This window comes from Zingiber officinale, chromosome 5A, assembly GCF_018446385.1.
Source record: "Zingiber officinale cultivar Zhangliang chromosome 5A, Zo_v1.1, whole genome shotgun sequence".
Lineage (NCBI taxonomy): Eukaryota > Viridiplantae > Streptophyta > Magnoliopsida > Zingiberales > Zingiberaceae > Zingiber > Zingiber officinale.
This window is the reverse complement of record NC_055994.1, coordinates 82,949,096-83,093,274: the sequence shown is the minus strand read 5'-3', so window position 1 is coordinate 83,093,274 and position 144,179 is coordinate 82,949,096. Positions and strand designations below refer to the sequence as shown.

At 39.8% G+C, this 144,179-nt stretch overlaps 8 protein-coding genes, 2 long non-coding RNA genes and 2 pseudogenes across 11 annotated transcripts in view; 8 read left to right on the top strand and 4 right to left on the bottom strand.

The window, feature by feature from the left end:
* Positions 1-3,354, top strand: part of LOC121980763 (protein APEM9-like) — a 4,879-nt gene extending 1,525 nt beyond the window's left edge. Inside the window, exons 3-8 of the mRNA XM_042532957.1 lie at positions 62-226; positions 1,163-1,240; positions 1,473-1,755; positions 2,332-2,669; positions 2,790-2,923; positions 3,073-3,354. Of these exons, the coding sequence (XP_042388891.1) occupies positions 62-226; positions 1,163-1,240; positions 1,473-1,755; positions 2,332-2,669; positions 2,790-2,910 (985 nt within the window). The 3' untranslated portion in view covers positions 2,911-2,923; positions 3,073-3,354. The remainder of the gene's footprint in view (positions 1-61; positions 227-1,162; positions 1,241-1,472; positions 1,756-2,331; positions 2,670-2,789; positions 2,924-3,072) is intronic.
* Positions 3,355-20,191: 16,837 nt separating this feature from the next.
* Positions 20,192-27,051, top strand: LOC121980762. The gene is made up of 3 exons (XR_006111658.1): positions 20,192-20,263; positions 26,842-26,913; positions 27,022-27,051. It is a non-coding gene; the product is annotated as an uncharacterized LOC121980762 (long non-coding RNA).
* Positions 27,052-30,323: 3,272 nt separating this feature from the next.
* Positions 30,324-31,061, top strand: LOC121980761 (receptor-like protein kinase At3g21340). Its single transcript, XM_042532956.1, has 2 exons — positions 30,324-30,595; positions 30,884-31,061. The coding sequence occupies exons 1-2, from the start codon at positions 30,425-30,427 to the stop codon at positions 31,052-31,054; spliced, it is 342 nt and encodes a 113-aa protein (XP_042388890.1). The 5' UTR covers positions 30,324-30,424; the 3' UTR covers positions 31,055-31,061.
* Positions 31,062-40,134: 9,073 nt separating this feature from the next.
* Positions 40,135-41,124, top strand: LOC121979708 (NAC transcription factor 32-like). The gene has a single exon (XM_042531695.1). It carries the CDS (start codon positions 40,135-40,137, stop codon positions 41,122-41,124), a length of 990 nt encoding a protein of 329 aa, XP_042387629.1.
* A 10,678-nt stretch (positions 41,125-51,802) lies between these two features.
* On the top strand, positions 51,803-54,388 carry LOC121982959 (heavy metal-associated isoprenylated plant protein 30-like). Of its 2 annotated transcripts, none has more exons than XM_042535955.1 (3): positions 51,803-51,825; positions 53,916-54,004; positions 54,072-54,388. In XM_042535955.1, the coding sequence occupies exons 2-3, from the start codon at positions 53,950-53,952 to the stop codon at positions 54,386-54,388; spliced, it is 372 nt and encodes a 123-aa protein (XP_042391889.1). In that variant the 5' UTR covers positions 51,803-51,825; positions 53,916-53,949. The 2 variants fall into 2 exon arrangements, with proteins under 2 accessions (XP_042391889.1, XP_042391890.1); XM_042535956.1 differs by lacking the exon at positions 51,803-51,825 and adding an exon at positions 53,832-53,849 and having other exon boundaries at positions 53,929-54,004.
* A 721-nt stretch (positions 54,389-55,109) lies between these two features.
* Positions 55,110-55,677, bottom strand: LOC121979707. Its single transcript, XM_042531694.1, has 2 exons — positions 55,585-55,677; positions 55,110-55,484 (listed from the first exon to the last, which is right to left on the bottom strand). The coding sequence occupies exons 1-2, from the start codon at positions 55,675-55,677 to the stop codon at positions 55,110-55,112; spliced, it is 468 nt and encodes a 155-aa protein (XP_042387628.1).
* Positions 55,678-56,539: 862 nt separating this feature from the next.
* LOC121979706 lies at positions 56,540-57,865 on the top strand (annotated as a pseudogene).
* Positions 57,866-58,811: 946 nt separating this feature from the next.
* On the bottom strand, positions 58,812-61,412 carry LOC121982958. The gene is made up of 5 exons (XM_042535953.1): positions 61,238-61,412; positions 61,039-61,144; positions 60,722-60,965; positions 59,259-59,381; positions 58,812-59,166 (listed from the first exon to the last, which is right to left on the bottom strand). The coding sequence occupies exons 1-5, from the start codon at positions 61,288-61,290 to the stop codon at positions 59,045-59,047; spliced, it is 648 nt and encodes a 215-aa protein (XP_042391887.1). The 5' UTR covers positions 61,291-61,412; the 3' UTR covers positions 58,812-59,044.
* Positions 61,413-61,704: 292 nt separating this feature from the next.
* Positions 61,705-70,254, top strand: LOC121980760 (UDP-N-acetylglucosamine transferase subunit ALG13 homolog). The gene is made up of 5 exons (XM_042532955.1): positions 61,705-61,901; positions 66,956-67,045; positions 67,441-67,677; positions 69,316-69,415; positions 69,749-70,254. The coding sequence occupies exons 3-5, from the start codon at positions 67,498-67,500 to the stop codon at positions 70,003-70,005; spliced, it is 537 nt and encodes a 178-aa protein (XP_042388889.1). The 5' UTR covers positions 61,705-61,901; positions 66,956-67,045; positions 67,441-67,497; the 3' UTR covers positions 70,006-70,254.
* Positions 70,255-70,510: 256 nt separating this feature from the next.
* LOC121980759 lies at positions 70,511-83,311 on the top strand (annotated as a pseudogene).
* Positions 83,312-83,371: 60 nt separating this feature from the next.
* LOC121979705 (U-box domain-containing protein 52-like) lies at positions 83,372-85,353 on the bottom strand. The gene is made up of 2 exons (XM_042531692.1): positions 85,177-85,353; positions 83,372-84,343 (listed from the first exon to the last, which is right to left on the bottom strand). The coding sequence occupies exons 1-2, from the start codon at positions 85,351-85,353 to the stop codon at positions 83,372-83,374; spliced, it is 1,149 nt and encodes a 382-aa protein (XP_042387626.1).
* Positions 85,354-107,426: 22,073 nt separating this feature from the next.
* Positions 107,427-108,164, bottom strand: LOC121982957. The gene is made up of 3 exons (XR_006112343.1): positions 107,802-108,164; positions 107,606-107,679; positions 107,427-107,517 (listed from the first exon to the last, which is right to left on the bottom strand). It is a non-coding gene; the product is annotated as an uncharacterized LOC121982957 (long non-coding RNA).
* Positions 108,165-144,179: the final 36,015 nt, after the last annotated feature.

The window sequence follows — 144,179 nt, the reverse complement described above, 5'->3', positions numbered from 1 at the left end:
CAACATAACCCGATTATGATATTGTTAAACTGTGCTCATCATTGTTTATTCCGTGGGGCAGCTATCTTGTTTGTTGCATGTTTGAGGAAGCAACAACCCTTGCTGTTTCAATTCTTCATCGTGTATTATGTACTCCCTTTGAAAATGCAACAGATGATGCTCAGTCAGATGAAATTTTGGTATCAGCCAGTATGGTTTTTATCCAGTCAATGAAACAATTGAAAAGGTTTGTAATTGTTATCCTAAGAAATGTTGTTGCAGACTTGTATTTCATTTTAGTTATAAATAAATATAATAATCTCAAGATATTCAATTGTCAAACAATCACAAATTGTAGAATGAAATTGACAACCCATTTCTAAGATTAATCTTTTCCTATACCAATTTAGGTAATTTTCATTTTCTATTCCCACATGTTCTTTCAGTACAATGTCATTTGGACTTAGTAAACCATACCTTAAAAGTGCAAAAATTTAGGTTAATTTGAACTAAGAATGATTAATCGTTGTATGTTGTGTGATTTTAGCAATAGTGAACCAGAATTGACAGAATAAGAACAGGTTTAGATGTTCAACGATATGGAAACAATTTGGAGACATGGATGTGTTCAATGACCAATAAAAATCCATAGTTACAGTGGATCAATTTGTATTTGAAGGAACAAAGCTATACAATTTACTTAATGGGAAAAGATGAGCCTGAATTAAGTAAATGATGGGATAAGATCCATCAGAGGATTTCACATTCTTGGGTGACACCTGGCTTGTAGTTGTATGTTCATTAGAAATTATCATGTCCAAGGATAAGATGTGCAAAATAGATTGTATATATATATCTTCAATAAAAGAGGCCAACTGATTGGCTCTTGTTAGAGGACAATAAGGATCCAAAAAATAAGAATTTGGAGCAGTATTGTTGGAGTTTCAGCATCCATATAAGTCTGGATGCATGTTATATAATAAAATACAAGAGAGACATGTTTCCTACTTCATTTTATAGGTAAGCGCATTCCACAATAAGTCTGGTCTAACCATAGTACTCTGCAGCTGCCACATTACTATGCTGTTCCTTTTTCTTTGAAGGATGATATGTTTTCCAAATTATTCAACCCTTCTTCATACATTGACTGATTCTTGTGCATCCTGTTCCCATAATTCTGCAGGACAGAAGAAATAATTGTTGAGCTTAGAGCATTGTTTGGTTCAGTTGCAGCTATACCTGTTCAAGTGTTTCTGACAGGGTAAAGTTCTTTGTTGCACCATTCATACTTTGCAAAACTTATGTTGGCTTTGTCTTTAATCTGTTGCTTCTCTTGATTGTTGTAAATATCTGATTTGTGCATTTTTGAACTTGGCTGAGCTTGTTTTCTCAGTACTATAAACCTTTTGATATACGGTAACTTCATTAGACAAGTTCCCTTGTAAATATATCTATTTTGTTTTATTATAAAGCAATATAGCAATGATTTGTAGGGCGTGCATGCAAATTTCTGAAGGATATGCATCCAGCCTTGGGCCAATCTTTGAGGAATTCCTCAGCAAATGGAAGCTTGTGGATGACAAAATGTACATTTTGACAGATGCAGAACCTCAATGTTCTGATAAAGGAAGCCTAAAACAGCTTGTAATGAGTCCTGAAAAGTACTTGGCGGTTGCTGAAGTTTATACCATAACAGTACTTGGGCAAGACTTTCATAATCTTAACCTTGCAATATCCTGGACAGAGAAAGCAGAGTTGCCTGAAGAGAATCGTCAAGTAAGATTTCCATCTCAAGTCATATTGGCTTTCTGCATGTTGATGCATGCAATTCAGTAAATTCTGTAATCTAGTTGATCTTAAAAGTTAAAGCCCAAAATGATATCATAGAAGTCATTCATTTTTATGCAAATTATGGTCCTATTTATAGATAGCAGGCTTTTTAGTTTTATACGCCCAACCGCTAATGTATACTTTCACCACCGGCGAAAGGATTTTAGGTGTATTGATTCTACTAATTGTTCTCCTGAGATCTTTTTGTATGTTTTCCTAGATTCATACTAGGAGGCTCAACGTCTAACGTATACTTTCACCACCGGTCCTTTTGGGTGTATTGATTCTACTAATTGTTCTCCTGAGATTTTTTTCATATGTTTTCCTAGATTCATACTTGGAAGGCCCTTTACTGAGTCATTAAAATTGAATTACGGCATAGGAAGGCAAGAGATGCCTCTGCAAAAAGTATTAGATATTTCCAATTCAAATCTCTTATCCATGATCAAATGTTTATTCACATTGTCATCTTTAAGTTTCTTTAGAAAATCCATTGAAGTTTTCATCATTCATCCTTTTCAGGTCTTGCATAGGAGGTTACACTCTTTGCTAGGTGCTCAAAGGCTAGACCATGGGCACTCGTCTCCTGCCAACGGGTCCATGCAAATTGGAAATGAAACCTACCCTAAAGCAAGAAGACAAGAGCTGCAATCTGACGAGAGCAAATCGATAGCGAGTTCTTTAAAAACTGCTCATCCAAGCAAGAAAATCGTGGATCAAATATTCTGGTGGGTTGATACAGTCCGTATCAAAGTTGTCAACATTCAGCTGGTTCTTCCTCGTGGGAAAAAATTGCTCTTTGGCTTCTTGATCATTCTAGCCTCCTACATTCTCCGTCGCAGAACTACTACCCTGAAGCGGTAAGGTTACTCATTTCTTCACATCAATTGCTAGTGAATTTTTGTCTAATAGGCTACGTAATGGGTTCAACAAGTTCATCAGTGTGCCATCACTGACCTATCGCCTTGTGAACCACACAGATTGGTCGCTAGACAAGCTTCAGTTGTTAAAGGGGCTCTGCTTGATGCCTGGCGACTGGTGTTCTCTGTCCAGGTGAACCCGCTGGCTGCTATCCAACAGCTTCCCTCTGCTCCGCAATGAAACGCCCATTGATGTATGTATAATAATGCCCAGTGGAATTGAGTTTATACTGTACCATTATGTAAACAATACTATTCTAATTGTTTACACTTCATGTAGCTGTTTCTGTAATTCTCAAAAATTAATATTTATTTATTTATTATTTTTTTAAAATAATCACAGAACACACTATAAGCATCATGGTCGTCAACCGCTGCTCTGACTTGGAGAGAACATTTCCTCTAAATTATACTGATGAGGATGTTCATGACCGACACAAGCCTGAGGAATGCATTACTGAGTATGAGTTGTGGCAGCAACTAGAGAATGAATCATACATGCACAGCCGATGATCAATGACCATTACATGTCATTTACAGAAGAAATATCGAACAACTGATTAGTGTTCTTGAGAAAGAGTGCCATCCTGATGAATCTATATTGTTGCAACTGTATTGGAGTGTACATTTCCAGTACCACTAATATAATAAAAATGTAACATATATATATTTTCAAAGTTTTAACAAAAATTATAATATGTTAAAAAATTTCCCTCTTTTATAAATATATAAATACGCAGCTTTATACATTACATATAGAATCAATTTTGTCGGTTTCCACGATTTGAAACCAAAGCAAAGTCGGAATCTCCTTTGTTTTTATACCAAAATGAAGTTGATAAATCGATAAATTTATTTTATTTGATTGGATTTTTAAGTTATAGTGAAAAATAAGACACTTTGTTCATTATTCATTCAAGAAAGTAACAGTCGCATAAACATCGGGATTTCTATTTTTGGCATTAAAACCTTCCAGAAATCAATTTCCAATTTCCACAACAAAATATCATCTGGCGGTTTCCAGGCATCTAGCTTTTTCGCAAGGATTACAATGTTTAAATTCCCATAGACTCATATTCGAGAGCGAAGACGACAAAGTTTGCAAAATTGCAACTCCAACTTGCTCTCAGTTTCGCTTTTTCTGTGTTGCTCTTTCGGTTCCTTAGTTAATCTTAGGTTTCGGCCACCTTGGTCTTAGCACGAACCAGAGGAACCATAATCAAGCAATATATGGCCACATTAACAGCTTATATAGATTCTTCAACGGCAGTGACGATATAGCTCCTGGCAATCACATCAGATTGAAACATAGAAAGATGCCAACCTTGGGAAGTGATGGACAGTGGATTACAACCAACAGACCATGTCCGGTCCTATTATATTTCAACACAATTAAAAAGAATAAGAGGAGTTGATTAAGAAAAACAATTCGCAAGAAATGAATCACGAGCAACACTATAATTGTGATTTTCCTGCTCAAGAAAATTGCAAGGTTCAATTGCGAATGAAGAATGTTCATGAAAATAATCCATTAGTGTGATGGAAAAAAAAAACTCAATAGCATGCTATGAATCTCAACTATTTGTGGTCACATACATATATCTTATCCCAATTAGGGAAATAAATACAAAGGTTCTAATTAACTGCTAAGAAGATTTGCAATGTTACTGTGTTAACCTCATTTATCTGGCTGAACAAGTTCCAATTTTCCATTCTCTTTAATGCATCAAGAGCTTTTCTATTGTGGGTCTCATCAAATTCATCACTATTATAGCCTTCCAGCTCATTTTTTAGATCACGCATCCTCTCGTCAAGCTCTGTTACTTGAATCAAAATTAAATAGTTAATGATGCAACAAATCATTCTCAGCAGTTGAAAAAGCAAAATGATTTGTCATAAGAAATCTGCAATTTAATGATTAATTATGACTCGATGTATCCAAGTGAAGTAAGGTTCAATATCAAATTACAGAGTTCAGAAGTACAGCTAAAGGATTCAAGTATAGGCAAATCACAAATAATAAAAACGTAGGGACAAGAGAAAAAAAAAATCAAAATGCATAGAAACGTCAACCCGAAGAAATTTAGTGAATGAAGAATCGCCAATAAGACACCACAAAAAAATTATGGGTTTGCTATCTAGAAATAATTCAAGCAAAAACATCTTTAGGAGTAAATAGGACAGGAATATGGATACAAACATTCACAAAGAGCAAGTTTGACCCTTCTTCCCTTGCAGTGCTTGAAGGCAAAAACTTCATATATATCAATTTCTGCTAAAAGAATGTTGATAGCTTGGTGATCCTGCAGCACAGTTTTGACATCATCAAACTAATATCCATCGTCTATAAGAATCAACCATAACTATTACCACCGGGTTAGTATCAAACCATATGAAAGAGTTAGTAACAGAAATCATCATAACTAAAACATCAGAGGTAACAATTTGTTTTGGGTCAAGAGTATCAACGAGTGGTTCAGCCATAGCTTGTTTCCTGATGTAGCTCATATCAAAACCATACACATTGTTCCAAACTGGAAGAAGGAACATAGTTCCAACTGAAACATTAAAATCACTTTAAATGTGACAAGACAGAGTCTGTCAGGATAAGACCATAAAAAAAATACTTAGAATAATTAGAAAATTATTAGAATATAAAAGGAATAATTAGAATATCAAGCACTAAAAGGACTACAAAGATTCACACTAAATCAGTAAATCTTATCTTCTTTGTATTTAGCATTCTCAATTGTTGTCAAGAATATATAGCAAAGCTTTTGTTTACCCCGGGTAGTTTCTGGAGTATGCAAACTGATCGTCGAGGTTAGTATTCGACACTATCTCCGTAAACGATATTGCTCCGCTACGGTGCTTAACGGATTGTTGCAATTCGTTCCCAAGATACAACGATGACGAACGTCTCGGAATCGTAGCACTCCGACTTCCGAGACCAGCGAACCTTCTAGTAGACTTCTTGGACTCTTGAATGCACAAGATGAGATGAATGCTTGAGGAAGAGAAGAGAGGATTGAGTGAATATTCCATCATCTGGAGGGTTCTATTTATACTGAAAGAAGAGGTTGAGTGTCCTTTGGGTGAGTGGATGTGTTCCTTGGGCTGGATCGATCTAGATCATCCATTCTGAAGGGTTGTAACCCTTCACCAAGCCCATTTCAATCTCATCCATCAGATCTGAGGAGTTGTGACCCTCAGATCCAGCCTATTGTCATCGGCCATCGGATCGCATCACAAGCGTTCCATCATACCTATTTGATCAACGTTGATCAACGGTAGCCATCCATTCCCTAAGTCAACTGTCCAGTCATCTCCCTTTGCCCACGAGGATGCCGCATAGTCCCACTACAATGTCACCTGGATGAGAGTGCGCCTACAAAGCGCCCATTGCGCACGTGGCGGGTGGCGGGCTCACAGGTGCGAGCACCTGCTCGCCCTGGGCTAAGGGAGCACCTGTCCTTTTATTTTTGTGTTAACTCCATTAACACATCTTCATTAATAAGTAGAGAACACACATCGAGAATTTCCGATGTGGGACTATTCTCCCATGCACTTTATTAATGAATAATAAATGTTATTTTGGGCCGATTTTAAACATTAATTGCTCATTCACCCTTAATCGGTTTTGAGCAAATTAATAGTCTAAATCTATTTACGTGAATCGTAGATTTCAATTTTGAAGTCAATTACGACTTTCAACAATTGATGGCTTCCTTCCTCAAAATCGTTTTGGTCCATTTAAAGCCCCAATATCCAACAGCTTTTTCTTGTCAGATAACACCATCATTGATCTGGAAGAAGTATGAGCCAAGAAACATAAAACTTGTGGTTTGCCTGTATTGTAAGTGAGCGAGCCTAGTAACATCACATCTTTGTTGAACACCACAAAAACAACAAAAATTTAAACACTTTCAAGATAAAAGAAAAGTCAATGATGAAGGAATTTAATTAGTTTGTACTAATACTTTAGTAATTGGTGCAATCAGATAGCACCTGTTTAGTGGGTTTGGTGGAGAGTTTGATGGACTTAATGGGAATGTCTACATAAGGCGTCTTTTGTACCATACTTGGTATTACATTTTGATCATACAGGGTTATTCTACTTTGGATTTATCCTCTCTTCTCTTTAGTCCAGTTTTCCCTCTCCTCACCTCTATGGCTCTACCCTACTTCCTAGCTCTAGTGGTTCTAGATTACAAAATTGAGAATTGTACATCTTCTTTTCAAATTATTGGATGAGGATATTGATTCTAAACAAACATTTGTATAGCAACAAAGGTGCTCTTATAATGTTTTTCTCATTAAACTTCATAATACATGTCATTTATCTCTTGCAATTCATAAGATTTACCAAATAATATCTGCTTTAATGGTTGGCGTAAGATATTACATTTTGTGGTAGTTAAATTTATGTAAAACATATCATATTTAGTCCATATAACAAGTACTCTACCTATAACGTTGGTCAATCCTCAGTCCATCCCATCTTAGTGTTTTATTTCATAAATTACTTAATCTAATTATAACTACTCGAGTAGTTTTGATGTGGTTAACCAAGTTAAGTTAGGTTATATTGTGTTTAATCTTTGTGTCTAAGTGTGCAAGAGCTTAGGAACACAAAAAGTTAAGCGGAAGCCGCAGCTAGTGAGAAAGATGACACAGGAAAGGAGTTGACGGACTCGATGCATTCCAGGGACGAGGTGCTAAGGAAGAGTACACTGGTGGATAAGAAGGACGTGTGCGACGTTCGAGGAAAGAGAAACCTGGGAGGAAACCTGCTCGAGGAGAAGGTCAAAAAATGGGTTCGGGTGAGCCCTATTTCGGATGGCCGAAATCACCTAAGCGAGTGGAGCAGCGGAAGAGCTAAAGGAGAAGTTTGGAGCTTAGTAGCAGTTGCTGAAGGCACCTTCAATGGTATTGAAGGCACCCTCGTGCCTTTCGGGAGGAAGATGCCTTCAACCCTTGAAGGTTCCTTCGTGCCTCTATAGAAGGCGCCTTCAACCCCTTGAAGGTGTCTTCAAACAGTGATTGTTTGCGAAGATAAATTTTATCTTTGCATGGATAGGATTTACCACATTGGAGACGCCTTCCACCCTGTTGAAGGAGCCTTCCAGCCTCTGATAAGTTTTCCTAGGAGTTATAAAAAGACCTCTGGACCTAGGAAAAATACAATAATGAACTACAAGTTTTGTATTCACTTACTAGTCATTATTTGAGCTGTAAACGTCTGTAAGAGGCTACTCCACCTTCAATAAAGGAGTTTTGCTAGTGGAGCTTTAGTCAACACCTTGGATTAATAACCACTTAGGTTATAAACAAGTAAATAGATTGTCCTCTTACTTTTTATTCAATTTTATTATTTTATTTAGTATACTTGTGTTACTAACTAGAGTTGAAAGAACGAGAAAGGTTCACTTTATTTTTAATAGACAATTCACCCTCCTCTTACCGGCCCCGCTACACAACACTAATAATATTTTATATGTTTTATTTTCCTATTTTTAATCTAACATGACACGACTTAATATGGTCAAACTATCTAAATTATCTTTACAAACTAAGTATATATTATCTTATAGATATTATGATTTTAAATCTTTTATAAGATATTGATGATGTTATATAATCTCACCACCACCCTAAGCGTTCAAAACTATTGAGTTGAGTTGTATAAAAAAAATCAATATTGGTACAGAAGATAGTTGTTGGATAAAAACAAGGGTCTTCAAATCTTCAAAATAATACTATTTTTTAGCCTAATGCATGTTAAGCTACCAAACACTAAAAATACATGCACCCCTTTTATGCCCTAGACTTATTTTTATTTATTATTTGATTATTCAGAGATTTATTTTGAGCTGTGTGTTATGTTTTGAATTCAATTATCAATATTTCAGTTAACTTATAAATGCATCCCTTGAATCTTGACTATTTGCTGGGCTTAATTTAGTATTAGGTGGGTTTTGATTTTGATTGGATGGAGGTTTAATTGATTCCATTTTGGTTATTGAATGAATTTTGGCCATGTAAGAATAAGGATTAATTCTCAAATCAAGTAGAGAGAAGGGTTAGTTCAATTAATAGAGGTACTTTTATGGTGGTAAAAAGGTTAATACGTTCGCCCTTAATGTCCCGTTAATTCGTCTCAAGGCCAACACGGATGAGGTAAATCATGTACAGCTACTAACTTTTAAAATAATGATTAACACATAAAGGAGGTATTTAATAAAGGTACTTTTATGATTGATATATAGAGAGTAACGGCAAGATTCAATCTGGATCTTGAGATTTATCAACATTGCCCTTTTTATATATTTAGTTCATTATTTTTGCATTTTAATGTACATTGAATTGAATTTTATGCAACATTATCTTCTGGTAAGAGCTGAAGGATGTTATTAGCCAATAATTGTTACTACTTAGTAAAGAAGTGTTAAATTGGGTTGTTCCTTTTATGTATTAATGAATATTCAATTTAGATATTTGAGTATCTATTCTGTGATTTATAATGATTGGTTGTTCTTTGGTTTAAGGAATGATAGATATATATAATTTTGCGGATAATGTACTTTGGACTTATTGTGAATTTTCCAGTACTAATTGTTATTTTTTTAAAATTTAACGTAATGTTTTAGTCCTGCATGGCAGTCTTGATGCATGTTACATGACCTACTTTCTTACATGTCTATAGATATCTCTAAATGAACCATTAAAAGATGAATTAGATTGATAATAAATAGAAGATAATAAATAGATCCTTCTACATTAATATTCACATATCTCCATAATAATATAATATTATTCACTTTAGATCTAAGTCTTTATGACTTTACTCTTGCGAGATCTACTCAAAAGGTCTCATACCAATAAAGATATCTTACATTCTTTTAAATTTATAATCTTTTTTGAATCTTTTCAATGTAGGACTTTGATTGAATCCTCAATAATCCGGTCACTCTTTGTTGGTACGGTTTACACTAACCGTCTAACTCGGATTTTGATGAATGACAAGTAAGTTAAGTTAGGCTTTGTTGTGATCTAACCACTTGATTAAGTGTGCAGGAAATCTAGCTAGGCCGATGGACCGATCGGATAGCTGGTACGAAATCCAGCTAGGTCGACGGGCCGACTGAATAGTTAGTATAAAATCTAGCTAGGTCAACGGGCCGAACGGATAGTTGGCACAAAATCTAAATAGGTCGACGAGCTGACCGAATGTCTAGCAAACTGGTAAGTTAAGGTAAGTCACTGGAGGAGAGTGATCAAATGAGGACGCGTCTCGATTGAAAGGACAGTAGGCGTCGGTCTAGTTTAGGTCCATTTGGGATCCCTAAGTTGAGACCTTGACTAGTTCCTAGTCTTGGAAGGACAGGAACTAATTACTACTCTATATTATTATTAAATTGCTCTAATACTTATTTTACAGGGTATTTTTGGACTAACATTGTCTTGCGGGGCAAAAGAAGAAAATTACCTTCGGATGAACAATGTTCGAAGGTACCTTTAAGCAGTGAAGGCATCTTCGTGCTATTCATAGAAGACATCTTCCATGGCTAAAATTTTAGCGTCGCAGCAGAAAAGTCCAGGACTGTTTGGGATCAAACTTGCCTCATTGGAGGCGCCTTCCATGCTCTATTTAAGGCTACTCGCCTAAAGCTTCTTCAACAACTCCTATACGAGCTACCGCGTATCTGATTAAACTTCCTATTGCTCCAGGCTTCTGCTACGACTCCGCTGCAAAGCTGCTACGCTCAACGATTGCTCCGAGGACTTCCGATCATGGCTGGCAGAACGACATCGACATGAGCGCTCCCACTTTAATCTCCAAAGTGTTGGTAAATTTTTTTTTTGTGTAATTAAACATTGCAAAAGGACAAGTGCATGGTGTTACACTTGTTCTAACTTTACTTGCACTTCGATTGCCTCTCCCGGAGGTACCGAAAGAGATTTATAATGAATTGCCCATCGATAGGTCCGCGGGACCTGGGTCTTAGAGTAGAAGTCGCCGAAGACTCCGAATCAAGTAAATTGCTTGTGTTCCTCTCATACCTGCTTTTCGTGTTTTTTTCTTTTTCACTGCGCTTGCACTCTGATTTTAAAACGACGAAAAAAGAATTTTTGAAAACCACGTGATTCACCCCCCTCTCACGTGCGACTTGATCCAACACTCTTAACCTGTTCTGGGCCTCCCCACGAGCATCCGGTTTCCCTGACTTACTTCGGGCCTTCCCCCGCAAGCTTCCGGTCATCCTAACATGCTCAGGCCTTCCCCAACTTCGTTCAAGATCATCCCACATGACATCTAGTCTAGATCGTAACTCTGATACCATTTGTTGTGTAAAGGATATGCACATATCTCCATAATGACATGAGCCTTTTGTGTCCAAAGAATGTTCACATATCTCTACAATGACATAATATTGTCTACTTTGAACCTAAACCCTTATTACTTTGCTCTTGGGCTCTATCCAAAAAGTTTCATACCTATGGAGATATCTTACATCCTTTTAAATCTATAATCTTTTCCAAATCTTTCCAATATAGGACTTTGATTGAATCCCGAACACATTTCTTAACTGGAATATCTATTGGTCGTCTACATACATTTCTTAGAGTTTTTTTCCTTAATAGATATAATCTCGACTTTCTCTCTAATATTTTTATTTTTTATTTTATCTATCCTTGTATAACTTTAACATCTTCACCTCCCTAACTTTCATATCCAAAGATGACTGATGAGGATATTAAAATGAATAAAACTAACACAAATACATGATATAAATTCATTGAGTTTCTCTCACCGTGGTATAACTGGCCCTCTTTGTCGTCGTTGAGAATATTCCTACCTTGATTAAATTTTTTATCTCAGTCAATTTTAGATACTATCCACAAGCCTATCTCAATTGACGCCAATAAAACTACGTCGGTAAGGTTGGTATATCTAACAATATCAATAATAGCCAATTGTTAGATTAATAAGTTTCAGAGATGCTAATTGATACCAATAGGCACCTTGAGACGATGAAGTGGTACGTATTTCATTGATCTTTTGACTTTTACAAGTTGCACATGTGGTAAAAGATTATTTACTCATCTCTAATATCTCTGTCAATTCGTCCCTAGATCGATGCAAATGAACTTTGGTATATCGTTATTGGACATCCAACGTGGTTATTATGCAAGTTATGCACACAAAGCAAACTTAATTACCCATGCAGTCTTCTTCAACTGATAAAACAATGGACAATGCTAAATGCCTAGAATTTGGTCAGCCAACATACACTTTATAAGTTATTATTAAAGATATTTTAGTAATATCATCTCTATATATTAATTACATGCATGTATTACAATTCAATTCTGGCCAACCAGATTCTGATCAGATAGATTTATCATAAAAAGATATTATTTTGATAGTATCTTTTTTCTCAAAAGAAGAGCCAAAAGAAAACGATTGAGATGACTTTGATTCGAGAAGATTTCATTGACCTACCGATTGTCATAATTAATGATTTCGAAACCATGGAAATGGCCAACGGAATGGTGCAATCAAAACATACAAAGACAACCCCAAATTTAAAAGTAACAACGATAGCTCTACCTAATCTAAAAGTAAAAAAAAAAATACTAGATCGATGAATCATTGTGTTTTCTAATTTATTTTGATGGTTGGTATGATCCCTCCACGTATAAATAAATTGATACATATGCACATCGTCTAACTTTCAAATTATCCTAAATCTTCCATATGAACATCTACAAATTCTTTGTCTTTCATAAGCATCGATTGCAGGATCGGTGATGGCACAAGCTATTACGATAGCATCACTAGCTTAACCTATGTTTCCAGCGATGCTTGCATAGACTCAGACAAAGACTACACCATTGACTCGGCCTACTTATCCTCCAACCTGCATCAACTGGCCACCTTGTGCAGCTTCTCAACAGAACGCGGAGCTGCTACATGTTGCGTCCGGTTGTGCAATATTACAAATACTTGTGTTGGGATTCAGTCAAAGTCCTACGTTGAAAAAATTTGATAAAAGATTATGAGGTTAAAAGGATGCATGATATCTCCATTGGCATGGGGCATTTTGGGTAGAATCCAAGAGCAAAGTCATGAGGGTCTAGGCCCAAAGTGGACAATATCATGTCATTATGGAGATATGTGGGCATCCTTTTGCACAACAAATGGTATCAGAGTCATGGTCCAGACTAGATGGCATGTAGAGTGGCCTTGAATGAAGTTGAGGATGGGCTCATAGCAGGTCAAGATGACTGATACTTGCGGGGAGGCCTGGAGCAGGTCAAGGTGACCGGATACTTGCAGGGAGGTGAGTAGGTCAGGGTGACCGGATGCTCGCAGAGAGGCCCAAAGCAGGTCAAGGTGACCGGATATTCATGAATAGACCCGAAGTAAGTCAAGATTGACCGGATCAAACTGCTTATAGGGAGTCCCGGAACATATCCCGAAACAGGCTAGGGTAACTGGATACTCGCGGGGAGGCTCGGAGCAGGTCAAGGTGACCGGATGTTCACGGATAGACCCGAAGTAAGTCAAGATTGAACTGATCAAACTGGTTACGGGGAGGCCCGGAATAGGTCTCGAAGCAGGTTAGGGTAACCAAATAATCGCGGGGAGGCTTGGAGCAGGTCAGGGTAACTAGATACTCGCGGGGAGGCTTGGAGCAGGTCAGGGTAACCAGATGCTCGCGGGGAGGCGAGTAGGTCAGGGTGATCGGATGCTCGCAGGGAGGCCCGAAGCAGGTCAAGGTGATCGAATGCTCGCGGGGAGGTCCGGAGTAGGTCAAGGTGACTGGATGCTCGTAGGGAGACCCGAAGTAGGTTAAGATAGGACCTAGGCCCAAAGTGAATAATATCATGCCATTGTGGAGATATGTGGACATCCTTTTGCATAACAACTTGGTGCGCACCTACTTCTTATACGATAACTATGACAGACTCTGCAAAGCTAACACTATCAAGCCTTTGGAATTCGATGTTTACATCGATGTTAACATGTTGATGACAATGAGCATACAAAATGAGTCTGTTGCATATAAAGCAGAGGTTCTGATCGTTGCAGTGGCCAATAATTCTGTATCGATTTGCCTGGTGAGTGGTGAATACCGGCAATGGAGTTCCCTTCATTGTACAAGCTGGTCAATAACAACTTCTATCTTCAAGTCCATGCCAGGCTAAACCTAAGTGCAACTCAAACCATAAGGTTAGTGACATATATATTCTTGTTTAATTCTTGTTAACTTTAATTAGGGCATCTTATTCCTATATTTTATTTTGAGAATATTAACTTTAAACTGTGTCGAGGACCCCTTCTTGGCTCCTCTGTCGATATTTTTTTCTCCCTTTTCCCTTTGTGACGTGGCATACTCATTGGTGGCTTTGGACTTTCCTATTCAAGGTCTTCTTGTTGTTAGTACGCAGTCATCTCATCAGTTGTCCATCTTCAACTACTTCAGACAGGAATAATTTTGATGGAGTAGGGTGGGACCCTTAAAGTGGGTATTGAAGTAAAGAGTATTGGCTGACATGATAGTCAAAATCCATATGGAGTCAACTTAAGTGGTCTGACCTCAAGCCAACACATAAAGACTAATTAGAATGATTAGCCTAATCCCTCGAGAAGAGAGAAAGGGTAAGGGAATAATCCCTTGAGTCCTGGTTGGGCACTCATGAAAGACCACTTGAATAGCTATGGGAGGTCACACTCCCAAGGTCTTCCGACGAAGCAAGGAAAGGTTTCCCTATACATCTTCGAGCGAATGCTTTTCAGCGGTTGACCCATGGGTCCGATGGACCAAACCTCTCTCCTAAGGTCTGACTAGACTTTCTAGCTGAGCAGATGATAATCACCGGATAGATTGAGTCATCGAAAGTCATTGAACCGTACTAGTACTCAGTTCCCCTTATTCGATCGGACTTGATTGGGAGTGTGTTAAGTTTATGACAAATTTTATCAAGCTTTTATATGTTTAGAAAGTCATTGTTCTCAATTTATTCTATCGAATTGAGGACATAGATATATTAACAAAACTTCAAGAGTATATTAGTTTTAGTTTGAAATGATTCGGAGTTTTCTAAGTCCATTGACCGGTGGGCCTACACAATTTAAAAATTTAAAAGTATGATATTTTTAAAATTAAGAAAGTTCTAGTCTTTAGGAACTCATTCGTAGTGTTGATTAGAGAATATCATTGTCCTAGGCCCTATAATGAGCTTGTGATAAATTTTATTATACTTTTGTAAGTTTAAAAATTTACTGCCCTCAATTTACACTATCAAATTCAGCTCTGAATGCATAAATATAGTAAGAAGGTTTTGAAGAGTATATTGATTTTGATTTGAAGTAATTTGAAATTTTTTAGATCAATCAGTCAATTTTAAATGAAACTGATTGATAAATCTAGGAAGAAAGAGGAGGGGTATTTTAAAAATATAGTATGTGATTTAGGTGTTATAAAAATTGGCTACGTAATTTGGATAATACTTAAATTTGCTTGCACCGTTAATAAAAATGTCAAAATTATTATATCAAAAAGTATTATAATAATGACAACAACTAAACCTTATCTGGATAAATGAAATTAACTATACGGATCTTTCTATATCATTATACTCTATTTATACTATATCATTATTTATATTTAAATATATTTTATTTTATTTTATTATTACTAATTATTTTTTTTTTGTCTTCCTTTTCTTGTATATATATATATATATATATATATATATATATATATATTTCATAATTTCATAGAAATTTAAGATCCTTAGTTTTTGTAACTCTGCTTATATGTTCATAGTTTGATATTCAACTCATTAAGATCTAGGATCCATATTTTTACAAATAATTCCTTGTCCAGAATTATTTTAAAAAGTCAACTTGTTGCAGATAAAGTTAATTAAAAATTCAGGAATTATTTTAAAAAGTCTTACTATTAAAAACAGCGATTGAAAATACTTTAAACATTCTCATTACGTCACTTATTAATGAATTATTCTATTTGAATCGGCTCTAAAAGAGATTTAGAGTTTTTATAATTATGTAACTTGCTGCCAACAAAATAAAATATATAGAAAAAAAATTCAGTAAATTCATTGCATAACACTTAACAATTAGTCAATGTTTTCAACTCCTTTTCTTCTTCTTATTATTGTCATTATTGTTATTTCATGAGATCAGTTCAAGGTTAATAAATAAGATCAAAGTCAATGAAGGGTTTAATCATTTTATTTAATTTGTTTCACTATTTTGTAGTATTTATAATACAACATCATAAAATTTGAATCAACTTGCTCTATATAATCTCTCTGCATCAATCCAAATCACAGCTCAAAATTCAGTTGGAGAAGCAGGCAATGGAGAAGAGATCAGGCTCAAGCTACTACTGGTTTTGGCTTCTCCTGCAAATTCTACTGATTAATGTTCTTGGGCTTCATTGCCAGCCCCCTCCAGGTATAAATTGATTCAGTTATGTACCATTTAAAGTTGTTGTCGTTCGATTTGGAAGTCGGAGTCATAGAAAACAGTCTCTCGCATTACCAACTAAGGTCGCATACAATTGACCCTTCTTAAGGACCCTATATTGATGGGAACTTCGTGTATCAGATTGTCTTCATATGCACACCATTTAACTTTAAATCTTCCATATGAACATCTACAGATTCTACCTCTTTCATAAGCATCGATTGCGGGATCGGTGATGGCACAGCTATGTCGATAGCACCACTGGCTTGATCTATGTTTTCGACGATGCTTACATAGACTTGGGCAAAGACTACACCATTGGCTCGACCTACTTATCCTCCTTCCGGCAACAATTAACCAACTTGCGCAGCTTCCCCAACAGCACGCATAGCTGCTACACGTTGCGACAGGTGGTGCAATACTACAAGTACTTGGTGCGCGCTTTCTTCTTGTACGGCAACTACGATGGACTCCATAAAGCTAACACAGTCAATCCTTTGGAATTCAATGTTTACATCGATGTTAACATGCTGATGACAATGAGCATACAAAACGACTCTTATACATATAGAGCAGAGGTTTTGATCGTTGCGGTGGCCAACAGTTCTGTATCTATTTGTCTAGTGAATACCGGCAACGGAGTACCCTTCATATCGTCTTTGGAGCTGAGACGAATAGATTTCTCTTTGTACACACTAGTCAATGACAGTTTCTATCTTTAAGTCTTCGCTAGGCGAAACCTGGGTGCAACTCAAACCATAAGGTCAATGACATATATACAGTTAAAAAGAAAACTACATGTATCTTGTTTAATTCTTACAACTTTAATAGACAAAAATTTAAAAAATCCTCACCTACAACACTATTATATTAAAATATTTTTTTTATAAATTTAATTAAAATTATTTAAACTTATCAAAATTATTTAATTATTTTTAATAATTATGGTTCATAATTATACCCTCCTAATTGCTATATTATAAATTTAATTAAATTGGAGCAATTTAATTAAAGTTGACGATTATTTTACTTTAAAAAAGGGATTACCGACGGAATGATGATTCTGTCGGTGCACTAGTTTAGTGACGGAATGACAACGAAAAATTATTTGTCGAAAAATAATTCATCGAAAATGATTTTACGGATGGAATTTAAATTCTGTCGGTATACACTGATGGAATATAAATTCCGTAATATTAAATTTCCATGATAAGTTTTCTCGATAGAAACAGTATTTTTAGGCAGACTTACTGACGGAAACAATTCCTTCAGTATTTCCTAATATTATTGATGGAAGCTGTGTTCCGTCGATAGTTATCGATGGAACCCAGTTTTCGTGGGTAACCACTGACAGAATATCAATTTCTTCAGTAATTCTATGGTTAAGTCTGAGTTTTTGGATTATGGCTTACCTTTTCTATGGAAATCATATTCTGTTGTAGGGATACAAATGAGCTAATCCACCCACGAGCAGCTTGGTCAAAGCTTGACTAGAGCTCAGAGTTGACCGAGCTCGAGCGGGCTGATTTAATATTTGAGCCTACCTTGAGCCCATTTAATACTAGCTCGATGGCTCTTCGAACCTGTTTGATCCAAGCTAATTCAATATTTTAATATTTAAAATAATTATTATTTTAAAATTAAATAATAAATTAAGAAGATGTTTATGGTTGGGATATTATTGGGTTTGTTCTCAAACCCGATGGTAGTAAAGGTGGAATCTGCGACTCTAATGATCTCACACGATCGATCCTACGACTATTTATGAGGAGATAATTAATAAGAGATAATTAAGAAGTTATAAGGGTTTTTTTTTTTTTTAACTTTATCGAGATTCAAATTCTTATCATGACGGTGTAAATGTATAGTGTATATTTATTGAGCAGCCCTCCTAGTTGCTATATTAATGTTGAAATAAAAATATTAAGGTTTTTTTTTTTTTTTTTTTTTTTTTTTTTTTTTTTTTGCTGTTGATAAAATGCAATATTTGTAAATGGGTTTGAGATGATGTTGTGGTTGCATAATTAAATTAGGTATCTGACGGATCTGTACGATCGCATCTGTATAGAGTTGACGAATGCTCCTTATTGGACCAACATCAACACCACTCAGCAGATGGAATACGCCTCCAATGACGAGTACAGAGTGCCGGTGGCCGTCATGCAGACGGCGGTCACCCCCTCCGGCTTCGGCGGCATCACTGACATTGCATTCGAGTGGGACTTCGCCGACACCGGGTTTCGTTACAATCAGTTCTACGCCAACTTATACTTCTCCGAGTTCGACGCCCTCCTCCCCAATCAGTCCAGGGCCGTCGACATCTTTCTCAACGGCGAGATCTGGCAAGCTGACTACCCCCCTCCCTATCTTGTGGCGGGATTCGTCTGCAGCGTCGACCACCTCAACCAAAACAATACCTACGATTGGGAGATCAAGCCCAACGACAGCTTCAACCTGCCTCCAATCTTGAATGCCTTGGAGGTGTTTTCCCCCATGTACCTCGAGAACGTCACGACCAATGAGAGAGATGGTATGTTGTCTTCAATATATTTTTGTTTTTCTGATAGAAAATTTGAAGTTGTGATCTTGTTTTTGTAGACCAAATGTTGCCTGCCGGACACACCACGAATTGCTTACCCGATACTGTTTATTCTCTTCGCTCATCTTTTTTTTTTTTTTTTAGGGAAAAAGCTTTGCTTTGTGTTTGCTCTTGGTTTTATCGGGAAAAAGTGGAGTTTTTTGGGCATATTCTTTAAGTTGGCACGAAGCGTTTCAACTTTTGTGAAATTTAAAGTGCTTAATTTTTAGTTGGATACCCTGTTAGTAAAGATTAAAAAAGGCAAGATATCTACTCACATGTATGAAAGGGTTAGCTGAAATTCATGATAACTACGTGGGCATTAGATATTTGATTAAGTTACTCTTAGTTCTTGAATATTCAAACTTCGTTCTTACAAATTAAAATAACCTAAAAGCTAAATAATTAAAACTGTGCTTGATTTAGTTGCCCTATTCGTGGCCTGAACCATTTGAATTCAATTAGCTTAATTATGTGGTCAAGGAGGTAATTAAAAAAAGATAATACATGTTAACAATTTGAGGTAAAAACAATGAAATAGAGAATAGGATAAAATCTATGGCAGTTTGGGCTTTTAAAGGCACAATGAAAACTAAAATTTTTAGTTTTTCTTACTTCAACTGAATTCATCAATTGTAATAATTTTTGCAGATGCTCTAGATAACTTTTACTAAATCATTCTCTTTTTTTATGTTGTTTCATTTTGTAAGTAGGCGTTACTTACTACGTGCTCATTTCTTTTATGTAGGACCCAACTGGTTCCTTGGTAACTTCATTCATTTTTCTAAGTGCAGATGAGTTTGAAACTAAGAGAATTGTCCACTAGAGCATAAATTTCTGCCAATCCTATTAATAATTTGCTTGTATGATAGGATATGTTGATGGCATAAAACTGCCTGAGTTCAAAATAGTCTGCTATTAGATTTACAGCAGGTTATGTTCTTTAGTTTTCTATGTAAGGCTTTGCTATTCAGACAAAAACTAACAATTTCTTTTCAGATCTATTCTATTACTTTCTTAATTGGGTCGTGGTCATGCTTGCTTTGTTTGTCTTTTTTTTTTTAATTTGCATGGATCTTCACAAACAATAGTTAATGCAATGTGCTGATTGATTTCTTTGTTTATTGGCTATTGATAACTAGTTGATGCCATTAACGCCATCAAGGCTCAATATGAAGTGAAGAAGCAATGGACAGGTGATCCCTGTTCACCAGTGGAATATAGATGGGCTGGTTTGAATTGTAGCTATTTTTCAGAGCCCCCAAGTATCACAGTTGTGTGAGTTATCCACTGAAGAAAAAAAATGATTATTAAAAAGATAACTGTTCTAAAATACTCAAATATTTAAATTTATAAGATTAATTTGATTGCTTGCAGAAATCTGTCTTATAGTGAACTGACTGGTGAAATATCCCCTTCCTTCAGTGAACTTTCAGCAATCAATTATCTGTAAGTGCTGATGCTTTATGATAAGTACCTTGATTATATATTTATATACTTGCACCTTAACTATGAAAGTAATCTTGGAAGTCCTTTCATTTGTGTTTGTTATTGAAGGATACTTATATAATTGTCTTGGTTCTGAGTACTAAGTACTTAAAATGCATATCTTGTGCAGATACTGGAAACCCCAAACTTACAGATAATTCTATCTACCTATAATGTCTTATCCTATTATTCTTTTTTTCACAATTGGAGCTAACATAGAAAATGCTGTGGTTATAGTAGGATCGGTTGGTGTCTTCTGAACTTCCGGCATGCAACTTTGAGTTTTCTGCGATACTTGTAAATTTTGTATTATTGTCCGCTAAAATTTTTATATTTTTTACAATTAAAGTTCATTTTTGTAACTAGTACTCCACGGTTACTTTCTCAAAGTACAAGGTACTATTTATTGTTAGCTTCTCTTCTGAAATTTTCCACTTATGTTTTATGTCCATCTTACAGAATAAAGAGAATATCATATCATCATTCTTTAATGTTCATAATTGTACGCATACAATCATTTCATCAATGGTATATAGTACGCATTTCGATTTGGTCATTCTAGATTGCCAATCTTGACCATATTTGTAATACCCCGGTTCTGAGATTCTGGTTAAGTATGACTTAAAAGGTTAGATGGTACTATCCATATCACCAAGATGCACCTTTCTTTTCGGAAGCCCAAACTTAAGAACTCCAAAGTTAAGCGTGCTTGGCTTGGAGAAATCTGAGGATGGGTGACCTCCAGGAAGTTTTTCAGGGTGCGTGCGAGTGAGAACAAAGCACGCTGAAAGGACCTCCGGTGGTCTGCGGAGCTAGTCATCAACCCGATGGCCAATTCTGGTGGCGTTTCCAGTTCGGTCCGGGTGGGGCCCGCTCGGGCCGGGGCGTTATAGATGGTATCAGAGCCATCTTGCGACCGTGAGTGCGCCTGTGGTAGGGGCACCACCTAGCGAGGGAGATTCTGGGATTTGTCTATGGTGTGATTCGTGATTACACAACGAGGGCATTGTGTCTTTAAGTGGGGGTGATTGTAATACCCCGTGCTCCTGTCAGGAAGCTGAGAAGACGAACTTGCCGGTGTGTCGTGTCTGGAAGGTTGACTGCATCCCAATGACCCGGTGGTGGGTTATCTTCGGTGTTGACCAAGTCATCCGAAGTCCCCTGGTCAACGGTACTTGTAGCCAGCGACCAGGTTGCCCCGGTCTCTGGTACCCCGATGCTCGAGGCGGGTCCCACGAATATATAAGTAGCCGCATAAATAGAGCAATAAAATAAGTGACGAGTACGAATAAGGAGTACAATAACGTACCCTGGCTCCGGGGGGGCGCCCTCGGATGGATGGGTAAGCTGATCGCGGTGTTGATCGAGTCGTCGTGGCCCTGACGAGTAGATGGGTATGAGTCAGCTGAAGCGTCGAATCTGTAATCTGTGTATGATGCCAAGCTCCATGCCTGCCCAGACAACCAAAGGGAGGTGGCCCTTGTTCAACTCCAGTCTGAATGTTTGGTGCTGCGATCAGCAAATTGTGAAGTTTGGCTTCTCATTCTTGTTTTCTCTTTGAACTTTCACCAACCATGAGTCAACGAGTCATCAAGAGTGTGAAAGCATGAGCATAAAATGGAAATGGCCAGTGAATGGCATCAAATTTTAATGATGCATGGATTGACTCCAAAAATGTTGGATTGCTGTGAAACTGGAACTTCTTTTAAATACGAAGATGGATGTCAGCGGTCAGCAATGAGAAAGCGCGACTTTCCTAAGGAGGTAGACAGCCAAAGAAGTAAAGAATAAAACACAAAAGACTATGAATCAACTTGGCCTAGGGTTTGCGACGTAGTGTCCACAGCTGATCTCGATCCGCCACCCTCATCAATCTTATATCTTCCACGCAAGGCCAATCCACAAAGGGGAGCAGGAGCTTGTGGCCGGTCTATCCGGCGGCATCGTCGTGAGGAGGGGGAGAAGTCCCACAGTAGAGTCGCGAGGGGGAGAAGTCCCACAGCGGAGTCGCGAGGAGAAGGGAAACGGCGGCAGCCGGCGGCCGGTGTCGGCGCTGGCGAGGAGGGAGGAAGAAGAAGAGCGATGGCGGCGGGCCACAAAACACGAAACGGCGGCAGTCGGCGGCCGAACGTGCGACCGCGAAGATACCGACCGAACGATCGGAAGAATGTCGATCGGGTGAATAGATGTCGGGCGAATGATGCCGAACGTACGACCGCGAACATACCGACCGGACGATCGGAAGAATGTCGATCGGGTGAATATATGTCGGGAGAATGATGCCAAGCGGACGCATCACCCGTGAACTGAATGGAAGCGTAGTCCGGGAAATGCAGGCGCATGGACGCGAAAGTCTTTAGCCGAGCGGGCATAGAGCCCGTGAGATATCCTGGTCCGAAACCAGTGGACCTACTCTCGCCCGCCATCATTAAAGATGTTTGACCCCGAACGGGTGAGATAAGAGATCTGATAAGCTAACCCGAGCCCAGTGACGACCACTCGACCCCGAATGGGGGAGATACAATATCCGAAGCTGTTCCGAGACCAGTGGCGATCAGTCGACCCCGAACGGGGGAGATACAATATCCGAAGCTGGTCCGAGACCAGTGACGATCAGTCGACCCCGAACGGGGGAGAAACAATATCCGAAGCTGGTTTGAGACCAGTGATGATCACTCGACCCCGAACGGGGGAGATACAATATCCGAAACTTGTCCGAGACCAGTGATGATCACTAGACCTCGAACGGGGGAGATACAATATCCGAAGCTGGTCCAAGACCAGTGACGATCACTCGACCCCGAACGGGGGAGATACAATATCTGAAACTGGTCCGAGACCAGTGATGATCACTAGACCCCGAACGGGGAGATACAATATCTGAAGCTGGTCACCAGTGACGATCACTCGACCCCGAACGGGGGAGATACAATATCCGAAGCTGGTCCGAGACCAGTGATGATCACTAGACCCCAAACGGGGGGAGATATAATATCCGAAGCTGGTCCAAGACCAGTGACGATCACTCGACCCAGAACGGGGGAGATAGAATATATCTGATAAGCTGGTCCGCGACCCGTAAAGACACTCGACCCCGAACGGGGGAGATGGATGCTCTGATAAGCTCGACCCCGAACGGGGGAAAAAGAATATCTAAAGCTGGTCTGAGACCAGTGAATAACGCTCGACCCCGAACGGGGGAGATAAAATATCTGGCGACCGCTCGACTCCGAACGGGGGAGATACATGCTCTGATAAGCTCAACCTCGAACGGGGGAGATAGAATATCTGACGGACTGGTCCGCTAAGGCGGGGGTTTAACGTCGCCGCTCGACGGTCTTCAAGCCGGGAGCCGGTTCGACTCTAGAGTTTAACGTCGCCGCTCGACGGTCTTCAAGCCGGGGTTTTTATAGTTGCCGGTTCGACTCTAGAGTTTAACGTCGCCGCTCGACGGTCTTCAAGCCGGGGTTTTTATAGTCGCCGGTTCGACTCTAGAGACGGTCTTCAAACTGGGATTTTTATAGTCGCCGGTTCGACTCTAGAGTTTAACGTCGCCGCTCAACGGTTTTCAAGCCGGGGTTTTTATAGTCGTCGGTTCGACTCTAGAATTTAACGTCGCCGCTCGACGGTCTTCTAATATAACTCAAACCCGGCCAATTGACACGGGAGTCCCTGACAGAGCTCGGGGCTCGGATAATATACACCCGGCCGATCAGCGCAGGGTCTTCATCAACGAGCTCGGGGCTCAAATAATATACACCCGGCCAGTCTGCGCGGGGTCTTCGTCAATGAGCTAGGGGCTCAGATAATATACACTCGGCCGGTCGGCGCGGGGTCTTCGTCAACGAGCTCAGGGCTTGGATAATATACACCCGGCCAGTCGGCGTGGGGTCTTCGTCAACGAGCTAGGGGCTCGGATAATATACGTCCGGCCGATCGACACGGGGTCTTCAACATCGAGCCGATGGTTCGGATAATATACGCCCGGCCGATCGGCACGGGGTCTTCGACATTGAGTTGATGGCTCGGATAATATACGCTCGGCTGATCGGCACGAGGTCTTCGACATCGAGCCAATGGCTTGTATAATATACGCCCGGTCGATCGGCACGGGGTCTTGGGCATTGAGCCGGTGGCTCGGATAATATACACGCCCGACCGATCGGCACGGGGTCTTCGACATCGAGCCGATGGCTCGGATAATATATGCCCGGTGGATCGACATGGGGTCTTGGGCATCGATTCGGTGGCTCAGATAATATACACGCCCGCCCGATCGGCACGGGGTCTTCGACATCGAACCGATGGCTCGGATAATATACGCCGGTGGATCGGCACGGGGTCTTCAACATCGAACCGATGGCTCGGATAATATACGCCCGGTGGATCGGCACGGGGTCTTCGACATCGAGCCGATGGCTCGGATAATATACGTCCGGTCGATCGGCACTGGGTCTTCGACATCGACGATGGCTAGGATAATATACGCCCGGCGGATCGGCACGGGGTCTTAGGCATCGAGCCGGTGGCTCGGATAATATACACGCCCGCCCAATCGACTCAGGGGCCTTTGGCATCGAGCCGGTGGCTCGGATATGATGGAAACTCGGCCGATCGGCACGGGAGTCCTCGCTCGAGAAACTATGATAAATTCTATGACCGAAAGAGGATATATAGCTGAAAAATTAACCTACTGACCAGCAGAGGATCTGACTTAATTTTCGACTCCCGAATACCTGTGGAGTGAAGAGGATACGATATACTCGTCGAAACCCCTCAAGGCCATGAGGTGTCGGAACTTTCCGGGTCGTCCGTCTTCACGTTCCAGACCAGGTGCGTTCTCATAGACAGCGCCAAATTTGTTCCTGTCGGGAAGTTGAGAAGACGAACCTGCCGGTGTATCGTGTCTGGAAGGTTGATCGCATCCCCATGACCCCATGGTGGGTTGTCTTCGGTGTTGACCAAGTCATCCGAAGTCTCCTGGTCAACGGTACCGGTAGCCAGCGACCAGGTTGCCCCGGTCTCTGGTACCCCGATGCTCGAGGCGAGTCCCACGAATATATAAGTAGCCACATAAATAGAGCAATAAAATAAGTGACGAGTATGAATAAGGAGTACAATAACGTACCCTGGCCCCGGGGGGCGCCCTCGGATGGATGGGTAAGCTGATCGCGGTGTTGATCGAGTCGTCGTGGCCCTGACGAGTAGATGGGTATGAGTCAGCTGAAGCGCCGAATTTGTAATCTGTGTATGATGCCAAGCTCCATGCCTGCCCAGACAACCAAAGGGAGGTGACCCTTGCTCAACTCCAGTCTGAATGTTTGGTGCTGTGATCAGTAAATTGTGAAGTTTGGCTTCTCATTCTTGTTTTCTCTTTGAACTTTCACCAACCATGAGTCAACGAGTCATCAAGAGTGTGAAAGCATGAGCATAAAATGGAAATGGCCAGTGAATGACATCAAATTTTAATGATGTATGAATTGACTCCAAAAATGCTGGATTGCTGTGAAACTGGAACTTCTCTTGAATACGAAGATGGATGTCAGCGGTCAGCAATGAGAAAGCGCGACTTTCCTAAGGAGGTAGACAGCCAAAGAAGTAAAGAATAAAACACAAAAGACTATGAATCAACTTGGCCTAGGATTTGCGACGTAGTGTCCACAGCTGATCTCGATCCGCCACCCTCATCAATCTCATATCTTCCACGCAAGGCCAATCCACAAAGGGGAGCAGGAGCTTGTGGCCGGTCTATCCGGCGACATCGTCGTGAGGAGGGGGAGAAGTCCCACAGCGGAGTCGCGAGGAGGAGAAGGGGAACGGCGGCAGCCGGCGGTCGGTGTCGGCGCTGGCGAGGAGGGAGGAAAAAGAAGAGAGATGGCGACGGGCCACAAAACACGAACCGGCCTCCTTTCTCATTCGTGAACAGTGCTCTTTAAAAGAGCCAAAACCCTTAATGTGTCCAAAGACCCAAATGCCCCCTTCCTTCTCCCTAACTCCTCCTATGCCCTGAGCTGCATCCAGATCACCCCGGTTTTGAGATTCTGGTTAATTATGGCATAAAAGGTTAGATGGTACTATCCATATCACCAAGGTGCACCTTCCTTTTTGGAAGCCCAAACTTAAGAACTCCAAAGTTAAGCGTGCTTGGTTTGGAGAAATCTGAGGATGGATGACCTCCTGGGAAGTTTTTCAGGGTGCGTGTGAGTGAGGACAAAGCACGCTGAAAGGACCTTCGGTGGTTTGTGGAGCTAGTCGTCAACCCGATGGCCAATTCTGGTGGCGTTCCCGGTTCGGTCCAGGTGGGGCCCGCCCAGGCCGGGGTGTTACAATATTGCTTATCGTCGACCCTTTTTGTTCGTGCTCTATAACTAGACCACCACTATTGCATGAGACCTACATGTGTCTATGCAGTCTACACCAATTTGATTAATTATGTGTAGAGTACTGATATGATATTGTTAGAGATGTGAACTTTTCTTGTACCTTGGATTCTTTGTTCAAGGGATGACTTGGAACTCTAATTTGGTTGTTAATTTCAGGGATCTATCTTACAATAACTTGACTGGAATGATACCTGATGTATTAGGAAAATTATCCCAGCTTAAAGTTCTGTAAGTCTTACACCAATGGTTTATTTACTATCTATTTTCAAATAGCAGAATCAATGACACAAGATCTCTTCTTGATATATTAAGTTTCTTTGCTTTTTCTTCCCTTAGATATTTAATGCAAACCAACATTGATAAGACGATACCTCCTTCGCTTAGGACAAGAGTGAATGATCGGCTGCTACAGATTATGTAAGTGTTTGCTATAATTCCTTCTGTCAAACTTTGACATCAATGTTCTCTTAAGAAATCTTTCTTCCTATTATTAACTGATTTAGTCAATTCTTCAAAGCAAATTTTATCTCTCTTAATACAAGGCACCTATTAGGACGCAGAAATTAACTTGTTGACGTGGGTTAGTTGGCACATGGACAGCTTAACTATGATGATTTCAGCAACATGTATCACATTAGACGTGTGCTTGTTGGCATCTCATATTTATATTTTTTCCACTTCCATAAAGAAATAGTAATATACATATGTATTCAGAATCAGTATAGTTATGTCTATTCATGAGTAGAATCCTAGTATTGCTGAAAGTGAGTAGCTTATCTCTCCACCTGGCCATGAAATCTTTTCATTCTCCTTTTCATAGTTTAACAATGAATTGGGACTGCCTGGAGCATGAAATTCATGCTACAGCTAATTTCTTTGTTATTGGGCCATTGTAGGTTATTTATATGGTACATAACCACTGAATCCCAAATCAAGATAAGTCTTTTCTGGATGTCAGGGCATGTCTGTTTTACATTTTTTACTTGCATTACAAAAGGCAGATCCACAAGTGAACACGGGTAATAAATACTTAGTTAGGTTCTCACTATCTTATTGGAATGGTTGTGAAATTGAATTTATTAGTTCACAACTTTACAATGTTCAAAAATTGATTGAATTTGTTGGTTTGATCAAGGAATGCTGTCAGATATACACCCAATTGATCGTTCATGAAAAACATGATTATGAATGGTAGTTGATAAATATATTTATAAAATAATCTTTATCAGAGTTGCTGGTCAAGTTATTTTTACCATCCTCTTGGAGAGAAGCTATAGGGGTCTTGTGTGAGGCATGTCTCTTATGCTAAAAGGAAAAAAATTAAGTTTGTAGTGCAATTCATTGCACTTTATGGATTGGGATATTGAGTCATTTAGTAGTAAATTAGTAATTAATATGTATAAAGATTGATGAATGAAGTACTAGAAAGGATGATAATTTACAGCAGTTAGATGTAGTTCCAATTGATATAAAATAGAGGTATATAGATTTTTTTTAGATAGTATGGAAATATTCAAAGGTGACAAATAAACTCTATTGTTAGAAGTGAAGGTGTCAAGAGTAGTGAGAGATCAAAGAAAACTTTAATTGGTGTCATAAAATATGATTTTAGTTGATTTGGATTTTGTTAGTGGTATCCGTTGCATAAAGCTAACTGATAAAATACATATAGTTCACCCTAGTAATTGGTACAAACATGACTCGGTGAGGAGGAAGAGGTATATTTGATGTTTTTCATCATTCCTGGTATAGATAACTTTTCCACTGTGTACCAAGCTACTAGGACAGTTCGTTATACCATAAAAATAGTATCTTTAATATCGTCATAGCCTTGATATAATTGTAACTTTGGAACACTGAAGCAAAAAGAGTATAGATTGATGCAATCCTCTTTCATACCAATACATGTAATGCTTAGGCCCTATGCAATTGGGTGAAAGGGCACAGAGGGGCGATGGTAGGAAGGAAAGAGAGAAGAAAAATATTTTAACTATGTTTATTTGGAGGGAAAGAATTAAAAACTACAAACCTTCACTTTGTCCATTCTTCTCAAATCAGGGAAACAAGATGAGAGAGAGGACAATATAGCTCGTCAATCCGATGGTAAGGCCTATTTCCAGCAGGTCCCAAATTGTTGACCAAACATCAATTCAGGAATCTCATGGTCAATTGGATTGCCACCGGTCCAAAGACGGGCAATCAATTGATCAATCAATTTTTGTTTTAATTTTTTTCATATTTGTTGTCTTCTTTCAGTCAAAATAAACAAGATCGAGGAATCCTGTTTCTTGCTCTCTCTGCCCTCCACTTTCCTATACCTTCAATTTTTTCACCTCTCCCCTCACCCTCACCCTCCCCCTCCCCCTCCATCCCTCCAAATAAAAAGCCGATAAAGCAAACTATTGCAAGCAAACAAATTAAGTGCCCTTTCATCTGGACCCACACTTTTTGGACCTATCTTTTCCTGGAAAAGTATCGACCTTCTTTTTTAATCTAGTTTTCCTTCAAAATTTTCAGTTCTTTTAAGGATGTTATGTTGATGGAACAAATATCAACACATGAGCAATGCTAGTTTTTCGAGTAGGAAAGGAATACTGCTTTTGTTTTGGGGATGATTCACAATTTCACAGTGAAACTATGTAAATTTCTGATTCGCAAAAGTAGCTGTAAGAAAGGGTGTCTTGTCTCTTTATAGGCTTTAAAAGCCTTATGCATAATCCAATCATGTTGCTTAATAGGTTATCAATGGATGGGACTTCTGCAGCCCCCCTTCACATTTGTTTGCATATTCATGCAAAATCTCAATGCAACTTAAAAAACTCTAGATCCTACTAAATGGTTATTTAGGTGCCACGGTGCCACCAAATAGTTATCAAGGAACTACCAAATAGCTATCAAGGTGCCACCAATTTAGAACGCTGAAAATTTGAGCATATCTTTACAACCCCTATGTGCGACTAAATAGTTATCTAAATGTCCCTAAATGATTTTCTAGGATTCTACGTGCCACTAAATAGCCATCATAGTGCCATCAAATAGTTATCAAGGTGTCACTAATTCCAAATGAAAAAAAAAAATGAATTTATCTTGGAAGGTCCCGCCAATTTAGAATATCAAACTGTTTACATTTTAGTGGCACCTTGATTATCATTGGATGGCACCTAGATCACTATTCGGTAGCACCTAGGGATTTTGAGATGTGTGCACAAATCGTCTGTAAGATTCGTGCTTGAAGAAATAGCCTAGCCCTCTTTAAATCAAACAAACGTGAGAAGGGGACTACTTAGTATTCTTGTTTGTTATCTACCATATGATATTAAGTGCTGATAAATGAGTATTCCTTCAATTGGTTTCTGAATCTGATCATTGCTGCTTAAATTGCTTGGTGTCAGATTTGATAATGCTCCTCCAAGCCCACCTCCTTCCCCCAATAATAAGACCATTATCATTGTGATATCAGTAATTGGTGGGTGCTTTGTGCTAATAATGGCTGTGGTATTTGTTTGGTGGTGCATTTGGAAACGTCATCCAGGTAGGTAAATCTGGGTGACATGCTTTAATTTCAATTTTAATTCCTTTCCAAGATCCATAGGCTTTCATATGGTGTAACCATTATCTCTTGGTTGGCAATACAGGTTCAGTCCCTAATCCAGGCAAAAGACATCTTGAGGAAAAAAATAGTCTATATGATACACCTCATCCTCCACAGCCTCATCCTCTGACAGCAATCCCTCATATAATGAGATTTTCATACACACAGTTGATTGGCATAACTACCAATTTTGCTAGGAAAATTGGGAAAGGGGGATTTGGAGTTGTGCTTCATGGTTGTTTGGAAAATGGAAAGCAAGTAGCTGTCAAGTTGAATTCTCAATCATCACCGCAAGGGGAAAGGCAATTTGTTGCTGAGGTAACTAATTAAGCTTTCCAAAACTTTAAAAGATCAGATGTCTTGGAGCATGGATGATCTGATGAAATTTATGCATCTAGTGTACTTGGTAATTAAGATCGCATGCTTCCTTGAGCTTAAAATTGTCCAGGGAGGACCATGTGGGGCTCAACATATAGTTCATATTCTTCAAACTCTCAAATTTACTTCTATAGCATCTAAAATGTTGGGTCCTTTATCTGTTTTCTTATTTAATATCACATCATTGCATAGACCATGTTGGATACTATTTTGTGTGTTGTGTTGCAGGTTCAGAATTTGACAAGAATTCATCATAAAAACCTGGTTGAATTGATTGGATACTGCATTGATGGAGAAGGCCTAGCTCTTGTTTATGAATATATGGCTCAGGGAAGCCTTCATGATCATTTGATAGGTTATGAAACCATGGCATTACTGCTAAATAATTCTTGCAAGTAGATTATGTTGATCAATTTTTTGGTTTCCTTGCTTTTCTTTGTTATATAAAGAAAAAAAAAAAAGAGAAACATCTGACATAGTGGTTATTAGCTGTTAGCTAAGCTTTGACATTAGGTTGTGTTCTCATATTTAAACTTCCAACATATCTCAAAAATTTGATAAAGGTCTTTCCTTGGGTATCTATAGGATAAGCCTTTAGAAGAGGTAGCAAACTGTTTCATAAGTTTTCACATATTTGATTCTCTCATCAAAAATCACTGTTACATTCTTCTTGTTTAGTCACTAGAATCTACGTAGACCATAGATGAACTACTATACCTATATTATACTTGATTAGGCTTAGATAGGTACGGTAAAACATAAGATTGATCATATGCTAGTTATTCTCATTGATTCTCCTGAATGGTTGCTTAGGCATTTCTATTGCATCAAATGACCATTACAGGTAAAGCTGGTAGAATCTTGTCCTGGAGAGAACGACTCGAAATTGCTATTGGAGCTGCAGAAGGTTTGGCTGAAAGCACTATGCATGTCTCACTGACTTAGCACAATAGCTTTCATCCAACAGCTAACTCTCTATTCAACATGATCCAGGGCTAGAGCATCATAAGTGCCACCCACCAATAATTCATAGAGATATAAAGTCATCTAATATTCTCTTGGGACCAGATCTAGAGGCAAAGATAGCAGACTTTGGATTGTCCAAGGCTTATAAAGGTGATGATGAGACTACAAATGTGGTCTCTTGTTGATCCTGAGTATGTTTTCAAGTCTCTTGTTTAATTTTGTTGAATTGTCATTGCATGGTAAAACATATAATCCATTATGGTTGGTAAACCAAGAGTCAAAAAGAATAAACTATTTTAATACAAAGTTTGTTCCTTCCAACAAAGTAAAAAAATAAAAATAGAGGCCATAATGGTTTACAATATAAATTTAAAAATTGATCCCTTGTTTGATAATTTGAGCTTTAGGATAAGTAGTTAGCTAATCAATTTAACATGGTATCAGAAAAAATGTTGATGGGTCCAAATCTCTAAGAAAAATCTAAATCAAGTATCCCACCCACACATGAAAGGGGAGTGTACAAAAAAGGAATTTAATCAATTCATATGTTGGCTTTGAGTCAATCAAGTCAACTACCTCACTCACACATGAAGAAGAAGAAGTGTTAACAATACTTTTAGAGTAAGTGATTAGTCAATATATCTTACAACATTATGTCCTTAATGTTGTCTATTGAGACTGGAGATCTATCCATGATTGTCTTCCGTTATTTGAATTACTATTATACCATTTTTGGCAGTTAGCTATTCAGATAGCAGAATAGTGTCCATAACCATTTATTTCACCTTATTTTTCATGTCATTCTTGTGAATAAATTAATTATTTGATCAAAATTATCAGAAAAGATAATGATTATCTACTTACATCCATAAATGTTGTGCGTCATTGCTTTTCTGGAATTCTTTTACTAATAGTTGTCTTCTCAGGCTTCACAACGTCAACATTTCCATATGCCTGATATTGGTTACCCCAATTATAGTCACCAGTCTGCTAAGCTTGGTCCTGGCTAGTTTGTGCCAAATTTTGTAGTGAGTTTGAATTCCGTAGTTCTGTGTTGCTTGTGAAACAATGTCAATGTAATATATAATATTTATTCAGAAGAACAAAACTGCACATAGTCATGATTTTTACGTTTGCATACTTCTTTGCCCAGCCTAAAATAAGCTTCTGATAATATCTGCTTCACCCAAAGCATACTGATGTCATCCACCACATTGTCTTTGAGCGAACCATCTTTCCAACAATCTACACTTACTTGGCTTAGTAAAACCTCTTGCTTATCTTGATCAGTTTTCATTTCCTATCATAGCTTCTCTATAAGATGCAAATTGCTTATTGTACACCTTCCATACTCCATTGAAGTTTATAGAGATGCTTTTTGGCTCATGAATTATGATAGCATGAAAAAGTGCTCATTTGATTTCCTTGCTATCCTCTGTTTAGGTACCATAACACTTTGCAGCTCACTGTCAAGAGCGATGTATTTAGTTTCGGGGTGCTTCTTTTTGAACTTTTAACGGGTCAAATTCCTCTTGTACCCAGCTCAAGAAAGCCTCATATAATGCAACGAGTGACTTCAACGCTTGTCAATGTGCCTATAGATGCCATTATGGATCCAAGATTTGGAGGACAATTCGATGCCAATTCTGCTTGGAAGGTCGAAGAGCTGGCAGAACAGTGCACTCAAGCATCAGGAAGCCGGAGTATGTTGGCAGAACAGTACTATTTAGGATATCTCACTCACTTGAGCTGAAGGATAGCTTGGAACTCGAATTTGGTCGCCTAAATAGTAAATTCAAACACAGTGAAGATGTTAACACAAGCCAGATCAGTTCATTTGAAATTGGAGGAGACACCAGGACAATCTCGTCCATTTGCAAGATAATTCTCATCTAGTTTCACATTCAGGTGTTGTGTTGTTTTAGTGTGGAAAAGTAAAGTTGTGGAGGATGGAATGATTGCTAGTTTGGTTTGGTTTGGTTTGGTTTGTCATCAACATTCTTGATTGAGTTGTTATTTGCCTTTAACACTCCCTGAAGGGTGATTGATCTGTAACAAGCTCCATTTTCTTCCACTGTGTCAATCGAAGTCAATTGCATTCTGACTAGGCTAGCAAGGTCATTTGGAAACTCAAACCTAACAATCTCGATCAATTGCACAAATAAGCTCTTCATGGTGAGCAACAATAATGAAAGAGACCAAAAATTTGAGTCCATATACAACAACGAGTCTCTTCCAAGAACTTTTAACCAGAATATTTGAGATGAGATATTTACTTGCATTCTCAATTTGAAAGGCACTGGAGGATGAAATATTCTTGCACGAGTGAGCATTAGTTCATTCTCTTTTTGCCAGAGCATTAGAGTTGGTGTCATATTATGGCAACAAAGAAGGTTAATCTAAAGCAGTCATTCATACACCATTTTAAGCAAACCGAATTCAGCAATCACATACATGATACAACTATCCTATGACAAGAAGCATCAAATAAAGTTACATCAATTAATATCTCTAATATCTCTCTTATCTTAATCAAAAGGTTGATATAATTTCCTAACATATTATGAACTACTACAGAATGGTTTAACACAACAATTCCAACTTCGAAGCATGGGAGTTCACATGAATCATAGTTTACTTGGTCAGCAAAAACTATCAAAACTTGACAATGTTTCCCATTTAACGAGTAGTTGATTGTCCCGTGGATTCTTCTTACTCTACAGTTATGCTCCCTTAAATTACTTCATCCTTGCAAATCGTTAGAACTTCATCAAGATAAAGAACAATTTGTTTCCAGTGTGTAACCTTTGATCTTGGGCCTCTACAAAACAGATTAAATGCCTTGTTAAGCTTGCGAGAAAATTGATGTGAACAGGTACAAGCATGGATTACAAACATTCCGACTTCACATTAGCCCACATTCATAAATATGAAATCATTGTTTACTTCGTCAAGTGTTTGAGCTTCACAGATTGATAGAGGTTAGTTTCAACAGCTCAGCTCAGCTAATTATGTTCATTGGCTCTCTATCTTCTTGCGCTGTCCATAACATTCTACTGAAACAGGTTCAGAAGTTGATAGCTGCGTCACCTCAGTTACTTCTTGAAGGGAATACTTAAACAAACCCTCAGTAAAAACTCCAAATAATATCAAACTACCTCAGTGCAATGCTAATTCACAGCCAGTGGAATTAAGGGGACGAGATGATCTTCATAAGGCAAAACATAATTTGGAGCAGCCAATAGAGGATGGCATTGATGGAGTCCCAGTGGTCCCTGCATATGAGGATGGATCAAAAATGAGTACACAAGTTCGAGTTTCAAAGGTTGTTTTCTGTTATTCCTTCTTCACTGCCAATGGTTCCTGATGACAAGCAAAGTCCTTGGTGTTTTCCTCCTTTGGCAAATCAATGGCTAGTTCCAGTTATGTCACCATACTCGGTATTCTATTTCGATCATAAGGGGTTATTCTACTTTGGATTTATCCTCTCCTCTCTTGTCTAGTTGTCCCTCTCCTAACCTCTACCCTACTTCCCAGCTCTGGTGGTTCTAGATTACAAAATTATTAAAGATTGTACATCTTTTCAAATTATTGGATGAGGTATATTGATCCTAAACAAACATTTGTACAATAACAAAGGCGCTCTTATAATGATTCTCTCATTAAAATTCATAATACATGTCATTTATCTCTTGCAGTTCATAAGCTTTACCAAATAATATCTGCTTTAATGGTTGGCGTAAGATATTACATTGTGGTAGGTCAATATATATAAAACATATCATATTTAGTCCATATAACAAGTACCCTACCTAACATTGGCCAATCCTCAGTCTATCCTATCTTAGTTTTTATTTCATAAATTACTCGATCTAATAATATTTTATATATTTTATTTTTCAATTTTTAGCCTAACATGGCATGACTTAATCTCACCACCACCCCAAGCATTCAAAACTATTGAGCTGAGTTGAATAAAAAAATCAATATTGGTACAAAAGATGGTTCTTGGTTCAAAAAACTGTCTTCAAATCTTCAAAAGAATACTATTTTTTGGCCTAATGCATGTTAAGCTACCAAACTAAAAATATATGCATCACTTTTGTGCCCTAGACTTGTTTTTATTTATTATTTGATTATTCAGAGACTTATTGTGAGCTATGTGTTATGTTTTAAATTCAATTATCAATATTTGAGTTAATATATAAATGCATCCCTTGAATCTTGACTATTTGCTGGGCTTTATTATTAGGTGGGTTTTGATTTTCATTGGATGGAGGTTTGATTCAATTTTGGTGATTGAATGAAGTTTTGGCCATGTAAGGATAAGGGTTAATTCTCAAGTCAAATAGAGAGAAGGGTTAGTTCAATTAAGAGATGTGCTTTTATGATTGATGTATAGAGAGTAAGGGCAAGGTTCAATGTGGATCTTGAGATTAGCGCATTGTCTTATATATTTAGTTCATAATTTTTGCATTTTAATGTACCTTGAATTTTATGAGACATTGTGTTATGGTAAGAGCTATAAGATGTGATTCTTATTAGCTAATAATGGTTACTATTTAGTAAAGAAGTGTTATATTGGGTTGTTCCTTTCAAGTATTAATGAATATTCAATTTAGATATTTGAGTATCTATTCTGTGACATAATTATTTGTGGTTCTTCTGTTTAAGAAATGAAAAAAGAGAGTACATTTTGTTGTTTCTGTAATTTTACAAATAATCTACTGTTAGACTTATTGTGAATTTTTCATTAATTGTTACATGTTGGTTTTTTAATGAAAAGATTCATTATAAATTTTGCAAACAAGCAGTTTTGGGGAGATATTTTGTATGTGTTCTTTGAATTATCATGTCACGGGATGCAAGTCATTCAATCCTAAAGTTCAGCCCAAGATCAACTCGTGAGTTTTAATTTGTTAGTTACTTTGTTTACATCTCCAAATATAAACCTATAAAAATTAGAGAGCCAATTAAATTAAATTTTTAAAGCAAAACATTATAAAAGTATAGCAAGCATCTTGATTAATAATTGTTTTTTCCTAATACCACAATGAATATTGTGCGACAGAGAAGAGTGTTGATTCTTACAACATTCTAATAAGGTTAGTCCATAATTTTCCAAATCCAGATTACTTAATGCTACTAGGAAATCCAATATCGAACCTAATGTCCCTACATGTCCATAAATATCTCTAAATGAACCATGAGCAGTTGAATAAGATTGGCACGAGTAGAATGAAACCAGCACAAATACACGATATAAATTAATTTGAGTTTCCCTTGCCATGGTTTAATTGGTCCTCTTTGCTGTTGTTGAGAATATTCCTATCTCAGTCAAGTTTGGATACTATCCACAAGCCTATCTCAATTGATGCCAGTAAAACTATGTCGGCAAGATTGGTTCTGTGGCATTTACCAATGCCTAACAATATAAATAATAGTCAATTGTTGAAATAATAAGTTTCAGTCATGCCAACTGATACCAATTGGCACTTTGAGACAGTGATGTGATATGTGTTTCATTGATCATTATATTTTTCCTTTTACAAGTTGCACATGAATTTTGGTGTATCATTGGAGGACATCAAAGGAGATTATTATGCTAGTTGTACGCACAAAGAAGCATACCTGCTTTGACAATTTTTTCAAAAAACAATTACCCCCAAAATAAACTGAAGATTAAGATGAAGATTTGATACTGTCATTATGTTTAGCCTATACAGACTATAGACCATCAAATTTTTAATCAGATTTAAGAGCAAGTATACTGAATAGTAAACATAACCAAGCACCATATAAAGAACTAAGTAGGTATGATCATGGCAATGAAAAAAGAATGCAAATTTGATGTTTGGAAAAAGAAACAGATTGGAATATCACTTACAAGCCATTTATCGCGTGCATAAAGAACTGTGTTTAGCATGTTCTCAAACAACAGGAAATAGCCCATCCATTCAGAGATGATAACATCTACATGAGCCACTGGAAGCTCAATGTCTTCAACTTTCCCTTTTAGCACAGTTATAACTGTATAGATAAAATATGATGAATAAGTAAGATGGAACTTAGGAGTGCAATCATCAAATATAGATAATCACTGGTCACCATCAGAATATCCATTTGTTCAAAGTATTTCTTTTGCCATGTAGGTCATTTGAGAGCATCCACCTGCACATCAGATTTAACACAATAACACCAATCTAATCAGGGGAATAATAAAACATAAGAAGAAAAACTAGTAAGTACATGAACGAAACATTTGTTGTTGTTTCATGTGCCAAACAAAACATTGTATTCTAAAGTGCTATGCTATGCAAGTAGGAACTAGCTAACTTGGTTCATGGAAGGGCACACAAAAAAAAAGGTGGATACTTAAAATTTCACAGTCAGAAAGTCTATACTTGTGATTACTCTCTGTATATTCTGTGTTGAGCAGCATGATTGATCTAGTGACATGGAGGTCCAGAAAACCTTTCAAGATGCTCTAAGAACTAGTTAGGGAATAGCTGCCATTTTCCCATTACTCGATAGCTCATTTCATATATATGATATGATTTCCAGCTATTTGTGGACCTAATTCATTCCAGAGAAGGTAATTCAGAAAATGACTTAATGCATATACATGTTTTGCCCCTGCTCTAGCACAAAACAGAGACAAAATTCCTGTTCCTGCACCCACATCGAGGACAACCTTGTTCTTGAATAGAGAAACGTATTCTGATAAATAACATTCTGATATGTTTTTGTCCTAACAACATCCTTTAACATTTCCTTCCGGACAAGAAAGTTAAGGGAATCCAATGCATAAAAAAAACAAAGATAAATGATTTCAAAAGAGAATAAAAGAAAGCGAAAGCAAATAACAACAGATAATCAAAAGCGATGAAAATCCTACTATTAACAATGATGCCCAGAAATTTAAGCTTATAACAGTGGACTAAGTATACTTCTATGACGCAGACCAAGAAGCTCAGGTCAGACAGATGCATCCCTTACAACATTTAGTTTAGACTAATAAATATCCCAAAGAAATAACAGAACTTTTTTTTGTCAATAATAATGCTTAAATTTGCATAAACAATAAAAAAAACCATTCAAGCACTTCTGAGTAACCTACTTAGCATAGGAGACAAGTTATACAAAATAGAAGTTCACTAAAATATTTGGCAAATCAGGAAAAGACACAGGTAGATCAAAACTTATTGAGGCTCTATCCTATACATTTAATCTTACGTTTCTCAAATGTGCCGCATCCCTTGACTGTTTGTTATGTCTAATAAGGTCTATTATTAGCTTGTAATAACCCTTCTATGCATGATGATAAGATCGTTATGATTTCCAAACCAATCAAATAATATTCAGCAGCCACTAGTAAATCACTATAACTGGCAGTTGATGTCTATTGTTAGGAAAAAGAAAATGAGGAAAAAATGCAGAGAATCATAACAAGAGAAAGAAGATAATATTGACCAGTATTATTGTCTCTCTTTCATTTTATCTCCAAGTGATTGCTAAACACAAAGGATCAGAAACAAACAAAGAAACTGTTTGCCTACTTAAATATAAGTTAAATTTCAAAAAATCAAAAATATAAAGAATTTCACTAAATAGAAACATTACAACATCACATACATGATGATGGCAACCTGTAGTAGCTCATGAATCAGAAATGAATAACTAATTTCATGGATACCTGAAAATAGAAAGACAAAATAAGGAGTCAGTTCCCATAGTTAACTTGTCCATGCTTAAATTATCACAAAAATAAAATAAAAAATTTCCAATTAGACAAAAAAACTATAAGGTATTTGTTCTAGCTTCCCCAATAATAATTCAAATGATCTTTTGATACAACGTCAAGGTTATACAGTAGGTTTAGTTATTTTTAAAAATATTTGATAGATTCGTAAAAGTTATAAAGTATATAAAAAAATAAAGGGAAAAAAAACCCCTTTTTTCAGCATTGAGCCTTAATAATTAAGGCAAGAATCTGGTAGGAGAGAATGAGCGGTACTGAAGTGGGGATAGGAACGAAGTAGCAGTCGGCGCTGGTGTTGTCCGCGCCGATCAACGGCGAGTCGTCGAGTTTGGAGCTCTCGGCCTTCTCCTCCATCTCCTCGCCGTACACCCCCATTCTGTCTCCCTCGACGCAGGCGGTGCCCAGGGCGAGGCTATGGATCTTCTGGCCGTCAGCTTCAGCTTTGGTGCCGCCGCTTTTTCGCCGTCCCATGGAAGTGAAGAGAGAGAGAAAAACTCCTCGGCGGCCGGGTTCAATTTGGAAAGCAAGTGGGATAGCTTCGCCCCCACCTCCTGGTATTCGACCGGCGCCGCCCGCTGGCCGAACTGATCCTCCGCCGCGATCTCGAGTTTACTTATAGGGTTTCGTCCTTCGACCGGGTCAACGGATACTTAACCCGGCCCGGCCCGGCCCGAGTCCGGACCCGAACCATATTTATTACACTGAAAGCGGCACTCCGACCAGACGACGACACAACGATCGGAAATTCGGAATGGCGACGACGACGGGCGGAACGGCGACGGCGATTCCGATCGGCTACCGTTTCCTCCCCACAGATAAAGAGCTCATTGTCGATTATCTGGCTAATAGAGTAGCTGGAAAGCCGGTGCCGTCCACGGCGGTCATCGAAGCCGACGTCTACGGCACCGAACCGTGGAATCTTTTGAGAAATGGCGACCAAGAAGGTTACTTTTTCGCCATGAGAAAGCGCAAGAACGCTGTCGGAACCAGGGTGGATCGAAGGGCTGGAACAGGGACTTGGACCCTGTACAGTAAGAAAGAAGAATCTGTGACCACGCTAGATGCCGAAGGACGGGAGATCGCCGTGGGTTGCAAGAGCAGCTTGTCTTTCAACGACGGCAAGAGCAAATATTCAGGTTGGATCATGCACGAATACGAACTTCTCTCCGTCGCCGGCGTCTTCCAGACCCAAGTACTGTGTCATATCAAGAACCGGGCGGGCAAGATGAAGAAGCGATCGGCCGCTGACATTCCGACGACGCGACCGCATGAGTCCGCTCTGTCTCCTGAATGCACTACACAGACACCGCCCAAGAGATCGTACGAGGCCGCTAACTTTCCATCTGCTCTGTTTCCTGAATGCACTGCACAGCCGCCGCCCAAGAGATCGCAGCCGCATGAGGCCGCTCTGTTTTCTGAATGCACTGAACAGCCACCGGCGAAGAGGGTGTGTAATTGGCAGCTGCCAATGTTTCTGGAACCGTCTCCTTCTTCTTGTGATGAGGACCAGGCTTTCTACGCCCAGCTTCCTCGTTGGTTCAGGAAGGAAATGAACGCAGTAACCTCCTCTCTGCTTCCGTGCAGCTGTCTCCTTCTTCCTGTGATGAAAACCAGACGTTCTGCACCCAACAACGTCTTGCCCCGTTGGTTCAGCTTGATGAAGAAAACGAATGGAGTGACTTCCTCTCTCCTTGGGTGCAGTTTGGACAAGCAAGTGATGCTTTTGGCAGTGAAGACCTGAATCAAATTTTGTTGGGCGAAGAATTTGATCTCTGACGTGCATTAGCTAAAAAAAAATCTCTTTTTTTATTATTTTTTTATGATTGTGTATTCGGATTATTGATGATACATCTGATGTGTATAAGCTAAAAAAATCTTTTTTTATTACTTTTTAATAATTGTGTATTGGGAGCCTTCAGCTAATCATATTAAATTTCCTCATTTTACATTTATAATTACAAAATACATCTCCCTGAGCCACTGTAAGCTCAATCTCTACAACTTTCCCTTTTAGCAAAGTCATAACTGTATAGATAAAATATGACAAAAAGGTAATATGGAATTTAGGAGTATAATCAGCAAATTTAGATAATCACTGGTTAATATCCATCCATTTGTTCAAACAAAATATTGTATTCTAAGTGTTGTGCAAGTAGTGTAGATAATTATAAATGCATGAAAGACGAATAAAATTAAAATGGTAAAAACTTACAACGATCTCCCGCAGATCAGCAATCGGCAATGGCGAAACTCGCTGTCGGAAGAGTGATCACAGGATCGGAAAGCCCTCCGCAATTCCACAAACTAAATCCCACCGCCTTGAATATTCTCCTCGCTTACTCTTGACTCCAACCCACAAATGATCCTTGGACGCACCCCCTTTATATAGGGAAATAAACCAGGGGCACAATGGACTTTTCCATTATAAGTAGTGGGGGGAACGAGGGTCATGTTCCCACATCCCCACTTTCTCCATTTCCAACATCTCCCACTCGTCCAAGGTAAGTCACTAAGACTTGTTCATTCAAGCAAGTCACAAAGACTTAATAAGCCACATAGACTATTAGAGAGTTTGGCGACATATACCATATGAGAACATCCAATCCATACTTAGAGAAAATGGTTCGTGCGACAGCAAGCACACTGAGCGATAGTTGCTAAGAAGATTGTTACACCTTGACTTAGCCGCTCTTTGAGCAATCAATGCTAATAAAGTTGTTACACTTTACTTAACTGCTAAAAAAAAATTAGAGACACACTCTTTATGGCACATAGCCACTTTCCTGGTGGCACATAGCCTTTATCCAAGATCCATCTAATCTTTAAGTGATATACAACCATTATCTTGGAGATATCCATGATGAACAGTGCGTACTTTTAAAGCCAAAACCTAACTCATGTCAAATGTCCATCGTGCCCTCCTCTCTTATTTCTTCACCGCATCAATATACAAATGCATCCCTCGAGTATTACTATTTATTGGTCGATATACAAATTTATTAAAATAAAAATATTTTTGTGTTATATTAAACATAAGTAAATTCCAAGAAAAAAAATAAAACATTATAATCATATTCGGACTTTATGGCCGTTTAAATCCAAAGAATTTATTACTTGATAATTAGCTAAGCCATCAATTACTAATTAAAAAATAAATAAATAAATAATTTAAAGTATAAATAAATAAATTATTTAAATATTGATTCCCTCATTCATTTTTTATTTAAATACTAGCCTGACATATTCTCAGTAATTATAATATTTCAAAAAATATTACAAAATTGAAAACCTCTCATTGTCGAATTATTTATTGAAATAAATAAATTGTACGTAACAAACTAAACTGTTAAGACGGCTGATCTTTTGGTAAAACCTTATAAAAAAACAAAAACTATGTGGGGTAAAATGAAATTCTCAACCAAATATTATGATTAAGCAATGGATCGCCCTACTCACAACAGCACGTCAGGCTCCATAAAATAATCCTTCAGGTTCATCCATCAATTGGTGGTAAAAGACGAATATGTTCGCCCCTAGCGCCCCCGTTAATCCATCTCAGGATCAACACGGAGGAGATAAATCACGGGTGACTACTAGCCTTTGGAATAGTAACTAGCACATAAGGGAGGCATTTATCTCGGCTTTACCGAGATTCGAACCCCAGAATTCATTGATGACAACACCTCATGTGCTAGTCACTAGACCCATCCGAAGGACCAGGTTCATCCATCAAGAACATTATAATGCTCATCACATTAAACAAGCCTGTGCTTAGAAGATTCCAAGTCTATTAAACAAGCAGGATTTGGCTAAACTAGCAATGAAATCAAGGTATGTAATCTCTAGCCATGGAGGTCTGCAATACTTTTCATTACACCCACCGATGGCATGCCAGATCCCTGTCTCCCTGATACAGTCAACCAGCTTTCTTCTCAGCTTCCTCCTCTGAGCTTAAACATTAGCATCCTCCTCTGAGCTTAACAATCTTTACTATATTGAATGTGGAGTAAGTTCGTGACCACATTTTATAGTTTTGTATATCATGCCATGACAACTACAGACCAAATGTGTTTTCTTATAGACGATGGAAAACACCTAAAAACTAAATGAGTAAACATGTATGATGGTGAGCAAAGTGACTTAAAATCAAATATGAGAACAGAAAGGCAAAATTGAATGCGATTGTATTCATCAACGGGCAAAAAAATTACATCACCAAATGATGAAAATCTTTCCCTAATTGCATCTTGCAACTTATCTTCAGCTTCATCTTCTTTAATTTCTGCAGTGGACGAAAATAATAGGTTAATCTAACATAATTTTAAATAGAAAACATATGAACTTAATTTTTCCTTATTATTTCTATCCATAAAACAGATTACATCCTAAATTGATTTTTGCATTGTTTGTATCAAACTACCTGAATAATGAATATCAAATTGATCCAGTGAACATTCACAAAAAAAAAAAAAAAAAACATGCATCATTAACATGTGAAATTAGCACAAGTGATTTATTGTGAAGTTTCATTCTCAATTGTATTAGATCTGGAGAAACTCAATATGACAATTGAGCAGAAAATATTGCACAAGCCATGCAATTAGTATAAACTGCCTCAACTGAAAATGGCACAGCAAAGAAAAGCTCAGAAAACTTGAACTTCAGAAGACATGCCTGCTACAGCACCAATAGTCTTCTCTACGTTTGGTAAACTAATGAGAACTTACAGTATCTGTATCTTGAGTTGCAGTCCAAGCAAAAGTTGAAGTTGGATGACTAGAATACAGTGGCTTTTTAGCCATGTCAATTTCTGCAGAGCTAAAAAGATTTTTCTGAGAAAACTTGTTACAATGAAAAGGTTAAGAGCTCATTTACTGCTCTCTAGATATACCTCGAAAAGAAACAATTCTTTATCTAAAGTACAGTCGAGAAAGGCAACTAAAAAAATTTAGTCAAGGTATAAATTTTCAGGACAGTTAATCATATAGATGTGAAGAGTAAATATCAATGAATGAGAAATCACATGTCAAAATAAGATATATAAGCATGTCTATAAGCATATACAGGAATAATGTTTTTACCAAAAAACATAAAATGGTAAACATGTCAACACTTGTTAAATGCTAAACAGGAGAATTTCACAGTTTCCAGAAAATGCACCAGCAAAAGCAACATGTTCTAGCAACAGGTATAAAAGTTACTTGCATATAGGAAAAAAAAGATGTAGTCATAGTTGAACTCGTTAAATTTTTCCTAGGTACAGTTATCTTTTAATCCAGATGCAGCATTTACAATCATTAATCAACTAAAATATATTTATAGACTCAAACTGGTTTCAGACTGATTGACTCTAATCAAACCAGCAGCAATGACAGATAATTTGATAAAGTGTGTAACAGCTTCTTCATGTTCACCTTGGTTTCTGTTATCAAGTATTAAACTAATGTGAGCTTATGTATGACATTGGACTCAAATCAATTTTCATAGCAGTAAAATTTTCTTAGAACTTCTCCTTTTATACCTCCCCTTTAACCACTTAATCTAACCAACTTGCCTTTGTAATCATATTACCCAGAAATCTCCTTTAAAAAATTTCCACCAATATACCACCTTTAATAATTCTCTCATTATTATTTGATCAATAGAAACAATTCCTGTCATATATATTAAATGAACCCATGCCATATTTTTTTGCCATGGTCAAATCCAACCACATCAATGTTACTAATAATCCCATCCATTAATAGTAGCTAACTGCCTTAACTTTATAGTTATCACCAAAAGGCACATTTCAATCAAATTGACTAATAAGGAGCTCCTCTTCACTTTAACCATGCTTCTTTTACTAACGACACGTCAGCAAAAAGGTTATGCAACTCGAAATCGGAAAACCTCATAAAACTAAGGGTGTGTTTGATTTATTTGCATTTTCATTTGATTTTCCAAAAAATCGTATTTTCTCGTTTTTCAGAAAATGACTTTTTCGCGTTTTCCGTTTTATTAGAAAGTGCTTTTTCTTTTTCTTGAAAATGAACGTGGAAATTTCAAACCAAACGCATTTTCCATTTTCTCAAAAAATAAAAATAGAAAACAATATGGAAAATGCAAACCAAACGACCCCTAGGGTGCATTTGGTTGAGGGTTATCATTGATAACCTTGGTTATCCATCCAAGGTTATTAATGAAAATCCTGTTTGGTTTAGGTAATCAGTGATTCCCAAGTAATGATTCATGCCCGACACGTCAGCAAAAGATTGAAAGATAACCAAGGTTATCAAGGATAACCCCCAACCAAACAAAATTAAATATATAAGATTATCTTAAAATTCTGACATTTTCTGTTTTATTAAAATTTGTTGATGGAAACAAATAATGAACTAGCAAATAGATTGTAAGTTTTCTCTAAATCTGTTTATTTAGAGGTTGGCATAGAAGAAGGAAAAGAATAAGTAGAAAATAATCCTCAGTGTAAAGAAAAGAAATCCTTTCTGTAATACTAAATTATTTATTATCCAAAATACCCTGTTCCAAGGAACACTGAATCTGTCTACAAGAAGATGTTGAGGACTGAGGTTGATGGCTGGAGCGGCTGCGGTTGGAGGCCCAACTGTGCAGCGCTAGAAGCTGGGTTGTGCAGCTTGGAGAAAGAGGAGGCGCGGCTGTGAAGTGGAGAAAGAGGAGGCGCGACTGTGCAGTGGAGAAAGAGGAGGCGCGGCTGTGCAGCATGGATGGAAAATAAGGATAAAAGGAGAAAGAATCGACGAAAGAGGAGATAAAACCTAAGTAGTAGGGATGGTAATTTTATTATGATAGAAAGAATATTTATGTAATTATGCTCTTCGTTTTTTATTTCTGACTTTCCGTGCGAGGGAGGTAACGGGCGGAGTTTAAACTCGGTCCCGTGTTAAATTCGTCCTATTTGAGACGGATTTAAACTCGGTCAAACGGATTATGGGGCAGGTCTAAATTCATTGATCGGATTTAGAAGCAGGTTCAAGACGGGTTACAGATTTCAATGAACTCAACCCGTATATATATATGTGTGGGTGTGTGTGGGTGTGGGTGTGGGTGTGTGGGTGTGGGTGTGTGTGTGTGGGTGTATGTAAGGAACAAGAGCACTAAACACACAGCAAGCGCAGCGGAAAACATCTAGTTTCTATCAGAAGATGCATGCGAAGGAAGAAAACAACAACATATACTAAGTTTCATGATAATATGGAGTTATACTTTTGTTGTGTGCGCTCAATCTCCTAACTGCTAGGATCTCAGCACGATCACATGTCCTTGCCTCTTTCGATATCCACACGAACACAAGAAAATGGAGAAGACCAACACTTAGGGTGTGTTTGGTTGGGAGTTATCCTTGATAACCTTGGTTATGCATCCAAGGTTATCAACGAAAACCTTGTTTGGTTTAGATAATCAATGATTCCTGAGTAATATTCCATGTCCGACACGTCAGCAAAAGGGTTATGCAACTTGAAATCGGAAAACCTCATAAAACTAAGGGTGTGTTTAATTTGTTTGCATTTTCATTTCATTTTCTAGAAAACCGCATTTTCTTGTTTTTCAGGAAATGGTTTTTCAGCGTTTTTCATTTTCTTAGAAAATGCTCTCTCTTTTTCTTGAAAATGAACGTGGAAAATGCAAACCAAATGCGTTTTCCATTTTCTCAGAAAATGAAAATAGAAAACAAAATGGAAAATGCAAACCAAACGACTCCTAGGGTGCAGTTGGTTGAGGGTTATCCTTGATAACCTTGGTTATCCATCCAAGATTATCAAAGAAAACCCTGTTTGGTTTAGATAATCAGTGATTCCTAAGTAATGTTTCATGCCCGACATGTTAGCAAAAGATTGTAACATAACCAAGATTATCAAGGATAACCTCCAACTAAACAAAATTAAATATCTAAGATTACCTTAAAACTCGGGCATTTTCTCTTTTATTAAAATTTGTTGATGGAAACAAACAATCAACTAGCAAATAGATTGTAAGTTTCCTCTAAATCTGTTTATTTAGAGGTCGACATAGAAGAAGGAAAAGAAAAGAATAAGAAGAAACGAATCCTCAGGGTAAAGGAAAGAAATCCTTTCTGTAATACTAAATTATTTATTATCCAAAATACCCTATTCCAATGAACATTGAATCTATTTGCATGAAGATGTTGAGGATTGAGGTTGATGGCTGGAGCGGCTGTGGTTGGAGGGCCAACTGTGCAGTGCTAGAAGCGGGGCTGTGCAACTTGGAGAAAGAGGAGGCGCGGCTGTGCAGTGAAGAAAGAGGAGGCGCGACTGTGCAGCGTGGATGGAAAATAAAGAGAAAAGAAGAATGAATCGACGAAAGAGGAGATAAAACCTAGGTAGTAGGGATGATAATTTTATTATGATAAAAAAATATTTATGTAATTATACTCTTTGTTTTTTTATTTCTAACTTTCCGTGCGAGGGAGGTAACGGGCGGAGTTTAAACCCGGTCCCATATTAAATTCGTCTCATTTGAGACATATTTAAACTCAGTCAAACGGATTATAGGGCATGTCTAAATTCATTGATCGGATTTAGAAGCGGGTTCGAGACAGGTTACAGATTTCATTGAACTCGACCCGTATATGTCTAAATTCATTGATCGGATTTAGAAGCGGGTTCGAGACAGGTTACAGATTTCAATATATATATATATATATATATGTGTGTGTGTGTGTGTGTGTATGTAAGAAATTAGAGCACTAAACACACACAAAGCGCAGCGGAAAATATCTAGTTTCTATCAGAAGATCCATACGAATGAAGTAAACAACATTATATACTAAGTTTCATGATAATATGGAGTTATACTTTTGATGTGTGCACTCGCTCTTTTGACAGCTAGGATCTCAGCACGATCACATGTCCGTGCCTCTTTCGGTATCCATATGAACACAAGAAAATAGAGAAGACCAACACTCAGGGTGCGTTTGGTTGGGGGTTATCCTTGATAACATTTTCCATTTTCTCAGAAAATGAAAATAGAAAACAACATGGAAAATGCAAAGCAAATGACCCCTAGGGTGCGTTTGGTTAAGGGTTATCCTTAATAACCTTGGTTATCCATCCAAGGTTATCAATGAAAACCCTGTTTGGTTTAGGTAATCAGTGATTCCCAAGTAATGATTCATGCTCGATGTGTCAGCAAAAGATTGTAAGATAACCAAAGTTATCAAGGATAACCCTCAACCAAACAAAATTAAATATATAAGATTGCATTAAAACTCAGGCATTTTCTCTTTTATTAAAATTTGTCGATGGAAACAAACAATCTACTGGCAAATAGATTATAAGTTTTCTCTAAATCTGTTTATTTAGAGTTTGGCATAGAAGAAGGAAAAAAATAAGTAGAAAATAATCCTCAGGGTAAAGGAAAGAAATCTTTTCTGTAATACTAAATTATTTATTTTCCAAAATACCTTGTTCCAAGGAACACTAAATTTGTCTACAAGAAGATGCTGAGGACTGAGGTTAATGGCTGGAGCGGCTGCGGTTAGAGGCCCAACTGTGCATCGCTAGAAGCGGGGTTGTGCAGCTTGGAGAAAGAGGAGGCGTGGTTGTGTAGTGGAGAAACAGGAGGGGCTACTGTGCAACGTGGATGGAAAATGAGGAGAAAAGGAGAAAAAATCAGCGAAAGAGTAGATAAAAGCTAGGTAGTAGGGATGATAATTTTATTATAATAGAAAGAATATTTATGTAACTATACTCTTCGTTTTTTTATTTCTATCTTTCCGTGTGAGGGAGGTAACGGGCGGAGTTTAAACCCAGTCCCGTATTAAATTCGTCCCATTTGAGACGGATTTAAACCCGGTCAAACGAATTATAGGGCATGTCTAAATTCATTGATCAGATTTAGAAGCGGGTTAGAGACGGGTTACAGATTTCAATGAACTCTACCCGTATATATATATATATATATATATATATGTGTGTGTGTGTGTGTGTGTGTGTGTGTGTGTGTGAGGAATTAGAGAACTAAACACACAGAAAGCGCAGCGAAAAACATCTAGTTGCTATCAGAAGATCCATGCGAAGGAAGAAAACAACAACATTTACTAAGTTTCATGATAATATGGAGTTATACTTTTTATGTGTGCACTCGCTCTCCTGATAGTAAGGATCTCAGCACGATCACATGTCCGTGCCTCTTTGGGTGGTGGATTCCACCTTTTACTATCATTGGAATGATTTAGGACAAGTCCTGTAAACTCGTCTAGTTCTCATATTTATATTAATGTTCTCAAACATCATTTCCATATCTCATATTAAGAATAATAATTTTTTAAACCCAATTTTTTTTAATCGATTTGATATATTTTTATGATTGTGAAGAGTAATTTAATCAATTGCTACGGTGTAATAATTGATTAAAAAAGTAATATAAATATTAAAAAGTCAATCAAAAATTTATTGCTCTCAATATGATATATTAATTGATTTTGAGGGTAGGTATATAATCAAGAAAATTAGATAAATACATACGACTTAGTTTCATATTATTTTAAACTCTCTAGATCTATTAGGTAGTTGATTGCTACACTATAGTAATCATTTCGGCAAGTGAAAGTAAATGAGCAGAGATACAAAATAGGCATTGGGTACACGATTTAAGTATTTTTCAAAAATACATAGCTAAATATAGTAAAATTTTCCACAGGCGAAAATGTTCCTTAATTTTATTTCCTATCCTTTTAAGTAAACAAAGGGTTAATCCACTAAGTAGCACTATAATCAAGCTGAGTCGCGAGCTCGAGCTCGAGTTGATCCCAATTCAAACTCAAGCTCGAAAAAAATAAAGAGGCCCAGCTGGAGTTTCCCTCGTCGACTTCTTCTTTGCTTTCTTCCACTGGAAGAGATCGGTAGAGCTTCTAAGTCTTTATCGATCAAAGAGGCTAGTACCTAACGGATCGTGTCAAATTCGTGATCTAGTACGCGTGGATACCGCTAGAGAAGTTACACGTGGAGTTCTTATCTATCTGTGATATCATTCACGTATATCGAAAACTCGAGGTATACCTATTTTATATTATTTGTAGAAAAATTATATGTATCATGAAGAGATCCATGATTAAATATAAATCTTCCGCTACGCTCCGAACCCAGCACTATATTTACTTTTATATTATGAGCAATGTTTGGAATCTATTTCACACGCTAAATCAATTTAAGTTGTTGGAATTTAGTGCCATGCTTTTCGCACGTGGACTCAACTTATCACTAAACAAACAAGAGGATTTTGGTCCGAGGAACTTTAAAGAAGGCACGAATATATATCAAAACTTTTAATATTACATGACGGAGGTTCGTATGTGTAGTATACCAAAACTTTTAATATTTTCCATGGCCACACACTCCTAAAATAATAAATAAATAAAAATCAAAAGAGACTTATTTAAAAAATAAAATTCAAAACATCATCCCATTCTAATTACAATTATTTTAAATTAATTAAAATCATTTAAATATTATTATAATAGATATATAACAACTATTATACAATAAATTTAATTAATTTAAAATAATTTACATTAAATTTAAGTAATTTTAATAAGTTGATAAAAATATTTTATAAATTATAATTATAATTAAGTTAAAATGATTTAATAATATACGCCACAATGTCTAACCTTCGTAATCTTATAGCTAGCTGAAGTAATTTTTTTTATATTATCCTAATTATTAGATTTTCATTTTTTTAAAATATTTTTTTTATGATACTAATTAAAAAGAAGACGTTTATCCTAAGAAAGGTCTTGAAGTCTGATCAAGAGGGAAAACAGCTAAAAAAAAATTTCTTAATTTACACATCATTAGAAGGAAATAATACAAAATATGGAGAGAACACAATCTTCTATTTATCAAAAAGTTTGCTTGCGTTTCCTTTCTTTTCACCTTAATAAGGGAAAAAAAAGGATATTTTTGCTAAAATTAAATTTATTCTTTTACTTTATTTTCTTCCTTCCAATCCAAGTTGAGTAGCATGAGTTAATGAATTGCGTCAACAACAAAACATAATATAAATGATTTTACCAAATAAAATCATTGAATTTAAACGGACCCATTTTTCTTTGTATTAAGTAAATTATTAAAAAAAAAACATTGGCTCCAGATTTGACCGGCGGCCGCACACTAATTTAAAAAAAAAAAATCCTCCTTTCCATAAAAAAAAAGATTTTCTTGGTCTTTTTTCGTTAATCGCAATCGAGCGATCGGTGTATATAAAGGAGGAGCCGCGTCTATGGAAATTTTCAAACCAGTCATCGTTGCAGATTCCCAAGAGTCTTCTTCTCCGTCAATCTTGCGGAGCAGAAGAGGAACTGGACGCACGAATCCAATCGACCGAGAGAGGAAGAGAGTTGGAGATGATGCCCGTGGCCGAGATGGCGGAGTTACTGGAGGAGTACACGGCAGCGGTGGCCGGCGCGCTGGAGTACTTGCTGCTCCGGGCTCCCATTCCCTGGCGCATCCGCACCCTCATCCTTCGCCGCGTCCCCTTCGCCTCCCCGCCGCCGCCCATTCCCCCGCCATCCTCCGCCCTGCGGTTCCGCTTCAGACACCGCCCGCCGACGCCGCCTCCTCACCGCGCGTAGAAAGCTTGTTCTCCATGTAAAAATCCCGGCGTCTGTTAAACACTAAAACATTTTTCTCCTTGTTGATTTAGATCGAACTCTACCATGAGTTTCAGAAGAAAAAGAATGAATTGGAAAGGAAAAAAAAAAGAGTAAAATTTACTTCTCCTGTTAAATCTCGTGACACCCTCGGACGGTCTAGTGGATATAGGATTTAAATTTTAGCACAGCTGACATAGATATCTCTATCGTATGTAAGTCATTATTCAAAGAATTAATAGTTATCCGTAATTTATATTCTCCGCATTAGTTCTAAGATAATTAATAAAGATGGACGATGATCTTGTCCAAAAATAGGTGAGGGTCATTCATCCCCACCAATGCATGTATATGGACCATCCCCTGGACCGCAAAAAATGATCCAGAGGATCCGGGCTCTTTTAGCACAGCTGAGGTAGATATCTCCCTCGTATGTAAGTCATTATTCAAAGAGTTAATAGTTATTCGTAATTTATCTTTTTCGTATTGGTCAAAAGATAATTAATAAAGATGGACGATGATCTTGTCCAAAAATAGGGAAGATGACGACTGGGGATGTGGACGTTGAGTTGGTGGCACGTGGACTAGCTTCCGATCTACAACACAGCAAACGTCAATGCTAAATCAGGGAAGATGTTCTCGGCAGTGGCTCTCCGACGCTCAAGTCAATTACCGGAGCAACAGTAAATCGGAGCAACAGCCGAATAGTAGCGCAAAGTGTGAATACTAGAACTATGTATACCATCTCCGGTGCTTTGGACCCCTTTGTATAGAGCTCTCATCGGGTGTGGGCTCGCTTCCCAAGGCGAGTGCTTTTTCCCACATTTCCTATGAAAAGGCCAATCAAGAAAGTGCTCATGACATCCTATTTTAACAGGACGTGCATATTTTCTGACAATACGGTGGAAACCTCTATTATACGATCTGCCTACCATCCTTGCCGCCTGTCAGCGGCATCATCTTCCAAAAGGATGTCGAAGGTACTAGTGATCCTGCTATCCGGCCGAGCGTGGTAGCCGCTCGGGCGTGGATCTTCTAGGGCGGTCTGAGATGCTCTGCGCGGGTTGCTTTTGACCTCCGCTTGTACTTGCTTTATACCGATCGGACTCGCCACTAGGCTGACTGTCCGCTCGGTCCTTCACTCGAACCCATGACGGGCGTTGACCGCCTTGACCTTGCATACCGGTCGGGCTTGACACTAGGTCGACTGATTGCTCGGTCGTCCATTCGGACCCGTGATGATGTGTTGACCATTTTGATTTTGATTTCCACTTTGACACTTCCGTAGGATGGACCCCTCTTCTACCTGCATCAGATGGATTGGTTGGGATGGTAGGGACGAACATAGTCATTTATTTGGCCAACTCAATGTAGACAGAAAACCATCAGAACCAAGAACTCATACGCCATTGGAACATCAACATCTGCCCTGCCACATGTCTTAAATCTCAATGGCACCCATCTCCACTGCGCAAGGGCAGCGAAGTGTCTAAAATGTTGCACTAGCTAGCTCATACGTTTAGTAGTTGGCAGAGGCACAGAGTCTGATCTAGTCCTGATAAAGTCGTATAGAAGAGAACAAAATTATACAAGGTGTTTAGTATTTTATTTATGTGCCTCTTTTTGATCCACCATTGAAGGAAGCATCACAAAGAGGGAGGGCAAGGGAAAGAATTCCTTACAAAGAAGAGATTCCATTTTTACTTCCTCAGAAATGGGAGCCTTCAGCTCCTCGTTGAGACTTAGAGGCGAGAGAGGTAGAAGATACAGCAAGCATTTCTTCGTTGCAGGAAGAAGGAAGATGAGAAAAGGGAAAATCTCTGTCTCTGCAGGTTAAATTAATTTCCTCTGTTTTTATTTATGATAACTAGATTGTTAAAGCACGATCTTTGATGTAGTTTATATGTACAGACTGTGGAGCTTAAAGTGAGGATGTGCTGTGCTGGTTGTGAGAGGGTGGTTAAACGTGCTCTCCGTAAGCTTAGAGGTGATTAGATGAAGTTAATTGTTGGTGACTAGAGTTAATTAATTAATTAATCTGGACTAGTGTTTAGGCGTGGACTCGGTGGAGGTGGAGGTTGAGATGGAGAAGGTGACGGTGACCAGATACGTGGACCGGAATAAGGTGTTGAAGGAGGTTCGGCGGAGCGGGAAGAAGGCGGAGTTCTGGCCCAACCCCGACTGGCCCCTCCACTTCACGATCGCGGAGGAGTACTTCCGCGATGAGGAGGCTTTTCGGGACAGCTATAACTATCGCCGGCACGGGTACAACGGAGACAGGCATGGCCGTCTCCTGGCGCCGCTGCTCGGCGACGAGCGCGCCAGCAACTTGTTCAACGACGACGACGTCAATGCATGCAGCGTCATGTAGTCCACGGTGGGCACCGATATTTGGAGATGGACATGCGCGGGTTTTATTTGTTAACTAATGATGTAATCGATGTGGAAAAAATGGTGAATTATATTATTTAATTAAAAAAATTGATAATGTTAGCCTCATTGATTATCTCTAGGTTGAATCGGTCCGGTCCCATGGAAATTTCTCACCGGTCATCAGGGTAAATCGAGAAGCGCACGCAGTGACCAGCCCAGAAGCCCAGCAATCCTTTGCTTATGTCCCCATTTGAAGGAAAAATTCCTACAAAAACGTCGTAGCTGGGGTTCGAACCGTCGATGCCTGGGAGACAACCTGGATGTCCTACCGCTGCACCATGGCCCCGAGAACAAATGAAGTCGTCACCAACGTTCCGTCATCTTAGCAACCTCTTCAGAATGATCCATACTCTTTGAAAAGAGATAAATCATAAGAGTATTTGCCCTTCCACAACAATAATTTGTATAGGAGAAGTTAAGCATCCGAGATATTTTATCCTTATAGAAAATTAACTTCAAGACATATTAGAGTAACCACTTATGTAGGTACTAACTACGTCAATCAGTAGGGGTAAAGTTGTAAATGAGCCGAGCTAAGCTGAACAGTAAGAGGCTCGAGCTCGGGCCTGGTTCGTTATCCCTAAGTTTGAGTTCGGCTCAACTTTGATTTGAGCTTTAGTTCTTAAGCTAGAGCTCAGATCGTAATAAAATTATATAGCTCAAGTTCGGCTCAAGCTCGGATCGTCGTCATTCTGTGAAACCATTTTACTGAATTGTTGTTCATTCTTTCTCTTCAGTTTTGCTTTCTTCACCCCAATAGGTCGTTTAGTTGAAGTACCACCACTGTTTGAATCAGTGATGTTAAGATTAAATGAAGAGACATGTGGAGATGAAGGTGAATAAACATCTTTCTCGAGATTATATGATTGAGAATAATCAGCTTGAGCAGTTTGTCGTTGCACTCTTGTAAATGCAGCTTTGACGTTGTCACTGTTGAATTTCTCAATACCTTGAAGAATGCTCCACACATGTCCAAATTTGAAGTCCTTTGAGTAATTAGGGTCTTGTACTAATAACATCTGAGCACGATTCATCTGTAAGAAAATAATACAATTATGAAACAAAATTAATAACTAAATTAGATATTGAAAATAACTTGGATAGTCTACAAAAGAAATAATGAAAACAACTTACAATATCTTCTTCTGATGCTCCACTTGGATTCAATTCTTCGATTTGTCGTATGCAACCCTTCAATTTGGAAACAACAACAATGATAGTATTCATCCTTTTTTGTAATGATCTTCTCGGTCGCTCAGAATTTTTAAAATTTGGATCTTGATTATACTCTATCTCAACTCTTGCCCAAAATTGATCCTTTTTTTGGTTGATTCCTATGATTGGATTTTGAGAAATATGAAGATAAACATGACATAAATGCTTATCTTCTTCAACGGAGTAGGATGATGATCGAGAATTCGAACTCATTTTTTTCAAGAGTAAAGGTGTATTGTGATGGCCATGTCTAGTATGCCATTATATAGGAAAAAAATTATGTGCATTGTATAAGATTTGTGTGTGCATTAAAAAGTTTGTGTTCATTGTGATGTCCCATCTCCTGAAATAATTATCATGGTGTGTGCATTGTGATGTCCCGTCACCTGCAAAATTAAAAAGTGTTGTTCATTGTGATGTCCCATCTCCTGAAATAATTATCATGGTGTGTGCATTGTGATATCCCGTCACCTGCAAAATTAAAAAGTGTTGTCCATTGTGATGTCTCATCTCCTGAAATAATTATTATGGTGTGTGCATTGTGATGTCCCGTCACCTGCAAAATTAAAAAGTGTTGTGTTCATTGTGATGTCCCATCTTCTGAAATAATTATCATGGTGTGTGCATTGTGATGTCCCGTCACCTGCAAAATTAAAAAGTGTTGTCCATTGTGATGTCCCATCTCCTGAAATAATTATTATGGTGTGTGCATTGTGATGTCCCGTCACCTGCAAAATTAAAAAGTGTTGTGTTCATTGTGATGTCCCATCTCCTAAAATAATTATCATGGTGTGTTCATTAAAAAGTGTTGTGTTCACATTATAAATACACACCATAACTGAAAACAATTCAATCACATTCTTCATCTCAAAAAATGAGTGCTAGATATGAAGGTACATCAAATTTATCATCCTCAAGCTCTGAAGATGATGATATATTTGAAGCACACAGAAGGCTTATCACTCAAGCGATCTACCGAAACAATCAGGTCATTTTGAAACATCTGAGTGAAGAAAGCGACAAAGGCAAACATCAAGGATCTATTCCTGGTCACATAGTGATCAATCGTAATAGAGAAGCTGCTGATCGTAATCTATTCAATGATTACTTTGCCGAAAATCCTACATATAATGCTGCAATGTTTCGAAGAAGATTCTGAATGGGAAGAAATTTATTTATGCGTATTTTTAACGAGGTCAGTAATCATGATAATTATTTTGTGCAGAAAAGAGACGGAGTTGGAAAACTTGGTTTGTCAGGTTTACAAAAAATGACAGCTGCATTTCGAATATTGGCATATGGCGTACCGACAGACGCTACTGATGAGTACATCAAAATAGGAGAATCAACTGCCATAGAAAGCGTGAAAAGATTTTGCCGTGCTGTTGTTGAAGTATTTGGAGGTCAGTACCTGCGATCACCCAATGCTAATGATGTTGCCAGGCTTCTTCATATTGGTGAGCAACGTGGTTTTCCTGGAATGTTCGGTAGTTTAGATTGCATGCATTGGAAGTGGAAAAATTGCCCAACAGCATGGGCTGGGCAATATTCCGGTCACAGTGGAAAGCCAACAATTATTCTAGAAGTTGTAGCTGATTATGATCTTTGGATATGACATGCATATTTCGGTTTACCTGGATCTAACAATGATATTAATGTATTGGAGTCTTCTCATCTTTTTTCTAACCTTGCTCAAGGTATTGCTCCCCCTGCTCGTTATGTCATTCAAGGAAAAGAGTACAACATGGGTTACTATTTAGCTGATGGTATATACCCAAAATGGTCTACACTTGTTCAAACAATTCAAGATCCACGTGGTACAAAGAATAAGTTGTTTGCAATGAAACAAGAGGCATGTAGAAAAGATGTTGAGCGAGCATTTGGAGTGCTCCAATCACGCTTTGCAATTGTTGCAGGACCTTCACGTTTTTGGCAGAAAAATATTTTACATGATATAATGACTTCATGCATTATTATGCATAATATGATCATTGAAGATGAGCGCGATATGAATACCTCAATTGTTGAGCAAGGTGAAGTCTCGTCGGTTGCAGATGTTGATACAACAATAGATGACAATACCCGATTTCAAGAGTTTCTTGCTAGACATGAAGGAATCAAAAATAAAAATGCTCACTTTGCCCTTAGAAATGCATTAATTGAGCATTTGTGGGAACAATTTGGTAATTCTGATAATTAAGGTTCATAATGATGTATTATTAATGAAGTGTTAGTTGTCTGGTGAAAATATTTTAAAAAAATTATCTAAATTGTTTATGATTGTGTATTATCTTTAAATATTAAATATTAGTATGCTTATTAAATTATTTCTAACAAAATTATAAAAATACTAATTTTAATTTTCTTGTAACTAAAAACATAATATCATAAAAATTAATAGTAATTATTATCGTAATAAAAATATTTAACAAATTAATATGTATGTTGAATAATAAATTATAAGATGGAAAAATAGAATATTCTAAAGAATATTCCTTTTAGTGTAGGAAATGGTGTCTCATGGTTGGAGTTGGAAAAAATTTTGGTGCTCAAATGACACCAAATTGATGTTGAAAGTGCACCAAAATAGAGTTTGTGGTTGGAGATGGTCTTAGGACTATATAATATGATTTTTTTTTGGATTAAAATTAAAAGAGGACCCTTTTTATTAGAATAGTTAAAAACCATTTTTATTTATTATCGAAAGAATGACTCATTCAACATTTACATATTTTCATAATACTAACTAGTATTAATTATAGATAAATTGTCTATATTATAATAAATATGATTTGTAACTATTATAATATAATGTTGACTAATATTAAATAAATATAAAATATTTATATTATAAAAACATTGAACTATAATTACTACAATAAATGTTAACCATAGTCAGTATGATCAGAGTCGAATTATTATAATAAAAAAATATCTTTTTTATTTTTTGCTCTTTATTTTATAGGTATATATTGTTAGTGAAACAACATAATACAAATTATAATAAATATAAATTACATATTTAAAAAGCAAAAAAAAATTAAAAAATCATAGGGATGGGATAATTTGATGGATATTTTCATAAATTCTATCCTTATTTAATTCTTTTTATAACTTGAAAAATGAGATTTATGACTTGAAAACGATTAATGAACCAATCAACTTAACTACCTTCTAAAATTGTCACATAACATCTAAATATACATGTTCAACACAAAACATAATATCATTGATAATTTACAAGGACAGCACAAGAGTTCAAAACAGAGCACCAATTGATTCAAGAAGATTAGGAACATCTACTACTCAATTAGACTGTCATCCATGAAACAATGAAATAGCAGACCTCATCTATTTCAATATGGACTTGAGAGTTTGATTAATGCCATTCCAGACCTCCCAAAGTGGTCGATCCGATTCCTTCCCATGTTTCATTGCAGCCAACTTCTTCGCTATCAATACCTTCCCGGTTGCAATCCCACCATCCACTTCCATTTGCATCTGAGAATGTATAGTTACAGGTTAAGAGATTTGGTAACATTTGTGAAACATTTTCGAGTACCTGTTGGAAGGCAGGATTAGAGTTAGCTTACAGTGATCATATAAGTGTTTGGTACTCTTGCCCATTATTTTCTTTTCTCTTCCATATAACCAGGACTTTGAATCGTCGCCGATGACAACCAAAGATTTTCGAGCTGTTTTCTTCATACTGGAACCTGAGGAACTCAAATGTGAAAAATAAACTACAGATTTTGAGGCTGACACAAACTTTAAGTATGATTTTTTTCACAAACTGAAAAATAAAATGACAATGGAGAAAATTGTCAAAGCTTATGGAAGAATGAGAATGCAATTCTATAGAAAATTGCACAATAATGATGCTAGAAGAACCTTTTGGTAAGGTTTTTAATTTGGAAACAAGAATGATCATTACCTGCTCTCTTCATCCGTGAAAATTAAGAATGTTAGGGCTAGAAATAAAGGTAAAAAAATGAAAATAAAAATCAGCAAAACAAGTCGTTTTGTATCATTTTGTTTGTTTCTCATAGGCACTAGAATCCATGTTTGGATTAGAGAATTTGTGTACCTAGCACACAAATGATTATCATTTGGATCCAGAAGGACTCTATTAACCATATGATATACATTTTAGATTGTCTCAATGGACTAATTATTTCTTTAACATCATTTTTTGTTCTCAGGAATAGTTATTCCATTCATTATGAATTTTTCACAAAATAGCTATGCCTGCATTTAATTAAAATATCGAATTGGAAATCAATTCCGACAAAATTACTATTCCATCTCAATTCTTCTTAGCTATTTCATTCTATCAATCTCATGAATATTGATTCTAATCTATTAGAATTGATATTCCATGAGCCAATAAGGAAAATATGTTCCTATTTTATTCCTAAATAACTATTCTCTTGCCCATCAATTCCATCCTGTAAGCACAAACTTGTGTAAAAGTCTAAAAGAAGATGAGAAAAACCACTGATAATAGATTAAGCAAAGCACACATCAAGAACACAAGATATTTTTTTTAGAAACAAACAACAAAGTAAAGGGATGGACATGGTTCAAGTTAGGTAAAAGAAACAAAAAACAAAGTAAATAAGAACAGGAGAAAAACACATTTTTAACACTGTAAGATAAAATTAGATTCTTTGGTAGACTAACATTCACTAGGTGGGTTTTTTTTTGTTTCCACAAAGACTAAAATTGAGTGACTAGATTCAAAATGCATGTCCCTAGCGAGAACAAACTGTGATCAAACAATGCAAGAAACTAAACAATTGTAAAAGAAAAGGCAGTACCAGAAACTTTTTATCATGTTTTCTTTTCTATGCATGGTAAAAGTACTTTTTCAAATTCAATTGTCCAATGCTAAATTTGCATCATGTTTTCAAATCGACTTTGTGGTCTTCACAATGAATTTCATAAAAAATTGCTGAATACCAGAAGCCACGAGCATAATAGACATTAAATATTACCAGGAGGAGATGATTCATGTAAGAGAGTAATTTTCTTTTTATCAGTCAGCTAGACAAACCTGAAGGATCATCTAATGTGTTCTTTCTTTTTCTAGAAACTTCACCGCCTCCAAAAGCTGGTTCTGGTTGATAATCCATCGTTTCACCTAGTTCAGCAATTTCCCCTGGTTCTTCCTTTTTCTCTGAGACCTTAAACTGATGGAAAATTTGGTCGTGAAGAACAAAGCTTTCACAATCCCCAACTCGTTTACTTGTCAAATCATCGTTGGCAGGCACAATTGTCGCGAAGCAAGTTTTCTTCTCCTGAATTTTCAAGTCGCTTTTCCTTTATCCAAACATCATTAAAAAAACGCATCTTTGCTACGAAGTGAAATACCTTAACTGATCTGCTGCTAGTCTTGGTGACCTTTCGATTCAAGTACTCGGAGAACGACACTGAAGGCTTGTTGGAAGATACTGTAGCGCGATCCTCATCCGAAACCCTAAAGCATATGCAATCACACAGATTTCTCCTCGTTCAAACAAGACCCGCCAGAGATGAAACCAAAAATAGAGAAGGAACTAGAAAACAGTACCTGGATTTGGAGGAGAAGGACAACAGAAGAGAAGTCTGACCGGATCGCTGCATTCTCGATCGCGTCGCCGGCTTTTGCCTTCCCTTTCTCGATCTTGTGGTATTCTTCGCCTGTGTTTCCCCGGAAGTACCGGATCTAATGGAGGGAGATTTGAAAACTTTTCATTCCTCTTCCCGCCGAGAACTGGGCAAAACGAGACATCATTAACTACAATTTCTTCGTATAATTTTAATTTAAATAAACTTTAAGCATCATTTTGGTTAATGGTTAGTAGAATATTACTCAATTTTATATTTCCGAATATAATTATACTAAAAAAAATAGAATATATTTATCTTAATTTGATCCGATTCGGAATGGAACGAGATGATCGCGGTCCGGTTCCGGTTCTGGTCCGGTTCGGGTTCGGTTGGACCGATAAATCGATCGAGGGGATTGGAGGGTATTTAAGTAATCTGAAGCAAATCTACCGTACTATTGGTCTATTCCACCCTTCCGCTTCCGCTTCCGCTTCCTCTCCTCCTCCGGCCCTTTCGGTCGCTCGTCGGCGAGTCCGGAGCTAAATTTTGTCTTTTGATCTCGATTGGAAGCGTCCTGGTGTGGTTATTTTTTACTTTGTGCGACAGATTTGGATCTTCCTGGCGCAGCCTTCTCCTTTGAATAGGTATGCCTGTTTCTAGGGTTTTTGTTTCTCGTGAGTATTGTTGGGTTTCCTGTGCTGGATTCTAATGGAGTTGTATGTTGTTCAATTACTTCAGTTTATTTTGCTTTTGGTTCCCAAGTTTCGGGTTTGTTCTTTTGTGTTCTGATCATATTCGCAGGTTGTTTGTTGAAAAGTGACTTTTCCACATTCCTTGGCTATGAGTTGATAGTATAATTTCCATTAAAGTCTTTATAGCATCTTGTGATCACTTCTGATGGTAAAAGTTTGTAACTTTTGTCGTCGACCAATATTTTTGCTTATAGATTTATGTCGACGTTTAGGTTAACAAAAAACTAGTAATTTTTTCCAGAATTTGGTTGAAGTTTTTTGTGTTTCCCGTTTGATTTATTTGACAGTAGCTATCAGTATTTTCACTTCCATCAGGGCTTGTTTGTTGCCAGACTTAAGATTTCACTTCCATCAGTAGATTAAGAAAATCTACTGGAAATGTACACTCCAAACTAATAGGAAATCACACAACCTGTTCTTATTCTGTCATTTTATAACCTAAGAGGTGCAAATGTATTGGAGTGTACATTTCCAGTACCACTAATATAATAAAAATGTAACATATATATTTTCAATTTTTTAACAAAAATTATAATATGTTAAAAAATTTCCCTCTTTTATAAATATATAAATACGCAGCTTTATACATTACATATAGAATCAATTTTGTCGGTTTCCATGATTTGAAACCAAAGCAAAGTTGGAATCTCCTTTGTTTTTATACCAAAATGAAGTTGATATATCGATAAATTTATTTTATTTGATTGGATAGATTCCAATATGATTACTTTTATGTGTTTTTTTTTTGTAAAACATGTGGCTAATGCATCCCTTGAAAAGACGAGACTTCATAAAGAATATTTATTTATAGGATGATTCAGCATGACAATTTTAATAATAAAGAAAGAGAGAATTAAGGTAAAATAATTTTGGTTTCATTTTCTTTGATGGAAGAAAGAGAGGAAAGGAGAAAGTTAGTTCCTTTTTTTTTTTTTGATAAAAAAATCATTCTTTAATTTTACTCTCCTAAAAATTATTATTTATGCAAAGATTCATTTTTTTTTCAAATTTATTAACAATTACACTCATTAAAAATGAAGTTCTAAAATACCTATCCATAGCATTGCGTGAAGGACTCTTACTATTGCAATCCTTTGACATTCTTTGAAATGTTCCATGAAATTAAATTTGCACTTTTAACATGTGCTATTTAGCTCTAAATTCCACACCTTTCCATGACCCACCAACCCTAATTATTAACATCACTTGCAATTCTATACCTTCTGTCTAGGGATGACAATAGGTCATGTTCGGGTCGAATTCTATATCCTCCGTACCCATACCCATCAGGTATAGGATATCCGATGGGTATACCCATACCCATTAAAGGATCAGATATCTTCTATACGTATAATTTTTCTTCTTTTTATCCAACTATTATCATTGAACAAAAACATATTAAAATTAACATCCTATTAATATATATATAATTAAAAAAAATAGATTAAACATCTATATAGTCTCCTACTAATATCAACAAAAATAGTAAGTTGATTTTAGAAAAAGAAATTTTTCTTTAATATATATATATATATATATATAATTTAATCGGGTATCGGGTATCGATAGTCCTTCCATACCCTCCTTCATTCGGGTCGGATGTCGGATCCTCTATCGGGTTCAGATGGAATTGTCATCCCCAATTAATTTGTTCGACAAAGGAATACAAATGATGTATAAAACTCAAATAAATAAGAGGGACATATTAAAATGAAGCCATAACATTTAGAGCTTATTGCTTAAATTCATATATCAATAAGCATGATCGAAGTACTCAGTTTTTTTATTCGGATGAACACTTTATATGGATAACCAATTTTATTAAAAACATTTTTTTTAGAACAAACAAGCAAAGCAAGTAAAGCATGCGTCTATAAAGAAGCACATGCGAAGCAACAAGACCAATTTCCCACGCCATCGCCCATAAGTTGAAGTACTCAATCATCTACTGGTTTCACGATTTGAGATGGATCCTCGATCTCCGAAATCATCTCATGTCCCACTCGTTACCCCTGCTTAGATCCGGCTCTAATTGTGCTGGACCCTTGGTTTTACCTTCCTTTTAGGGTATAGTTCTGATCGGCGGTGGGCAACGAGTGGGACACGAGGATAGATGATTTTAGGATAAAGGATCCGATCTTTTGGATAAGAAGACATTCCGTGGTGGACCCATGAAAGGAGTCCTTAACGCGTAGCTCGCTTAGTTTCACACGAGTACATCATTGCTAAATGTGAGTGAGACTCGGGGATTGTAGGCGTGCGGGCGCCGCCTGATTCACACGCTTCGCCTGTCCGGGAGTGGGGGCGGTGGGTGTCGGGGATCCGCCGGCCCGATAGTCGTGCACGTATCTGGCTGGAGTCCTACTAGGGCTAGGATTTTTTACAAAATTCCCGACCCTTTCCGACTCCCAACCCGTTCCCATCCCGAATTTTTCCCGACCCGAATGTTTCCTGACCCGAGTGGTCGGGATTTTTCCCGACCTGATCAAAATCGGGAAAAGGATCGGGAACACAAGTTCTACCTACGGGATTCCCAACCCGACCCGAATATATTAATAATAATTTTTAATTAGATTTTTTTTAAAAAATAATATAGAAAACTAGGTTAAAATTAAAATATCTAAAAATTGAAGTACAGTTTTAAAAGAATACCAAAAAGAAAAATAGAAAACTAGGGCACTTACACATCTCAAATTCTCATTCACTCATTCAGCCATTCACTACTTCACGCCACACGCGAATCACGCCGCACGCGAATCACGCCGTTCGCCGTTCGCCGTTCGCCGTTCGCCGTTCGCCGTTCGCCGTTCGCCGTTCGCCGTTCGCCGTTCGCCCTCGCCCCTCGCCGTTGGCCGGCTTAATCCACTGGAACCCTAGCCCACGCCTACACGGCCACACCTCCTTTTCGATCCGCTGCTTCCGCCTGTATGAAAATTTCTTGTAAACATGGAGTATTGATCTTGGAACATGGTAATATGACCTAATCTGTGTCATGATGGTTCACACTGTAATTATTTTGTACTATAGCTTTTTTATCTTCATTATTTTATTACAGCTGGCTGACCAACTTGATGGTGGTAGGAAGCATTCTCTAAGCACAGATCCTACAATGCAGTGTAAATATAGCAGATCAGATTGTTCCATAAAACCCAATGAAAGTATTGATGCAGTCCTTGAATAGGTTCGTGGTTTCAGTGACAATAGAACAAAATAAACATGTTTCCTCGTCTACAGACATACCGAACCTCAGTAATATTTCCTTTGTAGTGATTTTGTTCTAAAGTAGAAGTATAGAAGTTCATGGTAATTTTCCATTTACTTTCTGAAGTTGACACCACCGGACACATATCCCCGTCCTAACTCTGTAGGTCTAATCATTTATCCCTGTCAACCAAGTGTATTTTTTTTGTGTGTCAATATTCCCATTTTTATGCCAGAGTTTTTCCTTAATTTATCAATGGCTGAAATGAACCATTCTGAGAGTGAATATGCACTTACTGGTAGCTTACGAGGTGACTTAAAACACTATTGATTAGTGCATCTCTACCACCAATTGAGAGATTTTCTTTTCCATGTTAATAGTTTTTTACTCATTCTGCAACAATAGAGTTCCAATACTCCTGGGGCTTCTGATATCCAATTCAAAAACCAAAAAACTAATAGGAAGAAGGTCCATTACTTTGCAGGCAGAGATTTGCAACTTCTTCCTTTTTTCTTAGCTTTACCAATATAAGAGATGGTTGATTTTGTCAGATTGATATTAAGACCACTGAAATTGAGAAAAAAAAACCCTTGATAATGTTAAGGTTTCTGATTTCCATCTATTGCTAATATGAGTGTGTCATCAGCATAACGTTCTCTTGTTGTTTTGAACCAACTCACTGATATACCATTCAGAACCCCATTTCTTCTTCCTAGTAGGATTATTCTGTGCTTCACATCTGTAAATAAGATGAAGAACTGCAGTGAGAGTGGATCTGAGATGAGCCTGGGGTATTGTTGTGACAAAAGACATCGGTATGGCCTGTGGAGATAATTTTTTTCCATCCTTTGAACCTCCTAGGTGAAAAAGCAAATAGTTTTATAACAGCGAATAGGTTTTCCAATTAACTTTGTCAAAGGCCGTAAACTTGCTTTTAGTGAGAATGGCCTCTTCATTATGATGGTGAAACCGGTTAATTATTTCTGCAGCACACATGGAACTATCTCTTGCCTCATCTTACCGAAAAACAAATTGGTATTGTGACGATAAGTGGTTGAATGACCTTTTGAAGTCTTTTTGCTAATACACTCAGTATGAGTTTGATCATGATGTTCTCTGTTGCAATCTGGCGGTAGCAACACGTCTGGTGACATTTTCTGTTTGGTTTCCATGTGATGTGATATCTGCATAATTTAGTTTTCTGTCCGCGGCCTCTTATTGAATTGCTGGAGCATCTTTTCCACATTCTTTTTGATAATATCTCAGTACTAATATCGACTCAAAATGATGCTGTATAATGATAATATTTGAATATTCGGGATATCATCTCCCTACCTGACGGGATCCCGAACATTCGGGTCCCGACACTTATCGGGAACGGGATCTAGAGAAAAATTGATTCCCAATTTTTATCGGGATAGGGGATTGGGTAAGATGGTTATGGGACGGGTCCCTACCCGATTCCACCCCTAGCTCCTACGACGCCCTCGAGAAAGCGGCCCTTAGTCCCCGCCTAGGCGGCCCCTATTCCCCCCCTAGGCTGCCTAGGCGCTAGGTGCTAGTCTAGTGCCTGACTAGCGCTAGCGAATTTTATAACCTTGGCTTGCATACCTCGGGTCATTGAATCAATTGCAAAAGTACACACTACCAAATATTTGACATTTTATTCTTTTCTCTTTCATCTTTTTGGTTACAAATGCACACTTCCACAAACAATCTTATCTCGCTTGACATGTGATCTCAGTTGGGAGGCATAGGATTAGCGAGGACACAGGAAAGTGATGGCTCTTCTTTCTGTCTCTGCAATATGGGATGAAATTGACATCTCTGAGAGGTAAAGCTATCTTGGGATATATTCTTTTCAACTTATATATTGTTTTTATTATATTCTTTCTGTCTCTGTTATTTATTTTGGATAATAAATAATTTAGTATTACAGAAAGGATTTCTTTCCTTTACCCTGAGGATTCTTTTCTACTTATTCTTTTCCTTCTTCTATCCCAACCTCTAAATAAATAGATTTAGAGGAAAGTTACAATCTATTTGCCAGTTGATTGTTTGTTTCCATCAACAAATTTTAATAAAAGAGAAAATGCCAGAGTTTTAAGGTAATCTTAGATATTTAATTTTGTATAACCATACCAAGATTTTTGATGTATTGAGTATTTGTATCTTCATTGTTCACTTAACTTGAAACTATTAAAATGTGTGAATTTCTTTCCTGAACAGATTGGTCATCTGAAGAATAGTAAATTGTTTGAACGAGGTTGTGTTAACTTCCTGCAAATGGATGGAGCAGGAAATGGTGGCAGAATAAGAAAAATGGTGTTTGTAACAGTGGGAACAACATGCTTCGATGCTCTTGTTAAAGCCGCTGATTCTAGACAAGTTAAAGAAGCATTGTCAAAAAGAGGTTACACCGACCTTATGATCCAAATGGGCCGAGGGTCATATGTCCCATCCAAGGTTCCCATCTCATTAAATTGTTCATTTGCTTAACTTATTTTGTATATCTTCAAGATGCAATGTGCCAACAAAATTTCGAACTCTCTTGATAACCATGTTTATGTTCTTTGACATAGTGCTTGCTGCATGCTTGCATGCTGCATGCTTGCATGCTGCATGCTGCATGCTGCATGCCAATACAGTAATAAGATGCTAATTTCTTCCCAATACTTCTAGTTTGTTTGGAATGTACACTTAGCTCAAAGAAAACGAGCTTAGATAATAAAAACTAAAGTGTATGGAACAGTAGTTGTTATCTTATACATCTTTGAATTATTTCAATATTTCTTGTCTTTGGACCTGGATGATGAAGTTAGTTGTGCTGGTATTTATGAGGAATTGAGTGTATCATGTGCCACGTGCATTAATCTTGTGCATTACATTTGGTTGATAATATGTTTGGATGCATATACTTTGTGTAGTTCATAACATTGTTGGTCTGGTGAAAAATAGTAGCCTGAATCTATAGCATACTGGTTGTGTAGGAATTAGTTTCAGTCCTAATAATTTTCAGAATTTTAAAATTTCATATTCTTGAATTGAAGGGGTTTCATTAAGACATTCTGAATACAAATTAGTTGTAATTCCTGCTCAATATGACCCCATGGAAAGCTAATAAGGAATTGTCATAATAAAGTTGTCTCTCAAATATTTGTATTATGAACTTGATGATCTGATGGAATGGTATGCCACTTCTTACATAGTAATGGAGCAAAGTAAAATTCAATGATAAAGATCTCTTTTAAGAAACACATCAAGAAGTTATGGAGTTGCATTGGTATCGATGAATAGAAGTCATCTTCTGCCCAGATTCTGGTTGAAGGCTTTTCTACTTGGTGGATGGGGCAATTGTAAGGGCTTCTGCTATGGTCACTATCGACTGCTCAAATCCACGACAACTATCGCGTGGAAAGGGTAGATGCTGGCTAGCTTGTCTGCTGATAATTCAGCATATTTCTTTGGCAGCACTTAGGTGTTGCTGCTGGGGATAGGAAGTGAGCTTATTTGGAACAGATAGAAGTTAAAAAATTTGATTGTTATAAATACACTTAATATGTAAGATGATGTGCTTTTTTATTATCTGGTTACAACCATAGTTTTTTGGCTCTAACCAATGACTAGTTTAAAATATCTTGCCACATATTTCTCGATTCACAAACAAAGTTAGACCTTTATTAAGGTTCCACAACTGGTCCAATTCAAACTTCTAGATTATTGAAAAAAAAATGAATTTGTTTGAGCAATTATTTATGTTGACTATAGAACTAGATCAAATTCATTGGTTCAGAAGAAATTATATTGGAGTTCATTGAGTTGTGATGTGCCAAGGTTGCAGTGTTTGTTTATGAACTATAGTAAAAGCTAACGAGAGGCTTCTACAGAATCCTTAATGCAGAACAAATCAGGATATAAAGATAGTAACTAGCTTTAACCTCACTCATGTGAAACTCAGATGGTGTTTTTGACTAAACTTTTCTTCACAGCCGAATACATTGGTATTGCTACTACGCATTCTATTCTGCTTGATACGATATAATATTTCTTTACTTCTTTGCTTATGAATATAGAAGATCCTTCTTGTTTGACCCAAATTTATAGGTTTCAGAAGAAGATGCGCCTCTTACTGTGGATTACTTTGCTTTCTCACCAAGCATTGCTGACTACCTCAAATCAGCATCCCTTATCATCAGTCATGCAGGTAAAGTTTACATAACCAATAGAAGAATAACTTATTCAATCTAAAGAGATTCATATACTTATTCCTTACTAGAACTCTATAGAAGAATATCATTTGGATTTTTAAGATTGTGTTTGTCGGCACAAACACACTAAAAATGACAAGAGAACAAATACACTTTGGGAGATACAAGTTAGTATTTTTCTAGTGACATGATAATACATTTAGTTTATGTCAATAACTATTTCTTTGCATTAACAGTGCATACTAAGTTTTCATCCTCTGTATTTATGTTATGTTATTTATTTTTTATCATGTCGAGCCATTTTATGTAATATAGCGTAACAATTGCAGGTTCCGGGAGCATATTTGAGACGTTGCAATTGGGTAAAACATTGATTGTTGTTGTGAATGAGGAGCTGATGGACAACCACCAAAGCGAGCTGGCAGAGGAACTTGCTGAGAGGAAGCACCTATTTTACGCTCGGCCCCAGATGCTGCAGCAGACTATCGAAACCATGGATTTGGAGACTTTGGTCCCATATGTTCCAGGCAGTCCAAAGCCGGTGGTTGACTTGATTAACAAGTTCCTCGGTTTCCCAGCCGATTGAGTGTACGATAAGCTGCTCATAAGCTTTTCCAAACAAAATGTTTCAGATAGGAGGGATTGTAATATGAGAATGGATTTGAAGTCTCTAGTTCGTTATGCACAAGGCGATCCTGTGCCAGTGGTTGACTGAATGAACAAATTCCTATGTTTTTCATATCTGTGTAGAACAAGCTTCTCCATAAGTTTTGGAAAACAAAATCTTTCAGATGGTAGGTTTTGTCATATGAAATCCAAAGAAGTATTGAGATCATTGATATTTGATTTAACTTTATTTTTTGGCGTTTCGTTTGTAAGATTGCAATCACTAAATATTGCATTGACTTCTCCATTTAACACATAACACATGACTTCTTTTGATCATGGACCAAAAATTCTTAGGATTAGAATTAATCTACCACATCGTCGTGCATGTACAGGTGCTGGACATGTGGCTTAAGGGCCTTTACCCAATAATTGCCTCCTCTCACAGGTGTTTCTCTGTCCAACAGGCCTTAGTTACAATATCAGATGGGATCAAATCCAGCATAGGTGGGCCCAATTTTAGTAGTCTTGACTCTTGATCTTTGACATCCATCCTGTTTCAGATATTCTCTTCCCTGACGATGAAGACTGAGCTCCACTATTCACCTTCTTTGGTCTCTCACAACCTTGAGGAAGCCAACTTGTGGCTCAAATATCATCTCCACTGATCTGCTGTACTTTCCTAATCGAGTAAATTTGCTTTCTCATGAGCTTGATTTACTGGCCCTCTCAATAATGATACTGCTGGTAGTATTATGTATATCGAGCTTTTAAATATTTACTGATGTTTCTGAACTAATGAAGATTAGCTGTTCCAAGTTCTGAGTTTATCCACTCAAATTGTTTTGGATTTAAACCATAGTAACTCTGCATAAGAGATGGTTTGTACTTTTATGAATGTCAAATAGTCCTTGAAGGCATTATATCCACAAAGGCAGAGATACATAAAGGGGACTAGGATGTTCAGTGTACGATTAAGTAATTAACTTTGGTTTTGGTCCTTGTTAAGAAAATAACTAATTTTCTAAGATACTTTCATTGTCTTTTTTTTTAGTTGGCACCAGGTGTCCAACTTACGCCGACTAATCTTGGAGTGACCAGCCCAGTTCCACGGAAGTTTCCCACCGGACACCAGGCCACAAGGGTAAATTGAGAAGCGCTCGCAGTGGACGGCCCATCAACCCAGCATTCTTAGATCAACCACCAAGGAAAAATTCATCGTAGATGCCTGAGAAGGTGTCCTGCCGTTGCACCATTGCCCTGAGGCACTTTCATTGTCTTTAAACTTTACAAACGGGTGCTTTTTTGATTAATTTAGCTTCAATTATTAATTTGATGTTCTTGATCCAAATTGTTTTGAAGTTACCAAAAGCCTCCTTGAAAATTGATATTTTTCTATCTCAATATGAACATGCGTTGCCGTGTCTCTGACACAATCGTATTTCTTTAAATTATTCTTGTTTTTGAGTCAATGCATAGTATAATTTCTGCTATTTAATATATATAATTCTGCACCATTTGGTACAGATATCTAACAGATCAGTTGCAAAGGGTTCAATATGTGAATGATGCTAATAAGGTAATTATTTGCCTGATTTGTTTTATACATCCAAGTTTCTCTTGTTAATGTTCATATGTAATGTTCTTAATGAAGGATTCTGTTATCGAAGTGTTGAGATCTATCGCTGAACTGATAACTTATGGAGATCAACATGATCCATCAATATTTGAGTGAGTTCTTACTTAGGTTGCTTCAGTCCCTTTTATCTATTGGTATTAAAGCTAGATCCTTGCCCCCAGGGCGTAGCGTAGACGGTGGGCGCATGGTATCTCTGGCGTAATGGCCAGGGGTCGATTCTCAGGAACTGACGACCTGGGGTTTACCCTGCCATGCGCCTATGGCCTGTGTACCTGCATGAACCTCCCTCCATATCCGTGGGGCTGGCACTAGGGGGGCCGCTAAGGTAGCGGATCTACCTTTTTATTAAAGCTAGATCCTTGTTTGCCTATTAGGTTCTTCATGGAGAAGCAAATTTTGGGTGAATTTGCACGAATCTTGCGGATTAGTAAGATGGCAAAGGTTGCAATTCAGTTGTTACAGATTATCAGCATTATGATACAGAATTTAGAAAGTGAACCTTCAATCTGCAAGTACATTTATAACATGTTGTCAACACGTTAGAGCATTACTAATTATCACCTTTTGGTCTTTATCAAAATTTTCACTTCCCTTGCAGATTACATTTTCAGTAACGAACTCATTAGTTACCTCATCACATATTCCTTTGACTTTCAAAATGATTAACTATTGTCTTACTACATATCCTTCATAAGGTTTGTTTCTTTATTTTGTCTGAGTGAATGCATATTTTATCTTAATACTTGTCTACCTCCTATTCTATTTTGGCTTGTACATTGCTCAATAACATGGATTTTAACTTTGAAGGGCAATCAGTGGGAAGTTGAACAGGAGTACAATCTCATTGCTTGTGAAGATTAAAAATGTAACAATTTCTTTCTTAATCCTATATTGGTTTGTGGTCAAGTAGTATAATGGATTTGAGATCGGTATAAGTAATAACCTTGGAATAATGCTCTAGGTACGTAGGACAATAAGAAAGGTTGAGTGTTATGTTATAGCAAGGTTCTGCATTTGTTTTGGGATAAAATTTTCTTTTTTCTATTTTATTTTTCAAAGAAAAGGATTTTTAAACTTTACAAGAAAATAAATGCAATCAAAATAAAAGATAACCAATCGTATCTCATTTATCAGGAAGACCAATCCTTCTTTCTGTAATTTTTTTTTATCATATAGAAAGTTAAAAGGATACTCACAAACATGTCTCATTTACTTTCACTTTTACTTTCATAATTTTCCTTGGAAAAACACAGGCTTAAAGGTTGTAAACTTAATTCGACATTTATATTCATACATATCTCATTATGTTATAACTTATTTTGCTGCCTTCAACATCTTTACATGGGAACAATTCAAGCAAATTTAATAGTATGGGGTTGTATTGTACTTACAAGATACTCAATTTAGCACATATGTTTTCTTTAATTTCCTTTTCAATAGGAAGAAATTGTTTCGTTTCCACTTTATGTCGAGGCCATACGGTTCGCCTTCCATGATGAAAATATGATTCAAATTGCTGTTCATGCTTTAACATTGAATGTCTATCACGGTAAGTTGGTGAGGCCTCGTATCCTGTTACAGTTTTTTTTCCCTCTTTTTCTTTTGCTTCTTTAAAATGTTGTTCTCATTGTTCCTCTTCTATCTTCTCAGTTGGAGATGAATATGTGAATAAATTCGTAGAATGCAGCCCACAATCTGATTATTTTTCCAGTATTGTGAGACATTTTTTAAAGCGATGTATTAACTTGGATGAGATTATAGTTCAAGCTTCTAGGTGAGACTACTACTTTATTCCTTTTGTAGTATCTCTACCCCTTCTATTTCAATTTTTAACATAGTTGTGCCCATTTAAGTCATGGCATCCTAGATTGTTTGGTTGCTCTTTAATAGTTTAAGCTCTTTCTACCCAAATATTCACGGTGAATGAAAGATACTAGTTTATATATTTTGTTATTTTTTTCACATCTTTCATTATGATAACATCATGTTCCTCTAACTTGTGGGCAGGAAGGTAGATGCATCTGATTCAAGTTCTTCAATTCTCAATGCTGTAGATGATATTGAAGACGATCTTTATTATTTTAGTGATGTTATATCTTCAGGAGTTCCTGATCTTGGAAGATTGCTTACTGATAATATATTGCAGCTTTTGGTTTTTCCTTTTCTTCTGCCCTCTTTAAGAAAGCAAAATTCTGTAAGTATCTTCATTAGTAACCATCAACAAGTGTTTGTAAATTTTTGTAGTTTTTGTTTTGCTAATTCATCATTTGCTGGTCTAGGGCACAAGAATTAGCATTGCAACCTCCTTACATCTACTTTGCAGTATATTACACATTTTTAAGACCAAAGATCTGGCCAGTACGATTGCTGCAGCTTTTTTCTGCCCTATAGAGGCTTTTGTCACAGTGTCTGAAGCTACAATAAATGGCAGTGATACTGATCAATATGTTCCTCAGGATTCACAAGAGCTCAGTGCTTGTCATTGGGCTGCTCAAGTGGATATAGAAAATTCAGAATCCCCTTCTCCTAATTCAAGTCAATCTTCTTCAGCAATCGAAAATTCTGGTTCATATTTTACATTGAGGTAATTCATACTTAAGTTTCTTTCTTTTGCAAACAAAAATAATTGTTTAAATATTCTTTGTTGATCAAACCATGGTTCAATATGTTAGTGAGGTACTGACTGGTTTATCTGTCAGATATTAAATGTGCATCCCTTGTTATATTTCAAATATCAAGTTGAACGTAGATTAATTTTAAGCGTTTTATATTAAATTAATATAAATAAATTTCAATATTAAAATGATGCTATTGAATATGTTTTAGAATAATTGAGTTTTTTTTAAAGTAAATTTTGTATAATATGAATATTTTGGTTTTTTAAATATTAATAAGCGATTGTAAAATATTGAAAATATAATCATGAAAAATAATTGTTATATAGATATTAGGTATTACTATTAATTTATGAAAATACCTTGGCATTTCATGGGTTAAAAACTAGTATTGAATAACACATTCTTTATGAATTAACTTTAATTTGCGGCTTGGGAATCCAAAATTTGGATATCAAATATTACCTTGGTTTATGTTAAGTTTATCCTCCTAATAATTTTAATCCTGTGCATAAGTGTATATATGTACTGCTGCAGTGATTTTTCCAATAAAGAATGACTTTCAGTTAAATATAGTGGTTGCTTGATGATGACTGTTTTTAGGGCGGTAAACGAACCAAGCTAAGCTAAGCTTTATCGTGTTCAAGATTGTTTGATAAGGTAACTAAGCCGAACCTAAAATTAACTAAGATTTTGAAATGTTTGTTCAAGCTTGGCTTGGTTCATTTTGTTTTGAGATCGTGCTTGGTTCAAGCTTGAATTGAGCTTGGCTCGTTTAATTGGCATCGAGTGTTCGAACTCGAATCAAGCTTGCTTGTTTAGACACTACCAAGGTCTCATGTCAAGCTTGTTTGTTTGTTTGAAACTTTAATATTTTAAATTTTATTTAATTGATTAATTAGCTTGTTTAAGCTCGTTTGTTTTTTTTTAAAAATTATTTATAAGTACTTGTTTGATAAGAGCTTGTTTGTTTGTTTATTTATAAGCTTAGTAAGGCTTGTCATAGCTTGATTACTCAAAACCTGTAGGATAAATATATTTTAATGATCATAATAATAATATTTTGAATCATGATAAAGAAATATCATTTATAAAAACTTTAAAAACTACATCAAATAATATCGTAATTCATAACTCAAATAAATAAATCACACAAGATTATAACTTTGTACCAAAATGACAAAACTATTATATTAATATAGAGTATCCAACTTCTAATTCATAACTTTAAAATACCAAGTCATACTTCATTACAAAAATATTACTAAATTGCAATGTTTATGAAACTCATAAGTATTTAATAGAATGTAACTTCCTCATCTCCAAGGCTCACCTTACCCTTTCTCATCCTAAAAAGAAAAACAAAACAAATCGGATTGCAATATATTACAAGTGTCAATTTATACTGTAGTGAGAGGAAAAGAACGTTTTAGCCAATAAAAAAGAATCATTTTTTTAAAAAAGTTTTACTATATGCACCATCAAAAGGAGTTAAATAGAATTTCGTTCATAACTTATATTAGCATACTATAAAAAAAGATCATCACTTACAAGAAGTCAAGTCAACCACAACAAAAAATATTAAAGGATCAATAATTTAATAAAAACATACCATCTAGAACCATTCTGGAAACAACCTCTTGCAAAAAGTAGGGTAAGGCTGCGTCCTGCGTACAATGGATCCTTCCCCGGGACCCCGCATAGCGGGAGCTTCGTGCATCGGACTGCCCTTTTTACCATCTAGAACCATTGCTTTAGCATATGAAAATGGCTAAGATAAATTGTACTCCATCACATCTTCCTTGTGATCCTATTTAAAATAAAAATATCATAAGTTAAATGCTAAATTATGAACAAAAATCATTAAAACAAATAATGAATTGCCTTTTTCTTTCTTTTGATACCATATAGATGATGAAACCAATCCTCACCACAAAGTAGAACTTAAACTGTTTCAACTCCTAATGAAGCACGATAATTATCGATCAGCCTACCACCAACACTAAAAGTTGATTCTGAAGTAACAGTAGTAATGGGAATAGATAATATGTTGCAAGCCATCTTTGACAAAATTCAAAATTTGAGGTTGCTTGTTTTCCACTACTCTAATGCATCAAAGTGGGTTTCATCATTGTGAGTCAGTTTTGACATTTTGAATCATTGAATCTGTATCCTAGCATGCATGTGTCGAAGAGATCTTCTAATAATGATTTTTTTTTTTAAAAATAAATCTTATATTACCTCCTCATTGCCTATCCTATGTTTTTTGATTGGTCGTAATTCTTCACTTTTATAATCACACTTTGGCATTGCAGGGAGCTGTTGCTATCATATATAATTCATGGGGATGAGTTGCAAGTTTTGGGCTCATTATGTCTTCTGGCTACCTTGCTGCAGACAAAAGGTTATATTGGTACCAAATTTTTTTTTTTCTTTCATTTGGTATCATCATGGGTTTTAATAAAGTTAATATTTCCATTATGATAGAATTAGATGATTCAGTGCTGGATGGGCTTGGAATTCTTCCTCAAAGAAAGCAACACAAGAAGCTGGTGCTTGTAAGTATTGACATTTTGATTGCAGTTTTCTCATCTTGATTCTCATTTGTTTTATTTTCCTATCATGGCTAAAAATTATATAACAGCTTAGCTGTTTTAAGTCACTGATTACTTAGCTATTCAAGCTCCAAAAAAGCAAAAATGTTTGAGATTCCTGAAGAAAAAATGTTAACTATTTAGCCACTATTTGGAATCTACCAAATACCATCTCTTTTACCAAAGGAAATAGCAAACTTGATTTGAAATGTTATTATCTACAGCGACAACATATGATAAAAATCTCAATTATACTATACCTAAAAGAGGGTAACGATATGTATTATGTCCTGCAGCAAGCTTTGGTTGGTGAAGACAATGGGGAGGAGCAATTGTTTTCTTCAACCCGCATGCCAAAAGATAATAGGAGTACTGAACTTGAGAGTTTCCTGCTGAAACTTGAGGTTTTTTCTTGACTTGTCTTCCAGCATTTGGACATATTAGACAACTCTTGCTAATATTAATCTTTTATTGATTATTTTGAGTTGGGACCAAAATAGCCCCCATTATTGTTTTTCCCCCCTTCCCCTCACCTCCCGTCTTTATTGTCTGCTTGAATCTTACCCTCCATTCAACTCTATGCTATATTAATATTAATACAAAAATTTAAACACCTTCAAACCTAATATATATCAACCCTTTTAATCACAGAATTTGTTAGTCGTCTTTGAATATTTAAATATTTTCTCAACCTATTTTCTCTCATTTTATCATACATTCAAGCTACACCTAATTGCTTTCGGAATTAGTATTTTTTTTAAAAAAAAATCATCTTTTTTGATAACCCCACACTTCTATTTTAACATTCTCACTTATGTTATATGTTATCTTTATACAATATGATTATTTTTTCCAAGAAAAATTAGGCTACTAGATTGGCAACATTTTGGATAAACTTGGTGGTTTGGTGTCATAAGCATCATCTCTATTCTCTGTCCTTATGCTCTATGACACTTTCCAGAGTAATGTTTCATTGTGAAATGGGCTTGAGGCTTTTAACGGCTCTGTAAATTATTTGGACCAAAATGGATAGATACCCGAATAACAAACTATTTTTCATGAAATTGCTTTAGACAGTCAAACATCCTACGGGTATCTCTTCTAATTTTTCTCCGCCTTGTAATTTTTTCTGGTTATCTTCATTAGCAATGGCGTGGCATTCTGTGGTAGCCTGCCATTAGCATAGTAAGAACACAAAGTTGTATGATGCCGAAGCATAGCATGTCAGCCATCTGTTGTCATGTATGTAATGAATTACAATATAGGCATGCCAATTCTTTATTTTGATTTATCTACCCATTTATTCATAATACATTTTGGTTTGGAGTAATAGTGCGATTTTCCAGTATGGAATCTAATAACTGACATGCATTCAATATTCCAAATCACAATGACAGATTGCTCGGATCCAGCTGCATGACGTATACATTTTTTTACTAGATACTTATAGTTTTTCTTGGATAGCTAGAAATCATAAAAAAAATAATAATTTGGATTTTTTTTTCAGAATTGAAATACAAAAGAAGCATTAGGATTTTACATCCTAGTATCCTACAACTCATAAACCAAGTGTTAATTAGAATAAACTATAGTTTTTTAAGAGAAACTTTATAATACGATTTTATACATTGATATGAAAAGAATTGGGCAAAAATCAAAAGGGCGCCCCAAATTAAGAGAAACATCATATTAGTGCCCCTTTTCCCCTTTTTCCAAAAAAATCAATTCAGCGCCTCTCTCATGATTTTATCCCGAAAATATTCGTGGATTCAACGTTGTTGTAAAAGCTATCGAGTAGCTACTACAATGTGTAGAAGTTAGCAGGCAGCTGCTACACGTTGTAGAAGCTAGCTTGCTAGCTTCTACACTCTCGATCATGATTAGAATATGCTCATTTGAAATGTAACGAGTGTCACAGAGTCTACACGTTTGTTTTGCTCGTTGAAATGTTGTTTTAACCAAGTTATCATTCAGAGAAGCAAAATCAAAATGATATAAAGTCACCGTTGCAACTAGCTTCTACGCTGCATGTTGTAGAAGCTACATGTTAGCTTCTACACTGTCGATCGTAATCAAATATTGCTCATTTGAAGTGTAACGAGTATCACGGAGTCCCCATCGTTTGTTTGCTAGTTGAAATGTTGTTTTAATCATGTTATCACTCAAAGGAGGAACATCAAAATATATAAAATACTGTTATAGAAGCTAACAACTAGAAATTGTAAAAGCTAGTTGCTAGCTTCTACACGGCAGAATGATTAGAAAATGTAAGGGTATTTTGGACAATTGGTGTTAGGCGCCCATTTAACTTTAATTGAAAATGGGGCGCCCATCTGACGGTTTTGCAAATGATGGGCACCCTTTTGATTTTTGCCCAAAAGAATTTTTGAAGTACTAATAGACTACAGTAGTCATAATAGTTAGGACAGCCCATAATTTATGAGTTCTCACACGTAATGCTAGCCAACACAATACATAGAGTGAAGTGAATACATCCTTGTGAAAGGATCCAGTTAGCTATAGGTCATATTATATAATATTGTTAAAGATATTCAGATTGATGAATATTAACTACTAATCCAACCAAGTGTTGACATCTAGACATGAGCAGAACCATGTGGTTAGGTCATCTATTAAAATAATGTAGTTTTTATCTAAACTTTGGTGATTTGAAATAAAACCTGTTTACAACCTATATATTAGAAGATTAACTAAGAAATTCATTTAACTTGCTATTTACTGCTACCCTATTCTACTCGAAGGGTTGATGTCATTTTATTTGTTTTCACAGGATGAGTATGGATATCATGCCAAATGCGATGTAAACCCCAAAATGCATAGATATCAGGTAAAACCATTGCTTTTTACGGATTCTTTCTTCCTTGTTCATTGAATGATTTTCTATATGAAGACACCACTTTAATTTCCTTGAATTTAGAGGATGAATACCAAATGTGGTTAGGAAAAAAGTTGAACTAATATATTGGTTAGCTACCCTATTGTTATAAGGGCAATACCAACTGTTTCCTCGCTCTGAATTGTCCAACAATTTTTGGATGACAAAAGTTAATTTTTCCATTTGACAAAATTTTGCCACATTCAAGAGGTGCCTTATGTGTATCCAAACCTCTGATAAGCTATAAAGCTTAACAACTATATTTTGAATTAGATGGAATGCCTTCTTGTTGTATAGGACTTTCCCTGAATTTTTGACTAATATTTGGATTAGGCAGAAGTTTAATATCTGTGCAATAATTTTTCCACATACAAGGTGGTGCCTTATGTCTATCCATTAATCTGTGTTAGGCTACGAAGCCCGATAAATATCCTTTATCTAAAATGTAGTATAACTTTACATTGAAACATAACTAAGTTATTTAAAATAACTAGCAGTTTATGTGGCGGTTTGCCATTTGTAGGTACTTGATGCATTAGTAAGTCTTTTCTTCTGGTCCAATATATCTGCAGAGATACTATGGCTTGGTGGTTGGCTCTTAAGGCAGCTTATTCCTCGCGGTGAGGGAGAATTTGCTTCTTCTCTTCTTAGCCGACTCAAGGTAGTTCTAGTTTTCTTATGAATTCTTCGTGGTTCTTGATATCAGTGATGCACTTGTTGCATAATCTATTTGATTTCTAGATATGCTAGGAATTTTTTTCTTTATGTGAGATGTTCAGTTATTGTTTGCGTACTAGTACGTACTTTCATAAATTTATTTAGTTGTTAGGGGGAATTATCTAGTTAATTGCGGCTTTGATATGACATTGTAGCCATTACTTCCTGCTAATTCATCCTTTTGTGAGGCATCTGCAATGATGATGATCTTCATCTTTTCATAGTGTGAAAATGTTAGAAATAAGATGGTATGATTTTTTACTACTTGCCTTCTGAAGTTACTACAAAAAGTTCTAATCATTTGCACGGACTTGTTTGCATTATGTAACCTGTTTTTTTAATGTTTTTCTAAATCATTTTCTTTTTGAGATATTTTACAAATTTTCAACTTAATTTTTTGACTGGATCATTAATCATTCATTATTTCATTTTCTGCTTTACCCTATCCTGGCAAACCTCTATGGTTGACCATAATAGCAGCATGAATTGAACCTAAATAGAATAGAACACAGACCACCCTTTTTTACTTTGGAGTCACTGCACATTCAATTGTTGAATTGTTCCTTTTCCTTGTTTATGGAATGTAAGTCCTGCATATAGGATTCACATAAGTTGTATACAAGCAATCTTTGAGGAAGTTAAGGGAGCTTGGTGTGATGCACTCATACCTGTCCTTCAAGACACATGGAAAATATGCAAACGAGGTAATTGTCTGCCCTACCATAAATTGCTCGATTGTCATTTGCTGGCATATATTGGGTTCATGATCTATTTCCTCATCTTACTAATCAGTACTTGAAGCTTCCTCTCCCCCAAAAGACTCCAAATTCATACTCTTGCCATCACAAGGATGTTCTTCTGGAGGTTAGATTTAAATTTCACTTGTTTAATTCTGATCCGTAGGTACATAAATTAATTCCTGAGAGAGTGGTTAATTTATATTTTTATATAAAGGCTTTGCATATATATTTATTCATGTAATAGTATTTCAGGTGAATCCTCTCTTGGTGCTGCTGAAAGAATGCGCAAGATGGTCAAGGTTGTTATTTTCTGAAGTCATTCTATAAATTTTAGTGTTGCTAATATCTCTTTGTTTCTGTTCTAGTAGATTCATACACTGTCATTTGCAGGTAATTTGCCATGATACAGGTTTTGATCAAATAATTTATGGTTATTTTTTAAAGAAACCCCCTATTTGTACTGTTTTTGGAAATGGTTGATTTATTCTGGCTATTTGTCTATTGTCAACTGTTTGATAAAAGGATTTAAGATGAGGAGGACAATATGATTAGATGAATAAGGACTTAGCAACAAATAAAAATATTATTGACATCTTGTTTATATATTCACGTTATATGTTAGTTGAAGTTATATATAATTTCTACATGTTTGGGTTTCAGATGTTAGGATTTGTTACTGATGCTGTACATGAAGTCTTTGAGGCCAGATACTTGTCCTAAGTGGTCCATAATGTGAATTTTCAGGTTTTTGTTCTTCTACGCCAACTTCTTGTTTTCTCGGCTGGTGGAACCTTATCTGATCTACCGAATATACAATCTCCACTCGTTTCTCCAGAAATATCCAGAGCCAAAACTTTGGGTTTAGATGCTGTAGTACCAAAACCTGGTTCTGAAATTTGCCTAGGTATGCTGTTACATAGTTTTCTCTTCCATAAATTGCATGGTCTGTGTTCATTTATGTTGTTGGTTTTTCCAGTTGATGCAATACCTTGCAGAATAGCATTTGAGAGAGGCAAAGAGCGTCACTTTTGCCTCTTAGTGATATCTAGAGGAACATCTGGGTGGATTCTTCTTACCCAAGAATCACCTATCAGGCAGCAACGTGGCATTGTTCGTGTCGCAGCACCGTTGTCCAGTTCAGATGTATGTATTCTTAACTCGGAAGTATCATATGCTTTTGAAATTATTACCATGTTGCTGATTTACTTTCCTTAAAGATATAAAAAGGCCCACATAAAACATATCTCGAATCATTTGCAGTTTTGTTTGAGTTTGAGAACATAATTCTATTTCCTGTGGGCAAGAACGTTAGAAATCTTAGCTTCATTTCAGCAGTAGTAGTGTTTACCACATGATAGAAAGTTTGCAAGTTTCATTTAGTAGAATTATTGCCCATAACTGACTTATTAGCCTAGATGAATTTGAATTAGTATTTTATCTTTTAACTTCAGCCAAAAATCGACGAAAAACATCCAAAGTGGTTGCATTTGCGTCAGACTTTCCACTTTGCCATTTTTGGATCCTGCAAGATCTGATTCTTTCAACAAACGGAAAACAAAAAATTTGATCAATGGACGATGGACACTAGCATTTAACGATGAGGAAGCTTGCAAAGCTGCGGAGGCAATGCTCGTGGAGGAGATAAATTTGCAACGAAGCGAGGTGGAAAGAAGGTTGATTCCTTTGCTCAATGCAGATACAACAATCGACTGAAGGCGCGTAACCATTCTATGCACATTCCAAAGTGACGAGATGCAAAGTAGCGCTGGCCTTACCAACTCGGTGCTCAGTTTCTTTTTTACTAGACTGCACTGAAGTAATCATAAGCCGCTTCTTCGACCCTGTAGAGTTCGAGCCATCTAAGTCTGGCAGCCATTTGATGCGATTCTTTGTAAATTATTAGGCGGGGTTCACTTTCAAATTCTGTAGTCCACATGTTCTTACATATCCATTGTAAAAACAAATCCTTACAGGGAAGCCAGTCGTTGTATTTAGATAAAGTTTGTAATAGATAATCAATGAACAGATGCACACAAATTCGTTAAAGAATATTATATGTTTGGCGACTACGTTCATCTCCCGCATAGAAACCCATGCTGGGTGCGAACTCCAAACAGAACTCCAATTAATTCACATTCTTGTTTGTTAGGGTGCGATGAAATGGTTCACCTGATGAGAAACTTGACAGCCAGGCGAACCATCCGTAGGAGTCCTGATGAGGTAGAAGACGAAGTTGCAATCTCCTGGCGCCCTCAGCCGGTTCAATTCCGGCAGAATTGCCTTCTCCATATCCGGCCAGTCCTTCTGCCGGAGCTCCGCGCACTTGAGCGCTATCTCAGTGTAGCGCTGCGCCTCGTGGACGGGCCAATCGGCTACCTCCGGGTCGAGCATGGATTCGAGCTCCCCGTGCTCGATCGTGCGGCTGACGTGGTGGGTGAGCCCCATCGGCGGCTTGGTGATGATGATCTGCAGCAGCATGACGCCGAGGGAGTAGATGTCGGACTGCACTCCGAGCATCCCCGTCTGCTGGTACTCCGGGTCGATGTAGCAGAAAGTGCCAGCGGTGGAGGTGACACGGTACTGCATCACGCTATCGGTGACAGAGGGCGGCACGAGGTAGGCGAGCGCGACGTCGCCGATCTTGCAGACGTAGTTCCGATCGAGAAGGATGTTGGCCGGCTTGAGATCCCTGTGAACGAGTGGCTCGGGCTTCATGTGGTGGAGGAAAAGTAGCGGGGTGGCGATCTCAGCGGCTATGCGGAAGCAGTATTTCCAGGGGACCGTCGGCGTGTTGCCACGCCGGAAGAGGCGGTCCTCGAGGCTGCCGTTGGCCATGTACTCGTACACGATGCAGCCGTACTCCGGATAGGCACCCAGCAACAACACCATGTGCGGGTGGCGGATGCAGCTCAGCACTTCGATCTCCTGGTGGAACTGCGACCGCCCCTGGGCCGCGTCTGGCCGGAGAACTTTCACCGCCACTGCCGTGTGGTCTAGGTGACACTTGTACACCGGCCCGTAGACGCCCTCCCCGATCTTGCGCCGGTCGGTGAAATACTCCGTCGCATGACCCTTAGTTTTTTGAGTTTTCCGATTCCGAGTTGCATGACCCTTTTGCTGACGTGTCGGGTATGAAACATTACTCGGGAATCATTGATTACCTAAAACAAAAAAGATTTTCGTTGATAACTTTGGATGCATAACCAAGGTTATCAAGGATAACCCCCAACGAAACACACTCTGAGTGTTGGTCTTCTCCAATTTCTTGTGTTCGTGTGGATACCGAAAGAGGCACGAACATGTGATAATGCTGATGATCCTGTCCGGAAGCTGAGTCAGACGGACCGTCGGGTGAGGTGGCGAGAATGTTGACGAAGTCGCGACGTTCCGGAGGGGGGTGTGCTGAGATGGCTCCCGTGTTGACCAAGTCTTCAGAAGTCCTCTGGTCAACGCTACCTGCAGCCAGCGACCGGGTTTACCCGGCCCCCGGTACCCCGATGCTCGAGGCAGATTCAACGAATATATGAGTACAAGACTAAGCCATGAAATAATGAAATGCGTATGGAATATGAATGGAAAACGTACCCTGGCTTAGGGGGGGCGCCCTCGGATAGGACGCGGCTCGAGTTATTGCAACCCGGAAGAGCAGATGACTCTGATCAGGCTGGAGAGCTGGATCTAACGACGTAGAGCCGAACACGGTGCGAAACCAGAAGATGAGCTGCAGGTCTGGCTAAAACACCGACACGTAGGCCGGAAAACAAGACCGACACGTAGACTGGGACACTGGGTCGGCACGCAGGCCGGGAAATAAGATCGGCACACAGGCCGGGACACTACACCGACACGCAAGCCGGGAAACTAAATCGGCACATAGGCCTGGAAATGGACTTCGGCACGCAGGCCGGGAAATAAAATAACACAAAGGCCGAGATACAACCGTGATACACAGATCGGTACTCCATTGCGGCTCGAATGTCGACACATAATAGCGATACGAAGAGCGAGACATAGTGGCTCGATGGACTGCACATAGCAATGGTCCAATCGGCACCGGAAGCGGCGACAATGACAGTGGAGAGGCCGGAGTCAGCTGTGTTGAAGTCGAAAGGTGGCTGAATGAGCATCGGAGGAGATGGATAGTGGTGAGGGGAAGAGGGCAGCTGTGGTGTGACAAGAGGGAGAAGAGGGCGGCTGCGGTGTGACAAGAGGGAGAAGAGGGCGGCTGCTGGCGCCGGCTGATGGGCTCAGGTGGGTAGGAGGGCGGTGCTGAGTTCGTCTGATGGTGGCATCGTAAGGAAGCACTAAGCTTCTCCTCTTCCCGGTTGCGGCGGATGCGACGAGAGGAGCAGGAGAGGAACTGAGGTGGCGGCCGGCGTCGGAGTGAGCGCCAGCAAGGAGCGCGAGAGGGAGAGGAAGGAGGATGCTTAGTTCCTATGGGCGGCGCCGTGCACACACAAGCCAACCTCCCTCTCAGCTTGACATGGTCTATTCGCGAGAGAAGAAATAGAGAGAGGGAGAGGAGGCATCGTCTGGAAGGAGAAGAAGAGAAGAGGACAGCCGGAGGCTGGCGTCGCGCCGGCGAGTAACGTCCGAGGAAGAAGATGATGCCTTCTCCTCCCTTTTTTCTTGGCGGTGGACAGAAAGCACGGAGAAGAGAGGAATAAGAAGGCTAGGGCTGGCGTCGCGAGGAGAAGAGGGAAAAAGAGATAGAGGAAAAGGTGGTGGCCGGAAACCAGCGCCGGCGAGGCGCGCATCAGAAGGAGGTAGAAGGAGAAGTTGGCCGCGGAAAAAACCCATCCACGAAGCCACCTCCCTCAAAATCGCTTTCCCCCTTTTCCTTAATACCCTAGCAATAAAAGGACCCCTTTACCCCTCTCCTTCCTTCAATCTCCTCTTCTTCCCCTCAGCCCAAACCGTATCAAAAGCCTCCCCCTCAAGTCTAGTCAAAGGAGGCGCAAGTCCGACTGACTAGACCCATCCAACTAAAACAAAGAATCGTCACTGAATGCAGAGTCATATCGCGGGTCTGTCATATGACGTCGAATGAGTAGCTGTGGCGATGCTGAGCTGATCGGGGGATGGGGAAAGCCGAGCAGGCAACCGAGCGAGTGCCGACTGAGCGAGTATCGACTGAGCGAGTGCCGACTGAGCGAGTGCCGACCGAGCGAGTGTCGCCTGAGCGAGTGTCGACTGAGCAAGCTAAGAATGGGCGAGCGAGGGCGAGCGAAGTCAAGTGCATAACCGAGGAAGCCCTTAAGTGATAGGTCGATCAACGTAAATCGAGTATCCGAGCGATACCAGTGAGTAGTCGAGCCAACGGCCAAACAATAGCGATGAGCTAGACGTGAACGAAAAGTGCCGAGCAGAGCGACGAGTGAATCACGTGGGATGGGTGTCGGGTAGAATGGCGAGTGAGCGGTGAGTGCTGACCGAGCTACAGCGGTAAGCGAAGCGTTAAGGATGAGTCCCGAGCAGAGCGGCGAAGCGTGCATGATGAGTGCCGAGCAGGGCGGTGAAGTGTGCATGATGAGTGCCAAGCAGGGCGGCGAAGTGTGTATAATGAGTGCCGAGCAGAGCGATGAGTGGAGCGATGAATGCCGACTGAGCAACATCGATGAGCGGAACGTGGGAGCCGAGTGTCGTGCAGAGCAGCGAGCAGAGTGAGTATAATGGGTGCCGGGCAGAGCGGCAAGTGAGCAGAGCGAGTGCGGTGAGTGTCAGGCAGAGCTACGAGCAGAGCGATGAGTGCCGACCGAAAGGTCGTTGGGCGTGAGAGCAGAACTCACTTATAACTCGCACTGGGGCGAGAGTCTGGAGGCGTGAGAGCATAGTTCACTTATAACTCGCACCGGGGCGAGAGTCAGGGACCTCGACCGGGAGGTGCTCTGGAGGCCTGACCAGTACTCGATCTGGAGACTTGACTCAGAAACAATCTGAGGGCCTGACAAAGGAGCAGTTTGGAGGCCTGACCAGGAATTGATCTGAAGGTCTGACCAGGACTTGGTCTAGAAGCCCGACCGGGAATTTGTCTGATAGCCCGATCGGGAATTTGTCTAAAAGCCTGACCGGGAATTTGTCTGAAAGCCCGACCGGAAATTTGTCTGGAAGACTGGCTGGGAATTGGTCTGACCGCCTGACCGAGAGATCGTTAATGATACTCTGATCCGAGACCGGTGGTAATACTCTGGTCCGAGACTGATGGTAATAGCTCAACCCCGAACGGGTGAGGATAAGCCTTGAAGCCCATAGAAACGAAACCTGTAGCAATATAAGGGGACAGAACCTTTATCATACCTAATCCCAAAGTGATGTCAACCGACTGAGGATCCGTCTCGGTCCCTCAACTCCCAAATACCCGGGGAGCAAGGGGAGAAGAGAATAATCTGAGCCATGACCGTCAGAAGTCTGGGACTACCGACCTGAAAAGTCGTTGGGCGTGAGAACAGAGCTCACTTTTAATTCTCGCATGGGAGCCGACCTGAAAGGTCGTTGGGCATGAGAGCAGAGCTCACTTATAACTCGCACTGAGACGAGAGTCTGGGACTACCGACCTGAAAGGTCGTTGGGCGTGAGAACAGAGCTCACTTTTAATTCTCACATGGAAGCCGACCTGAAAGGTCGTTGTGCTTGAGAGCAGAGCTCACTTATAACTCGCACTGAGGCGAGAGTCTGGGGCTACCGACCTGAAAGGTCGTTGGGCGTGAGAACAGAGCTCACTTTTAATTCTCGCATGGGAGCCGACCTGAAAGGTCGTTGGGCGTGAGAGCAGAGCTCACTTATAACTCGCACTGAGGCGAGAGTCTGGGGCTACCGACCTGAAAGGTCGTTGGGCGTGAGAACAGAGCTCACTTTTAATTCTCGCATGGGAGCCGACCTGAAAGGTCGTTGGGCGTGAGAGCAGAGCTCACTTATAACTCGCACTAAGGCGAGAGTCTGGGACTACCGACCTGAAAGGTCGTTGGGTGTGAGAACAGAGCTCACTTTTAATTCTCGCATGGGAGCCGACCTGAAAGGTCGTTGGGCGTGAGAACAGAGCTCACTTATAACTCGTGACCGAGGCGAGAGTGCAGGGCTACCGACCGAAGGTCGTGAGAACATAGCTCACTTTTAATTCTCGCGGAAGCCGACCGCGAAGGTCGTTGGACGTGAGAGCAGAGCTCACTTATAACTCGCACTGAGGTGAGAGTCTGGGACTACCGACCTGAAAGGTCGTTGGGCGTGAGAACAGAGATCACTTTTAATTCTCGCATGGGAGCCGACCTGAAAGGTCGTTGGACGTGAGAGCAGAGCTCACTTATAACTCGCACTGAGGCGAGAGTCTGGGACTACCGACCTGAAAGGTCGTTGGGCGTGAGAACAGAGCTCACTTTTAATTCTCGCATGGGAGCCGACCTGAAAGGTCGTTGGGCGTGAGAGCAGAGCTCACTTATAACTCGCACTGGGGCGAGAGTCTGGGGCTACCGACCTGAAAGGTCGTTGGGCGTGAGAACAGAGCTCACTTTTAATTCTCGCATGGGAGCCGACCTGAAAGGTCGTTGGGCGTGAGAGCAGAGCTCACTTATAACTCGCACTGAGGCGAGAGTCTGGGGCTACCGACCTGAAAGGTCGTTGGGCGTGAGAACAGAGCTCACTTTTAATTCTCGCATGGGAGCCGACCTGAAAGGTCGTTGGGCGTGAGAGCAGAGCTCACTTATAACTCGCACTGAGGCGAGAGTCTGGGACTACTGACCTGAAAGGTCGTTGGGCGTGAGAACAGAGCTCACTTTTAATTCTCGCTTGGGAGCCGACCTGAAAGGTCGTTGGGCGTGAGAGCAGAGCTCACTTATAACTCGCACTGAGGCGAGAGTCTGGGATACTCCGGTCCGAGACCGGTGGCGATGGCGCTGGTCCGAGACCAGTAATGATACTCCGGTCCGAGACCGGTGGCGATGGCGCTGGTCCGAGACCAGTAATGATACTCCGGTCCGAGACCGGTGGCGATGGCGCTGGTCCGAGACCAGTAATGATACTCCGGTCCGAGACCGGTGGCGATGGCGCTGGTCCGAGACCAGTAATGATACTCCGGTCCGAGATCGGTGGCGATAACTCGACCCCGAACGAGGGAGATAAGAAATCCAATAAGCTGGTCTGAGATCGGTGACAATCGCTCAACCTCGAACGGGGGAGATATGAAATCCAATAAGCTGGTCTGAGACCAGTGACAATCGCTCAAACCCGAACGGGGGAAATATGAAATCCAATAAGCTGGTCTGAGACCAGTGAAAACCACTCAACCCCGAACGGGGAAGGATAAGCTTTGAAGCTAGTAAAAGCGAAGCATGTAGCAGCATGAGGAAATAAAGCTTATGTCATACCTGACAGCGGTGTGGTGCCAACCGACTGCGGATCTGTCTCGATCCCTCAACTTCCGAATACCCGTGGAGTGAGGGGAGAAGATGATAATATGAGCCCCGACCGTCAAAGAGAATGAAACCCATGGTAATATAAGGGAGCATATTTCATAAAAGTATAAGTAAGCAGAGCACCGTGCTTGAAGGAAGCAGAGCCTGATCGGGGAGCTGAATCCCTGGTCCCTGATTAGAGAGTAAGGTCCCTAGCTCTTTTATCGAAGAGCGAGGCCCTTAGATCCTGATCAGGAAGTGGTACTGCAAGTCAATGATCGGGGAGCTGTGCCCTAGTGTATGAGTGGGGAGCTGTGCCCCTAGAGTATGAGCAGGGAGCTGTGTCCCAAGTGTATGAACGGGGAGCTGGGCCCCTAGTGTCCGACCAGAAATCGAAGGCTCTAGTCTATGATCAAGGAACTAGGTTCTTACTCTTTTATCAGGGAAATATAGCAGTTTCTATAATCGTAAAAAGAGAACAGAGCTTGTAATCGTACCTGATCGGGGAGCCTTGCCAACCGGCTAAGGGTTTGTCTCAGTCCCTTAACTCCCGAATACCCGTGGAGTTAGGGAAAAAACGTAATGGAAAAACTAACCTGTCGGCCAGCTGAAGCTCCGCTCAATTCCTCGACTCCCGAATACCCGTGCAGTGAGGGCCGAAGATGATATATCTGTCAGGATCCTCCAGGGCTGTGATAATAGAAGAGAACCTCCCGACGTCATCCATCTTCACGTTCCAGAACAGGTGGAGAAGATTCTCACAGACGGCGCCAAATTTGATCCTGTCCGGAAGCTGATTCGCACGGACCGTCGGGTGAGGTGGCGAGAATGTTGAAGAAGTCGCGACGTCCCGGAGGGGGGTGTGCTGAGATGGCTCCCGTGTTGACCAAGTCTTCAGAAGTCCTCTGGTCAACGCTACCTGCAACCAGCGACCAGGTTTACCCGGCCCCCGGTACCTCGATGCTCGAGGCAGATTCAACGAATATATGAGTACAAGACTAAGCCATGAAATAATGAAATGCGTATGGAATATGAATGGAAAACGTACCCTGGCCCAGGGGGGCACCCTCGGATGGGACGCGGCTCGAGTTGTCGCAACCCGGAAGAGCAGATGACTCTGATCAGGCTAGAGAGCTGGATCTAACGACGTAGAGCCGAACGCGGTGCGGAGCCAGAAGATGAGCTGCAGGTCTGGCTAAAACACCGACACGCAGGTCGGAAAACAAGACCGACACGCAGACCGGGACACTAGGTTGACACGCAGGCCGGGAAATAAGATCGGCACACAGGCCGGGACACTACACCGACACGCAAGCCGGGAAACTAAATCTGCACATAGGCCGGGAAATGGACTTCGGCACGCAGGCTGGGAAATAAAATAACACAAAGGCCGAGATACAACCTTGATACACAGATCGGTACTCCATTGCGGCTCGAATGTCGACACATAATAGCGATACGAAGAGCGAGACATAGTGGCTCGATGGCCTGCACATAGCAACGGTCGAATCGGCACCGGAAGCGGCGACAATGACAGTGGAGAGGCCGGAGTCGGCTGTGTTGATGTCGAAAGGTGGCTGAATGAGCATCGGAGGAGATGGATAGTGGTGAGGGGAAGAGGCCAGCTGTGGTGTGACAAGAGGGAGAAGAGGGCGGCTGCGGTGTGACAAGAGGGAGAAGAGGGCGGCTGCTGGTGCCGGCTGATGGGCTTAGGTGGGTAGGAGGGCGGTGCCGAGTTCGTCTGATGGTGGCACCGTAAGGAAGCACTAAGCTTCTCCTCTTCCCGGTTGCGGCGGATGCGGCGAGAGGAGCGGGAGAGGAACTGAGGTGGCGGCCGGCGTCGGAGTGAGCGCCGGCAAGGAGCGCGAGAGGGAGAGGAAGGAGGATGCTTAGTTCCTATGGGCGGCGCCGTGCACACACGAGCCAACCTCCCTCTCAGCTTGACATGGTCTATTCGCGAGAGAAGAAATAGAGAGAGGGAGAGGAGGCATCATCCGGAAGGAGAAGAAGAGAAGAGGACAGCCGGAGGCTGGCGTCGCGCCGGCGAGTAACGTCCGAGGAAGAAGATGATGCCTTCTCCTCCCTTTTTTCTTGGCGGCGGACAGAAAGCACGGAGAAGAGAGGAAGAAGAAGGCTAGGGCTGGTGTCGCGAGGCGAAGAGGGAAAAAGAGATAGAGGAAAAGGTGGTGGCCGGAAACCAGCGCCGGCGAGGTGCGCATCAGAAGGAGGTAGAAGGAGAAGTTGGCGGCGGAAAAAACCCATCCACGAAGCCACCTCCCTCAAAATCGCTTTCCCCCTTTTCCTTAATACCCTAGCAGTAAAAGGACCCCTTTGCCCCTCTCCTTCCTTCAATCTCCTCTTCTGCCCCTCAGCCCAAACCGTATCAGCTGAGATCCTAGCTGTCAGGAGATTGAGTGCACACATCAAAAGTATAACTCCATATTATCATGAAACTTAGTATATGTTGTTGTTTCTTCTTTCACATGGATCTTCTAATATAAACTAGATGTTTTCCGCCGCGCTTTCTGTGTGTTTAGTGCCCTAGTTCTTCACACACACACACACACACTATATATATATATATTCATTGAAATCTGTAACCCGCCTCGAACCGCTTCTAAATCCGATCAATGAATTTAGACATGCCCCATAATCCGTTTGGCCGAGTTTAAATCCATCTCAAATGAGACGAATTTAATATGGGACCAGGTTTAAACTCTGCCCGTTATCTCCCTTGCACGGAAAGTCAGAAATAAAAAAACGAAGAGTATAATTACATAAATATTCTTTCTATCATAATAAAATTATCATCCCTACTACCTAGGTTTTATCTCCTCTTTCGCCGATTCTTTATCCTTTTCTCCTCATTTTCCATCCACGCTGCACAATTGCGCCTTCTCTTTCTTCAAGCTGCATGGTCGTGCTTCTAGTGTTGCACAGTTGGGCCTCCAACCGCAGCCACTCCAGTCATCAACCTCAATCCTCAACATCTTCTTGCAGACAGATTCAGTGCTCCTTAGAACAAGGTATTTTGGATAGTAAATAATTTAGTATTACAGAAAGGATTTCTTTCCTTTACCCTGAGGATTCTTTTCTACTATTCTTTTCCTTCTTCTATGCCAACCTCTAAATAAACAGATTTAGAGGAAACTTACAATCTATTTGCTAGTTGATTGTTTGTTTCCATCAACAAATTTTAATAAAAGAGAAAATGTCCAAGTTTTAACGTAATCTTATATATTTAATTTTGTTTGGTTGGGGATTATCCTTGATAATCTTGGTTATCTTATAATCTTTTGCTGACATGTCGGGCATGAATCATTACTTGGGAATAATTGATTACCTAAACCAAATAGGGTTTTCATTGATAACCTTGGATGGATAACCAAGGTTATCAAGAATAACCCTCAACCAAACGCACCCTAGGGGTCGTTTGGTTTGCATTTTCCATGTTATTTTATAAGAAAATGGAAAACGCGTTTGGTTTGCATTTTCCACGTTCATTTTCAAGAAAAAGAGAGAGAATTTTCTAAGAAAATGAAAAACGCGGAAAAACTATTTTCTGAACAACGAGAAAATGCAGTTTTCTAGAAAATGAAATGAAAATGCAAACAAATCAAACACACCCTTAGTTTTATGAGGTTTTCCGATTCCAAGTTCCATGACCCTTTTGCTGACATGTCGGACATGAAACATTACTCGGGAATCATTGATTACCTAAACCAAACAAGATTTTCGTTGATAAACTTGGATGCATAACCAAGGTTATCAAAGATAATCCCAAACCAAACGTACCCTGAGTGTTGGTCTTCTCCATTTTCTTGTGTTCATGTGGATACCAAAAGAGGCAGGGACATGTGATCATGCTGAGATCCTAGCTGTCAGGAGATCGAGTGCACACAACAAAAGTATAACCCCATATTATCATGAAACTTAGTATATGTTGTTATTTTCTTCCTTCGCAAGGATCTTCTGATAGAAACTAGATATTTTCCGCTGCGCTTTTTGTGTGTTTATTGCTCTTGTTCCTCACACACACACACACACACACACACACACACACACACACACACACACACACACACACACACACACACACACACACACACATATACGGGTTGAGTTCATTGAAATCTGTAACCCGTCTCGAACCTGCTTCTAAATTCGATCAATGAATTTAGACATGCCCCATAATCCGTTTGATCGAGTTTAAATCCGTCTCAAATGGGACGAATTTAATACGGGACCGAGTTTAAACTCCGCCCGTTTCCTCCCTCGCACGGAAAGTCAAAAATAAAAAAAATGAAGAGTATAATTACATAAATATTCTTTCTATCATAATAAAATTACCATCTCTACTACTTAGGTTTTATCTCCTCTTTCACCGATTCTGTCTCCTTTTCTCCTCATTTTCCATCCACGCTGCACAGCTGCGCCTCCTCTTTCTCCAAACTGCACATCCCCGCTTTTAGCACTCCGCTCCAGCCATCAACCTTAGTTCTCAACATTTTCTTGCAGACAGATTCAGTGTTCCTTGGAACAGGGTATTTTGGATAATAAATTGTTGGAACCCCAAGGAGTTTTGATGTGATCAAACAAGTTAAGTTAGGTCCTGTTTTGTCTAACCCTTGTGTCTAAGTGTACAGAAACTTAGGAACACAGGAAGTCGAGCAGAAGACGTGGCTAGCGAGAAGGACGGTATGAGGAGTGTGCTGACGGGCTCGGTGCGTCCGAGTGACGCGGTGCCGCGGAAGAGTACACCGGTGGATGAGAATAACGTATGCGACGTTCGAGGGACGAGAAATCCGGAAGGAAGGCTGCTCGAGGAGAAGGTCGGAACTTGGGTTCGGATGAGCCCTATTTCGGATGACCGAGATCACCCAAGCTAGCGAAGCCGGAGCAGAAGACCCAGACCGAGACGAGCTGAACCGGAGCAGAGGAACCGGACCACAAAGTCAATTGTGTTGACTTATGTGGTCCAGGCGCCCGGAACCATTCCGGGCGCTCGGACTGCTTTGAGGCTCCGGGCGCCCGAAACCCTTCCGGGCGCCCAAAACCCAAACTTTATCAACGACCAGGTGGACATTGACCGACTCGTTAGGGATAGAATTCTATCCCCTTCCAGGCGCCCGGAACATTTTCAGGCGTCCCGAACAGTGCTATAAATAGAGCACCGATTTCAATAGTTTAGTACAACAACTTGTAATCCAACTCTTTCATTTGTATTTTCTTTTTGTGCTGTCAATGCTGTAAGAGGCTATTCCGCCCGAAGGAGATCATCAGAAAGTGCGTCTATTTTCATTGGATTAGCAATCCCCTGATTGCAAACCAAGTAAATCCTCTGTGTCTGATTTCTTGTTTAATTAGTCTCTTTTTATTTTAATTACAAGTCTTTTTTATTTAGTTGAAAATCTGAGAAAGGTTTGAATTTTTGTTTCAGGACAATTCACCCCTCCCCTCTTGCCGGCCTCCAAGGGGAGCAACAACTGGCATCAGAGTGAGGATGCTTCAGAAGGACTAACCGTCAACCGAAGCAAAGCAACCAATGGTTGGACCAAGCATCGTTCCACCAAAATTCGAGGGGGACTTCTCACACTGGAAGTGTCATATGGAGGTATTCATAAAAACCGATTTCGAAATTTGTTTAATTATAAAGTACGGTTTTGTAGCTCCGACGAATCAAAATGGAAAAGAAAAAGAAGAGCCTTTGGACAAAGAAGGAGCAGAATGATTCCGTAGCGAACAACCGAGCGGAGTATCACTTGCTGAGCGTGCTGCTGCCTTAAGAAGTCAACCGCATTGGAAGCTACTCGTCGGCCAAAGACCTTTGGGAGAAGTTTCTGGAACTCCACGAAGGGACATTCAAAGCCAAGTTAGCAAGAAGAGACATCCTTCGGAACAAACTGACGAACATCTGTCTGGAAAAAGGTGAGAAGGTAGCCGATCTACACACGAAGGTAAAGGAATTGATTACCGGTCTCGAGAACCTCGGTGAAACAGTAACAAACCGGGACACCATACGCTACACACTCAATGCCTTTCCCAGAACTCTAGAATGGGCGTCAATCATCGAAGCCTACTACATTTCAAAGGACCTGGAGGTAAGTACCCTAGAAGAGTTGTTTTCTACTCTTGAATTACATGAAACCAGATGTGCAGGGACAACAAAAGACTCAAGCCAGATTATAGCGCTGAACGCAACCAAGAAAGATGAACCCGAGTCACACTCAGAAGAAGACCAAGAAGCATATATGGTAAGAAATTTTAAAAGTTTTTTAGATCTAATAAATTTAAAGAAATGTAGAATAAGAATAATCCAAGAAATAGAAGGAGGGTTTGTTGCTACCAGTGTCAAAAGGAATGACACTTAAAAGAGGATTGCCCAGAACTCAAGAAGGACAAGGTCAAGATACCCAAGAAGCACAAGAACCTAAAAACAACTTGGGACGATAGTTTATCATCTGAGTCCGAGATTCAGGATATGTCGGGATAGCATTGATGGTAAGCTATGAAGGGCAAAGTACATCAGAACCCAGCATCGATGAAGGGGGAGCGACCTCATATGAATGCAGCGAAGCAAGGGGAGAGTCGGGCTTCAAGTCCGATATGGTAAGTGAGGTATGTCTCTTACCTCCTGATCAGCTTTATTTTGGAATTAAGTCTATGACAAAATCCATGTTTAAGTTAAAAATAAAAATACCAAATTAAAAAATAAAATTTTAGAAACAAAAATAATTTTGACAAAATCTTGTCTAATAGAAGATTTTGATAAAATAAAATTTGAAAATGAAAAATTAAAAGAAGAAATAGAAAAATTAAAAAATTTTATCTGTTCGAATATTTCTACTTTTAAAAATTATAGAGGATTAAACTGGTACTATAAGTTTCACCAAAATCAAATCAGAAAAATATCAAAAGCCTATATACCTAGAAAATATCGAGTTAACCCTGTAGGAAGGAACCTCTATTGGGTTCCAAAAACCTGTTTAATTTAAAATTAAAATTAGACTTAGTATTTTTTTTTCAGCAAGAAAATTAAACATTTAATTTCTTTATAAGGCTTTGACTAGAAAGTGGTTGTTGCTCCAATAACCAAGAAGGCCTAGTGCCTCGCCACTGACTGGAAGCCAAGTATTGAAATGAAAGGTTTAATTGACTAACTGAAAAAAACATTAATTGGAAATTATGTAATGCTTTAAAGAGTTGCTCAGTTTATTTTAAGAAAATGCTTAAAAATATTTATGTTTCAAAGGACTTAGAAAAATTTTTCAAATTTTTTTTAACATGGAAAAAATTTAATTAGAATTTTTTTTACACTTAACACTTTTTGACTTATTGCAATTTTAAAAAAAATATATCACTTAGATATTCAAATCAATTTTTTAAATATTTTTTAAGTTAATTATTCCGCTGCACATTTTAAACTTAGAAAATTAAAATTAGAAACTTTTTATTTAGAAATTTTTGCAAATACTTTATTTTTTCTGAAAATTTTCTGACTTAGATTTTTTTTACACTTATTTTTTTTTTTAAAAAAAAAATCAATTTCTGTTTGCAAAATTTTATTTTGCTCAAATTTTTTTAAAACTTAGAAAATGATTTTTTTTACTTAGAATTTTTTTTAGAAAACTAAGTTAACTTTATACTTGTTTAGGAACCCCTATTTTTTATGTGATCAAAGGGGAAGAAGAATGTTAATTCTAGGGGGAGGTGTATTCAAATTTTTCATTAAAAAATCTTTGGACTTATTTACAAATTAATTATTTTTATTGCATATGTTTACCCTACCTTAACTTGTGTTGCTCACATCAAAAAGGGAGAGATTGTTGGAACCCTAAGGAGTTTTGATATGATCAAACAAGTTAAGTTAGGTCCTGTTTTGTCTAACCCTTGTGTCTAAGTATGCAGGAGCTTAGGAACACAGGAAGTCGAGCGGAAGATGCGGCTAGTGAAAAGGACGACACGGGGAGTTAGCCGACGGGCTCAGTGCATCTGAGAGACGCGGTGCCGCGGAAGAGTACACCGGTGGACGAGAAGAACATATGCGACGTTCGAGGGACGAGAAACCGGGAAGGAAGGCTGCTCGAGGAGAAGGCCGGAACTTGGGTTCGGGTGAGCCCTATTGTCACGCCCCCAGAGGAGTCCCCGTCCGAAGAAATTTTGGCAGCATCTCCCCTGTACGGCGGACAATCTAAAACTTTCTACATATCTCCATACCTCAGCCACATGCGGCTGGAATAAATAACAATAAATATAACACAACCACACAAACATCCACGCAGTTATAATAGTAACATCACAATAATACTCTGACTCAAAATCCACCCTACTCTACTACACTCGTAAAAAAAAACTCAAATCCGACGAAACTCACCTCTTCTGCTGTCCAGGCAGGCATGTAGTAAAAACATATCAAATAGAACATCCATCAATATCAAAAGAAAAACATACGATGTCCAAGTATCCAAATAACCAAGTACACACATAATCAAATAGGAACCAAACTAAATGATAAATAAATCATCGAGGTCTGCAGGGATCTAGCACTACGTGCAGTGAGGACTAGTGACTGGAACTCCCTCCTGACAGCATCAACCTGAAAATAACAACAATGGAGGCGGGGTGAGTCCAACACTCAGCAGGTACAATTGATATGCAAAGTAAAGAAATAACACCTAGCACTAATCATGCGTACAGTCTCCTGATAAAAATAAAGCTAAATGCAAACCGAAGTAGACAAGAGAGAATCTGTACTAACCAGGACCCGGTATAAGACAAACAGTCTGAAAGGTATAGAAGACCTGTATGCATGTCAAACATAGGTATCCAAACAATATGCAGCATATAAATGCAGCAAACACAATCACAAACAATAAATGCATCATGCATATGATGCCAATGTCATGGTCACCCCTGACGCCAGTCAGTCAACTCACAACAAAAGTGGGACCAAGTTGGTAGGGCTGTGACGACCGTGCACTCTGCATCACTACCCCTGATGAGTGACCGAGTGGATGGGATGCTGTCGGAGTACACACGTACTCCTACCCCAAATCATAAATGGGGGAGCGCAATGCTCTCATCTCCTGGTACACTATGACGGGGAGGAATCTCTAACGTGCTACACGCTGCGTCACACTACCCATGAGCGGATCAACGGAGCACCGGAAGAGTCAAACTGACGTGTTACCACGCTGTGTCACGCTACCCATGAGCGTCACAACGGAGCACCGAACAGTGATGAAAACTGGCAAAGTGCTCGACAATAATGGAGCAATCTCTCACACAGCATGCAATCATGCGAATGATGCATGTCATTAAGCATGGTAATATGCTAAATCAATCTCTGGACATATGATAATGTGCACCAAAGTAAATAAATCATATCAAGGTATACTGATCAATTAAGATATCAAACCTAGGTCCTGACATGGTAAAACATGGTTATATCACTACCCTTGAGCATGTGAAATCAGATAGGTATCAATACGAGATGCAAACAAACAAACAATCAAGCAGGTAACATGTATCGGGCAGTGATTAACCGAAACAAATAAGAAAACACAATTAATGCAAATTGTTAATTTCATTACTAAGCATATCAAAGACAATAAGTCAAAAGTACCCGCCTCCGAAAATAGAAAGGTCCAATCTGACTCCGAGATACTCGTCTCGCGTCAAGATCCTGTATATTAAACATAAGGTCTAGTTTAGCTAATTCTATCATACCACAAAATTAGCCAAATTAAATGCTAATCCAATTAAATAATAAGTTCATCCTTAATTCCAATATCGACCCATAAACCTATCCACAATCCACCAATGGATCAAGAATCCAAACTTAATTCCATTCGAATTAGAACTTGCAATAAGGATAATCAATCATAGCATTTTACCCAATTTAGACCTAATTAAACACACACATCAAATACTTATGTCTTACCTCAAATCGTATGTATCACTGTTGATCCAAAATCAAAGATGTTGGCTGCTGAAACAAGATCAGAGTCGCTGCTGGGGATCACAAAGTTACTGCCCAAACAACACATGTTATGCTAATACACTGCATCAACACCTCAAGATTGCAAGATGAATCAAATTGAAGCCCAACATTTCATACCTAAATCCCAAGCTCCTGTTGACGCTCAACTGATCAGAAAACCAATTTAGCCGCAGCAGATTGAAAACCCTATTCTGCCATATAAACCAAATCCAAACACTTATCAATTCCTCCACAACAAAATCTGAGAACAGAACCACAACCTAATTCCAATCAAAGTTAGGGTACAGAGCCTAAAATCTATGATGAATCGAACCTGTGGCCGGCGACAGTGCAAGGGCACGGCTTCGGCAGGGCTCGGCTAGGGCACAGCGTCGGTAGGCTCGGCTAGAGCACGGTGTCGGCAGTGCTCTGTGCGTCGGCAGTGCTTGAACAGGGAGGAAGAGGAAGAAGACTTCGGTCGGCGGTGGCTCGTCGGACCAGAGAAGAGGGAAAGGAATTCGGGAGGCGACGGCGGCACCTAGGGCTCGGGTTGACGCTGCTTGGCGCGAGGAAGAAGTGTCGGCGCTAATCCGTGCGGCGGACTCCAGGGAGGTTAGGGCAGAGCTCGGGAAGAAGAAATGAAGAGGAGGAGAAGAAGTTGCCGAGGGATTTATCGCGAGAGGGGAGGAAAACCGCCGTGGGCAGTTAGGGTAGGCGTTGGCGCGAGAGAAGGGGCTCGGGGAAGAGGGAAATGGCGAGGGAAAGAAAACAAATAAGAAAAAGGAAAAAGAAATAATTAAATAAATCTTTTCCTCACTTAAATGGGTAGCCTAAACAGGCTTTTCCGGACCCTGTTTTTATCCCCGCCAACTCGTCCGTACGAGCCCCGAAAAATTTCCAAAAATTCCGAAAAATTCCCTTATTAATATCCGCCTATTTCCTGGTATTTTACATTCTCCCACACTAATAAAAATTTGGTCCCCAAATTTCGTTATCTACCATCAGTAAGTACTAACAACAGATATAGAGTATAAATGCTGAACGGTAAATAAATCACATACCTCAAGTGAAAAGATGGGGATATCGAGCTCGGATCGTATCCTCGAGCTCCCAAGTAGCCTCCTCGTCTGAATGATGCTGCCATCCGACTTTAACCAGCCGGATAGTCTTGTTCCGCAACTGACGCTCCTTCCGGTCGAGAATTCGTACCGGAACCTCCTCATAAGTAATGTTAGGCTGAACTGGAACTGGAATATCTGCCAGCACATGCGTCGGGTCGGGCACGTATCTCCTCAGCATCGACACGTGGAACACATCGTGAACGCCTGACAGGGACGATGGTAGTGCCAGTCGGTAAGCTACCGCTCCGATCCTCTCCAAGATCTCGAAAGGGCCAATGTACCGCGGAGCTAGCTTACCTCTGAGGCCAAATCTCTTCACCCCTTTCATGGGTGAAACTCGCAGAAATACATGGTCGCCAACTGAGAACTCTAGTGGTCTGCGTCTCCGATCAGCATAACTCCTCTGGCGGTCCTGCGCTTCTGACATCCTCCGTCTGATAGTACGGACCAACTCTGTATCCTGCTGAACTCTATGAGGTCCCAACAACTGAGCCTCTCCAACCTCATCCCAGAGGACGGGTGTCCGACAAGGTCTATTATACAACGCCTCAAACGGTGCCATCTGGATAGCCGAATGGAAGCTGTTGTTGTAGGCAAACTCTACCAACGACAGATGGTCCTCCCAACTGCCTCAGAAATCCATAACACATGACCTCAGCAGGTCCTCTAAAGTCTGAATGGTCCGCTCTGACTGTCCATCTGTCTGTGGATGGAAGGCTGTACTGAAACGGAACTGTGTGCCCAAGGCCTGCTGCAGACTCTGCCAGAAACGAGACGTGAACCGTGGATCTCTATCCGAAATGATACTCAACGGAACACCATGTAGTCTAATAATCTCCCGACAATACAGATCTGCCAATCGATCCAGGGGATCAGTCCTCCGAATCGCTAAAAAGTGCGCGGATTTGGTTAATCGATCAACGATTACCCAAATTACGTCGTGACCTCGTCGTGTCCTCGGCAACCCTACCACAAAGTCCATGGTAATGTGATCCCACTTCCACTCAGGAATAGGAATCCGCTGAAGTAACCCTGCAGGTCTCTGGTGCTCAGCCTTCACCTGCTGACAAACAAGACATCTAGCTACGAAATTCACGATGTCTTTCTTCATACCGTTCCACCAATAGGAACGTCTCAAATCTCGATACATACGGGTCCCGCTTGGATGGATCGCAAATCGAGAACGGTGAGCCTCCTGAAGTAGCTCCTGTAAGACCGGATGAGACTGAGGTACACATAATCTGTCTCGGAAGTATATAACACCCTCCTCGTCTCGTGTAAACTCGGTCTGCTGCCCGGAAGCTATCTGACTGCCAATGAACTGACAATGCTGATCACCAGCCTGAGCCTCTCGGATCTTCGTCCTGATCGACGACTGAGCAACCATGGTAACCAGAATACCCTGCTCTGTAGATCCCTGCTCCTCAAGGTCTAACTCAGAAAAACCCTGAATCAAATCCGTAACTGAAGTCCGGTGACAAGCCAAAGTCCCTCTGGACTTCCTGCTGAGTGCATCGACAACCACATTAGCTTTCCCCGGGTGGTAGCTAATGGTACAATCGTAGTCCTTCAAGAACTCCATCCATCTCCTCTGTCGGAGATTAAGCTCCTTCTGAGTAAAAATATATTTGAGACTCTTATGATCAGTGAGAATCTCAAATGTAATACCATATAAATGATGGCGCCAAATCTTCAATGCATAAATGATGGCTGCTAACTCTAGGTCATGAACTGGGTAGTTCTTCTCATGCTCCTTCAACTGACGAGAAGCATAAGAGACTACTCTGCCGTGCTGCATCAGAACAGCGCCCAAACCCTGTAGAGACGCGTCGGTGTAGAGTACAAATCCATCCTCTCCAGAAGGTAAAACCAAAACTGGAGCCGACACTAATCTCCGCTTCAGCTCCTGAAAGCTGGTCTCGCAATCCTCGGACCACGTGAACTTCACGCCTTTCCTGGTAAGACGTGTCAACGGCATAGCAATACGCGAGAAACCCTCGACAAAACGTCGGTAATATCCGGCCAATCCCAGAAAACTACGGATCTCCTGAACTGACTTCGGCTGCTCCCAACCGGTGACAACCTCGATCTTCTGAGGATCAACTGAAATACCCCTGATAGAAACCACGTGTCCCAGAAAATCGACTGAGGATAGCCAGAATGCACACTTGCTGAACTTCGCGTATAGCTGATATCGTCTAAGAATCTCCAAGACTATACGAAGATGCTGTGCATGCTCCTCCTCGGAATGCGAGTAGACCAATATGTCATCAATGAAAACGATAACAAACTGATCCAAATACTCAAGAAAAATGCGGTTCATCAAGTCCATAAACACCGCTGGAGCATTGGTAAGCCCAAATGGCATTACCAAAAACTTATAATGGCCGGAATGTGACCATCCTCGTCTGGCAATCAACAGTGGCATGATATGCTGATAAACAGTCCATGCCAAAAATAATATCAAAATCGATCATTTCCAATACTAATAAATCAACCATGAGTATCATGTTGCCAAAGTCTAGATCTGATAATTCCTTTAATTTGGGAATATTTTTATCTGGGTAAACTACCCACCCGAACTTGGTTTTGTGAAGTTCGACATGTTTATGATCAACCAGGAATTCTCAAATGTCATGCTTAAAATTATGCCTTATCAGATCACTCACAAAAGAGAGGTAAATCTGAACCAAATCATTCAAATTATAAAATGAATTGGTTAGCTCAACCAATTTCATAAAGGTGGAGTAGCACTGCATATGGAAGAATTTGGTATGTGAGCTCTGCGACAACCAGTTGGTGTATTGCAAATAGAAAGTTAAGAAGGGAAGTCAAGGGATGGAGTCTTTATGTACTAGTCTCTAAAACCTTGATGAAGATGCCATTAATTGGTCCAAACCTCTTCAATTCAGTAAGTTTCTTCTCTAGTCACAGCCACACAAGGATCTTAGTGAATGTCTAAGGAATCGTAAGATTGTCAAAATGATTAGACTAACCTACCACGTCAACTAGACCATTGACAACATTAATTGGCATGCCCTTATCAACATTCTCAAAATCCATGGCTAGACAAAAATTCATTGTGTTTATATGCTCTACTGTAGTTATGGTCAGTGACCTCGGAAAAAGAATCCATTATCACCATTGCTCTTTTATTATAGTTCCTTGAACTAAAGGAATTTCATTTAAAGTTGGCACATACTAACAACAGACAAGAGTAAGGATCAAGTTGGCACTCCATTAGATCAAGATTGGATAACTATAAAGTTCAACCCAAGAAATAAGTATTTTTTTTAAAAGCCAATATTATCACTGATTATGTAATTGATAGTTTGGAGTACCGAGAAAAAACCAATACTCATATTCTACTCGTAAGCTTAATTTATAACTAAACATTCATCTCAATTATAACTATGGCATTAAATACTATTGGTATGGTAACTTTTATTAACCAAAATCAATTATGATGGATAATATGGCCGGCCAACAATACTACTGGTAAGAATTTGTCAATGACAACTATTACAAATTATTCTCAAGTGGCACTAGAGTGCATCACGGCACCTCTTGTTTTATCATTCTCTCCTCCAATCGTATATCAACCCAATATTGTGTCAATCAAATTGCTTCAGATCCTTTTGTTATTGAGTTTAATTAGCATGAGAATGAGTCAGGTTAATATAATTTATTTAATTCGTAGGGGTTAAATTACGTTGATTCTTGAGAACAGGTGGTGGAGTTGGCTTAATTGGTTTGGACCATTTTTTTTTTTAAATTCAACCATGTTAAAATTTGGACGTTAATTAATTTGTCCATTCTTCCTCTGTCTCATGGATCTCACTGCTCAACTCTTCCTTAACTATGATTGCTCATAGGTAAGGGTCAACAAGTCATTGCCATCCATTGAGAATCTTCACTATGGCTACTATGGCTGTTGTTCAGTTCAGTATAACTAAAAGCAGTCTAAGCAAAGGTCCTAGGACCATATCCACCAACCATATAGCACACATGGCAAAACAGATAGGAAGATTTAAAAATTCAATACTTGTTATGCAACAATGAATGACATAGTTGTTCATAGCAGTGATTTATATCGTTGTTTCCTATATTTCCATAACCTATTTCAGTATCTTAATTTATCTTCAATACCAAGCCTGTTATTGACGTCAAGTCCCTGATGTCCTTGTGCATGAAACAACCTATAGGTCAATTGAAAACAAATCATTGCACAATGAAGGACTATCCCAGTACTATGAGCATAAAATCATGGTGCTTTTAGAACTACCCTTTAAATAAGGAATTAAATGGGCATTCCATAGGGGTTTCACATTACTAAACAAGTCAAGGAATTTAAAGAGATCAGAATATATGGCTACCTTCCAAAGAGCACCTTCCAGACAGTACTATGCACAAATGATAAAATCCCAAGTAATCTAGTCTCCCTTCTGCTACCCTGTATTAGTACAGGTACCAAAATTTATAAATTTAACATTTTACCTTTCTGTCGTCTGGAGATGTTCCGTCACTGTCCAATCCCCCTTTTATGACCTCGTAACTCCGAACGAGAAAATCATCAGAAATCCGTACAAATCCGAAACAAAATTCCTAAACATGAACATAACCAAAATCCGTAAAAAATCCGAAAATACCCAGTTTTACACGCAAACTTAGGCTAGCACATAATATCCAGAATACTAAAAGCAGGTATCACACCCTGCTCTGATACCAATAAATTGGTATCAGATAAATCTTGAAAATCCAACACACAAAAACCCAACAAGTATCGCCAAACTTTGGCGCTCTGATACCACTAAATTAATTGGTATCAGGTTATCCCAAACATCAAAAATACGAAAACAAAAGATTGTATACCTGTGCTCTGATACCACTAAATTGTCACGCCCCCAGAGGAGTCCCCGTCCGAAGAAATTTCGGCAGCATCTCCCCTGTACGGCGGACAATCTGAAACTTTATACATATCTCCATACCTCAGCCACATGCGGCTGGAATAAATAACAATAAATATAACACAATCACACAAACATCCACGCAGTTATAATAGTAACATCACAATAATACTCTGACTCAAAATCCACCCTACTCCACTACACTCGTAAAAAAAAACTCAAATCCGACGAAACTCACCTCTTCTGCTGTCCAGGCAGGCATGTAGTAAAAACATATCAAATAGAACATCCATCAATATCAAAAGAAAAACATACGATGTCCAAGTATCCAAATAACCAAGTACACACATAATCAAATAGGAACCAAACTAAATGATAAATAAATCATCGAGGTCTGCAGGGATCTAGCACTACGTGCAGTGAGTACTAGCGACTGGAACTCCCTCCTGACAGCATCAACCTGAAAATAACAACAATGGAGGCGGGGTGAGTCCAACACTCAGCAGGTACAATTGATATGCAAAGTAAAGAAATAACACCTAGCACTAATCATGCGTACAGTCTCCTGATAAAAATAAAGGTAAATGCAAACCGAAGTAGACAAGAGAGAATCTGTACTAACCAGGACCCGGTATAATGACAAACAGTCTGAAAGGTATAGAAGACCTGTATGCATGTCAAACATAGGTTTCCAAACAATATGCAGCATATAAATGTAGCAAACACAATCACAAACAATAAATGCATCATGCATATGATGCCAATGCCATGGTCACCCCTGACGCCAGTCAGTCAACTCACAACAAAAGTGGGACCAAGTGGGTAGGGCTGTGACGACCGTGCACTCTGCATCACTACCCCTGATGAGTGACCGAGTGGACGGGATGCTGTCGGAGTACACACGTACTCCTACCCCAAATCATAAATGGGGGAGCGCAATGCTCTCATCTCCTGGTACACTATGACGGGGAGGAATCTCTAACGTGCTACACGCTGCGTCACACTACCCATGAGCGGATCAACGGAGCACCGGAAGAGTCAAACTGACGTGCTACCACGCTGTGTCACGCTACCCATGAGCGTCACAACGGAGCACCGAACAGTGATGAAAACTGGCAAAGTGCTCGACAATAATGGAGCAATCTCTCACACAGCATGCAATCATGCGAATGATGCATGTCACTAAGCATGGTAATATGCTAAATCAATCTCTAGACATATGATAATGTGCACCAAAGTAAATAAATCATATCAAGGTATACTGATCAATTAAGATATCAAACCTAGGTCCTGACATGGTAAAACATGGTTATATCACTACCCTTGAGCATGTGAAATCAGATAGGTATCAATACGAGATGCAAACAAACAAACAATCAAGCAGGTAACATGTATCGGGCAGTGATTAATCGAAACAAATAAGAAAACACAATTAATGCAAATTGTTAATTTCATTACTAAGCATATCAAAGACAATAAGTCAAAAGTATCCGCCTCCGAAAATAGAAAGGTCCAATCTGACTCCGAGATACTCGTCTCGCGTCAAGATCCTGTATATTAAACATAAGGTCTAGTTTAGCTAATTCTATCATACCACAAAATTAGCCAAATTAAATGCTAATCCAATTAAATAATAAGTTCATCCTTAATTCCAATATCGACCCATAAACCTATCCACAATCCACCAATAGATCAAGAATCCAAACTTAATTCCATTCGAATTAGGACTTGCAATAAGGATAATCAATCATAGCATTTTACCCAATTTAGGCCTAATTCAACACACACATCAAATCCTTATGCCTTACCTCAAATCGTATGTATCACTGTTGATCCAAAATCAAAGATGTTGGCTGCTGAAACAAGATCAGAGCCGCTGCTGGGGATCACAAAGTTACTGCCCAAACAACACATGTTATGCTAATACACTGCATCAACACCTCAAGATTGCAAGATGAATCAAATTGAAGCCCAACATTTCATACCTAAATCCCAAGCTCCTGTTGACGCTCAACTGATCAGAAAACCAATTTAGCCGCAGCAGATTGAAAACCCTATTCTGCCATATAAACCAAATCCAAACACTTATCAATTCCTCCACAACAAAATCTGAGAACAGAACCACAACCTAATTCCAATCAAAGTTAGGGTACAGAGCCTAAAATCTGTGATGAATCGAACCTGTGGCCGGCGACAGTGCAAGGGCACGGCTTCGGCAGGGCTCGGCTAGAGCACGGTGTCGGCAGTGCTCCGTGCGTCGGCAGTGCTTGAACAGGGAGGAAGAGGAAGAAGACTTCGGTCGGCGGTGGCTCGTCGGACCAGAGAAGAGGGAAAGGAATTCGGGAGGCGACGGTGGCACCTAGGGCTCGGGTCGACGCTGCTTGGCGCGAGGAAGAAGTGTCGGCGCTAATCCGTGCGGCGGACTCCAGGGAGGTTAGGGCAGAGCTCGGGAAGAAGAAATGAAGAGGAGGAGAAGAAGTTGCCGAGGGATTTGTCGCGAGAGGGGAGGAAAACCGTCGTGGGCAGTTAGGGTAGGCGTCGGCGCGAGAGAAGGGGCTCTGGGAAGAGGGAAACGGCGAGGGAAAGAAAACAAATAAGAAAAAGAAAAAAGAAATAATTAAATAAATCTTTTCCTCACTTAAATGGGTAGCCTAAACAGGCTTTTCCGGACCCTGTTTTTATCCCCGCCAACTCGTCCGTACGAGCCCCGAAAAATTCCCGCAAAATTTCCAAAAATTCCGGAAAATTTCCTTATTAATATCCGCCTATTTCCCGGTATTTTACACCTATTCCGGATGACCGAGATCACCTAAGCTAGCGGAGCCGGAGCAGAAGACCCGGACCGAGACGAGCTGAACCTGAGCAGAGGAACCGGACCACAAAAAGTCAATTGTGTTGACTTATGTGGTCCGGGCACCCGGAACCCTTCCGGGCGCCAGAAACCCAAACTTTATCAACGACCAGGTGTACGCTGGCCGACTCGTTGGGGATAAAATTCTATCCCCTTCTAGGCGCCCGGAACCTTTCCAGGCGCCTCGAATAGTGCTATAATTATAGTACTGATTTCAACAGTTTAGTACAACAACTTGTAATCCAACTCTTTCATTTGTATTTTCTTTTTGTGCTGTCAACGCTGTAAGAGGCTACTCCGCCCGAAGGAGATCATCAGATAGTGCGCCTATTTTCCTTGGATTAGCAATCCCCCGATTGCAAACCAAGTAAATCCTCTGTGTCTGATTTCTTGTTTAATTAGTCTCTTTTTATTTTGATTACAAGTCTTTTTTAGTTAGTTGAAAATCCGAGAAGGGTTTGAATTTTTGTTTCAGGGCAATTCACCCCTCCCCTCTCGCCGGCCTCCAAGGGGACCAAGATAAATAATTTAGTATTATAGAAAGGATTTCTTTCCTTATCCTGAGGATTCTTTTCTACTTATTCTTTTCCTTCTTATATGCCAATCTCTAAATAAACAGATTTAGAGGAAACTTACAATCTATTTGCTAGTTGATCGTTTATTTCCATCAACAAATTTTAATAAAAGAGAAAATGCCAGAATTTTACGATAATCTTAGATATTTAATTTTGTTTGGTTGGGGGTTATCCTTGATAACCTTGGTTATCTTACAATCTTTTGCTAACGTGTCGGACATGAATCATTACTTGGGAATCACTAATTACCTAAACCAAACCGGGTTTTCATTGATAACCTTGGATGAATAACCAAGGTTATCAAGGATAAACCTCAACCAAACACACCCTAGGGGTCGTTTGGTTTGCATTTTCCATGTTGTTTTCTATTTTCATTTTTTGAGAATATGGAAAACGCGTTTGGTTTGCATTTTCCACGTTCATTTTCAAGAAAAAGAGAGAGCATTTTCTAAGAAAACGACAAACGCGGAAAAGCCATTTTCTGAAAAACAAGAAAATGCGGTTTTCTGGAAAATGAAATGAAAATGCAAACAAATCAAACACACCCTTAGTTTTTTTTGAGGTTTTTCGATTCTGAGTTGCATGACCCTTTTACTAACGTGTTGGACATGGAACATTACTCGGGAATCATTGATTACCTAAACCAAAAAAGGTTTTCGTTGATAACCTTAGATGTATAACCAAGGTTATCAAGGATAACTCCCAACCAAACATACCCATTGTTGGTCTTCTCCATTTTCTTGTGTTCGTGTGGATACCGATAGAGGCACAGACATGTGATCGTGCTGAGATCCTAGCTGTCAGGAGAGCGAATGCACACATCAAAAGTATAACTCCATATTATCATGAAACTTAGTATATGCTGTTGTTTTCTTCCTTCGAATGAATCTTCTGATAGAAACTAGATGTTTTCCGCTACGCTTTCTGTGTGTTTAGTGCTCTAGTTCCTTATCCCCCCTCCCACGCACACACGCGCGCGCGCGCGCACACACACACACACACATATATGGGTTGAGTTCATTGAAATCTATAACCCATTTCGAACCCACTTCTAAATCCGATCAATGAATTTAGACATACTCCATAATCCATTTGACCGAGTTTAAATCCATCTCAAATGGGACGAATGTAATACGGGACCAGGTTTAAACTCCGCCCGTTACCTCCCTCGCCCGAAAAATCAGAAATAAAAAAAACGAAGAGTATAATTACATAAATATTCTTTCTATTATAATAAAATTACCATCTCTACTACCTAAGTTTTATCTCCTCTTTCGCTGATTCTTTCTCCTTTTCTCCTCATTTTCCATCCACGTTGCACAACCACGCCTCTTCTTTCTCCACTGCACAATCGCGCCTCCTCTTTCTCCAAGCTGTACAACCCCGCTTCTAGCGCTACATAGTTGGGCCTCCAACTGTAGCCGCTTCAGCCATCAACCTCAATCCTCAACATCTTCTTGCAGACAGATTCAGTGTTCCTTGGAACATGGTATTTTGGATAATAAATAATTTAGTATTACAGAAAGGATTTCTTTTCTTTACTCTGAGGATTCTTTTCTACTTCTTTTCCTTCTTCTATCCCAACCTCTAAATAAACAGATTTAGAGGAAACTTACTATCTATTTGCAGTTGATTGTTTGTTTCCATCAAAAAATTTTTAATAAAAGAGAAAATGACAGAGTTTTAAGGTAATCTTAGATATTTAATTTTGTATAACCATACCAAGATTTTTGATGTATCGAGTATTTGTATCTTCATTGAGCACTTAACTTGAAACTATTAAAATGTGTGAATTTTTTTCTGAACAGATTGGTTATTTGAAGAGTATAAATTGTTTGAGCGAGGTTGTGTTAACTTCCTGCAAATGGATGGAGCAGGAAATGGTGGCAAAATAATAAAAATGGTGTTTGTAACAGTGGGAACAACATGCTTCGATGCTCTTGTTAAAGCCACTGATTCTAGACAAGTTAAAGAAGCATTGTCAAAAAGAGGTTACACCAACCTTTTGATCCAAATGGGCCGAGGGTCATATGTCCCATCCAAGGTTCCCATCTCATTAAATTGTTCATTTGTTTAACTTATTTTGTATATCTTCAAGATGCAATGTGCTAACAGCATGTTAATCTACTTATAACATAAAGAATTTATATCTAAATTACAAAATATATTACTCTACAAGTTTTAGATAAAATTCATTTCTATCAAGAAATATTAATGCATATAACTTGAATAAAGAAATTTAGATTTCTTTGAAATCTCTTGAAACATGGATTCCTCAAATAAATTTTGAAGAAGAGGTTTCGTACTATATGATCCAATCACGAATATGCTCTGATACCACTGTTGGGTTCGGAGCGCAGCGGAAGACTTATACTTAATTGATCCTGCCCGAACACTGAATCGATGGACACTGGGCACGTGGCGCTCTTCCAACCGATGACGTGGATCTCCGGCCGGTTGTAGAGATCTCCGACGAATCTGCAAGGAAGTCGGGCCGGGAAGGGGTTCCCGGCGACGACCCTCCGACGCTCAAGTCAGGCAAGAGGAAACTAGGAAGTGGCTTCGAATATCAGAGAATGCGTACCTCCGACGAAGTGTGAGGACCCTTATATAGAGCTTTGAAGAGGCTTATGCATATATACCGAGGCGACTACGTGTCCTCTTACCATACCTCAGTATGGGCTTGTCAGAGGAGCTTGCCTGACACCATACTACTACAGTCTGAGCACCTCTTTGATGGGACGGCAGAACCTTCTGTCATAAGGTTCAGCGTATAACTTGGTCGTTGGACATGCCTGTTGTCAGAAGATGTTTCCCGATGTTTCCCTTGTCCTTTTGTCTCTTCTCTTCTCGCACCGAGCGTCCGGTCGCTCGGCGGGCACGTCGCGTTCGACCGGACGTAGGTAATGATTTGACCGAGAAGATTCCCGGTCATGTGCTCGGCTAACTGTTCACAGCATTGCCGCTCTAGGCCTTGGTCCGAGCAGGCTGCCCACTTGGCTTGGCTACCTTGTTCCCTATGAATGTCGGAAACCTGAGTCCCCGTCGGGTTGTCTTTGATTCCGCTTAGACCCTGTTCGGCCGGTCGGTCCCCCTTTTCCGGTCGGCCGTTTGACCTTTGACCTCCACGTGGTGTTGACTTCCCTAAAAGGGGGTCCCGCGTCCGTACCGCCAGATCACTTGCCTCCCCTTCAAGTCTAGTCGAAGGAGGCGATTAGTCCGACTGACTGGACCATCAGTCTCGCCGAGCGGCATCTATATGCAACTATCCTCCGCTCGGCCCCCACAGGGGTAGCTATAACGCCAGTCAACGCCAACATTCCTCGGATCTCTTCGAAGTTTGCGCCAATCTCCATCATTAAGGCCGAGCACGCGCTCATTAAATGCGCTCCAGTAGCTGCATGCCACGTGGCGATGCTGCCGTCATCGTACGGCGGCGGCGTGGTGTCCGACGGGATCGAGGCGGTTTGAAATGGATGGCCCGATGTATGCTTCGGTTCCCGTGACCTGCATCCGATGGTGGAGGCCGCTCGGGCCCAACCCTATAAATCCTTCGCTTTCTCCCCCAGCCGCATCTTTGCCTTCACGTGCTCCCCAGTTTTTCTATCGAAGCTCTCCGGCGATCCTGCTCTTCTGTTTTCAGACGATCTCCGACGTTCTTCCCTCGATCTTCCGTTTCATTGTAAGGTTCTCCTACTTTCTCTCTTTGTTAGCCTTGTGTTTCTTGTCGAGTTCTCGTCCTTTGCGCACTATTTCGTCTATCATCTTCTTCCTTCTACCATCTACTTTTCTTCGCCTTTTGTGATTTCGTCCGCTCGGACAATGGCTAGCTCCTCTCAGTCTCAAGACCAAGCTCTCGGCCCATGGTATACTACCATGGAGTCGCGCTTCGATCGGCGCGACGCCGACATTCTGATGGACTCTTTTGAAATTCCTTCTGATTTTGAACTTATCTTACCCTCCCCCTCCGCTCGGCGACACAAACTGCCGCGCGGAGCTTTCTGTGTTTTCCGCGACCAGTTCGTTACCGGTCTACGCTTTCCAATCCATCCCTTCATCATAGAAGTTTGTAATTTTTTCGGCATTCCGCTCGGAAGCCTAGTCCCTAACACTTTCCGCCTTCTATGCGGCGTCGTCGTCTTGTTCAAAATCCACAACATCCCCCTCCGACCGGAGGTTTTCTATTATTTTTATTACCCTAAACAGTCCGAGCTGGGCACATACATGTTCCAGGCTCGACCCGATTTAGTTTTCTTCAATAAACTGCCCTCTTCCAATAAACATTGGAAAGAGTTCTACTTCTACCTTCGTCTCCCCGAGCGGGCCGCTTTCCGAACCCAGTGGCAGGTCGGACCGCCAATCTCCCCAGAGCTCAAAAGGTTCAAGACCCGACCGGACTATCTGCACGCTGCCAACATGCTAGCCGGTTTGAAGTTTGACATCAATAAGTTCCTGCCTGAAGGGGTGATGTACATTTTTGGCCTGAGTCCGATCATGACCCCCCTTCCGAGCGTCTTCGGTAAGAATTTTACTTGTGCATTTGCTTTGATTGCTAACTAATTTTCTCCTTTTTCCTTTGCAGCGGACATCGTCATGGAGTCCGTGATGGCCGGCATTTTGAAAAGGATGTTGGTTGCTACTCGGAAAACCTAGAGGTTCCACTGTACAAAATTTTGTACAAAGGTCTGAACCTTTTCCTAGCTACCATGTGTTCTTTTAAATTAAATTTTGGATCGCCTGCGGAACTTAACACGTTTGATCCAAAACTTAATCTATTTGTTCTTTAAGGTTTAGACTTGGATCTCCTGCGGAACTTAACACGTTTGATCCAAATCGCCTAAGTTATTAATTCCATTAAATATTAATTTTCATAATTGGTTTCCAGTACTGACGTGGCGAGGCACATGGCCTTCTTGGATATGGGAACAACCACCACCGACTAGACAAAACCTTTTATGGAAAGCTAATATTTAATTTCCTAAAATAACTTTAGGTCAACCAAAAGGAACAATCAAATCACAAGGAAAAGAAAAATAAAAGAACACAACTTCGAAAAACATATTCGAAATTCTAGAATCGTAAGACTCTTGTATTTGGTATTATTTCCATAAATAACTAGCATGATGCGGAAAGGAAAAATTACTAGTTATACCTTCTAAAAAGACCTCTTGATCTTCTACCGTATTCCTCTTCTAACCTCGGACGTTGTGTGGGCAACGATCTTCCGAGATGAGAACCACCAAGCACCTTCTTCTTCCTTGCAAGTTTCGGCCACCACAATTCTCCAAGAGAAGTAGAGGTCCGGCCACCACCACCAAGCTCCAAGGGATGCAAGCTTTCTCTCCTTCTTCTTCTTCTTCTCCAAGTAGTATCCGGCCTCCACAAGAGCTCCAAGCAATAGAGAATTTCGGCCACCACAAAGAGGAAGAAAGGGAGAAGATGTTGGCCGGCCACACCAAAGAATAGGAGAGGGAGAATAATAGAGATTGTTCACCATGAAGCCTTCTCTACCCCCTCTTTTATAATCCTTGGTCTTGGTAAATAAGAAAATTTAATTAAAAACTTCCTTAATTCTTTTGCCATGAAAAGGAAAAATTTATTTAATTAAAACAATTTTCCATTTCTCAATTTACATGGCCGGCCACCCCAAAGCTACAAACAAGGAGAGTTTTAATTAATTAAAACTTCCTAATTTGTCTCCAGAAATTTATAAAATTTCTTCAATAATTTAATCCCTTCATGATTGGTTTATAAAAAAGGAAATTTAATAAATTAAAATCTTTCTTTTAAACATGAGGATAAAAAGAAAGTTATCTCTAAAAATTAAAATCTCTTTTAATCTACAAATAAGGAAAGATATCAAATCTTTTCTCAATCTTTTGTAGAAACTAATAAAAGAGAATTATTAATTTTAAACTTTCTTTAAATCATGAACATGGTTAAAAGGAAAGTTTTCTTAAAATTTAAAATCCTCCTTTAATCAACAAATAAGGAAAGATTTCAAATTTTAAACTCTCTTTAAACATGTAGATGATTTACAAATAAGGAAAGTTTTACCAAAATTAAAACCATCCTTTTAATCTACAAATAAGGAAAGAGATTAATCTCTTCTCTTAATATTTTGTAGAAAGTTATAAAAGGAAATTTTAATTTTTAAACTCTCTTTAAAATCATGATATCCATATAAGAAATAATTTTAATAAAATCCTTTTAATATTCTAGTGGCGGCCACCTAAGCTTGGGACCCAAGCTTTGGCCGCCACCACTTGGTCTTGGCGGCCTAGCTTGGGTTCCAAGCTAGCTTGGCCCGCCCCATTGGATGAAGGTGGGTACACGGTGGGTATAAATCTCTATATACTAGAGGCTACGATAGGGACCGAGAGGAGGAATTGGTTTTGGTCTCCCGATGAAATTAAGCATCCGTGTTCGCCCGAACACACAACTTAATTTCATCAATAATAATTCATTCCACTAAAGAACTATTATTGAACTACGCACCAATCCCAAATTACATTTTGGCTCCTTCTTATTATGAGTGTGTTAGTCTCCTGTGTTTAAGATAACAAATGTCCACTAATTAAGTAAGTTACGACAACTCACTTAATTAATATCTAGCTCCAAGAGTAGTACCACTCAACTTCATCGTCATGTCGGACTATGTCCCGCAGGGTTTAACATGACAATCCTTATGAGCTCCTCTTGGGGACATTCTCAACCTAGATCACTAGGACACAGTTTCCTTCTATAATCAACAACACACACTATAAGTGATATCATTTCCCAACTTATCGAGCTTATTGATTCATCGAACTAAATCTCACCCATTGATAAATTAAAGAAATAAATATCAAATATATGTGCTTGTTATTATATTAGGATTAAGAGCACACACTTCCATAATAACTGAGGTCTTTGTTTCTTTATAAAGTCAGTATAAAAGAAATGACCTCTAATGGTCCTACTCAATACACTCTAAGTGTACTAGTGTAATTATATAGTTAAGATAAACTAATACCTAATTACACTACGACCTTCCAATGGTTTGTTCCTTTCCATTTTGGTCGTGAGCTACTGTTTATAATTTATAAGGTACTGATAACATGATCCTCTGTGTGTGACACCACACACCATGTTATCTACAATATAAATTAATTGAACAACTTCATTTATCATAAATGTAGACATTTGACCAATGTGATTCTTATTTCTAGATAAATGTTTATACCAAAAGCTAGACTTTTAGTATACACTCTAACAAAGGAAAGCGGCGGCGCTCGAGGCCGCGGCTGCCAAAGAGATGGAGGTGCTGGGCATTGAGCTGGTCAGCTCGCACGAAGGAGAGAGCGACATGAATGCGGGGGAGTCGGCCGCTCAGGCTTCTCTCCCGGAGCCGGCGGTTGGCGTAACTTCCAGCCGAGGGCCTTCCGCTCGGGAGGAGGGCTCCGCTCAGGAGGAAGAGCGTCCTCTTCGACAAAAAAGGCGCCGAGTGAAGACACCCCTGCGATCGGCCACTTCCGCGGTGCAGCCGTCCGATCGGGCCACCGCCGATTCTCACGGCAAAGCCCCAGCGATTGAGGCGATTTTGTCCGATCGGACCCCATCTTAGCTGGATGCGTCCGCGGACCCCCTCAAGGCCATTCCCGTCAGCGTCCTTCCGCCCGCTCCCCGCCAAGTTCAACGTTCGGCAATTTTGTCCCAGATGTCTGCGCCTGCCTCCGATCCTTCTCCAGCTTCCGCTCAGACGACTCCTGGACGACATCGTACAATCAGGGTCTCCTTGCACCTCCCCACCGAAGAATTGATGCCCAAGTCCGCTCGGCCAACTGCACCCGAGCACATGATCACAATGAAGGGGCCCTTGGCCGAGATGTGGGCCGATGCTCGGGCGCGCATCGCGATGATTCCGCTCAGCAATCTGGCCAACAACCACATGCAAAAGGCCACTGGGGTAAGTATGTTTTCTTTGAAGTCTTTTACGTATTCTTTCCGATCGACCACTAACAATCTTGCTTATGTCAACGATGGGTGGAGGAGATTGCTGTCTCCAATCGTCTCGCCATGGTGGACGAGGAGCTAAAGAGGTTGAAGGCTTCGGGTGGCTCGCTCGGCTCTCAAGGCCCCTCATACGCCGAGTTGCAGAAAGAGCTCAAAAAGACCCAAGACTTGTTGGCGGCTGAGCAAAAAAAGATGGCCAATCAGACCTATACCCTAGCCGTGTTGGTTAATCCGAGGAAAACGTACCGGTTCCACTGTACAAAAATTTTTGTACAAGTATCGAACCTTTCCTTAAATAACCTATTGTGTTCTTTAGAAATTAAATCAGGAATCGCAGACGGAACTTAACATCATTGATTCCAAATTTAACTTATCTGTTCTTAATGGTTTAGATTTGAATCGCAAGCGGAACTTAACACTATTGATTCAAATCTACCTAAATTATTAATTCCATAAATATTAATTTCCAAAATTGGCTTCCAGGACTGCATGGCGAAGCACATGACCTTCTTGGATATGGGAGCAACCACCACCGCCTAGGCAAAGCCTTTTAAGGAAAGCTAATATTTATTTCCTTAAATAACTTTAGGTTAACCAAAAAGAACAATCGAATCACAAATTCGAAAAAGAAGAAAACACAAAATCGAAAAATAAATTCGATAAACTAGATCTAATTGCCTCTTGTATTTAGAATTCTTACAAAGAAAAATAACTAGTATGATGTGGAAGAAAAATACTAGTTATACCTTCTCTTTGTAAGCTAATGACCTCAAGATCTTCTGCCGTATTCCTCGCCTTGCCTTAGACGTCGTGTGGGCGACGATTCCTCCAAGATGAACACCACCCAAAAGCTTCCTCCTTCTTCTTCTAAAATCCGGCCACCACCACCACCAAGGAGAAGAGAGCAAAGGGAGAGGAAGAAGGGAGAGGGCCGACCACCAAGAGATCACCCAAGCAAAAGAATAAGAGTTGTGTCTCATGAAGCCCCCTCACCCCTTCTTTTATATTACTTGCCCAAGACAAATAAGGAAAAACCTTTTACAAAAAATAAAATCATCCAAGAGTTTTTCCTTTTCCCTTTTTATTTTTCCTTTTCTTTCCTCTTGATTGAATCAATCATCAATCAATGGTTATAATCAATCCTATTTGGTTTAGGATTGAATTTGGTTTAATCCTATTGGCCGACCCTTGCTTGGGCACCAAGCAAGGTGGCCGACCACAATTAAAAGGAAAGGAAAAATAATTTTTAAAAAATTTTATAAGAAGAAATCCTCTTATAAAATTTACAAGCTCTCTTTCCTAAAGTATGAGTTAAAAAAGGAAAGTTTCTAAAAATTAAAACCATGTTTTAAATTTAAAAACTCTCTTATAAAATTTCCTTTTTTAATATGGTGATAGAAAATTTAAATTTTAAAACTTCTTTTCTTTTTTTTTCTTAAACCATGAGGATGGTTAAAAAAGGAAAGTTTTAGAATCTTTTAAACCCTCTATTTAAACATGTGGCGTAATTCAAATAAGGAAAGTTTTAAAAATTAAAATCTCTCTTTTAAAACTTATAGTGTTCTACAAAGAGAAGATTTTAAAAATTCAAAACAACCATCCCTTTTTGAATTATTATGGCCGGCCCCTACAAGCTTGGTCACCAAGCTATAGGGCCGGCCCCTTTCAAGAGGATGTGGCCGGCCATTGCTTGGTCACCAAGAAATGGTCCGGCCCCCTTCTTGGACACCAAGAAGAGCCTTACATTTGGATGGACTTGAGGCTATAATGAGGCTATGACAGGGACCTAGAGGAGAAATTGGTTTTGGCCTTCCGATGAGCTTGAGTATCCCGTGTTCGCCCCGAACACACAACTCAAGTTCATCGATAATAACTCATTCCACTAGAGAGTTATTACCGCACTACCGCACCAATCCCAAATTACATTATGGGCTCCTTCTTATCATGAGTGTGTTAGTCTCCCTGTGTTTAAGATTACGAATGTCCACTAATTAAGTAAGTTACTGACAACTCACTTAATTAATATCTAGCTCCAAGAGTAGTACCACTCAACTTTATTGTCATGTCGGATTAGGTCCACCTGCAGGGTTTAACATGACAATCCTTATGAGCTTCTCTTGGGGACATTCTCAACCTAGATAACTAGGACACAGATTCCTTCTATAATCAACAACACACACTATAAGTAATATCATTTCCCAACTTATCGGGCATATTGATTTATCGAGCTAAACCTCACCCTTTGATAAATCAAAGAAATAAATATTAAATATATGTGCTTGTTATTATATTAGGATTAAGAGCACACACTTCCATAATAACTAAGGTTTAGTTCTTTTACTAAGTCAATACAAAAGAACATACCTAAATGATCCTACTCATTACACTTAAAGTGTATTAGTGTAATTTATTAGTCAAGATAAACTAATACTTAATTACACTACGACTATACTGATAGTTTGTTCCTTTCTATCTTAGTCGCGAGCAACTGTTTATAATTTATAGAGAACCGACAACATGATCTTCTGAGTGTGACACCACACTCCATGTTGTCTACTATATAAATTAATTGAACAATTACATTTAATAAATGCAGATATTGACCAATGTGATTCTTTTATTTTAACAAATAAATGTTTACAAAAGCTAGGCTTTTAGTATACACTCCAACAATCTCCCACTTATACTAAAAGACTAAGCTGTCATATCTGTTGCCTTACATCTGATTCCCATCCCCTCCACATGCCGATCAAAAGCTTTTGCCGGAAGGGCCTTTGTGAAAGGATCTGCTAGGTTATCTTTTGATGCAATCTTGGCGACGACAACTTCTCCTCGCTTGACGATGTCTCGTATCAGGTGGTACTTGCGCTCAATATGTTTACTTGCCTTATGAGCTCGTGGTTCCTTCGAGTTTGCAACTGCACCGCTATTATCACAATAAATTGTGATAATATTGGGCAAACCAGGAATCACATCTAAGTCCATTAGAAAGTTCCTGAGCCATACAGCTTCTTTGGCTGCCTCAGAGGCTGCCACATACTCAGCTTCCATGGTTGAGTCCGAGACGCATTTCTGCTTAACACTCCTCCATGCAATGACTCTATCTCCTAGAGTAAACACATAGCCTGATGTTGATTTACTATTGTCCCTATCTGATTGCAAATCTGAATCCGTGTAACCCACAGGGAGCAACTCGTCTGCTTGGTAAACTAGCATATAATCTCTAGTCCTTCTCAGATACTTCAATATATGATTTTCCGCAGTCCATTGTCCTTGTCTAGGGTTACTCTGATATCTGCTGACCATGCCCACGACAAAATAGATATCAGGTCTCGTACACAGCATTGCATACATAAGACTTCCTACAGCCGAAGTATAAGGAACTGCCTTCATTTCCTCTATCTCCTTTGATGTCTTCGGAGACATCTCTTTAGATAAGGCTACTTCATGCCTAAAAGGTAAGAAACCTTTCTTGGAGTTCTGCATGCTAAAACGAGCAAGGACTGTATCTATATATATGAAGCTTGGGATATACACAACATTCTTTTCTTGCGATCCCTTATAACTTTGATCCCAAGAATGTGTGCACATTCTCCTAAGTCCTTCATATTAAATTGTTTGGACAACCATACCCTTACGTCCGATAATACCTTGACATTGTTGCCAATTAACAAAATATCATCTACGTATAGTACAAGAAATACCACCATGTTTCCGTTACACTTCTTGTATACACAAGACTCATCCGGACACTGAATAAATCCATATGACTGGATTACTTCGTTAAACCGGATGTTCCAAGATCTTGAATCTTGCTTCAATCCGTAAATGGACCGATTAAGCTTGCACACTAGATGCTCTTTGCCTTTTTCAATGAACCCTTCTGGTTGCTTCATATGGATGTTTTCTTCAAGACTTCCGTTAAGGAAAGCTGTCTTGACATCTATTTGCCAAATCTGATAATCCATATGAGCAGCAATGGATAAGAGTATCCAGATAGACATAAGCATGGCTACCGGCAAAAAAGTCTCCTCATAGTCGATTCCCTCTTTCTGAGTACACCCTTTCGCAACAAGCCTTGCTTTGAAGGTTTTTACCTTCCCATCTGTCCCTCTTTTCCTTTTGTAGATCCACTTGCATCCAACGGCTTTTACACCATCAGGTGGTTCTACAAGCTCCCAGACCTTATTAGAGTACATAGACTCTATTTCAGAATTCATTGCCTTTTGCCAAGATATTGCATCTATATCTTGGAGTGCTTCATCATATGTCCGGGGATCAGGTTCATGTTTACCCGGGATCAAGTCCGAAGACTCTCCAAAAACATGAATCTCTCAGGTTGCCTTACAACCCTCCCACTACGACGAGGCACCGTATGTGGTTGTGTATCATGTGTAACACGTGTTGCAGTCTCTTGTGGTACTTCATCTTGTACTGTTGGTACTGAAGTAGACGTGTCCTCTCTAATTTCTTCTAGAACTATTTCACTCATGGGCTTATGGTTCATTACATAATCTTCTTCTAAAAAACGAGCATTGGTACTAACAATGATCTTCTGATTTTTAGGATTATAAACAAACCGTCTTTCGTTCTCTTAGGATATCCAATAAACAGACAAACTTCTATACGTGATTCCAACTTGTCAGTATCTCCCTTTAGCACATGTGCTGGACTACCCCATATCCAGATATGATTCAGACTAGGCTTACGCCCATTCCATAATTCCATGGGAGTAGAAGGAACTGTTTTAGAAGGTACCATATTCAGAATGTACACTGATGTTTCTAAAGCATATCCCCAAAACGAATTCGGTAATTCTGAATAACTCATCATTGATCTAACCATTTCCATAAGAGTCCTATTCCTTCGTTCTGCCACACCATTCTGCTGGGGTGTACCAGGTGCAGACAATTGAGATTGAATCCCGACTACTGATAAGTAATTCCTAAACTCTCCAAAGAGTTATTTGCCACCACGGTCAGACCGTAGTGTTTTGATACTTTTACTAAGACGTTTCTCCACATCAGCCCTATATTCTTTGAACTTGTCAAAACATTCAGACTTGCGGCGCATCAGGTAAATGTATCCGTATCTTGAATAATCGTCTATAAAGGAGACGAAGTATTCATAACCACCTCTTGCCTGGATAGACATAGGACCACATAAATCAAAATGGACCAATTCTAACGCATCTTTGGCTCTATACCCCTTGGCCTTGAAAGGTCTCTTGGTCATTTTACCTTTCAAGCAGGATTCATATGTTGAAAAATTTTCCAACTCTAATGAACCCAATAGTCCATCGGCTACAAGTTTTTGAATCCTAGTTAAGTTAATATGTCCAAGCCTTAGATGCCAAAGATATGTTTAGTTCATTTCCGAAGGTTCTTTTCTCTTATTAGAGTTAGAAGATGTGTTATTAATTTTCATATTTTACTTCGTGGGAGAAATTGGATTTAAAGTGTATAAATTGCCAATCAATGCATAAAAACAGATAATCACCTTATTTCTCTTTATAACGACATTGTTACTAAAGGAAACTGAATATCCATCCATATACAGTTTAGAAACTGAAATTAAATTCTTTCTAAAACTGGGTACATAAAGACAATTTCTTAAAATCAAATTTCTATTCCTATCAAAAGATAAGTAGACGTCTCCCACTGCGACAGCCGCCACCTTAGTAGCATTGCCCATGTAGACGGTTATCTCTCCATCAAATAGTCGCCGGGTTTCCTGGAACCCCTGCAAAGAATTGCAGACATGATCAGTGGCTCCTGTATCTACACACCAGGTGCTGGTAGATAACACCGCTAAACATGTTTCAACTACTAGAGTATGAGATATACCTTTATTGTTCTGGTTCCTTCGAGGACAGTCCGCTTTCTAATGTCCAGACTGCTTGCAGATGAAGCACTTGCCCTTCGGCTTCTTCATTCCAGCTTTCTGTCCTGTACTATGAGGTTTATTCACCTTCTTTGTTGAAAAGACTTGTTTCTTCTTCTTCTTACCTTTCGACTTAGAAGTAGAACCATTTTCAGCATAGTGAATCTAAGAATTGTGACGAAATATTCCTTCTGCTGCCTGTAGTTCTGTCAGAAGTTTCGCCAATGTATACTCTCTTTAGTTCATGTTATAGTTCAGGCGGAACTGCTCAAAACTTCTTGGTAACATTTGGAGAATTATATAGACTTGGGTTTCCCCATCGATTTCTCCTCCAAGGACTTGTATTTCATTCAGATAAGCCATCATTTTGAGGATATGATCCCTTACGGGTGTCCCCTCAGACATGGTGGCTGTCATTAACTTCCTCATTGCCTCTTACCTAGCAGTTCGACTCTGGTGCCCAAAGAGTTCTTTGAGATTGTTCATTATATCATAAGTTGTTTGTAAATCTTGATGTTGATGTTGCAATACATTTGACATTGATGCCAAAATGTAACACCACGCCATCTCATCAGCTTTTACCCATTTCTTATGATACTCAATCTCCTCTGGGGTAGAGTCACCGTCAGGTGCATCAGGGCAAGCCTCAGTCAGTACAAACTTATAGCTTTCAGCAGTAAGAACTATGTCCAGGTTTCTTTTCCAATCAATATAGTTTGGACTAGTAAGTTTGTTCTCTTTCAGTATAATGGCTAGTGGGTTGAAAGTCATCCTAAGAATCACAAAAGTAAACTTTGGTCAAGACTCTAAATTTAGAATAATATTGATTCCTCAAACAATACTATTTTAAATTAACCAACACCTCAAATCATCGTGAATATTGCATGCCACGTTAGTGTGGACGTATACAAATTCATCATTTGTAAGAGGAGGGTGTGACCCATTAATTTTATTATCTTGTCATCCTAACTTTATGACAAATAAAATTAATAGTTGGTTTCACTTTAGTCACACAAGACAATAGCAGTGACTCCGTTGGGGAGGATACTATTGAATGCGTCTAAGTGTATACCATTACTTGATACTAAGTCCATTAAATTGGATTGTGCCCCTTCAGTTGGAGAAGATCACACACTCCTAAATAATTTCCTTTAACCATCTATAAAAGGAAGTTTGATCTAGTGATCCGCAACAAACTCATCCGTTGTGGAGAGAGGCACTCAGAGCCAACACGCAAGCTTGTTGCATCACTTACAAACCAGTAATGGAGACCATGTGATTTATTAAAATCTCTCTCCCACTTAGTTATTTAGAAATGAGGATTTTAACCTATGCTAGCATACATCACATGCATATAAACATCATAGTAAATAAAAGCAATAAATTTGGAAATTAATTTTCCAACTATTATGACCTTTTCCATCACTGTCTTCAGTATGCTCTAACCCTAGCTGTTGCCATCTTTAGCCACCGCCATCGGGTCGAGTTGTCGCATCCTTCGTGCTTCTTATTCCGCTGCGCCTATGGTGCTCCGAAAGTACCATGCCTCGTAAGAATCCGATCCGCGACAAAAATAGAATTTTACATATGTCGATCCTATATTCCACGAGGGAATGTACATGTATTCTAGATCGAACAAAAATAAAATTCTAAAAATAATACAGCTCCTGCTGTATTTTATACATACAATCATGCACACAAATAATGCCCTTGACATGTCCAAGGGTCCAATCACACACAATATCAATAAGCCATAATAGTTGGAGCCTGCAACCAAAGAGTTAGCACATCCTACTATTTTCCTGCCTAAATTATGCATGATATGTGCATAACCTATTTGAATTCTAAAAATACACAGAGGCAAACCCTAGCCAAACCGTAGCTCTGATACCAATTGTTGGTTGATCCTAGGAAAACGTACCGGTTCCACTGTACAAAAATTTTTGTACATGTATCGAACCTTTCCTTAAATAAGCTATTGTATTCTTTAGAAATTAAATCAGGAATCGCAGACGGAACTTAACATCATTGATTCCAAATTTAACTTATCTGTTCTTAATGGTTTAGATTTGAATCACAAGCGGAACTTAACACTATTGATTCAAATCTACCTAAATTATTAATTCCATAAATATTAATTTTCAAAATTAGCTTCCAGGACTGCATGGCGAGGCACATGACCTTCTTGGATATGGGATCAACCACCACCGCCTAGGCAAAGCCTTTTAAGGAAAGCTAATATTTATTTCCTTAAATAACTTTAGGTTAACCAAAAAGAACAATCGAATCACAAATTCGAAAAAGAAGAAAACACAAAATCGAAAAATAAATTTGATAAACTAGATCTAATTGCCTCTTGTATTTAGAATTCTTACAAAGAAAAATAACTAGTATGATGCAGTTATACCTTCTCTTTGTAAGCTAATGACCTCAAGATCTTCTGTCATATTCCTCGCCTCGCCTTGGACGTCGTGTGGACGACGATCCTCCAAGATGAACACCACCCAAAAGCTTCCTCCTTCTTCTTCTAAAATCTGACCACCACCACCACCAAGGAGAAGAGAGCAAAGGGAGAGGAAGAAGGGAGAGGGCCGACCACCAAGAGATCACCCAAGCAAAAGAATAAGAGTTGTGTCTCATGAAGCCCCCTCACCCCTTATTTTATATTACTTGCCCAAGGTAAATAAGGAAAAACCTTTTACAAAAAATAAAATCATCCAAGAGTTTTTCCTTTTCCCTTTTTATTTTCCCTTTTCTTTCCTCTTGATTGAATCAATCACCAATCAATGGTTATGATCAATCATATTTGGTTTAGGATTGAATTTGGTTTAATCCTATTGGCCGACCCTTGCTTGGGCACCAAGCAAGGTGGCCGACCACAATTAAAAGGAAAGGAAAAATAATTTTTAAAAAATTTTACAAGAATAAATCCTCTTATAAAATTTACAAGCTCTCTTTCCTAAAGTATGAGTTAAAAAAGGAAAGTTTCTAAAAATTAAAACCATATTTTAAATTTAAAAATTCTCTTATAAAATTTCCTTTTTTTAACATGGTGATAGAAAATTTAAATTTTAAAACTTCTTTTCCTTTTTTTTCTTAAACCATGATGGTTAAAAGGGGAAAGTTTTAAAATCTTTTAAACTCTCTATTTAAACATGTGGCGTAATTTAAATAAGGAAAGTTTTAAAAATTAAAATCTCTCTTTTAAAACTTATAGTTTTCTACAAAGAGAAGATTTTAAAAATTTAAAACAACCCTCTCTTTTTGAATTATTATGGCCGGCCCCTACAAGCTTGGTCACCAAGCTATAGGGCCGGCCCCTTTCAAGAGGATGTGGCCGGCCATTGCTTGGTCACCAAGCAATGGTCCGACCCTCTTCTTGGACACCAAGAAGAGCCTTACATTTGGATGGACTTGAGGCTATAATGAGACTACGACAGAGACCTAGAGGATAAATTGGTTTTGACCTTCTGATGAGCTTGAGTATTCCGTGTTCGCCCCGAACACACAACTCAAGTTCATCGATAATAACTCATTCCACTAGAGAGTTATTACCGCACTACCGCACCAATCCCAAATTACATTATGGGCTCCTTCTTATCATGAGTGTGTTAGTCTCCCTGTGTTTAAGATTACGAATGTCCACTAATTAAATAAGTTACTGACAACTCACTTAATTAATATCTAGCTCCAAGGGTAGTACCACTCAACTTTATTGTCATGTCGGACTAGGTCCACCTGCAGAGTTTAACATGACAATTCTTATGAGCTCCTCTTGGGGACATTCTCAACCTAGATAATTAGGACACATATTCCTTCTATAATCAACAACACACACTATAAGTAATATCATTTCCCAACTTATCGGGCATATTGATTTATCGAGCTAAACCTCACCCTTTGATAAATCAAAGAAATAAATATTAAATATATGTGCTTATTATTATATTAGGATTAAGAGCACACACTTCGATAATAACTAAGGTTTAGTTCTTTTACTAAGTCAGTACAAAAGAACATACCTAAATGATCCTTCTCATTACACTTAAAGTGTATTAGTGTAATTTATTAGTCAAGATAAACTAATACTTAATTACACTACGACTATACTGATAGTTTGTTCCTTTCTATCTTAGTCGTGAGCAACTATTTATAATTTATAGAGAACCGACAACATGATCTTCTGAGTGTGACACCACACTCCATGTTGTCTACTATATAAATTAATTGAACAATTATATTTAATAAATGCAGATATTGACCAATATGATTCTTTTATTTTAACAAATAAATGTTTACAAAAGCTAGGATTTTAGTATACACTCCAACAAGCCGAGCTCGAGCGACAGGTCAAATCACGGGACCGCAAAATAAGCCTGGCAACCGAGCGGAAGAACACGGCTATCGCCGATCTGGAGAAGAAGAATGTCGAGGCTCAGGGCCTGGAGCAAAGAGTCATGGAGCTGATGGAGCAGCTAGATGGTGAGAAGGCAAGCCGCTCGACCGAGGCGATTAAACACAAAGATGAATTGAAGGCATTGCAGGAGTCTCTCGAAGCTTCTCAAGTCGCCTTCAAGGAATACCAAGAGGCGGAACCTCGCCGAGTCGCCACCCTGAGGCTGAATTACATCCGCTTGACTGAATTTTCTGAAAAAGTGTGCGAGCGGATGTATAATGCTTTTGAGCTTGCCATCACTGCTACCACGGACTACCTGAAGTCCAAGGCTCAACTTCCCGACTCCTCAACTATCCCGGCCGAAGATTATGTGGCGCTTCTCTCCTCCATCCCAAAGGACATTTATGATTTTCTTGAGTAGAAGTCTTCATGTAATTCGTCCGCTCGGCCAAAACTCTCCTTGTTTTGTAATTCGGCCACTCGGCCTTAATTTCTATAATTATATGCTATCCTTTCGCCTGCCTTTTCTTTTGCTAATCAATACGCGTGCCGTCCGCTCGGCTCACCAACCACCGTTCATGTTCCTGTACTTCTCCCCGTTATTCGCCTCTCATCCCACTTCTCTTGTGTTCGAAAGGGATTTTTTACGAAGTATTTTGCATAGCTGGTCCGCTCGGCTGAATATATCCTGTTTGGCAAATGAACTTTTCGCTAGATGTTCATGAAGTACTTTTGGTTACTTGGAGGATCGGCCAAACGATTCACAAGTCGAATTCTTTATTGTCTTCTTCCGACCGAAGTGTTTATAGTCGCCGGCGCGACTCTCGATTTTTAACGTCGGAGCTCGACGGTCTTCCGCCCGGAGGGTTTATAGTCGTCGGCGCGACTCTCGATTTTAAACGTCGGAGCTCGACGGTCTTCCGTCCGGAGAGTTTATAGTCACCGGTTCGACTCTCGATATTTAACGTCGGAGCTCGACAGTCTTCCACTCGGAGGGTTTATAGTCGCCGGTTCGACTCTCGATATTTAACGTCGGAGCTCGACGGTCTTCCGCTCGGAGGGTTTATAGTCGTCGGTTCGACTCTCGATATTTAACGTCGGAACTCGACGGTCTTCCGCCCGGAGGGTTTATAGTTGCCGACGCGACTCTCGATTTTTAACGTCGGAGCTCGACGGTCTTCCGGCCAGAGGGTTTATAGTCGCCGGCGCGACTCTCGATTTTTAATGTCGGAGCTCGACGGTCTTCCGCCCGGAGGGTTTATAGTCGCCGGCCCGACTCTCGATTTTTAACGTTGGAGCTCGACGGTCTTCCGCCCGGAGGGTTTATAGTCGCCGGTTCGACTCTCGATTTTTAACGTCGGACCTCGACGGTCTTCCGCCCGGAGGGTTTATAGTCACCGGCGCGACTCTCGATATTTAACGTCGGAGCTCGACGGTCTTCCGATTCGGCTGACGATGCCCTATACTTGCGCTAATTTTCCGATTTTTTACTCCTGCATTTCAAATATACAGCCGAACGGAAAATATACAACATACATTACATTGGCGCACCTTTCACCCCGCCCGGTAAGGCTGGAGGTGGTTCGCGCTCCACGGTCGATCCAGTTGTCGTCCGTCTTCATCCTCCAGATAATAGGCACCCGAGCGGAGCTTTTCGATGACTTTGAAGGGGCCAGCCCAAGGAGCCTCCAGCTTGCCAACGTCCCCGACCGGCTTTACTTTCTTCCACACTAGGTCGCCGACCTGGAACGCTCTAGGGATCACGCGCCGGTTGTAGTTCTGCTTCATTCTCCGCCGGTACGCCATCAGTCGGACGGACGCTTTGGCTCACTCTTCGTCGATCAAGTCCAACTCCATGTTTCTCCGCTCGGCGTTGTCATCATCATAGTTCTGGATCCGGACGGTCTCCACGCCGACTTCAACTAGGATAATTGCTTCGCCGCCATACACTAAATGGAACGGCGTGACGCCCGTTCCCTCCTTTGGAGTCGTGCGGATAGCCCATATGACGCCTGGCAGCTCGTCCACCCAGCTTCCTCCCATATGGTCGAGCCGAGCCCGAAGAATGCGAAGAATCTCCCGATTGGCTACTTCGGCTTGACCATTACTCTGGGGATACGCCACGGAAGTAAAATGTTGTTCGATGCCATAACTTTTGCACCATTCTTCGAGCTGCTTCCCGACGAACTGTCGCCCGTTATCAGATATGAGCTGGCGAGGAACGCCGAACCGACAGATTATATCCTGCCAGATGAACTTTTTGACCATCTGCTCGGTGATCTTGGCCAGTGGCTTGGCCTCCACCGATTTGGAAAAGTAGTCGACCGCCACCAGTAGAAACTTCCGTTGACTGGTCGCCATAGGGAACGAACCCACAATATCCATTCCCCACTGATCGAACGGACAGGATACCGTAGACGCTTTCATCTCCTCTGCCGGTCGGTGGGAGAAGTTGTAGTACTTCTGGCAGGAGAGGCACGTCGCGACGGTCCGAGCGGCGTCTTCTTGTAGTGTTGGCCAGAAGTATCCAGCCAGTAGGATCTTCCTAGCCAGCGATCGTCCGCCCGGATGTCCTCCGCACGATCCTTGGTGCACTTCCTGGAGTATGTACGCCGCGTCTTCCGAGCTCACACATTTCAAAAGTGGGCGGGAGAAAGCCTTCTTATAGAGTTGGTCTCCAACGAGTGTGAACCGACCGGCTCTCCTCCTCAATAGCTGGGCTTCCTCCCGATCGGAAGGTGTAGCACCCGAGCGGAGAAACTCCATGATGGCTGTCCTCCAGTCGCTCGAGAATGTGAGGCCTTCCATCTGGTCGATGTGCGCCACCAAAGATACTTGCTCAATTGGCTGCTGGATGACGACCGGTGATATTGCACTTGCGAGTTTGGCTAACTCATCTGCCGCCTGGTTCTCCGCTCGGGGTATCTTCTGGATAATAACTTCTCTGAAGTGGGCCTTGAGCTTTTCGAAGGCCTCAACGTAGAGCTTGAGCCGAGCGTTGTTAATCTCAAAAGTGCCCGAGAGCTGCTGAGCAGCCAGCTGAGAGTCTGAATGGAGTGTCACCCAACCGACTCCTACATGCCGAGCTGCCTGCACGCCGGCTATGAGGGCCTCATATTCCGCTTCGTTATTGGTGGCTTTGTAGTCCAGCCGAACGGACAGGTGCATCCGTTCTTCTTGGGGAGAAAGTAATAGCACACCAATCCCGCTCCCGAGCCGAGTAGACGATCCATCCACAAATATTTTCCACATAGCTTCGGGCTCGGGACTTTGCACTTCGGTAACAAAATCTGCCAAGGACTGCACCTTTATCGTCGACCGGGGTTGATACTGAATGTCAAATTCGCTTAACTCCGTTGTCTATTTGATGAGCCGTCCAGACGCTTCTGGGTTCAGCAGCACTCTCCCCAATGGGCTATTTGTCCGGACGATGATTGTATGTGCTAGGAAATAAGGACGAAGTCTCCGAGCGGCGAGGACCAAAGCAAAAGCCAGTTTCTCGAGCCCAGTGTAGCGAGATTCAGCATCTTTTAGAATATGGCTCAAGAAGTACACGGGTTGTTCTTCTCCGCTCGTCCTCACTAACGCCGAGCCTACTGCCTGCTCGGTTGAAGATAAATAAATACAGAGCGGCTCACCTACAGCTGGCTTGGCTAGCACAGGCAAAGAGTTCAAGTATGTCTTCAACTCTTCAAATGCTCGAGCGCATTCCTCATCCCATTGGAACTTAGTAGCTTTACGTAGAACCCTGAAAAAAGGGAGACTCCGATCAGCGGTCTTCGAGATGAATCTTGACAGCGCAGTTATCCGACCGGACAGGCGCTGTACTTCCCTTAAATTTCTTGGGGGCGGCATATCTTGCAATGCTTTCACCTTTCTGGGATTTGCCTCGATGCCCCGCTCGGTCACTATATAGCCCAAGAAACGCCCGCCTTTTGCTCCGAACAGACATTTCTGAGGATTTAGCTCATGTCCGTAAAAAGATTAGCCGCTCGGACGGACTTGATGAGAATATCATCCACGTACACTTCTAAATTGCGTCGGATCTACTCCTTGAATACTTTGTTCATCAAGCGCTGGTAAGTTGCTCCCGCGTTCTTCAGTCCGAACGACATTACATTGTAATAGTAAGTGCCATCGGCTGTGACGAAGTTGACCTTCTCTTTATCTTCTCGGGCGAGCGGCACTTGATGGTAGCCCTGATAGGCGTCTAGCATGCATATCAGCTCGCAGCCGGCTGTGGAGTCCACCAGTTGATCAATCTGGGGCAGAGGGTAAAAATCCTTTGGGCATGCTTTGCTGAGATCCCTAAAATCGATGCAAACCCTCCACTTGTTGCCCGGCTTGGAGACTAGCACGACATTTGCGAGCCAGCTCGGGAACTGGACCTCCTCCCTTATATGGCCGGCCTCCAGGAGCTTCTCGACCTCCGCTCGGATGATGGCGTTTTGTTCGGCGTTGAAGTCCCTCTTCCTTTGCTTCACCGGCCGAGCGTTCGGTCGGACATGGAGCTCATGCTGTGCGATACTTGGCGAAATTCCCAGCAACTCATGCGTCGACCAAATGAAGACATCACAGTTTCTCCGGAGACATTTGATCACTTCCTTTTTCTAGCTTGCCTCCAGATCGGCCGCAATAAATGTGGTGGCCTCCGATCGGGTGGGGTGAATCTGCACTTCCTCTTTTTCTTCATAAACTAAAGAGGGTGGTTTTTCGGTTATGGCGTTCACCTCGATCCGTGGCGTCTTCCGAGCGGAGTTAGCTTTGGCTTGGACCATCTCGACGTAGCATCGCCGAGCCACCAGCTGGTCTCCTTGCACTTCTCCAACTTTATCTTCAATCGGGAACTTGATTTTTTTGTAGAAGGTGGAGACGGCCGCTCGGAACTCACAGAGCGTCGGACGTCCCAAGATAACATTGTATGCTAAAGGAGAGTCGACCACGACGAAGTTGGCAGTCCGCGTCCTTCTGAGCGGTTCTTCTCCCAGCGAAATAACCAGTCAGACCTGCCCGACCGGCAGAACTTCATTGCCCGTAAACCCGTAGAGGGGGGTTGTCATGGGCATCAACTCGGCTCGATCAATTTATAGTTGGTCAAAGGCCTTTTTGAATATAATGTTGACCGAGCTTCCTGTATCGATGAAAATGCGATGAATAGTATAGTTAGCTATTACCACTTTAATGAGGAGGGCGTCGTCATGTGGCACTTCGACTCCCTCAAGATCCCTGAGTCCGAAACTGATTTCGCTCGTCCGCTTTTGACTGCAGCCGACCGCATGGATCTGCAGCTGCCTGACACTTGCCTTCCTTGCTCTGTTGGAGTCACCTCCGGTCGGTCCGCCAGCGATGATGTTGATTTCGCCGCGGGACGTGTTGCTTCTATTTTCTTCCTCCCGTGCGGACGGCCTAGGCCGCTCCTTAGATACCCGGGGATTATCCTCGTGCCTCTGAGGATGATACCGCTCGGGAGACTGTCGTCGATCGGCTTCACGGTGTCACTGTCGCCTGTCGGATGACGGCGATCGACGGTGGCCACTCCGGGGAATGGGGTGGGCGATCAGAGGAAGGCTTCGGCAATCTCTTGTGTTGTGCGTGTCAGTCCAGTGGAACGAGCAAAACATGGGGGGTCCATACCTTCTTCTTCTGTTTGGGCCGCTCGGCAGCTACTTCTTGGACGCCATGGGACCTCGCATGATGAGAGCGGACTGCTTCGGTCCGCGGTCCTCTGGGCGGCTCCTGTCGAGCGGCCAAGGGTCGTCGGTCAACGACTTGAGAGGTCGCCTGGGCCTTCGACATAGGGCCGTAGTTGGCGCCACATATGGTCGCCCAAGAGGCCAAAGGTCGGGTGAACAAGAAGTCACCGTCCACGAGGCCTTGTGTGAACGCATTCATCATCGTTTCTGAGGTGGCAGTTGGAATATCCATGGCCACTCGGTTGAATCGTTGGATGTATGCTCGGAGCGACTCCCTGGGCTCTTGTTTGATGGCGAATAGACTGACACTAGTCTTCTGGTAACGCCGACTGCTTGCAAAATGGTGGAGGAAGGTAGTGCGGAACTCCTTGAAACTTGTAATGGATCCGTCCGGCAGCCTCTGAAACCACCGTTGCGCCGATCCCGAGAGGGTGGTAAGGAACACCCGGCACTTTACTCCATCTGTGTATTGATGTAGAGTAGCTGTGTTGTCGAACTTACCCAGATGGTCGTCCGGGTCGGTGGTTCCGTTGTATTCCCCGATCGCCGGTGGAACATAATGTTTTGGCAGAGGGTCCCCGCAGGATGGCCTCTGAAAATTGCCGGTTGATCCGCTCGGAGGAGGCGTCCGTTCGGGGAGCCTTGCCTTTTTTGTTGTCTCGCATGGGCGCCTCGTCGGACGAAGATCCTCAATCGCGATTAACTGTTGCGGCTTCAGGAGGCGAACGAAATAGGGCCCGATGAAATGGAACTGTGGCCGGTGGTGCTTCCGCTCGGCCTCCCGACGCGGACGTCGCTTGTTGCTCCGCCCGCTCGGCTTGCGCCTTCTGTTTTTGTTGTTCCACAAGCTTATCTTCTCTTGCCTCGATCAGAGCGTCGAGCTCCTCCTGGGAGAGCATCACGGCGTGCCGTCGTCCAGCTTCGTCCATCTCTTCCGCTCGGATGCAGGTGCGTTCCCACAGACGGCGCCAATTTGATCATGTTCGAACGCTGAATCGATGGATGCTGGGCACGTGGCGCTCTTCCAACCGATGACGCGGATCTCCGGCCGGTCGTAGGAATCTCCGGCGAACCTGCAATGAAGTCGGGTCAAGAAGGGGTTCCCGGCGACGACCCTCCGACGCTCAAGTCAGGCAAGAGGAAACTAGGAAGTGACTTCGAATATCAGAGAATGCGTACCTCCGGTGAAGTGTGAGGACCCTTATATAGAGCTATGAAGAGGCTTATACACATATACCGAGGCGAATACGTGTCCTCTTACCATACCTCAGTATGGGCTTGTCAGAGGAGCTTGCCTGACACCATACTGCTACAGTCTGAGCACCTCTCTAATGGGACGGCAGAACCTTCTGTCGTAAGGTTCAGCGTATAACTTGGTCGTTGGACATGCCTGTTGTCAGAAGATGTTTCCCTTGTCCTTTTGTCTCTTCTCTTCTCGTGCCGAGCGTCCGGCCGCTCGGCGGGCACGTCGCGTCCGACCGGACGTAGGTAATGGTTTGACCGGGAAGATTCCCGGTCATGTGCTCGGCTAACTGTTCACAGCATTGCCGCTCTAGGCCTTGGTCCGAGCAGGCTGCCCACTCGGCCTGGCTACCTTGTTCCCTATGAGCGTCGGAAACCCGAGTCCCCGTCGGGTTGTCTTTGATTCTGCTTAGACCCCGTTCGGCCGGTCGGTCCCCCTTTTCCGGTCGACCGTTTGACCTTTGACCTCCACGTGGCATTGACTTCCCTAAAAGGGGGTCCCGCATCCGTACCGCCGGATCATTAATCATGGATCTCTTCGTGGTACATATAGTTTTTCTACAAAACAATAAAAAACAAACATACCTCGAGTCCTCGATATGCATGAATGATATCACAGACAGATAAGAGCCCCATATGTGACTCCTCTAGCAGTATCCACACGCAGTACTAGATCACGAACTTGACATGATCCGTTAGGTGCTAGCCTCTTGGATCAACAAAGACTTGAAAGCACTACCGATCTCTTCCGGTGGAAGAAAGCAAAGAAGAAGTCGACGAGGGAAACTCGGAGAGAATCAATTCTCCTCTTGCATCTTTCCGAGGATGGCTACTTATAGCCTCTAAGGAATACGAAGAGTTAAAGTCTCAATTAATTCATCATTTATGATCTTCATTAATTAGGAAGATGAAGAGTTATAAGCTCCATAAATTCTTCATTTATGACATTCATCATGATGACACTTCAAATTCTTCATTAATTATCATTATGATGACTTTTCGAATTCTCCATTAATCATCATAATTATAGCTATTCGAATTCTCTCTTCTTTATATCAAATAAATCCATATTTGATCTTGATCTCGACTAGCTTCTGATACCACTGTTCATGTCTACGTGCTATGCGTGCGACCCTCTAGGTTTTATACACGAAGGCAGTATAAATCCATACACAGAGTAAGGTAACCGTCTAGCAACAGTTTTTAGCTACCCAACACGATAAAATTAATAACAGTTATAAACTGTAAACCACTATGAACCGATTACTGTATAATTCAATCTCTTCATTTAAGCCTACATTCCAATTAATTCGATACATTATGCATCATTACCAAATTGATTGTTTTACTTGATTTCCAAGGTATAATAGACTCCTCTTGAATGACAAATCATTCTTCCCATGACCATGAATTTTGAGTCACTAATATCTCTATCAAGCGGCCAGGATGTTAACTCCTAATCCAAGAGAGCGATGAATCCTTTATTTACTCAACACTATTCTCTCTACGCTTTGCCATATACCCAACTTCTGTATTAATCACAATCCGATTAAAAACTAATTTTAATGACGTTAAAGCACATAACTCCACACATAGAATAAATAAAGGTCTCAAGTCAAAAGATCAGTTACACTCGTTCATAAAAGGAATGATCAATGATGCTTAATATGTGACCTTTTAAGTGGGTTGTGTCCAGTGTACTTCTAAATTCAAGGCACCCCCAAGTACAACTTGGATATTCATCCCTCCGGTCTATCTCGACCTAGTCATACTCAGCGTTGATCTAGATATCCATGTCTCCTCTAGATATCTATCCGATCAAGGACCGTTTTCAGATTAATATACTCATTAATATGTGAGACTTTATTATTAATCATATATGTACATAAAAGTAAATAATTAATGATAAACACTTGCATTTATTAAATAATTATCCATAAAATACATAAGGAATATCTTTACACATATGTGCATACACTAACATATATAATACTTGAGGTCAACCGTATATGTAGCCATCAAACTATGTCGGATCCTTATGACGCTAGGTCATCATCTTATAGTAATCCACATGTATAATGAAATTGAGTCAGGTAGAAATTAACATTATACTAATCCACCCGATGCAAGTACACATCGATCAGATCCATTAGAAATTTTTCGAGTAAAGGAGATAAAAATATGGAAGAGGATGGAATGGGATCTCTAGTCTTGAATCATAAAAAAGGACTAGTCAACATACCTAGAACCACTTGACTAAATTAATATTATTAGTTGATATTGCATAAATAGATCATCTTTGAGTGATATATTATTAATTTCAAGCATCCATCTAACACTTGAGCCTTAATTCACTTCGACTTAATTTCCATGGCCAACCAGCTCCGCTCCATCGCCCCCGCCCTGACAACTGCGTCCGGCTGAATTCGTTGAGGAACTGGAGAGAATACCTCCATTGCTATCCGGTCGAGGAATTCATGCCTTGCTCTAATCCACCTTCATTCAAGTAAGATTTATGTATTACTGATTCAAATTGATCATCTTTATTTACTATAAAGAGCTCTCTATACTTGAGAGGAGGATGGATCTAAAAATTAAAGAAAATTTTACGTGAAAAAAACTTTCCGTTATTTTGATAAGGAAGAATGAATTATTAATCTTTTCCATAGTTTACTTCTTTTTTGGAATAACAGGCGATCGATTCATAAATCCATCCACGAATTCATGCATATTCATCTGTTAATCATTTTTCATCCACCCAACGCCCTTTCCTTCCACGCGTCGCTGCTCGCAAGCCGTCCGCCGCTCACGTTCGAGAGCCGCTGGCGGTCGGCGTCGATGCTCGTGAGCCGTCCGCCGCTCACGTTCGAGAGCCACTGGCGGTCGTCGTGGACGCTCGCCGCCCGCCGCTCGCGGTCGTAGTGGACGTTCGCCGCCCGCCGCTCGCGATCGTCGCGAGCAGGGGCGGAACCAGAAAAAAAAATTCAGGGGGGCTGAATTGTACAGATATTTTTTTTACGACTAAATAAAAATATTTAATAATTAAAGTTTTACATCAACTCTTAGTCTCTTACATAATATACGATACTGCAGAAACTATACATATGAAATCTGAAATCTGAAATCTAACGGACAAAGGAGTTAAGCTCTAGACTCGTCTATTCATTTCCACTGTGCTGATCCCTCCAAGGCTCCAACTCTTGCATAATATACGTTACTGCAGAAACTGCAGCCAAATAAACATGAACGTCACTCACATAAATTGTAATATGCACAGAATTTTTATGAGAGAGAGCGTAGAACAGAGCAAAAAAAAGAGGTTCAGAATTTTGAGGAATCAACGATGAACAAAGAACAGTTTAATAGCAAATGTTTCTGTCAATATAGAAGCAATAAGAAATAGGTCTACATCTCATTTTGCAACCCACTTGATGACTAACAACATAAAACACTCTCCATGCAAAAGCTATTAGCCATTTAGCCTATTAAGTTAACCACAACCAATTGATCTTATTGAACACTTAAGATTCTCATTTAAACCATATAACAGGCTGCAATACTAATACTTACAATATGTGATTGAAATGATATTGTTAGAGTTTACCAAGAGTCCAAGATACTAGAACTCGAGAGTCTTTCCATTGTCCCACTTAATACTCGACTGATTCTCCATAACCTGATAAAGTAACATTGAGAACATTTAATCTAACTTGCAAGAAAAAAAACTAGAAGTTTAGGAAAGATTAGTCTACCTTTCTTCCATAGGTGAGCTTCATTTTCGGTTGGCACAGAAGTCTGCGACGGTCAACGAGTCGATACAAGAGGAGGCAATTGGATTCTACGAGATTGCATTTGTTGAAAATGTTGTAATATTTGCTCATTTTCAATTGTAGAAAAAATGTCCTTTTCAATGTATACAACTAGACTGTCATTCATCCATTCATCTCCCATTCTATTGCGTAAATCAGTCTTCACAGTCTTCATTGCAGAAAAAACTCGTTCAACCGAAGCAGTTGCAACTGGTAAAACTAATGCCAACTCTATCATACGATAAACCAATGGGAACACCAAATGTTTTTCAGTCTCAACCAATTTCTGAGCAAGAATTCCCAAGTCATCAATTGAAGAAAAGTAAGGATCATCCCGCAGATTATAAAAGTAACCCATAAGTTGTTGTTCCAAAAATAAATAATCAGTACCACAGAAGTCCTCGGGATAAAAATCAGCAAGATGGATGAGTTTGTGAACATCAAATTGAGAGAAAGAATTTCTTGGATGAAGACATGATATGCAACCAAGCAAATCCGTACTAACTTCTGAAAATCGATTATTCATCTCTTGTATAATTAAATCAACAACCTAGCATTCAAGCTTGTAGGAAGGAGCTATGTATCTGATGGGCTATTCAAGCTTAATATAATGGTCATTAGACCCAAGATAAATAAAAATTAAAGCTCTTCCACTTATATGCTTGAGTCTTCATGTTTGTGGCATGGTAAAATAGGACATGTTAACTACGATGTGTTAGTAGATTAATAAATATGCAAAGCATACCTACATTCCATCTTGACCCAAAACATAAGTGTGAGATTTGTGTTGAAATAAAAATGACAAGGTCATCCTTTCAACATATTGAAAGAAGTAATGAACCACTTGACCTAATCCACACTGATATGTGCGACCTAAAATGTATGCCAACACATGGTGGTAATAAATATTTCATCACTTTTGTAGATAATAGCACAAAATACTGTTATGTGTATCTTCTCAAAAGTAAGGATGAAGCTATAGAGAAATTTGCTCTCTTTAAGAATGAGGTTGAAAACTAGCCTAATAGAAAGATTAAGGGGGTTCGAAGTGACCGAGCCGATGAATATGTATCACTGTTTGTTGAGTTGTGTGCTGAACATGGGATCAAACATAAAACAATAGCTCCTTATACTCCTCAGCAAAATGGAGTTGCTGAGTGAAAAAATCAAACTCTAAAGAAGATGATGAATGCTCTTCTATTGAGCTTTGGATTGCTAGAGTTCATATGGGGGGAAGTTGTGTTAACAGCTAGTTACCTTTTAAATAAGGTATCCCAAAAGAAAATAGATAAGAGGCCTTATTGTTGGTTACTACTCGGAAAACCCAATGGCTCCACTGTACAAAAATTTTGTACGTGATCTGAACCTTTCCTAGCTACCATGTGTTCTTTTAAGTTAAACTTGTATCTTCTGCGGAACTTAACACGTTTGATCCAAATCACCTAGGTTATAAATTCAATTAAATATTAGTTTCCAAAATTGGCTTCCAGTACTGCATGGCAAGGCACTTGGCCTTCTTGGATATGGAAGCAACCACCACCGACTAGACAAATCCTTTTAAGGAAAGTTAATATTTAATTTCCTTATATAACTCTAGGTTAATCAAAAGGAACAATCAAATCACAAGGAAAAAAGAAAAGAACACAACATCGAAATTAAATTCGAAAAACAAGAATCGAATGCCTCTTGTATTTGGTATTTATACAAAGAAAAATTAACTAGTATGATGCGGAAATTAAATACTAGTTATACCTCTTCCTTGTATGCTAAAAACCTCGAGATCTTCTGCCGTATCCCTCGCCTCCTCTTGGACGTCGTGTGGGCGACGATCCTCCAAGACGAACACCACCCGGAAAGCTTCTCCTCCTTCTCTAGAATTCGGCCACCACCACCACAAAGGAGAAAAAGAGAGCAAAGGGAAGAGAGGGAGAGGGGTCGGCCACTTGATGATCTCCAACAACACAATATCAATTGTTATCTTATTCAAGGCCTCCCCTTCCCCCCTTTTTATATTAGTTTCCCAACAGAAAATTATGGAAAGAGTTTTATAAAAAATTAGACTCATTCCTATTTCCTTTTCTTTTTCTTTTTCTTTCCTTTTAATTAATCAATCCTAGATTGATTTATTAATTAAACAACTATTTGTTGATGTTTAATTATTTGACCGACCCCTTGCTTGGGTACCAAGCAAGGTGGCCGGCCACTTATTAAAAGGAAAAGAAAGAAAAATTTTTTATAAAATTTTAAAAGAAGAAAACTTCTAATAAAATTTTACAAACTCTCTCTTTTTTTTTCTAATGTGGATATTAAAAGGAAAGTTTTAAAATTTAAAACCAAGTTTTAAAATTTAAAACATCTCTAATAATATATTTTTTTTAAAAGAAAGTTTTATAAATTTTACAACTCTCTTTTAAAACCTTGTGGCCTAATTTAAATTAGGAAAATTTTATAAATTTTTAAAATCTCTCTTTTTACAAATTGTAAATGTCTGAGGAAATTTAAAAATTCAAAAACAACCTTCCTAATTTAAATATTGCGGCCGACACCCTTGCCCAAGGCAAGGGCCGACCATTTCTAGAGAATATGTGGCCGGCCATTGCTTGGTCACCAAGCAATAAACCGGCCCCTTCTTGGACACCAAGATAGGCTTTTCTTTGGATGGACTTGAGGCTTTATTGAGGCTACAACAGGGACCTTGAGGAGAAATTGGTTTTGACCTTCCGATGAGCTTGAGTATCCCGTTCTCGCCCCGAACACACAACTCAAGTTCATCGATAATAACTCATTCCACTAGAGAGTTATTACCGCACTACCGCACCAATCCCAAATTACATTATGGGCTCCTTCTTATCATGAGTGTGTTAGTTTCCCTGTGTTTAAGATTACGAATGTCCACTAATTAAGTGAGTTACTGACAACTCATTTAATTAATATCTAGCTCCAAGAGTAGTACCACTCAACTTTATTGTCATGTTGGACTAGGTCCACCTGCAGGGTTTAACATGACAATCCTTATGAGCTCCTCTTGCGGACATTCTCAACCTAGATAACTAGGACACAGATTCCTTCTATAATCAACTGATGGTTGCTACTCGGAAAACCTAGAGGTTCCACTGTACAAAAATTTTGTACAAAGGTCTGAACCTTTTCCTAGCTACCATGTGTTCTTTTAAATTAAATTTTGGATCGCCTGCGGAACTTAACACGTTTGATCCAAAACTTAACCTATTCGTTCTTTTAGGTTTTGACTTGGGTCTCCTGCGGAACTTAACACGTTCGACCCAAATCACCTTAAGTTATTAATTTCATTAAATATTAATTTACAATTTTCCCAATCTTGACGTGGCGAGGCACATGACCTTCTTGGATATGGGAGCAACCACCACCGACTAGACAAAACCTTTTATAGAAAGCTAATATTTAATTTCCTAAAATAACTTTAGGTTAACCAAAAAGAACAATCAAATCACAAAAAAAAAAAAAAAATAAAACAAAAGAACACAACTTCGAAAAACATATTCGAAATACTAGAACGTAAGCCTCTTGTATTTGGTATTATTTCCATAAATAACTAGTATAATGCGGAAATAAAAATTACTAGTTATACCTTGTAGAAAAACCTCTTGATCTTCTATCGTATTCCTCTTCTAACCTCGGACGTTGTGTGGGCAACGATCTACCGAGATGAGAAACCACCAACCACCTTCTTCTCCTCCAAGCAAGGTTCGGCCACAAAGGAAGAACTTCACCAAAGAAGAAAACCAAAATACTAACCAAGCTCCAAGAGATGCTAGCTTTCTCTCCTTCTTCTTCTTCTTCTCCAAGTAGTATCCGGCCACCACAAGAACTCCAAGAGGGATGAAGTATTCGGCCACCACAAGAGGAAGAGAGGGAGAGGATGATGGCCGGCCACAACACCAAGGAAAAGAGGGAGAGAAAACAATAGAGGTTGTTTCATGAAGCCACCCTCACCCCTTCTTTTATATTCCTTGGCCTAGGCAAATTAGGAAATTTAATTACAATAAAATTTCCTCAATTTCCTTGTCATGATTTAATTGAGAAAAAAATAAAATAAAATTTCCCCAATTACAATCTCATGGCCGGCCACATCATTGGAGAACAAATTGGACAAGTTTTAATCAACAATAAAAACTTCCTACTTTGTTTACGGAATTTTTAAAAAAATAAAACTTCTTTTTAAAAACGCTTCATGGTTGCTAAAAGGAAATTTCTATAATTTTAATTTTAACGATATGTAGTTAATTTTAAAGAGAAAATAAAAGATCTCACCAATCTACAAATAAGGAAAGAGATCAAATCTCTTTCTTTAATCTTTGTAAATTTTACAAGAGATAATTTTAATTTAAATTCTCTTTAATAAATTATTTCTTCCATAATAAAAATTAAAATTAAAATTTTTTAATTTTATTTGGTGGCCCTACTAGCTTGGGTTCAAGCTAGGGCCAGCCAATCTTATACCTAGGCCGGCCCTAGCTTGTTTCCCAAGCTAGCTTGGCCGGCCCTATGGTATAGGTGGGTATAGAACTCTATAACTAAGAGGCTACGATAGGGACCCGAGGAGGAATTGGTTTTGGTCTCCGATAAAATTAAGAATCCGTGTTCGCCCTTAACACACAACTTAATTTTATCAATGATAATTCATTCCACTAGAGAACTATCATTGAACTACCGCACCAATCCCAAATTACATTTTTGGACTCCTTCTTATTATGAGTGTGTTAGTCTCCCTGTGTTTATGATATCGAATGTCCACTAATTAAGTGAGTTATTGACAACTCATTTAATTAATATCTAAGTCCAAGAGTAGTACCACTCAACCTTATCGTCATGTCGGACTAAGTCCACCTGCAGGGTTTAACATGACAATCCTTATGAGCTCCTCTTGGGGACATTATCAACCTAGTATCTCTAGGACACAGTTTCCTTCTATAATCAACAACACACACTATAAGTAATACCATTTCCCAACTTATCGGGCTTATTGATTCATCGAACTAAATCTCACCCATTGATAAATTAAAGAAATAAATATCAAATATATGTGCTTGTTATTATATCAGGATTAAGAGCACACACTTCCATAATAACCGAGGTCTTTGTTTCTTTATAAAGTCAGTATAAAAGAAACGACCTCAAATGGTCCTACTCAATACACTCTAAGTGTACTAGTGTAATTATACAGTCAAGATAAACTGATACCTAATTACACTACGACCTTCTAATGGTTTGTTCATTTCCATTTTGGTCGTGAGCTACTGTTTATAATTTATAAGGTACTGATAACATTATCTTCTGCATGTGACACCACAAGCTATGTTATCTACAATATAAATTAATTGAACAACTACAAACAAATGTAGATAATTTGACCAAATTTGATTCTTTATTCAAGACAAATGTTTACAAAGCTTAGGCTTTCAGTATACACTCCAACAATCTCCCACTTATACTAATGACTAAGCTGCCATATCTTCTACCATACATCTGATTCTCATTCCCTCCACATGCCGATCGAAAACTTTCGCCGGAAGGGCCTTAGTGAAAGGATCCGCCAGGTTATCCTGATGCAATCTTGGCGATGACAACTTCCTCGCTCACGATATCTCGTATCGTGTGGTACTTATGTTTATATGTTTGCCTTATGAGCTCGTGGTTCCTTCGAGTTTGCAATCACATCGCTATTATCACAATAAATTGTGATGATTTTGGCAAACCAGAATCACATCTAAGTCCATTAGAAAGTTCCGAGCCATACTGCTTCTTTAGCTGCTGATCCTATACTCAGCTTCCATGGTTGAGTCTCAAACGCATTGCAACACTCCTCCATGAAATGGCTCCACCTCCTAAAGTAAACACATAGCCGATGTAGACTTCATCATATCCCTATCTGCGCCAGGAGATCCCACAGGGAGCAGATCGTCCTTGGTAAACTAGCATATAATCTCTAGTCCTTCTCGTGTACTTCAATATATGCTTTACCGCATCCAATGTCCTTGTCCAGAGTTACTCGATATCTCACGACCATGCCCACCGGAAAACAGATATCGTGTCTCGTATATAGCATTGCATACATTAGGCTTCCCACACCAAGCAT

Coding starts and splice junctions, on each gene's coding strand:
- LOC121980761 (XM_042532956.1), top strand. CDS start 30,425: ATGAGATTTTCATACACACAGTTGATTGGCATAACTACCAATTTTGCT. Junction 30,596..30,883: donor AAAGGCAATTTGTTGCTGAG/GTAACTAATTAA, acceptor GTTGTGTTGCAG/GTTCAGAATTTGACAAGAAT.
- LOC121979708 (XM_042531695.1), top strand. CDS start 40,135: ATGGCGACGACGACGGGCGGAACGGCGACGGCGATTCCGATCGGCTAC.
- LOC121982959 (XM_042535955.1), top strand. CDS start 53,950: ATGTGCTGTGCTGGTTGTGAGAGGGTGGTTAAACGTGCTCTCCGTAAG. Junction 54,005..54,071: donor TGCTCTCCGTAAGCTTAGAG/GTGATTAGATGA, acceptor ACTAGTGTTTAG/GCGTGGACTCGGTGGAGGTG.
- LOC121979707 (XM_042531694.1), bottom strand. CDS start 55,677: ATGAATACTATCATTGTTGTTGTTTCCAAATTGAAGGGTTGCATACGA. Junction 55,485..55,584: donor GAGCATCAGAAGAAGATATT/GTAAGTTGTTTT, acceptor ATTTTCTTACAG/ATGAATCGTGCTCAGATGTT.
- LOC121982958 (XM_042535953.1), bottom strand. CDS start 61,290: ATGCAGCGATCCGGTCAGACTTCTCTTCTGTTGTCCTTCTCCTCCAAA. Junction 61,145..61,237: donor TCCTTCTCCTCCAAATCCAG/GTACTGTTTTCT, acceptor CATATGCTTTAG/GGTTTCGGATGAGGATCGCG. Junction 59,167..59,258: donor CAAACACTTATATGATCACT/GTAAGCTAACTC, acceptor ATACATTCTCAG/ATGCAAATGGAAGTGGATGG.
- LOC121980760 (XM_042532955.1), top strand. CDS start 67,498: ATGGATGGAGCAGGAAATGGTGGCAGAATAAGAAAAATGGTGTTTGTA. Junction 67,678..69,315: donor GGTCATATGTCCCATCCAAG/GTTCCCATCTCA, acceptor CCAAATTTATAG/GTTTCAGAAGAAGATGCGCC. Junction 69,416..69,748: donor CCTTATCATCAGTCATGCAG/GTAAAGTTTACA, acceptor TAACAATTGCAG/GTTCCGGGAGCATATTTGAG.
- LOC121979705 (XM_042531692.1), bottom strand. CDS start 85,353: ATGCTCATTCAGCCACCTTTCGACTTCAACACAGCTGACTCCGGCCTC. Junction 84,344..85,176: donor CCGCAATGGAGTACCGATCT/GTGTATCACGGT, acceptor CCGACACGTCAG/CAAAAGGGTCATGCAACTCG.